The 102,917-nt window shown below is 43.3% G+C and overlaps 3 protein-coding genes, 1 long non-coding RNA gene, 1 other non-coding gene and 1 pseudogene across 10 annotated transcripts; 2 read left to right on the top strand and 4 right to left on the bottom strand.

The window, feature by feature from the left end:
• Positions 1–15,443: 15,443 nt before the first annotated feature.
• On the bottom strand, positions 15,444–16,898 carry LOC136960744 (high choriolytic enzyme 1-like). The gene is made up of 7 exons (XM_067255080.1): positions 16,862–16,898; positions 16,623–16,778; positions 16,355–16,472; positions 16,053–16,231; positions 15,763–15,844; positions 15,552–15,676; positions 15,444–15,457 (listed from the first exon to the last, which is right to left on the bottom strand). The coding sequence occupies exons 1-7, from the start codon at positions 16,896–16,898 to the stop codon at positions 15,444–15,446; spliced, it is 711 nt and encodes a 236-aa protein (XP_067111181.1).
• A 1,004-nt stretch (positions 16,899–17,902) lies between these two features.
• On the bottom strand, positions 17,903–19,625 carry LOC136960702 (hatching enzyme 1.2-like; annotated as a pseudogene).
• Positions 19,626–20,478: 853 nt separating this feature from the next.
• Positions 20,479–20,551, bottom strand: trnak-uuu (transfer RNA lysine (anticodon UUU)). The gene has a single exon. It is a non-coding gene; the product is annotated as a tRNA-Lys (tRNA).
• Positions 20,552–22,696: 2,145 nt separating this feature from the next.
• Positions 22,697–25,201, top strand: LOC136966459 (uncharacterized). The gene is made up of 2 exons (XR_010879379.1): positions 22,697–22,939; positions 23,906–25,201. It is a non-coding gene; the product is annotated as an uncharacterized lncRNA (long non-coding RNA).
• Positions 25,202–27,694: 2,493 nt separating this feature from the next.
• Positions 27,695–45,057, top strand: ankzf1 (ankyrin repeat and zinc finger peptidyl tRNA hydrolase 1). Of its 5 annotated transcripts, XM_067251299.1 has the most exons (17): positions 27,695–27,766; positions 29,568–29,789; positions 29,908–30,065; positions 30,176–30,342; positions 30,456–30,558; positions 31,212–31,414; positions 31,803–31,912; positions 32,853–33,006; positions 33,299–33,521; positions 33,651–33,755; positions 33,858–34,022; positions 35,093–35,218; positions 35,410–35,749; positions 36,839–36,950; positions 44,249–44,416; positions 44,502–44,572; positions 44,718–45,057. In XM_067251299.1, the coding sequence occupies exons 3-17, from the start codon at positions 29,927–29,929 to the stop codon at positions 44,827–44,829; spliced, it is 2,298 nt and encodes a 765-aa protein (XP_067107400.1). In that variant the 5' UTR covers positions 27,695–27,766; positions 29,568–29,789; positions 29,908–29,926; the 3' UTR covers positions 44,830–45,057. The 5 variants fall into 5 exon arrangements, with proteins under 5 accessions (XP_067107400.1, XP_067107409.1, XP_067107390.1 ...); XM_067251308.1 differs by lacking the exon at positions 29,568–29,789 and having other exon boundaries at positions 27,699–27,766; positions 30,215–30,342; XM_067251289.1 differs by lacking the exon at positions 29,568–29,789 and having other exon boundaries at positions 27,699–27,766.
• glb1l (galactosidase, beta 1-like) lies at positions 45,053–90,778 on the bottom strand. Of its 2 annotated transcripts, XM_067251338.1 has the most exons (16): positions 90,594–90,778; positions 90,091–90,260; positions 89,713–89,863; positions 89,139–89,199; positions 88,951–89,045; positions 88,515–88,695; positions 88,306–88,364; positions 66,985–67,106; positions 66,784–66,824; positions 65,345–65,463; positions 64,924–64,998; positions 64,727–64,816; positions 53,636–53,749; positions 53,150–53,281; positions 47,316–47,543; positions 45,053–46,812 (listed from the first exon to the last, which is right to left on the bottom strand). In XM_067251338.1, exons 1-16 carry the CDS (start codon positions 90,657–90,659, stop codon positions 46,585–46,587), a joined length of 1,932 nt encoding a protein of 643 aa, XP_067107439.1. In that variant the 5' UTR covers positions 90,660–90,778; the 3' UTR covers positions 45,053–46,584. The 2 variants fall into 2 exon arrangements, with proteins under 2 accessions (XP_067107439.1, XP_067107448.1); XM_067251347.1 differs by lacking the exon at positions 53,150–53,281.
• Positions 90,779–102,917: the final 12,139 nt, after the last annotated feature.

Below are 102,917 nucleotides of genomic sequence, written 5' to 3'. Positions count from 1 at the left end.
AGTCCTTAGGACCGACTTTAAAGTATAATCAAAGTTAAAACCAAGCTCCATATATTGTCTTGTGAGCCACAGACAGTCCTGTAACAACTCAGTGACAAACAGTGTGCTCTGTATTGCAAATACAAGGATATTTGATCCTTCACTTGAACTTGAGTCGTGCAAACCTTTTCAGTCCAACTAACTAGGGTGACAACTTCAGCTGATCGGTAGGCTTCTGTTCAGCAATTTTTTAATTTTTTTATACCAGAGGTAGGTTTTTCTTCACAAAAATTAGCATCTCTGCTTTTTCACCATCCATTCGATTTCTATTTTCGTCTATCACATCAGAGGCAACGCTAAACAGCCATTCACTGTCAACACTTGTGCAGGGCGCACACAGGTATTTGCGTGCAGCAGGAGCGAGGGCAGGGAAACGGGTAGTTCCAGTATTCCAATGGACTGTCGTTCCTGGGAATTGTGGGTTCGGCCAGGTATGAGATGACCTATGAAGTAACAGAATACCGAAATATCACTTACAGATTTATTAGTTGCACGTTTATTATTAATACACAGGCCGAATTATGATAAAGTTATGACATAATAATCATGGCAGAATAATCATAGAGCAAGTCGCATTATTAATTAAGATGCTTTTGGTCCTGAAGTGAAATATTCAAAAAAATAACCAAGTTGTTCGATGTTTACCTGTTACGCGGCCTCGGTCTTGTCTTGCTCCTCAAACATTACATTTTCCTCCAGAATTTCTTCATATATATCCAGCAGTGATCCTGTTCGAGTCCTCTTCTCTGGGGGATCCTCTGTGCTGTGCTAGATATGTTTCAGGGCTGTGATATCAGCACCCTGTATTTTTGTACACCCTCCGACTGGTTAACTCCTGCGATTCCCACACAGTGGTAGTCTAGTAGTTAGTCAACTGACTTACCGATCTGGGGGTCAGGTCTGAATCTAGGAGCAAAACAGAGCACATCCGGCTTCTCCAGGTGAGGAAAATTGTACATTATGCCTGCTAGAGGGTGCTCTTCTGTAGCAGATAATCCAGTTATCCAAAGCACAGCTGTGTTAACCAGCTCTATTACTAGCTACCAACCAGTTAACTAATACTTAGTCATCTTTGTTTTACCTGTATTTGCGCTGACGAGCTAGTATTGTGGTAGGACAGATTATTAAAGTAATTAACCACAAGAGGGGTATCTAATGATGATCATAAATCCTGTAGAGCAATCGAAGCCATTAAATATCTGAACGATTGGAGTGGATAAACGCAAGGTGGTTTTCCCTACTTACAGCGTGGATAGCCGGTCACATGACTTCCTTGTCTTCACACAGGGATGTTGTTCCTGACACAATGATCAATTCTAGTAAAACTTGTTTTATTAGCAAGTTTTCCAGAAGTACATTTCAAGCTGGGGGCATATTTTCAGTTTGCAAATGGTTTAAATCGCGATTCCAGCTAAGTCACTGCCAAGCTTGTTTCAAAGGGGGTTCTTTATTAATGAAATGCAATATAAGTAACAACTCTGCCCACCGCTTCAATCATATCGGGCAGCCTAACGGGGCTTTTGACGGCTGCAGCCGTTTCCTTGATTTTACGATATACAAAGCCAGCGCCTATTCCAAACAGCAGAAAGCCTGTAATCATGGTTCCGAATATGAAGATGTCTTCAACGTCCTCCACGGAAAGCGCCGCTAGACACACGACACGCCAATTCTCCCACGCGTCCCTCGTGTAGCCAGCTGCGAACGTCCCGTCCGGACATTTGGGTTCCCCCGAACCCGAGCTTCTCTTCGAGAAGATGGTGTCAATAGCATTGAGAGACCAGCTAATTAATTCCATGCTTCTAGTTTCGGAGAGTGATGATGAGAGAGTATCTTGAGACAAGACAAGACACAGACACAGCCAAGCAGGGAAGGTCAGGGAGGGGAGGAGAGAAAAATGCGACCGCCTTCGTCAAGAGCAAGAAGATCCTACCAGGTTTCCTGGGGAGGCAAACTGTCAGGCCCTCGCCAGCTCTCCACTGGTGTCCCACAGGGCTCCGTCCTTGGACCCCTCCTCTTCTCTCTGTACACCACCTCACTTGGACCAATCATCACCTCCCATGGCTTCTCCTACCACTGCTACGCTGACGACACGCAGCTGTACCTGTCGTTCCCCCCGACCGATCCGGGGATCTCAGCTAGGATTGAGGCCTGCCTCACAGACATCTCCGCCTGGATGACCGAGCACCACCTCCAGCTGAACCTCGCCAAAACAGAACTTCTCATCATCCCGGCTAAACCCTCCATCTCCCACGATCTCTCAATCACCCTGGATCTGCAACGGTGACCCCTTCATCCTCTGCCAGGAACCTTTGGGTTACCATGGACGACGAGCTCTCCCTCACGGCCCACATTGCTGCGGTCTCCCGGTCGTGTAGATTCACCCTCTACAACATCCGGAAGATCAGGAGATATCTGTCTGAGCACTCCACCCAGCTGCTAGTCCAAGCACTTGTCCTCTCCAAGTTGGACTATTGCAACTCGCTGCTCGCTGGTCTCCCAGCATGTGCAACCCGCCCTCTTCAGAGGATTCAGAACGCAGCGGCCCGCCTGGTCTACAATCTACCCAGACACTCCCATGTTACCCCGCTCCTCATCTCTCTCCACTGGCTACCTATCATGGCCCGTATCAGATTCAAGACCCTGGTATTGACCTTCCGAGCAGTGAACGGGACTGCACCCGTCTACATCAAGTCTCTCCTGCAGCCTTACACCCCCACCCGTCACCTACGGTCTTCTTCAGACAACCGCCTGGTGGTCCCACCGTTCAAGACCGCCCGGTCCCAACACAAGCTCTTCTCCTGTCTGGCCCCCCAGAGGTGGAATCAACTCCCCACCTCCATCAGAGACACTGACTGTCTCTTCACCTTCAAGAAAAGGCTCAAGACGCACTTGTTCCGGGAGTACAACGGTACTTAGGAATGGTTCGCTTGACCCGATGTTAGTTTCCTCAAGGATCACAATGACTCTTGCTCAGAGACTTGTTGCTCTTGTGGTTAGTGGTAACTGATTTAAAATTGTTTGTACTCGCTGTGATATATTGTTTTTATAATTGTTGCTTGTTTTTTGTTGTTGTTTTTTTCCACAGGTACACTTGCACTTATAGCAGTTCATGTTGTTTAATTGTAACTTGTTTAACTACATGCTCTTATGGTTCTTCCCTTTGGCACTTACTTTGGTTGTTCACAATGTGTGCTTCATGTTTTGGCTACTCGCAATGTTTTGTGGCTATCTCGTTGTTATGATCAGTGACCTATGCACTTTGTAAAGCTCTCTCTTGGAAGTCGCTTTGGATAAAAGCGTCTGCTAAATGAATAAATGTTAATGTATTTTCCAAGAAATTGTACCGTCTCTAGTTATCTATATTTTGGCATTCTTTTAGGGGGGCGGGCCACCCCGCCATAACAATGGTAGGGAAAACACTGCTGTTCATCAGTATAGTTTTCATTTGTGAGCATTTACACATTTTGCACCCAGTGGACAATTACACCTAATATTCTCGACAATTTATCATCATAATTTTCTTAATGATGCATTTATCAGTAGGGTTTGGGTATCGTTTGGATTTATACGATTCTGATGCCTAACCGGTACTTTTAAAACGATTCTGATTCCTAAACCGATTCTTGAAAAACTGAAAAATTAAAGTAATCAAAGAAAGGCTCTTTTATAGTTTTTTTTAAATGGAAATTATTTAAATGTAACAATATATTAATATTTTAAAGTAGCCTACTTAAATATATAAGTAAACCTAAGTCACCTAACACACAACTACAATAATTTAACAATAAATAAGTTACACTATTAACAAGTAACAACAAAATAAATGTTGAGTTGGTATGCTAACTAAACCAGCTTCAAACTTTAGCAGATCTTTTGCAGAAAAAGTACCATATTTGCCTTCTCTGGCAAGATACGACACCTCTCCTGACTTATGGCATGTCCTGCACAGGAGAAAACTCTCTCAGATGGTGTCGAAGAGGCCTTTACACACATGTATGAGTTTGAAAGGGCAGGCAAATTGGGGAGGCTGTCCCGGGACTGATGTCCGCAAGCTGTTGAACATTTGACGTGCTTCCCCCTTTGCACGTAATCGTTTTGAAACATTTGTTGCATTTTGCGATGTCGGAATCCTTGACTGTGAAACACAGCCACACTTTCGACCACTTTGCTTTAGGCATTTTAAATGCACTAAAAGCTAGCTAACGATAGACTAGCAGAGCAAGTGTAATATGTAGCCTACATTTACGGTAGCTAGTTAACGGTAGACTACAGAGAAAGTATGATATTTGACATCCGTTTCGGCGACAGAGGGAAAATATTTCAGACGACACATTAAGTGAAACCGAAATAAGGAACCGAAATGTGTGTTCTAATCCTGTCCGATTCCTACCGGTTGCGTAGGAACCGGTTCCATAGTGGAACCGGGTTTTAGCACCCAACCCTATTTATCAGTAGTCACAGTAATCACAGCTATTTTTGACAGTGTTTCCCATACATTGATTTATTTGTGACGGGCCGCCACAGATTCATTCACAGCGTTTTGACATGAAACACAAGGGTTACCAAGGGAAACTGCAGCAAACCCGCCTCATAAGACAAGAAAGAAGAAGGACGCTAAACAAACAAGCATGCATGGAAGGAGCAACCAACCCTGAACTGTGGGTAGGTTGTCCTTTGATGATAAATTCCAAATATGCTTTCATCAGATTTGATCCAACAAAATTACTATTTTGCCGATAATGCAGCAAAGTGCTGTCCCATTACAATTTATAGCATTTTGAGCCCTTGCAGCCTCTTGCACTCAATCACTTACTAGGTGACGTCAAGTAAGTCTGTGAGAGTTCAGGGCTTGGGAAATAGGGGGACATTGAGATTGGGCTTTAGTATCATAATTCTCTGCACAAATGTATCCAAAACTGATACATTAAAGTTAAATATAATAATATTCAGTTAAATACATTCTGCAAATATAACAATATGAGTCCAACGTAATGTTTATCTTACATTAAGCTCAAACAACTATTTTGCGCTCAAATTAAAATATACAAAAATACCCCTGCGACGCACGCATTATTTGTTGAGGTCTCCACTCAAAGCAAAACGATACTAGGACCTAGGTTTGGGCTAAGCCCCTAATGTTTACAACATCTGGGTCCACCCCTGCCTACCACCACAAATATAATCTAAATCTGTGGGAAACACTGTTTGATAATAGCAAAAAAAGATGTTGGTAATTTACATTTATGCATTTAGCAGACGCTTTTATCCAAAGCGACTTTCAAGAGAGAGCTTTACAAAAGAGCATAAGTCACTGATCATAACGACGACATAGCCCCAAACATTGCGAGCAGCCAAAACATGAAGCATACATGGTGGAAAACCAAATAAGTGCCAAAGGGAAGAACCATAAGAGCATGCAGTTAAACAAGTTACAATTGAACAACATGAAACTCCCCACAAGAGTGTACCTGTAGAAAAAACAATCAACAGTAAAAGATTTCACAGCAAGTACAAGAATTTAAAACCGTTACAACTAACCAACAAGAGCAACAAGTCTCTCAATACGAGTCATTGTGATCCTGGAGGAAACTAACATTAGGTCCAGCCAAGCATTCCTAAGTGCCGTTGTACTCCCGGAACAAGTGCGTCTTGAGCCTTTTCTTGAAGGTGGGGAGACAGTCAGTGTCCCTGATGGAGGTGGGGAGTTGATTCCACCATTGGGGTGCCAGACAGGAGAACAGCTTGTGTTGGGACCGGGCGCTCTTGAGCGGTGGGACCACCAGACGGTTGTCAGAAGAAGACCGTAGGTGGCGGAGGGGGGGTGTAAGGCTGGAGGAGAGACTTGATGTAGTCGGGTGCAGTCCCGTTCACCGCTCGGAAGGTCAGTACCAGAGTCTTGAATCTGATACGGGCCGTGATGGGAAGCCAGTGGAGGGAGATGAGGAGCGGGGTAACATGGGAGCGTCTGGGTAGATTGAAGACCAGACGGGCCACCGCGTTCTGAATCCTCTGGAGAGGGCGGGTTGCGCATGCTGGGAGACCGGCGAGCAGCGAGTTGCAGTAGTCCAAGTTTGAGAGGACAAGTGCTTGGACTAGCAGCTGGGTGGAATGCTCAGACAGGTATCTCCTGATCTTCCGGATGTTGTAGAGGGTGAATCTACAAGACCGGGAGACCGCAGCAATGTGGGCTGTGAGGGAGAGCTCGTCATCCATGGTCACCCCGAGGTTCCTGGCAGAGGATGAAGGGGTCACTGTCGCCGATCCCAGGGTGATTGAGAGATCGTGGGAGATGGAGGGTTTGGCCGGGATGATGAGGAGTTCTGTTTTGGCGAGGTTCAGCTGGTAATGGTTGCATTCCTACATGCAGCCTAAAGGCCGATATATGCTTCTGCGCATCTGACACATGGGAACGCCCTCGTCTCCGTGGAACGCCCTCTACGAGCTCTCTGTCAGCCCTCGGACAGCCCCGGAGAACTCGACGTGCACCTCCTGAATTTTCTAACTATCCGTCGTAATTTCGGAGAGCGACGGAGAGCTACGGAGACCCCCTTGGCTGTGATTGGTCAGTATTAAGAACCGCTTCTTAATACTGGATACTTAAACAGGACGAACAGAATCCTTTGACCGCCATTGCTGTAAGTTTTTACAATTCATATTTCAGCTAAACAGTACATATAAATCAGCATCTGAATTAAAATGTGACGAGAAATGGGCAGTGTAGTTGTAAAGGCTAATTTGTACATTTTCTCCGACTTCTCGATAACCTAGGTAAATAAACACTCGACGACGACTTACAAAAAACCGTTGCGCCACCTACTCTTCTGGCGGTGAATTGTTTTCAGCACCCACAGCCTACGGAGAACCATAAACAAAGTCTATCCGTCCGTATCCATGCGTATCCGTTTGCCCGCCCATCCGTAAACGGAGACGCAGAAGCATATTTCGGCCTTAATGCCTCAGTTTATCCACAGCCAGTGAGAGCCAGGAAGGAGGTACCTGTAGGATCTGTAGCAGTCTCTGGCATCATAGCGGTCATAGCCCCGGTCGTAATCCCGTGATGAGGGTCTTGACACACTGGGACCACCACCACCACCACAAGGTAATGTAATGTTGCATTTGGGATTTGTATGTTGTTGTGCTGCATTTTATCTTGTAAAACTGACTGGTCCTCGGCATTACCCACTGTAATATTGTTAGAAGTGTGTACTTTTGTGCTGCTCTACTCTACCCGATGATGTCAGTTATTACATTTACATTTAGTCATTTAGCAGACGCTCTTATCCAGAGCGACTTACAGTAAGTACAGGGACATTCCCCCCGAGGCAAGTAGGGTGTAGTGCCTTGCACACAACGTCATTTTGCACGGCCGGGAATCTAACTGGCAACCTTCAGATTACTAGCCCGACTCCCTCACCGCACAGCCATCTGACTCATTTGGCACGGCCGGGAATCGAACTGGCAACCTTCAGATTACTAGCCCGAATCCCTCACCGCACCGTTAAGAGTGTGCTAACCGAATAATCTTTAAATGTTGCATTAAAGATACATGCCCATGGATAGTTTGAACTACTTACCAAATGACTCGCCATTGAAATCATCAGCATTCTAGTTTTGTTCTTATTCGCTGACGTTCTTTGTGTGATAGACAGACGAAAATGTCCAATGATACTAGACACAGAAATGGCTATATTTGATTGGCTTAGATGGTTTTGGGAGCATTGTTCCCGCCTTCTTCTACGGAGACACAAAACTTTTATTTACAAGTACACAAATCTTTTTCTTCTACGGAGACACAAAACTTTTTTTTACAAGTACACAAATCTTTTTCTTCTACGGAGACACAAAACTTTTTTTTACAAGTACACAAATCTTTTTTGCAAGTTAAAAATCTGGTTTGCAAGTACACAAATCTTGCCTTCTTCTACTGAGACACAAAACTTTTTTTTGCAAGTAAACGAATCATTTTCTACAGAGACACAAATATTTTTTGCAAGTTACAAATCGTTTTTACAGAGCTCGCTCTCCTGGCACTAATTTCACGCCATAAGAATGTGTGCGGTAGGTATGTAGACAGACAGACAGACAGACAGACCGCCTAATCATTAGTCAGGGTATGGCTTAATGCACAGTGTGCGGGGAGATAAGGGACCACTAACAGGTAGTTGGGTTAATCCAGTTAATAATCAGGGCTGGATCAGGGTGTGCTCTTTGTCTTCTGTAAACAGGCTGCTCTGGCACTGGTGCATGAGAGTGAGTGAAAGAGAGAGAAGGAGCTAATCAAGATGTGAAATTTATGTAAGTGCTTCTCAACAACATTGCCTACCCTGCCTTTAAATTAGGGCTGGCCGATATGGGTAAAAAATGATCACGATAGATATTTATACTTCCATTCGATAACGATAATTAAGACGATAGACCACAGATCCGTAGTAGTAGAAAAATAAGTCTCTTCCTCAACTTTTTCCCTACACTCGGCATAAAGTTTAGGCAGCGCGGTGTGAGAGAAATGTCTGTGGCCAGGAAGCACGTACCTGTGGTTAAGTAACTTAAGCTTTTAAAAACCTTGCTTTTTATCAATACCTTGGCGCAAACTTACACTTTATGCAAGTTCCGAGTGATTTTGCTTCAGGTGATAAAAAAAGGTTTGTCGTATTACCAGACTTGGTAGCCACCTGTTTACGACACAATTTGCACCGAACATTGCTCTGCTCTTTGTTGGGATTTCAAAAAGCCAAACTACATCCAAATAACTGAAGAAGACTAACCCTTTTTATCAATAATTTATTCATTGGAAGTTGCTGCCTCGCCATGGCTATCGCTGCCACTGTTTTCAGCAACAAGACTCATTTTCCAAGGTTAATATTAGCTATTCCACTCAATGTGCTCAGTGTATTTTAGTGGGCGTATACCATTTATACGCAACTTCCTGCTGCATCACAGAAATTAAATGGACTGCTGTTCCTAATTATTCTCTATTGACATTATTGAAAATGAATTAATGTTATGATATCTTTATTGAGGGAAGTCATAACTTCGATAATGTTTTTGATCGATTTATCGCCCAGCCCTACTTTAAATGTAATTAGGTAATTATATATATTTTTTAAGTGTAACATGCACAATAAAATTATCCTGGCTCTGCCCTCCTACGTACTTCCGCTCAATTTTATTTTTGCTTCTGTACATAGGTCTGGCCATGAGGTACGTAAGTCAGATTTTTCAGGTTGATTTTCTACCAGCGAATCAGCGAACAGAGGGAGCGGCTGAGAACGATGACGTTGATGTCGTGTGCTAGTTTGTGTTGTAGTTCCGTAATGGCTGCGGAGAAAGATGCAAGCAAAGCCATTCGGTCCGTTGTGGCAACGCTGCCGAATATCCAACAGCTAAAGCCGGAGCAAGAACAAGTTTTGCTGAGTTTTGTTGGTGGCCATGATGTTGTGGCCCTCCTCCCCACGGGGTTCGGGAACAGTTTGATTTTCCAGCTACGGCAGCTAGCTCTGTTACAGTAGTGGTGAAGGAATTGGCTAAGGCGAACGCTAGCGATTGGTTATGGCAGATCAGAGTGGCTCTGGGTAGATCCAATAGTTTTAAACTTCAACAGAGTACCCGCCTACAAGGAAGTCAACGCTTCTCAATGGAGCGAGGCCAGACTCTCTGTACAAATGCAATGTACGAGAGTCTGGTTAGGACCAGGCTACAATAAAATATCTCGTATCCCATTGTGTCATTCCACCCGGATGAGTGGTACCTCCTTGGCGTCATCTCTGTTCTCAAAGTAGACAAAGGCAAAGCCGCGGGAGCGTCTGGACTGCTGGTCGCAATGCTGACGTCTGCCAGGAGTCTGTACTTGGAGAACACCTCCCTCAGGTCCCTCTCGGTGGTGTACAGGCTCAACCCAAACACCCCTAGACAGCAGTTTGGGTTAGGGTTCGCCTACAGCCATGAAGAAGAGGGGAAAACAAGTGGCCTTTTTTATAAATTTTTTACCTAGAAAGAGTAAACAAAAATTCCACTTTTATATTGCCGCACAAATACAGAAGACTAAAATATTAGGGCCGGGGGAATTGACGTTTATCTTTGCAATTAATTTGAACTGTTTAACACGTAAGAACAAAAAACAAATGCAACTTCCTGTTGCGGTGGTTATTGAGAGTGAGCTGAGCCAAGTCATCCTGACATGAAGGAGAAGGACAAAAGTGGAGTTTAAGGAGTAAAGTTTACATTTAAAAAGTTACCTGATGGCGCTTTTGACGACACAAAGGTGGTGTGTACGATTTGCAAAGCCGAATTTAAATACCATAGAAGCAATTTCTCTTTAGTATACCATATAAAAGCAAAACACCCAGGTACTATCAACGTAACTAGCGAGGCTACAGGGCCTTGCCAATCCACGTTACTGCAGTACAGTCATCGTGGCGGGTCATTGAACTGATCTTTAAACGGGCCCTTTAAAGATCCTGTAAAGCAAATTCCATGGTTTGCTTCTCAGTACATTATATACGTGTGAAATGAGTTCCTGAAAGCATGTGCAAAACGCAAAAACTGAAATGTGGAATTAGACCGTTGAACAGTTTCTCTTCCGTTTTCAGCTCAGGTTTTGTATAGGCGGAGCCAAAACCCGACCGATCTACGTCACAGCGACCGATCTACGTCAGATCACAGACGGTTGCATTCTGTTACTCAGCTGGTACGATGCAAAGACACAGTAATTAACACATAAAACACTGAGAGACTGCAGGTATGGCTGTTCTGATATCTGCAAATGATTTAGCTAGTTTTGCCGTTGTTGCTAAATTCAATGAATTCGAGGGGGCGGAGCTTCCCTCCTTCAGGCGACACGCCCCCCCCTGTCTCAAGCAGAGAAGACTGCTGATTTTGTCACGATTTCAAAGCCTAATTTAACATACTTGTCTGTGTTTTTTTCCATTCGAATTTGGATGGGTAGTAAACAACACATTCTTCTGTGGTGATGAACTTAAAACTCATTTTCAATTCCACTTTACAGGATCTTTAACATTTTCTTGGTTTTGATATTGTTGGTGCATATATTTACTTTGGCCTATTGGCTTAAGTTCTAAAATAATCTAGCCTTTTTGATGACCTTGATGTTTTTAAAATCCGATTTAAACTTCAACATTATTGTTTATAATGTTGCTGTATGTCATGTATTTGATGGGAATTCCGAATCTGTAGTTCTGAAGAGAGTCTGTTTACAGTTAACAAGATGTCATTTTATATATATTAGGGGTGGAACGGTACACTTAAGTCACGGTTCGGTTCATACCGCGGTTCAGACATCACGGTTCGGTACGAGTTCGGTACGAATTTGGTACAACGGAGGGAAAAGCAAAACAAACCAGGTTCCTCTACGAGTGAATACTATGGAAGCCCATTTCCGCCAGTAAAAAAAAAAAAGAGTTGACAAATTAAGTCATAATTATGAGATCCTAAATCGAAATTATGAGATACTAAGTCATAATTATGAGATACCTATGTAATAATTATGAGATACTAAATCGAAATTATGAGATACGTAAGTCATAATTATGAGATACGTAAGTCATAATTATGAGATACAAAGTCATAATTATGAGATACAGTGCGACTTAGTGATGGGAAGTTCGGATCATTTTACTGATTCGGTTCTTTGAATCTCGTTCAGTAAAATTAACAAATCTTTTTTCAAGTCATTCGTTCATTTCAACGAGGGGGGGGGGGCTATCCGTCCACTGCAAACACGTATCATATTCTCATGTAGGTTAGCGCATGACATGTGCACCAGCAGATACTATTTAAAAAGAAATTCCTGCATTAAAATAATGTATCATGACAGTTTGTATGATTTGGTCATTTATTATTATTATTATTAATTATTATTATTATTATTATTTAAACTCTTCCAGTCGTTTTTATTCTATTAACTCCAGTCAACATTTACAAAACTATCTCCCCCAATAATTTGTGTTCGATTCTCGAACCTGGCTCATACTACTAGCTTCTTCATAGAATAATTTTTCCTGATTTTTGCTAAATTTGAAACCAATCCGAAATGGGTAAACTAGCACCCCATGTATTTGCATACGTCAATAAACGTTGCCTGCAACATAGCCCTATATTTTTATAGCCCCTATTTAGCCCTATAGCCTATTTCTAAAAACCAAGTGAAAGGAATACTATACAGTGACAGCATACATTTCCGTAAAGTTTGCATCATGTCTCTGATTCTTATCGGACTTGTACCCCATTCTGCCACTGCAATGCCTTAGCTCACACGCTCGCAACCATATAAATCTATGCTCGCAACTGGTTGTCGCAAAGTATGACGTGTACAGAGAGTTTGTAACGGTTACCGCTAGCAAGCAAGGTACCGTCGCGGGGAAGCCGTTCATGCACCGCATGGCGAACGTTGTGCGGGGCTGGGCAGTGGCACGGGGATATCCTGTGTCCGGACAGAGGAAAGACCCGACGGAAAGTCGGAAGGGTCTTTTTAAGACGTGAGCGTACGGAACGTAAGACTTTGTTGGTGGAAGGACAGGGGTGTTTGTATAAGGTGAGCGCTGGGGAGCTATTTAGCGGGCTAGACATTGTGTAGCAGGATGGTATGTGTATTTACCTGTCGGTAGTATTTTAGGGAATGTATTTATTTTTAGTAAGGTGGAGTAGGTAGTATAGTAGGATTAATTGATTTAGGAGGGGGATAATGGGCAGAATGGTTGAGGCTGCGCGGATAAAAGTGCAGAGCAGGTGGAGGGAGGGGGGACTAAGGGGAACAGCCGACCACACCTCTGGCGAACAAGTAGGTAAAATGCCGAAATGACCTGAGTTAGTGGGAATGTTTTGAAAGTGTCTGGTTATTTGGGAAGTTGTGTAGGTAGGGGAAATTAGGTTTCCAGAGTTTTCATTTTTTTTTCATTTTATTAATAAAACCTGCGGGGAATGACGCTAAATCCTTGAATCACTGCCTCCAAGTTTTTGGTCACCGCTGCAACGTTGGCCATCCTACAGAGTTGCAAGCGTGCACGAGGTCTCGGAGCTAGGCCTTGCTTTATTGCCTTGAACGGAGAGCTCAGACAGTATATTTTTTCAAAAAAAAATTCTCTTAAACAAAAGGCCATTAAAACAGTAACAATCTGTAGTAATTTCAATATATTTATGTAAAGGTTTATATCCCCTAGCGTATTTTTTTTTTTGTTATTTTAATTTGTATTGATACATGTTTACTCTGAATGTAAATGATGTTTTTCTTACTTTATGTATCTTGTAAACTCAAATGAATTTGACATTGTTGAAATTGCTAATAAAAAAATAAAATAAAATAAAAAGGTCTCGGAGCTAGGGAAAGAAAGAGCCACTGTTTAAAGCTAGACCGGAAGAGTCGGAAGTGGAAAGATGGCGCGGTCCAGTTTCGTGCTCTCGCTAGCCTCACTGCGCCACTGAGCACTTTTCATAGAAATGAATGGGGACGCCATCTTGGAAGACAAAAGTTGCTTCCTCTAGTAATATTAACTCTATGGTCTGTTCTCCCCATATTAGACATTCTCTGATATCACTATTCTTGCTCTCTGTTTCCTGCTGCTGCGCAAGTCAAGATGCCGCGCGCTCTCGAGTCTCCCACTCAGGAAATTTCATTACCACCTCATAAAGTCTGCGTGATATGCGACAGTATAACCAAAGTGTTGGCAAGATATATTTTTTAATGTTCTGGAAATAGCAAACACCAGCGTCAAAATAAGGTATGTTAGTGTTACTTCAATCAATAACTTCAGTTATAGCCTACTTTGTTCTTTTTTTAAAACACTCAGGACCAATGCTCCAAATATACTGTACTTATTGTAGCCTGTTCATGGTTAAAAATAAAGGTTGTCATATAGCCTACAATTGCCTTGTTTGTGGTTGCATCAGAGACACTAATCTACTTTAAGACTATTAAAAAGGAGCAAGAGCGGGATGCAGTGCGATTGGATTATGCTAGTATGCTAGTTAGACCAGTTCAAATTCACAGGTTGCAAATAAGGAGTTTCTTTGTCAATGGAGCAGATTTTCATGCATGTATGATGATGAAAATTGTCAAGATGGATGATAATACAAACATGCCTCTCTCATGAGAAAAAGGACTGGAAATTCTTCTTTAGAATGTTTCTGAGAGAACCCATTCACCCATTTAACGGATACACTAAAGAACCCTCAAAATCTCTGTGATTTACCTTTGAAGATGCATCACCCTTTGTTTGTGGATGCCTTGTGGACATGTGCAGTGTCTGTCATGTGTGCATTGTTTGAGGATATACTACTCCAAGATTTAACCCACATCACATGGGAACACCTTATAATTGATTTTGTTTCGCCATAATGGTCATACTGTTGTCCTGCTACATTTTCCTCACCTATTTGTCCCTTTACCTGTCCTTCAACTTCCTTCGCAGCTTACTCACCTTAGACAGTGAGAAGCAAAAAGTTACAGCAAGGATCCGCAGAAAGAGGCGACGCAGAGGAAGGGCGCGGCTGTCCACTCGAATGACCTTCCAGCGCAAAAGTACACACTAACACCTGCCCATACAGGACTGGGAACGGTAAAGAGAAGGCCACAGATCAAGAGACTTGTCAGATTTGGTCAATGACCAAATGCTGCTATTTAAAGTGCTCATTCTTTCCAAGAGAATCATAATACAACTAATTATATGTTTGAAAATACATATTTGACATTAGGAAATACGAGTGTCTTGAGTATAGGTATGTTATGGACTTTAAATTAAGACAAGTGTGACAGAAATGAGAGACAAATGCGTTTTATTCTGATGTGTGCATTCCTTTTCAACAAGGCAGATAGGTGAATAGGATATGTTATCAGTGGTTAACCCTCCCAGTCTAGCACAGGGGAGCTGTCAGGGATGATTAGATTGTCCTAGATCGAGAGGATCACTGTCTGCACAGAGTAGATCCAGTGTACTGATCCTTTCAGTATAGTTCTACTGGTGTCCCTAAGTTATGGTTGAATTATCTTGTCAAGACCCACTTCTTTTGTTTGGCCTATGAATCTGAATAAGTGGTGCAGCATTAAATCAGTTGTCTCGTGTAGAGGGATTCATGTTTAAAGTATGTCTTTTTGTTGGTGCTCTAATTCCGTTCTTTGGGTACAGCATTTTGGTTAACACTGTTATTTGTAACTGTGCTTTTTTGTATAAAGGGGATTGATTTTACCAACAAAATATATTCTCCAACAGCCCAGCACCGCAAGTACAGACCTTCACACCGTCTTCTCGTCTCATCACTTTAACTGACCATGCTTCCTATCAAAACACACCTTTATTTCCATAATCACATGATCTCATCTTTAAGTGCACATTAGATAAACCTGGATCCTTCATTACTTTAAACATGGATTGTTGAGCTTGTGTTTATCTTCATCAGACTTGGCCACCTAGTGGACAACAAAAAATAATGAGTACTTTAAAAGGCTTTTGTAAATAATTACTGGAGCTGCAGACACAATGAGACCTTGAGAGTTAACCTACCGCAGTCATACAAGATGTTTATTTTGTGTATGTCCAAGGGGCTGGGTCCATCTCTCTGGCCAATAGGAGTCTGAGGGTCAGGTTTCGGTATAATTGTTGGCTCACCGTTCTCTGAGAATGCGTACCTGCCCCACAAAACACATACAGCTTGAGTACTCTACCCACGTTTACACAAGTGAAAACCAATTTTACTTGAAGGTAGATCTCTTACCTTCCATAATGCATGACGGAGCCATAGTCATATGCTGTATTGAGGTTGTTTGTGTCATACTTCTTAAAGTTGTGGGCCTGACCTGAGAAAACACCAGAGGACCAAGCTTAGCATTTCCTCCACATGTGATGTCCTTTTAGCCAAACGGGAGACATCTACATACTGTACGTGAATTTGATCCATATATTATATATTTACAAATATATACAAACATTTAACAATAATAATTAAACAATAAATACAGTAGATGGGTGTGTAGTATAATTATATCAGATGCACAGGACCCTGACCTTGCAGGATGTTTTCCCACAGGATGGTGACATGACGATCACGGTCAGAGCGGGACTGTTCGTGTACGAAGCCCAGGGCGTGCATGAGTTCGTGGGAGGCCACGCCGGACCACATGCAGAATGGAGACTGCAGGGAGAGGAGCTGGCTGCCCCCGGTCTGCCCCAAGTACGACCAGCAACTTAACAGAACATGTGGGGGAGACTCCTTGATTAGAAACACATTGGTTCTTCATCGGTCTGCCTAAACACCTGAAAATGAAGGAGGCTTCGAGTTTATGTGACACCAACACTCACTAACTCACCCAAATCTGGACTGAATATCAACATAACTCTGCTGGTGGGTACGTGGAACGAACTTCACACATGTTTTAGAGGAGATGTCCTGCATCCCTGTCTCTATGGTTATTCTATCCATATCATCTGCAACATGAAAACATGTTAGTTTGAGCAATGCCTACTGAGTTCAGTGTTATGATTGACCATCAAGGCTAGTCAGTCTTACTAAGCTTGAAGCTTCAAATAAAGATAATGTGTGTGTTCATCAAATTTTGACAAAAGTGAGATACTTGCCGTATTGGTGAGAGATGATGTAGGGAACATAGACAAATCCGTCAACTGATTTTGGCCACAAGCAGGTGTTTTCACGGCAGGATAGTGCACTGCGTAATATGAAGGTTTTCGCAATATCTCCTTCCTTGAAAAATATCCCTCTGGGGTGGCCCAGTCCTGGCCGGATGAAACATTCAGGGGTTCAAAACATGAATTCCAAACATAGAAGCTACCTCAAGCCAACACTAGAAAGTTCTTACTTCCATTGGTTGCCAAGATCTTGTCCATTGCATTCATGTCCTCTTGACCTATCTCCTCTGATCCAGACAAAAGGGAACTCCATTAGTGATCAAATCTCTGAGATGGGTAAAAAATAGAGCGTTTCTCCAAAAGAATTACCGGAATGTCTTCTCAGAAACCACATTTTCCCTCTGATAGTAGGAAAGGAATCCGCATGGCTCAGCAACCCCACAAGGATGCCCAGCAATATCACCATGGAGATCATCTTTCTGGTTCACAACAGGAATCAATCAAGGATGAGATACTGACCTGTGACCTGACACGGCACCCAAACACCCACCTCATCCTCCTCTCTGTCCTCCAGCTATATACCTCCCTCCACTAATTTGCCTTACCCGGATTGGATGCGTTTACGAAGGTGAATCACTGAACAGAACCTTGTCTCTGATAGTTCTGTAGCTGCTTTTTAAAACACCTGTAATGTTCAGCACTTTAAGGGATGACACATCCATCCTGAGGTGTTAGTCAGTCTAGGTTGCAGCCAAACTCAGCAGACTCTATTTTAAGATCTGCTGATCATCAAGCAAGACACTCTGTTTTGGATGATGACGGGTAACCAATCATTTTGTCACAAAAGTATTGTAGTCAGAATCAGCATCTTCAGCAGTCTATACCATGGATTATTACAGGATTCCAAACAAAAACAGGTTTTTATCTTTTAACATTTTTCATTGGATAGCATGATAACGTCCCATAATCATGCACTCATGATCAGTGTTGGAGATATAAGACAGGATGACAACACTTTTCCATAGTGGCCCCCTCTCTCCAACCCTCTTTCATTATTGGCAAAGCGAATACAAATATTCACCAGGAAAGTGCTGTGTTAAAATCTTTTTATTGACAGTTTTCACTGTACACAATACTAATACAGTACTCAAAGACAGCTTTTTTCATAACTTAGAATCTTTACATATAATTTACTTAATTGTGGAGTGTGTGTGGGGGGGGGGAAGAAAAGTTTGCTTGGTGGATGTTTCCTCCTTTACTTAGTAGGCCTTTTAGACATCTGAGAGAGTGGGAGAGAATGAGAGAGAGATTCAGAGAAAGAACGATGAAGACAGAGTGAATGAGAGCACACAGTAATGACACCCTGGAGATTTAATACTAGCCTTCAATACAATGTTGGGTGTATAACTGCTCAAGTAAAACTACTGATACAGCAAATAGTAGATGACAGTGTGTCCTGACAGTAATCATAAAGGACAGATATGTTTGACACCAACCACAATCGTAGAGCTTGTTAATTTTTAACAGTCTAGGTGACTGGGACTAGTTCTCTGTCCCAGCTGAACATTCCTGCTCCTCTTGGAAATTATGGTTGGATCTCCATCCTCAGAATAAGCATACCTTCATGAAAGTAAAACAGATGCCAAAGTTTGATTGGATTGGCGATGGCAACAGTGTCTCACATTGATTTTACCCATGGAAGTTCCACTCACATTCCAAAGTGCATGATAGATGTGTAGTCATAGGGAAGGTCCGAATTGTTCGTTTTACATTTCTCAAAGTTCCTCACACTATCTGTTTGAAAGCAACAGAAACGTAGACCTTAACAGAAGGGTGAGTCCCACAACAACAGCTGCACCTAACATCCCAGTATGTGCTTAGTTGACACTGTCCACAGCCTCTCAGCCCTACCCCTCAAGATGTTGGACCACATGATGGTGACATAGTAGTCTCGGTCCGCACGGGACTGCTCGTGCATGAAACCCAGAGCATGCATGAGCTCATGGGAAGCGACCCCAGAAAACATGCAATCTGGGTCCTGCAGGGATATGATTTGTCTTCCACCTCTCTGGCCCAGGTATGACCAACACCTGTATAACAACACACATACGGCACCGGTTACTTTTCTATGGAATACAATTGTGAGGTTAGCAAATGTGCAACATGATGTCGCTTTATAGACAGAGACCAGCAGGACACTGATAATAAGAACCAATGTCCTAAGTAGATCAATTTGTGGGTTTCAAACTGCACATTTACAGGCTTCTGTACAGCGAAATCCATTTGGAACCAAGATGAAGTAAATAGAGTTGTATCAGGAAGATATGTATAGATTTGTAGAGTACCTGAGCATCCTTGGCAAAAATTATTAAACTGTTTCTGAAAGTGTAAATTCTCTCACCCTGACTTGGGCTGAATGTCAAGGTAGTCCTTCTGGTGTGTCCAGGGAACAAACCGAATGCAGGTACCGTCCTCCAAGTCCTCCATCCCTCTCTTGATCACCAGTTGGTCTATTTCATCTGGGAGGAACCATGCACAAGCTTGACAGACAACAAAAGTAAACTGACAAACTGAGTTCACATTGGGAGCCCAACTGTATTTAACTCATTTTAAGGCTATTTTTTATGAAGACACAGTTTTTACAGCTTTTGCTTGAAGAGTATTGGTATTGAATGACAGGCTCTCACGGTAGTCAGAGGAGAGCCTATATGGTACTTAAACGTGTCCGTCCACTGACTTGTTCCACAAGCAGCTCCTAGCGAAGCAAGCCCTTGAACGCCTCCCAGTGGAGACGGCGATATCCCCATCCCGAAGACTGGTGCTATGACCTGAACAGCTTAGAAAAGAATAAATTAAAAGGAAAAATAGATTAAAGTCAAGATATAGTCAAGATAAGAATATAGAATTATAAGAAATTGAATAGAATTGTCTTTAAAAGAGAAGCGCAAATGCCACGTTACCTTGGTACTCGTTTGCCCAGATGATTTCATCCATTGCTGTCATCTCGCTCCACATGCGGTGATCATCTTAGGAACAGACATCATCAGTTAGAAGACTGCTAGTTCACTCAAACAGTGACTGCATGACTGATGTGTATGCAGTGTGTGCATTGCTCATACCAGAATAACTTCTGGGGAGCCTGTTTGCGTTTACTGCAGCACTCTACAAAAGCAAAGAAAGTGTTTATGATATTTAATAACATATTGTTGATGGAACAGCTAATTAACAGCGTATGGTTGCTCCAACATTTAGGAACGCCAGGTTCTTCATTGTAGTTACATTCACATTTAGCAGACGCTCTTATCCAGAGCGACTTACAGTAAGTACAGGGACATTCCCCCGCGGTAAGTAGGGTGAAGTGCCTTGCCCAAGGACACAACGTCAGTTGGCACTGCCGGGAATCGAACTGGCAACCTTCGGATTACTAGCCCAATTCCCTCACCGCTCAGCCACCTGACTCCTGTAGTTGGGAATTTCCTATTCTCTGCCATCTGACTGGCACCCAGTTTATATACTGTTCATACAGCAAGCATATCATTATTTTTGGCTAAATACAGGTTATTAACCTGTCTGTTGTTTACATCCTGTTAACAGCATAGTTAGAGTGGCAGGCCGCATAAACAAAAGCCCTGTCCAAAACAGGAGCCTGTTTCTCCTCTAGCTAACAAGTAATACTTGGGTTAGGGTTAATTATACTGTGCTTTTCATTAAAAAATTGACCCGTAAAGGGGAACACATCTACAGATATTAGTGTTTGTTGTTCTATGGTTCATTCAACACCTCAAGCTTTTACATGTTGTTTTATAATGTGGGGTTCATGAAGTTCGATTCACTTCAAAATAAATGACGCCCGAACAGGGACTTGAACCCTGGACCCTCAGATTAAAAGTCTGATGCTCTACCGACTGAGCTATCCGGGCTCTGATGAGACCATTTAACAATGTTTTTAATTTTAAAAAAACGATTTGATGACCAATTTCGTGACGACGGTTAAGTTAACATTTAAAACAACGCATTCGTTGCGATAAGCACTGGCAGTGTTAAAAGTAGGCTCTCAGCGTTAGCCCCCCTCTTAGTAGGTTAGCCTTTTTTTATATAGTAGCCTAATGGCCGACCAGACGTACGTTCTTAGAGATATCGACGATGGTCTTGAGTTGGACTATTAATTCAATTGACTTTCCATAGACAAACTTCATTCAGTTTTCTTGTGTATGTGTATCCTTTTACATTGAAATTCCTGTTTTGTATAATTTAAAAACATATTGTACACATGTGCATGAAGGAGTCAACCAAATTTCAGCACAGCATTATTCATGCCAATGATCAATTGGAGAAAGCAAAATCGGAGAGAGAACTTGCGGACAAAGACGTCAGTAAATGGTAGGCTATTTTCTCGTGCTTTCTTTTGGAGTAAGGCTACCATTCATGCATAGTTTTTCGAACGTCTATAGGCGAAATTTGTGTAGCCTACATTTGCAAAAACCAGCATACCCTTGTGTCCGGTGAATCCGTGTATCATTCGTTCTTTCATTTTTCAATTGATAAACCAAAACCCCCAAATTATTCGTTTTTCCGTTATTCAATTGAGAAACCAAAAATGAAAAACTATTGTTTTTCTTGTTCAATTGAGAAACCAAAATCGAAAAACCAAATCGAAAAACGGGGCACTGACCGAAAATGAGAGAAATTATGAGTGCCACTGAATGCATTTGATCATTTTATTAACATTGTTGGCATGAAAAACACAAGTACAATACATACAACAAAATATACATGGATGGATTCCCATCTGCTGCAGAGTTTTGGAAATCTCTTTATGCGTCTTCCCAGTTATAAATAAATCCATAATTACATCAAAGTAACGTTCCAGTGTGGCCATATGGTGTCGACACCATACCACTGTTACTCACAGTGGCTCTTAGCGCAGCGCTGGGTTTATAGGCAAATATAGATAGGCTAACCTGGAAGGTCCTGACGTTTTTTCGGTTGTCATCAAGGTTCTAAATTAACTTTTTTGGTGGTAACAATCAGAATTTCCACTAACCAAATTTTTTCGGTGAAAATAAGAGAAATTATGAATGCCACTGAATGCATTTGATCATTTTATTAACATTGTTGGCATGAAAAACATATAAGTACAATACATACAACAAAATATACACTGAAAGTGCAAACATTCCATTTCAAGTTTGGGATCTATCTATCTACATTCTTCCTTGTGTTATCTGGTGGACGATCCGTTCTAGTGATGTGTCGTTCGTGGACGATTCGTTCATTTTGAACGAATCCTTACAAGGACTCGGGAGTAACGAGTCCTCTCAAAGCGTATTCGTTCATTTTCTCGTGGCCGCGCATCGGGACTGTTGCACAGGCTCGTCCAAGTAAACAGAAATGATTCGTTCATTTCCCGACTCGGTCTTCGGGTACGAGTCTTTGGATAATTTTTCACGTGACCTGCATAGGCTCTGTACTGGTAGCGAGAGGAAACTCTAGAGGGAACGATTCGTTCATTTCCCAACTCGGTCTTTTCTACGAGTCTTTGGATAATTTTTCACGTGACCTGCATAGGCTCTGTAGTGGTAGCTAGAGGAAACGCTAGAGGGAACGATTCGTTCATTTCCCGACTCAGTCTTTCTATGAGTCTTTGTATCATTTTTCACGTGCATAGGCTCTGTACTGGTAGCTGGAGGAAACGAACGATTCGTTCATTTCCCGACTCGGTCTTTCTACGAGTCTTTGTATCATTTTTCACGTGACCTGCATAGGCTCTGTACTGGTAGCTGGAGGAAACGAACGATTCGTTCATTTCCCGACTCGGTCTTTCTACAAGTCTTTGGATCATTTTTCACGTGACCTGCATAGGCTCTGTACTGGAGGAAACAAACGATTCGTTCATTTCCCGACTCGGTCTTTCTACGAGTCTTTGGATCCTTTTTTCACGTGACCCACATTGTATTTTTTAGTAGAGGAAACAGTTATCTCATTCCCTTTCGCGTGGCCGCTGTTTTAGTAAGACGTGAATGATATTCGTGAATGATATTCGTCATCTTACTGACTGTTTTTTGTTATTTTCACTTTACATTTACACTTATAGTTTAGTGCAGTGTAATAGGGGTTATGCGCAACATTCTTCCGGGTTCTACAAAACAGATGTAACTACTTCCGGCCGTCCGCTACTGATGTAAACACAGCGTAGTAATGGCCACCTTCGGTGTTTACAGGAGCTAACGTTACCCTTAATTACAATTTCCGATGTACACCGTATTGACAAACGGACGTCCAGAGCCCCGAGTACTCTGTTAGACAAGGTATTTAAGTTTTACGCCTCCTCATTTATTCATAATTATGAAGGTATGTAATATGTGTAGCTTTTGCTAATGGCATTGGATATAGCGATAGTGTTAGCTAACTAGTTAGTTTAGACTTGTATGCTATCAGTAGTTTAGTATTCTATTTTTGCTCGCAGACGATTAAAACAGTCAAACGAAGACTGCATTTTAGCGATGGGGTTATAGTACCAACAGTATAATTACTACGATGTCCTGTGTGTTTATGCTGGTCAACCGTTATGTAATCCATCAGACTGTAGGTCTAATGTGTCGACTGTAGGTCTAATGTAGACTGCTGTTCTGGAAGGTGTTTCAGATTTCTAAAATATTGTTAGAATAATGATGAAGTACTGAATGGATGAATGCTGTATCTTCTTGTCCACCAGTTTCAAACAAAGACAGGTTGACCGGTACTATCAGTGTCAGAGCAGCTTGTCACAGGTCCATGCAGAAGAATGAAAAACCACACAGCTTGAGAGTAGGCTAATGTTTAGGGATGGGTTTGGGTATTCTGTTCAATTTTGCAGTCTGTTCCAGTTCAATGACTGCAGCATAGCATGCGTTCATCAAGCCTCTCGGAACGAAAATATTTACATTAAAACTGCTTTCATTTGACCATGAACATGTTCTCAACTATGTAAACATTCTTCTGAGACACTTGATAAATGGCTATAGTCTACCTGTTAGTGGAGAAGTAAGGTAATTGGGGCAAAGTTGATTGACAGTAAATCTTTCTATTGCAACATATTTGGTATAGTATACCTCACCTCGTATTGTAATAGACTTGTAGGAAACCCCTTGTCAACAAACTTACCCCAGCAACTTTACTAGGCCAATTCTTAATTCAGCGGTATCTGAATAGTAGCAAAATTCACTTCAAAAACAATTCAAAGGATACATCAGTATCAATGTTTGTCTAATTGTCTCTTTGTGTATTTTACACAGATAGTGCTACGTGATTCAGAACCTGTCGTCATGACCTCCAGTCAGTGTTCGTGCAAAGCTGGCACAGCAGTGTGTAATGACACTGCTGCACTGCTCTTTCAGACAGCTCATTACTCAGAGCTCAATATCCAGGTTGTCCCCCCTGTTCATGCCTGCACAGAAACTGAACAACAATAGCACAAGCCCAGAACTGCAGTAAGGGTTGAGGCAAATGTACTGTACATGTATGTAAGAGTTAGGCTATGTATGCAGAAATAAAAATTGTAAATTGCTAAAAGAAAGTATTGTGATCTAAGGTCAGAAGCATTTTGAGGTGCAGCGTAATATAGTGGAGACTCAGTTTATTTTCCGAGCGGTAAATGGGACTGCACCCGACTACATCAAGTCTCTCCTCCAGCCTTACACCCCCACCCGCCAACTACGGTCTTCTTCTGACAACCATCTGGTGGTCCCACCGCTCAAGAGCGCCCGGTCTCAACACAAGCTCTTCTCCTGTCTGGCCCCCCAATGGTGGAATCAATTCCCCACCTCCATCAGAGACACTGACTGTCTCTCCACCTTCAAGAAAAGGCTCAAGACGCACTTGTTCCGGTACTTAGGAATGATTGGCTGGACCTGATGTTAGTTTCCTCCAGGATCACAATGACTCTTATTGAGAGACTTGTTGCTCTTGTTGGTTAGTTGTAACTGACTTAAAGTTATTGTACTCGCTGTGAATTATATTATTGTTGCTTGCTTTTTCTACAGTTACACACTTGCACTTCTGAAGTTCATGTTGTTTAATTGTAACTTGTCTAAACATGCTCTTATGGTACTTCCCTTTGGGACTTATTTGTTTTTTCACAATGTATGCTTCATGTTTTGGCTACCCGCAATGTTTGGGGCTATCTCGTTGTTATGATCAGTGACCTATGCACTTTTGTAAAGCTCTCTCTTGGAAGTCGCTTTGGATAAAAGCGTCTGCTAAATGCATAAATGTAACTATCCCTCCAACGTCAACAGCTGCAAAGTTCCATAGTCTTTGGGTCTTTTGCCAAATGATGGAGTGGAAAGGGGGAAGTGAACGTATGGACCAAAAGACTGGGGGTGAAATGTTTTGGATGGGAGATTTATGCCAATAATGACCATCAGGTCAATAGCAGAAGGATGATTGGATGAAGATTGGGCCGATGTATTTGTCATATGAATGGTGTTTCTGCCTATTCAAATTAGAGCATATTCAGTAAGTGTGGAGCTAATGTGCATATTCAAATTACTTTCAAAAGAAACTTGTAATAAAAAGTTACTTTTCATTTATACTTTTAATATGTTAAGTTTTATTGTGGTAGGAGTAAAGGAAAAAATAAAGCCTATTTGGGTGTATTTTGGGCATATTCGATTAGTGTATAGCTCATTTGCATATTAACATTCATTTTTAAAGAAACTTGTAATACAAAATTGTGTACTTGTCATGGGTAGTTTCATTGTGTAAAGTTTCATTTTGATAGGAGTAAAGGAAAAAAATAGCCCCATTGGGGTGTAATGTTGCCTGGCCTTATTGGCACACATCTCGGATTGATGAGAATTTAACATATTTCCTCAACTACGATTTCTTAGGACTTTTAGTATGTTGTTCTGGACACCTCATAGAAATTATCTAAGCTGCAAAAAAAAAAGTTTTACAATTAGTCTGTTGTAAAACGCTACTTTGCCTGGACTAATAGTAACAAAGTTACATACTAGCTAGTTATAACAGTTACACAGAAAGAGACAATATGACAACTAAGTCCAAGTGGACTCAAAGAACGCAGTGTTCGGCAATCAACTGCAACAACTACCAATGTGACAGTATTTATGCCTTTCATCGCTTTCCCAAAGACCCTGACAGGTAAATTTTGTCGGTAGCGTATCTTATGCACCTGCTAACTTTAACGTTTTTTTTGTCTAGTAGTAGGCTAGTGAACTTAATTCCTTCTAGGAACTGCAGGTCCTAGCCATAGAAACCAGAATAATGATTTATATGGATATGACAGTAAATTAAAATGAGCTTCTTAAATTAATTTGCTGAATTCATATATTTCATTGATAACTTATTTGTGTATACAGTAGGCTAACGTAATGTGTACTGTAGAGCTAGCTTTAACGTTACCTCCTGGGAAACGGTCTAACGTTAGGCTATTATAACGTTATATAAACTCATCACTGTCACACTTAGCCTAATGTAGAGAGTAATATAATTTATAAAATGCTTGAACTTCTCTGTCAATATAAATTCTTTGCATCACCAAGCGCTGCAGATGTGTACGGAAGTGAGAAGCGGAAACGATTACATCTGTTTTCCGATTCGAACGCTGGGCGCTCCGCATAACCCCTATTGTTTTCCGTGATAATTAAATGCTAGTGTGATAATAAATCACCCAATCATACAAACTGTCATGATACATTATTTTAATGTAATGCAGGATTTAAAAAAAAAATAGTATCTGCTGGTGCACATGTCATGCACTAACCTACATGAGAATATGATACGTGTTTGCAGTGGACGGATAGCCCCCCCCCCCCCCCCCCCGTTGAAATGAACGAATTACTCGAAAAAAGATTCGTTCATTTTACTGAACGAGATTCAAAGAACCGAATCAGTAAAATGATCAGAACTTCCCATCACTACTCCGTTCGTTTCCATGGTTTCTCGCGCTGGTTACACTGCAAACTGCGCGCAGCCAACGGGCGTATGAGTAACAACTTCCGGGTTACCAAAAACAAAATTTCAAAATAATTTTCGGTCACTGCCCCGTTTTTCGATTTGGTTTTTCGATTTTGGTTTCTCAATGGAACAACAAGAAAAACAATAGTTTCTCGTTTTTGGTTTCTCAATTGAATAGCGGAAAAACGAATAATTTGGGGTTTTTGGTTTATCAATTGAAAAATGAAAGAACGAATGATACACGGATTCCGGTGTTATGTCCCTACATGGTTTCCAAACTAACTGGTTTCCCAGCTGTGCGTGCACCTATCACTCTGCCTCTATAACCAGATTCGTCACAAATTCATAAACATATTACTGGCGATTTTCAAGTCGGATCTCATATTTGCTGGAGCGAATATGAAAGTATAGGCTACGTGCGAACTACATTACCATTCACGACAAAATAAATGGAGACAAAATAAAACATTTGCAAGCTCTCATGAGATGAGATTCGATCCCACGAGCAAAACCACAATCATGACCGCAGTCAGTTCCATCACACCGCGAGCTACTGAAACACATGGGATTTCAGGAATTCTGTCTAGTTTGTCCTGCAACTGACTGCAGTGATGAATGTGGTTTTGCTCGTGGGATCGAATCCCACTTCATTCGAGCTTGAGACCTTTCAGTATCTGAACATGAAAAAAACATTGAAAGAGGCTCAGTCTTGTTGTGAGACAGGTAGAATGGATAGTTTAAAATTAAATAGGGATGGTTTAATTGGTAAAGAGGGACAGCTGTCAACTTTGAATAAGCCGGACTGATTTCTCCCCATTTCTCTTTACTTGACCTCTAGCTAGAAGAGAACTGCAGGCGTTGAAGCAGGCGTTGAACCATGCCAGTTTATGTAACTCAGAGAATAAATCCTCTATTTGACTTTTTTGTTTGTGAATACACATTGTCAAAATGTTTGTGTGTAGTTGCCAAAATCATAAAAAGCATTAACTATAAGCTTGAATTTTTTTGACGGAATTCTGGCCGGAGAGTTGTAAAATCTTTGAAAGAACCCCTTTTGACTTTGACACTACTCGGTGTCCGTAGAAAATGTATTATTGCCTCAGCATAGCAGTCTTTGGACTGGACTCGAGGGCGAAACGTGTTCGGTGTTTAGAAAAATAGAATATTTCAGATTACTGGTGAGTTTAATATATCAGAGATATAACATTCCTTTTGTATTTGAGTGAAATTCTATTGATTATCCGTAGGCTATAACGTAGATAAACCGTGCGACGTTAGCTTTATCTTGCTATATAGCCACCATTTTACACAACAAATTACAGCTGTTAACCAGAAATGTAAACATCTTTATTGAGACACGTAGCTTAGTAGTTCATGTCACAATCTGCTTTAGCTATGATGGTGTTGTAGTATTTAACATACTAGTATTTAACATATTACAACTACGTTACAAATAAACTGCTTGTAATAATGCGAACTCAGCACTGGTGACTACTAAAATAAAAGCAAGCTGCTTAGATAGAACTTTATAGTCTAGGTAGGAGGTATAGAATTAGAGTTAACCGCTACTTTGGCCATCTCCGTTTTCAGAATCAGAATCAGAATTCGGTTTATTCGCCATGTATATTATACAAACACGCAATTTACTGTGGCAGGGAGGTGCAAACACTAAACATATACGAATCTTAAATTAAGTAAAGGGACAGAAGTTTAACTATTCCTAAGAATAAAACAATTTAAATATAAAATAAAATATATATATAAGAATAAGAATGAGCAGCATGAGTGGTCAACATAGTGCAATCAGATACTGGGTTAAATAATGAATGAATGTCAATGGGAGTCCTTGGCCTTGTTGAAGAGGCCAGTAGCAGATGGAAAGAAACTGTTCTTATGGCGTGAGGTTTTGGTCCTGATGGACCGCAGCCTTCTGCCGGAGGGGAGTAGCTGGAACAGGGAGTGGCCAGGGTGGGAGGGGTCAAATCAAATTTTATTTGTATAGCCCTTTTTACACGCAAGCATGTCACAGAGGGCTTCACATACGCCCATAGAAATGCCCCTCAACCAACCTAAACCCTCAAGGAAGACAAGGAAAAACTCCCAAAAAACTCTCAACAGGAGAAAAAAAATGGAAGAAACCTTGGGAGGAGCAATTCAGAGAGGGATCCCCTCCTCCAGAGACGGTTGGTGAGAGAGAGGAGCAGAACACAGGCTAAACATAGTCATACAGTGTCGATGGTTCGGTCACAATCTTCCTCGCTCGCCTCAGGGTCCTCGAGGTGTGCAGGTCCTCGAGGGTAGGCAGATTGCAGCCGATCACCTTCTCAGCAGTGCGGATGATACGCTGCAGTCTGCTCTTGTCCTTGGCAGTGGCAGCAGCGTACCAGATGGTGATGGAAGAGGTGAGGATGGACTCAATGATGAGTCCACCTTCACCGTTATTGAGCAGCAGCAAATAACAGTTATTGTGTTGTCATAGCCAACATCATGTAAACTCGCACTCGGAATGTGGATGAGGGGGCACAATTTGGTTTTGATGTACGTCATACAGCCTAGATTTATCGCTAGTTGCTAAATAAGATTTTTTGGCCCTAGGGACAACGTCGCTAAACTGTAGGGATGGCCGATACCAATAATTTTATTTTAGATCCGATACCAAGTACTTTCAAGACCAGTATCGTCGATACCAATACCTATACTTCTATGAAATATTTTCTTTTAGTAATTTTATCATGCATTCTGAAAGCCATCGTTATTAATATTAAATGAACCGTAATAGACATTACGTGTCTGTGTTGCCTCCTCTGCTCGCGTCAACTGTACTTCGTCATGCTCTTTAGGGTGTAGGGTGTTTTAGATGCTTTGTCATGTTTGTGGTATTGCCACAATGGCATATTGTTTTTTGACAAATGTCACATGAAGCTTCATTGTTGTTAACTGGAGTAAAATAACTCCAGATTATGCTTCTTTTTCTTTCAGTCATGACCGCAGCAATGCACTCGAATCTGCGCTGAGAGTGCTTTCACTGAGTGAGAGTGAGATAGCGCAGCACGCTGCCGCTGATGAACTTTTGATAAGCACAGACACAGCGGAAGAAAAAATAGTTCCCATTGACTTTCTTATTTAAGTACATTTCTGTACTATACGGCCTACTACTATTATAAAAATATTCTAAAATCACTTGTTTAAAAGAAATCCCAGGTAGGATCGATATTTCAAATTGAGAATTGATCCTTTTGATACAATGCCAGTACTGAAAATATCGATACTTTAGGATCGATCCACCCATCCCTACTAAACTGGCAACACTGTATTCTAGACGCTACCACTGCCAGGTCATGATGTCGGCCGGGGTGGAGTACCGCTCTATTTTTGATTACTGCCAAGTGGACGGGGTACTAAACGGGCTCCGAGATGTGACCGACGTCAAGGAACAACCTTCCCTCTCCAACAGCGTTTTATCTTCAGTTAGTCAAGGTGGGTACTAGACTAGCTAACTAACAAGTGAACGTTGTAGGAAGCTTGATGTCTTAGCTCTAACCCCACGTTCGTTGTTTTACCAATAAACTCCTTCCGACTGATTTCAGTGACAGCCAAAGCTTCCCTCCCGTCCTTCTGCTCCCTAGGAGCAGAACTGTTCCCAAATGAGGGTAGTGTGGATAACGACCAGAGAGAGGACAGTCTCGCAAGGGAGGGAGCAGACAGGATGGCCTGCTCAGCTTGCCAGTGTCACTTTGACTGCCGCGATGAGCAGGTAAGAAGAATAAGGAACTACCAATCCAATGAACAAGAATGGCCTGCAAAACAAGATTGATCCTATCATTAGGATCAGAAAGATAGTTTAAAATGTTGTCATTCCACTTTCAGATGGAGCATTACAAACTTGACTGGCACCGATTTAACCTGAGGCAAAGGATTGTGGGGCTTCCACCTGTCACAGTGGAGGAGTTTGAGAGGAAGATGGGTACCGGTGAGTTGTAAGAATGAAAATCTAGCCTAAACTGAATCAATAAAGGGGAACAATGAGTAGGTGTCGAAGAAATTTAAGATGTAACACTTTTATTCTGTATGAAATGATCGTGTTTAGCTTTGTGTGCAAAGAGAGGCCTACCGCCAAATCTGAACTCGGGTAGGGTAAACATACAAGACCCTTATCTTGGGGCTAAGGACTAAGAAGACGGGGGGTTTGTTTGTTTATTTAAAGTAGATACTGTTTGACAGAGCTAGAAGGAAGACTGAGGTCTGGTGACCATTAGCTTGTCACCTAGTGGGGGTAGGGTTGATGTTGTAAATGTCCAAGGGACGCACACACGTAGACATGCACACACACACGCGCGCCAGGTCTATGCAAGGGAGCCAATGAAAGAAGAGCCATGGGACATTTGCGTGCCTTTGTTTTAGCCAATGTCTGGGAAGAGCGGTTTCTGTTTAAAAAGGTTGCTAGTGCAACATGCTAGTGGACAAAATTTGTGGCACAATGGCGTGTGATGTTTTGTCTCCTTATGGGCGGGCCGCAAGTAATAAAGCCTTCTTAAACTTGTTCACCGACTGACTGTGCAATGCTTGATAGATTAATATTTCTGACAGTAGGTTAATGTCTCTTCCTGGTTTTCCACCTGTCAGAGGACATGTCCAGTATCTCAGGTACAGACTCTGACTCTGAGGACTCATCCAGTGACTGGGCTGTGGATGACCCTGAGGTTATCCCAGCTGAGAGTGATGGCTATCTGGCGGCAGAGTCTTCCAGCCGGCTGTCAAAAAAGGCAGTGTTCCAGAACACCCAGGGACAGTATCTGGCCGTGTTCCGCTGCATCTTCCAGGCAAAGGTGAATGAACCTGGAACAATGTTTGAGTTTGAATAGGGGTTAGAGTTCCACTTCATTCATTTAGTCATTCATTTAGCTTGGGCAGTAGATTGCTCATACAAAGCTGTTTTCATCAAAAAGTGGTTTGGTTGTTGTTTCTTAACACAAACATGCTTCCTTCACTTCAACCAAATTGCATAAACCCTAGGATGAAGTCAGGGTTTCCCGCAGCACTTTTCAGTTAAGGCAACCGCATAAGCAACACACGCCTGCCGCCTTAACTACGTCGGCGTGGCCCCCCCCCCCCCCCCCCCCCCCCCCCCCCCCAAAAAAAAAAAAAAACCTGGGAAACCCTGAAGTATATATTTGTTAATTTCATTCTGTTGTCTCTCTCCTCTCTGTGTTCTAGTCCAATGTAGAGGTGGACTTGGTGCCTGCTCTCCAGAGTGTCAGCAGCAAGGCTGTGTGGATCATTCTCATGACAGGTGGAGGCCACTTTGCTGGGGCTGTCTTTCAAGGGTTGGTCTTTCTGTATCCTTCCACTCCAAACCATAGGCGCCGATTTATGTTTTCCTCCGTGGGTGCACATTGGTGCACGTGGCACACATTGGGTTCTCAGTATTTTCTGTGGGTGCTCAGTATTTTCCTTGGGTGCTCGAGCCCTGGAGCACCCATGGTATCGGCGCCTATGCTCCACACAGTTTTAACCCTTGTGCTGCCTTCGGGTCACATGACCCAAAGGTTCATAACGAGCCATCGTTGTGTTTACCCAATTTTACCCAATACAAAAACAAATAAAAATAAATGTATTTTAACCTTCGCAATGTGGGGGGTCTGAGACAGCCCAACGGTTAAAAGACAATGCTTCACTTTGTTTTTGTATGCGGTAAAGTTGTTGCAATACGACCGTGGGTCACAATGACTGATGGGTCAGAATGACCCGAAGATAACACAAGGGTTAAAGTAGATTTCAGTCAATTGCTGTCAACATATTCTTCTGTTTTTTGTAAAACTTTGACACTGTCAATTTGTGTCTGATTACGCCACAGCAGCATTTGACCATTAGCTTAAAGGCAGGATAGGCAAGTTTTGCAAACCTAATAATTTTAGCTTGAGTTTGAAAGGACTCAAACCAATATATCCCCCCTTCCCCTAAAAGACACTCCTCCAAAACACATGAATGCGCTTGCCTGACTACTGCCGGGAGGCATTGAGACAAGTAGCCGGTTGCAATCATTGCATTCGGCACAAATGCTATCTAATCATTAGTGCCGGTCCGACCCTCAATGATTGGTCGTGTTTATTACAGCCCTGCGACGCCAACATATATTGGACTGTCAAACCATTACATGTATTGGTTGCTATCAGGATGTGAAGTGTATTTCAGCAAATTTGACAAAAAGTGCTGGTCAACAACATTGCCTACCCTGCCTTTAACTCAACTTAATCTCTTTTAAAGGAGAGATGTTTTGCAACATAAGACGTTCCACCGCTACACGGTGCGCGCCAAGCGTGGAACCGCCCAGGGTCTCCGTGACGCCAAGGACCGTAGCCACACCCCCAAATCAGCCGGCGCTGCCTTGAGGCGCTACAACGAGGCTGCACTCATTAAGGTGAAGCGACAGACTTCCTGGAAGAGACGAACTGCCCGGGCTTGTACTCACAAATACAACACTTTTCAATACGTTTCTGCACATGCAAATATATTTGAAAAGTATAGTAACTTGGTCCAATTGGTTTGATAAAAACAGGACAACATCCCTGGCTGGAACCGACACAAGACCTCCGGTCATACACAGCGATTGATTAACAGTTTAGTTTTGTACTCATCCGTAGATATGAGTATTTGACTTGTCTTATGTCTCAGCTGATGTTCCATCTGTCCATGTTCTGTCTGGGTTGCAGGAGATCAAGGACCTGCTGGAGGGCTGGGCTGAGCACCTGACAGAAGCCAGCCTGATATTCCTCCGAGCTCCCAGTTACAACAAAAACATCTTCTTTGGTGGGCGTACAGCTCCCTTGGACAAGAAAGACATCCGGATCCGCACGCTGCCCTTCGCCACACGCAGAGCCACCTTCCGAGAGATCAAGAGAGTACACGAGATGCTGTCCACTATTCATGTTTACGGTGTGACTTACCTACTTCCTTACTAACTTACTCTGAGGCTGTTAGGGCCAAGTGTGCATGTCTGTTTGTAAAAAAGATTTAAAAAAGGGAATGACAGAGAATGTGTTTGTGTAAACATTCAAATCACAGGTAAAGAAACAGACGTCTATGACATCCTCAATCCTTCTAAGAAGGTTTGGAGGAAGAAGGTAGCCAAGCCGAGACCTCGTCCGGACCCGGATCAAGACCACACCGGTGAGTCATTAAGACCTTCATACACAGGTAATTCAACAGCCAACCATTTGAGAGTAGTCAGTGTTTGACCTGCATGTCCGCTTGTGTTGCGGTGTGTCTCAGCTCTCCCTGCAAAAATGGAGGGAAACGACAAGGAGGGAGAGGTTGTGGAGCTGGAGGTGGCGGAGGTGAAGCTGAGCATGCTGGATCTGCGGGAGCTCCAGCCCTCCAGACACAGGAAGAGGAGGAGGAAGAGGAGGATGGAGGGGTGCAGGGGAGAGGCAGAAGGTGAGTGTGGGTTACCTATAGAGATGGGACCGATCCAATATCGGATCGGATGCTCGTCAGATTGAATGACGGGGACAATTCAACATTCGATCCAACGGGTCCCTGCGAAAACGGGAACTGTTGGATCGGATGTTAGGCCTACAACTGAATGAGCTACCGTTACTAACATTAGTAGTTGGCTAACTAAACAGGGCTCTCAAGTCTTACTTATTCGCCGCATTTCAACCATTTCTCACGCTCTCATGCAACACCTTGTACTTCTCACGCTGAAAAGTAAGGGATAACTTTTCCCGCTATGTACAATTCATGGACGAGGTGCAGGATTTTTGTACCCAAACATTGACAGTATGGTAATCTCACGCCAAACATTTGATAAAACTTGAGAGCCAACATGTCCTTAGTTTTGAGATATTTTAGTCTCGAAACACAGGCAAGCAAGACGGCAACTTGCAATGTGTGTAAAGCCAGCGTTCCGATGGGTGAAATTACGTTAGCGTAGTACAATACCACCATTTAATCAAGCACCTGCAAAGGTTTCACATGAAAGAGCACCAGGACTGTGCTAGCCGATAGCCAAAAACCAAACCAAGCCAAACTCCAGGCAGCAGCAGACGCTCAATGAGGTATTGAAAAGACACAATAAACTTTCAGCAGAAAACGTGAATCTTTTAGATTCACGATTCACGTTTAGTGTAGATTTAGTGTAGATATATTTCTCTGCGGTTTTACACTTTGATTTCAATATTACATTTGAAACGTTGGAGTTGTTGCTGCTACCTGTTTGTATGTCAAGCCAAACATACAGTTCAAATAAATAGCTTTGGAATACATTTAAATGGAATGTATTTCGGTGTATTTTTTACTCTTTAATAAGTTCTGTGTGGTTGATGTAAAAAAGAGAGCTCTATCGGAATCAGAATCTAATTTGTATCGGTATCTGCAGGTGTGAATTTGATCAGAATAAGAAAAATGTGGATTGATGCATCTCTAGTTACCTATCATATTATATGTAGATATGATGTAGAACGGCAAGCTCTGACGATTGGTGGTGTGCTCCCTTGTCACCACAGGCAGCAGGGCAGAAGAGGAGGAGAAGGAAGAGGAGTCGGAGACGGTAGGGGTGGAGGAAAACCAGGACAAACCAGGGAGGAACAGAGACGGGTGGAAACCAAACGAAAAGACACAACTTGAGGAAGGTGAGATGCTAACACATAGTGGGAAAATGAGTGGAGTTGTGGGTTGGTGGGTAGGTAGTCAGGTGGGTGGATAATTAGGTGGGTAGGCAGATGGGTAGGATCACTGAGCCACCCTGTGGTCTGATATTTTCTACCAAGCGTTGACCTCCAGGGTATGAGTAGCTAAGGGCTTGTTTTGTGTCTTTTAACAGAGGAGATGAATGAGTCATGGGAGTATGGCCTCAGGGATGCCCTCTACACAGCCTGTAAGGTCGGGAATGTTGACGCCCTGCTCTGCCTTCTGCAGCTGCATCCAGAAACTGGCGACCAGGGAGAAGAGAGGAAGGAGGCCCAGGGGGGAGAGAGGACAGAGAACCAGGAGCTCCAGAAGGACGGCTCCCCCTCAGAGAGTCCTGGCGTCCGGAGTCCCCTCACCCTCCTCAACAGGCCCATCAACTCGTCGGGCTTCACCTTGCTGCACGTGGCTTCGTCTGCAGCCCAGAGAGCCGTGGTCAGGCTGCTGATGGAGGCTGGAGGAGATCCTGCCTGCAGGTAGGGGAGAAACAAGATGGCTGTCTCCAACAACGCTGTGTCATCCCAACCATCTGGTTTTGATTGTACAGTAATACCCAATCTACTGCCATACAGTTATAGACCAAAGCCGAATCCCAATTCTCTGTCCTACCCCTAAGTTTACACCTAGCCCTTGTCCCTCGAAACTGAGGGGTAAGGGCTAGGGGTGAAAACATACCCCTATGAAATGAGACACCACTTGGTTACGGTTACGTATATCGATGTCTCCAAAGCAAGTAGTGTTATGCACTGATATCAAATGAAATTTGCTGCTAATGGAGTTTAGTTAAAACTGTAGACATGCATGGAGTCCATTCAAGGCTAGTCAGAGAAATGCGGGACTGTTGTGCAAATCAGCAATGTAACGTTAGTGTAGCAAACTAGGGATTTTTTAAAACATTTCAATTAAGAACATGGTTTCAAATATCAGTGTTTCCTCTAGGATTTTTTTTTTGCAGTGGGGGCAGGTCTGTACAACCCCCACTTAATTTAACTAGCAGGGGAAGAATACAAACAACGAAAATCACTTAATTAAAAGAATTAACTTAATTAAAATTTGCAAGAACTACAGACTAATACAATATCGGGCGGGCCGCCACGGCAAAATCAACATAGAGGAAACACTATGTACAGGACTGTGTAGAGCACAAAACAAGACTGTCGTAATTTTTAAATCAATTATTTAAGCCGAAAATATGACATTTATCGGACTCTGGATGATCTGGCCGCCATTGTTGCCGGTTGGGCAGTATTCACATACCCCTTGGTTTCAAGTAACTCCCGAAAACCCTTGGTTTTAAGGGGTATGTACCCCCACCCCTAAGCCCTACCCCTAGATCAAAACGAGTATTGAGACAGCCCTTACTCTCACATGAACGCGCAAAACTAAGGGGTAGCGGTAAGGGGTAGGGGTAAGACAGAGAATTGTCATTCGGCCTAAGTCATGGTCAGTGTGTGTGGTCTAGTATACATTCTTATTTCTTTCTCTACAGACAGTTTTACACTAGTTAAAATCTAAAGGAGGATCAATTAAAGAGCTGTATTTCTTGTGCCTTTGTTTTGGTGCAGGGATAAGAAGGGCCAGACTCCCTATTTGGTAGCACCTGGGAAGGACACCAGGAATGTGTTTCGCAAATACATGGCCGAGAACCCTGACAAGTATGATTACAGCCAAGCACAGGTGAGAGGTCCCTTAGCAACACCTGGTCAGATACACACTGAACCAGTTATTCACCTGCTAAATCCCCATGAGCCTAAGTGATTCATTTTCTACACCAGTATTAGTTTAAGGGATTCAACTCCTACACAATTTGTTCAAGTTATTCATTTTGTACACCAGCTTTAGGCCGAATCCCAATACTCTCTTACCCCTACCCCTTACCCCTACCCCTTAGTTTACCCCTAAACCTTGTCCCTCAAAACTTAAGGGTAAGAGCTACATAGCCCTATGAAATGAGACACCACTTGGTTACTGTTACGTATATATCAATATCTCCAAAGCAAGTAGTGTTATGCACTGATATCAAACGAAATTCGCTGCTAATGGAGTTTAGTAAGACAAAGTATTGGGATTCGGCTTTAGTCTCAGTGATTTATTTTCAGCATCAGCAGTAGTCTTAAAGGGGTGATTGACCGTTTTTTGGGGGTATTTCACACTGTTTCTTAAGGTCTCCGAATAGGTTATGTAACATTGGTTGGGCTGACAATGTCCTGGGTGCTGTTCTATGCCCCCTGATACATCCAGTGAAATTTTCACTGGAAAATTTAGGTTTTCTCCTTTTATGGTATGCTCATGAATATATAGATGAGCTGCGCGCTGATTGGTTGGTTTACAACGAGTGAAGCTGCGGAGCAAAGACGCAACACGGCCAACAGCACTCACTGAAACAACGAAGGTGGAGACTTGAAATAAAAACGAAATAAAAACGAACAAATAAATCTATTGTGTCTACGCGACCTCTGTTTATGTTCCTGGACCAGAAAACCAGAGGGCGGGTAAATGTAAATTTTGGGCCGTGACAAAGTTGATGCTGCAAATTGTGACGTCACAAGTTGCACTGTTTCAAAAGCTAGGGTTTGCAAGTTGCAGTTTCAAAATAGTAGTGAGACGTGAAATTTTTATAGGAAAGAGGTTTCAATGGACTTTGAGGTTGTGAGGTTGTACTGTATGTCTATTGCACTGTATGTCTATTTTACATACCAAACTGTAATTTTTCAACTATGACAACGTAAAATCGGTTTTGCAATCAATCTTCCCTTTAAGGCATTCATTTTCTAGACCAGCTTTGGTATAACTAGTGCACAGTGCCTGTGATGCAGCTGATGATGACAGTTGTTCTCAGTGGCTTTGGTACCTATATTTCTCAGATCACAATTTTAATTCTCAAAACTTTGTCACTTATGCATAATAATATAAGCAATTTCTCATTTTTTTTTTACAAATTTCCACAAGTGTGTGAGTGTGTATTAGAACAGATTAGTTCCCACAATTATCTCAAGAACCGTGCACTCTGAAAAATTCATATTTTGCAGTTGTAATCCAATGGAGTGCAGTGACGTTGTAGTTCGAATTTTCCCAAAAATAATTAGCCGCCAGTTTGGCTTGGCTCTCGACTCAGCCATCTTGAGTTGACTGAGTTGCTCTAAACTAGCTCTCGTGAGCCAAAACGATACGGATATAGCGAGCCAAAAACAAGCAGCTAAATTGCACGTCTGTTGATTCGATAGCGATTGCTGCCCTTGCTCACATTTGTATTTTAGGTGCATTATTATGCTGAAGTAGTTTTAATTAATAAATAGTGGGTTTATTGTTATTATTTGCTACAGAATGCTTAGCCTATCAAGATCAAATGAAGCAGACAGTGTAGGCTACATGCTTCAGAGTGGCCTAACTTGATCGATAGGCTAGGCTACTGAACCGAGGTGAAGTTAGTTTCATATTCGACATTCGTCTCACATTTGGAAGACGCTACTTTGCAGCTTCGCGTTAGGGACCGACTTTTTCAATAAAGTGTCAAAAAAAAATGATAGAAAATCGCTAATCTTTGAAAATAGCACGAAATCCTCACTAATCTCAATAACTTTTTCAAACTTGTCAAAAAATCTCAAATATACACCAGATTATTCTAATAATGTCAGACCTACTTCCACACCCTTTACATTCTCAATAATCTTTTTCAAAGAATGATAGAAAATCGTTAATCTCTCAAAAAAGCATTAAATCTTCACTAATCTCAATAACGTTTTCAGATTTGTGTCAAAAAATCTCAAATATACACCAGATTATTCTAATAATGTCTGACCTATTTCCACACCCTTTACTTTTTCAATAAAGTAAAAAAAAAAGATAAAAAATCGCTAATCTCTGAAAATAGCATGAAATCCTCACTAATCTCAATAACGTTTTCAGATTTGTGTCTAAAAATCTCAAATATACACCAGATTATTCTAATAATGTCTGGTATACTTCCACACCCTTTACATTTTCAATAATCTTTTTAAAAGAATGATAGAAAATTGTATGGGTAGTTTTCACCGGGTCCCTTTACCGCTGCAAAGTAGCGTCTTCCGAATGCGAGACTAATGTCGAATATGAAACTAACTTCACCTCGCTGGCTACTGACCATTTATAATAAGTTGTTACGTCAATTATTAATTGGCAGCATTTATGCCATTTAGAACATACTTTATGAGTGTAAGGTGTCTTTAAGTAGCCTAACTTTATTGCTTTAGTGGAAATAGGACGAAAATATGTGCAATATTACATTAGCTATTAGACTATTACATTAACCTGCTCCAAAATATAGGGTTAGACATTTTTTCAGACAGACCTGCCCCCACTGCTAAAAAAAATCGTAGAGGAAACACTGTTACTGCAAGTCGCTCTGGATAAGAGTGTCTGCTAAATGACTAAATGTAAATACGTTTTAGGGTACCCTATAGCCTACTGTTATGAAATGGTTTCACTTTTATAACCGATATGGCCAGGTTAGCAGTGTTGACTGCTGGCATATGAATCAGCTGGTTTCAAAGGGTTTTCTTTATGGATGAAATACTGGCTAGCTAACAAGACAATATAAAGTCAGTGAATTTTGTTACATAAATTAATGTATTTCCTGATGTCTAAACTGCCTGCACATTGCAAATGTGTTAGGACATTATAATCACCAGCTGCATCATGGACACTATTCCTACCTCTTTAGCCTCCTTGAGGCATGGATAAAGCAAGTTAATTTTATTGATCCCACTAGGGGAAATTATTTTGTAGACAGGTATTAAAACACATTCAATACATCATAAAATACTACATAAACAGCATACCTGACACCACACCAGACAACACACAATACATTACAATACAGTACAAGGATCACTTAATATTGAAAACCCAGAATAAGTTCTGTCCATAAATACTTCATGCCATTCATTTATGCACATTTAGCCTCCCAATAGCAAAACAAACAAAAGAGTCCCCAAATCGTTTTGTTCTGTGGGTGGGAGCTCTATACCTTCTTCCTGAAGGCAAGAGCTCAAATTCCCCCTTCAGGGGATGGTCAGTACAAGCCAATATGGAGTGGGTCTTCCTTGCGACTTGCCGAACATAAAGCTCAGAGAGCTGGACTTGGTTTACCCCAATGACTTTACTGGCCATTCTGACAAGCCGATAAAGCCTCTTCTTATTAGCCAGATTCAGATTCCCAAACCATACCACCACACAAAATGTCAGCACTGACTCAATAAAAGTTCTATAAAACGGCGTCATCATTTTGGTGCACACCTTAAAAAAGTTCATTTTTCTCAAGAAATAGAGACGTTGCTGTACCTTTTTTGAAATGGCATCTGTGTTGTTCTGAAAGCACAGCCTGTTATCACATTTACATTTAGTCATTTAGCAGACGCTCTTATCCAGAGCGACTTACATTAAGTACAGGGACATTCCCCCGAGGCAAGTAGGGTGAAGTGTCTTGCCCAAGGACACAACGTCAGTTGGCATGACCGGGAATCGAACTGGCAACCTTCGGATTACTAGCCCGACTCCCTCACCGCTCAGCCACCTGACTCCCCAAACACAGTACCCAGATATTTATAATTCTCAACCAAATCAATCTCAATCCCCTCAATAGTTGTGAATCGGGGAATGGGCACCGACCTCCTGAAGTCGATAATCATATCCTTGGTCTTTGACAAATTCAGTTCAAGGTGAAACTCCTTACACCATGACACAAAGTCATTGACAACCAGCCTATGATCCATATCTCCTCCCTTCAGCAAGCTGACAATGACCGTGTCATCTGCAAACTTTATGATGTGTCTATTCTCAAACTTACTCTGGCAACTATTTCTGTACAGAATATAAAGAAGAGGAGAGAGTACACAACGTTTGGGTGAGCCAGAGGATGAATGGAGCTTGTCTGAAAGGACGCCATTAACTCTCACACACTGTGATCTTTCTGTCATAAAGTCTAAGATCCATCCAATAATATTCATATCAAGATTGAAGTCAGAAAGAAGTTTTGCATAGCACAAAGAAAAAAAATACAAATGTTCATGTAGACGTAGCAAACAACCCTTAGACAGAACGTTACATGCAAGCGCTGTATGGGAGTCGGGTGGCTGAGCGGTTAGGGAATCGGGCTAGTAATCTGAAGGTTGCCAGTTCGATTCCTGGCTGTGTCAAATGACGTTGTGTCTTTGGGCAAGGCACTTCACCCTACTTGCCTCGGGGGAATGTCCCTGTACTTACTGTAAGTCGCTCTGGATAAGAGCGTCTGCTAAATGACTAAATGTAAATGTAGGTGAATTAGGCCTACAAATACAGGGCTCTAGACTGCGACCAAATGGTTGCATTTGGCCTCTCCATGTGGTCATTTTATATAAACAATTTATTCATTGAATTTAAAGAAAATTTGCCATATCGTGATACATATTGTTGTTGGGATAGGAAAGGATCTATATTAGGATACAAGATTTTGGTCATGTTGCACAGCCCCACTGTGAACTCAAATAAAACGGCACATTATCAGTAAAGCATTTAAAATTGGGAAAATGTAAAAAATTGTGTTGCAGGTCGATTTAAGGTGTGCTCCCCTTACTTTTCTGCCTATGCCCCTAACATTTTCAGTTTGGGGCTACTAGTAATAAAGTTAGTCTGGAGCCCTGATTTAAGACAACTGGCTCAACCATTGTGCATGTAATGACTTCTATTTATGAACTAAATGTCTAGAGGTTTGTGGTGGTAAGACCACTGGTTCTCTGTTTAACAGAGAACCAATATTATACATTTTGATCAACATAACATAAGCAATTGATAACATAGGAAACAGCAGACAAATGAAGGCTACATAATCATTTGCATGAATGTACTAGAGCATTTGTTTAAAATTGTTAGAATTTGAAAATGATGTGCATAAGTGACTAGAATAGATGTGGAGGTTGAACAACTACTTCAGAGATGACAAAGAATGTCAATTGTGATCTGAGAAATATAGGTACCAAAACTGAGAAGAACCGTCGTCACTATCTATCTGTACGGTGGTTGAGCCAGTTGTCATAATTGTAGACCTAAGTCACCTATGTTTACATGAACATTTGTTAATGTAACAACATAAAAAAAAAAATCCTTTGTGCAGTGCAATGCTGTAAAGTAGTCTTGTATTTTCTGTATCGCGTTCGTATAAATAAGACACGATGAGTTGCTACTTTGTTGCATTTTTCATTAGGTCCGGTTAGTGTTCACACGGTCCTGTGTTAAGCGAACCAACGTTTGTAAAAAGAACAATGACACGTGGTCGTACAGGTCGTTTATCTATTGGACAGAAAATCTGTGAGGAAAAATCACTTACTGTCGATCACATTGTCAAGAACTACAATGGAGCCACAGCAGCGTATTGTGATTGCGATAGGCCCCTACTATCTATTGTTATGATTTGGTGTTGCACGACCATGTTTTGGGGGTTTCTCATTTGTCTTGTACCCAGTATTACCGTATTTTTCTTAAAAATAAAGCCGCGGCTTGTACCCCGATTTTACAGTTTTTGGTGGTTGTACGGCTTATATTTCGAAGTGGTTTATAGCCTGGTTTTAGAACAAAAAAGTGACTTTGTCCCAAGATCTCTACAGACCGTGCAGCTAATTTAATTCTGAACACTTGAACGGGGGCTTATTACTTGAAAGAGGAATTATTTACTGTGTTGTCTCAGTTACACTATCAGGGCTTGGGAATACAGTGACTTGCTAAAGTAGGCAAATAGCTAGTAGAACATAACATTTAATAATAATTTCAGTAAATAAAACAGCTGCAAGACCCAGTGAAATGTTATATACAGCTAGCAAACTAACGTTAGCTAGCATCGCTAGGGCTAACGACATTGGCTAATTAAACTAGGCTATCCTCAGGATTTGCAAGATAGCTAAACTTATACTATATCTAAAATAATTTTGTAGACATATCAATGGATTTTGCCACTAAATAAGTGACTTGGCTTTATTCCTGGACATACTATCCACAACCAAAGTTTGTTGTTACACAATGCTGTAAGATCGCTTATACTCGTGTATTGCTTGGTATCATTGTTCCCGTAACAAGTGCGGCATATATTCCAGTGCGGTTTATATTCCGATTTACAAACACAAAGTTCAAAGTGGGGTGCGGTTTATAGAAAATGCGTCTTATTTTCCGAAAAATAGGGTATATCCAGGTCATGGGAGTCAGGTGGCTGAGCGGTTAGGGAATCGGGCTAGTAATCCTAAGGTTGCCAGTTCGATTCCCGGCAGTGCAAAATGACATTGTGTCCTTGGGCAAGGCACTTCACCCTGCTTGCCTCGGGGTAATGTCCCTGTTACTGTAAGTCGCTCTGGATAAGAGCGTCTGCTTAATGACTAAATGTAAATGTCATCAAAGCATGGAATTATTTTCTTCATCCCCCGAGCAACCACTTTTCCGTAGAACATAACGCATTTTTATGTATTGCTGCCAATGTTTTTTTACTTTCAACAACATGGGTCCACTTTGCACTCAACTACCCTTTTTTCAGTTATCACTCAAGAATTTGAATACCTCGCTATTTTTATGTGTTTCCACAAGCATCTCTGCAATATAATCATTAGCCCATATATGAATAAGAGCCTTCATTCAATAATTCCCCCACGTTTTCCCTCGACTAGTTTTGCTGCTAATGAGCGGCGCGGCTGTTTGCCCAAGTGTCAACATCCTTCTTCAACCCACAATGCACTCCATTTTGGTTTGCTTCCTATAATCGGTCATATATTAAATCTGATTACGTTCACACCTAAACCGAAGCAACCATGGTTCACTTGGAACCTGACCGAGTCCCGTCTTTTTAGGAGGACCATGGTTCGTTTGTTTGGTCCGCACTAGAGTTCGAATGCGTGTTCTGCCAATTCCTTCGTTAAACAACTGTCCTGTATTATTAGCAGAGTAAGTTATCCAGCGTTGGGGGAACTTTCGTTGTGTTCTAGGTTCCAGGGCCGCTCACAGTAGAACTGGAGTCCAAACAGACAGAGAAGAAAAAGGCACAGAAAGCTGCAAAGAAACAGAGAGAGAAGGAGCAGAAGGAGGAGAGAAGGAAACAGGAGTTGGAGGTGGAGGAGAAGAGAAGGTTTGCAGCTCTCAGCGATCGAGAAAAGGTATCAAAAACATGAGATAATGTCTGAAAGTTGTCTGTTTTACGATATGTTTTTTTTCTAATGTCTCCTCTCCCTGGGTATGTAGAGAGCCTTGGCAGCGGAGAAAAGGCTGGCAGAACAGAGCGCTTCAACAGGGGCCACCCGCTCCAACACCAGGTCAGACTACCAGCTAATCCTTGAATTCACCTTACATGCGTGTTTAACTCCCGTTTTAGTCATTTGTTTGGTGATTTGTCTTGTTTATAGTTTTTGATGCAGTGTCGAAGACATCTTTCATACTGTGTGTGTCTCCGTTCTCAAGACGGTGTTGGCAGTGTGGAGAGTCTCTCCTGGACAAGGTCCCATTCCAGTACCTGGACTTCACCTTCTGCACGCCTCACTGTGTCCAGACTCACCGCAAGGCCAAGACCTGACATGTCACTCGGCCCCAGCCTCAGGCCCTAACACTGCTTAACCAGCAGTGGGTGCCAATGGCAAAGCACTGTCCACTTCAGCAGACCTGTAAACTATCATTTTCACAGTGCTTTCATGGTCTCAGAGTAGTCTAATATGCCTGAATGCATGTTGGAGCTGTAAGTTGGTAACTAAACAATATAATACTGTGTCAGGAATGAATTGACAGTAAAGACATTGTAATAAGTGCAAAAACATAATTTATTTACAGTAATAAGTCAAAAGCATCCAAGGCACAGCAACTTTAATAAAATCAAGGCAATAAAAATGAACTCAACACTATCTTGTAGTTCTTCATACCTCCTGACTTCCAACTGAAAAGTATACATGTTCATGTTTGTGTTTTAGGTTTGACTAAAAGCTACTGTGTTGCAAGAGATTCAGAAACCGATAGATTTAATTTATAGTTCTTGATAAACAGATTGATCACCTGGCTCATCTGTCTGTCATGGCAAAACTCCCTGGACTAACGCCTGGGACACACTGGCTGCGAAGCGCCTGGACGTGCCGCGCAGCGCCATGATCGGCTACGACTGAGCACCAGACGCGCATTTCTCCGTGCCGGTCACCAAGCCTTTCAGCTACTCTGAGCTTTCCTTTACGCTGACATGGTACATAAACATGGCATTGGCTATATCCCAGCATTGATCCTTATCTACGTTGTTCTTGTAAAATTGTTGCTGACATACAACAACTCCCTGTGCTTTTCAACTTCGAGAATTCATTTGATGCTGATTTTAGAAATCGACTTGGGGGTTCTTTCTCGGTAGGCTATGTCTGCGTGTGTGTTGTGTGCAACGCGTGACAACTCGTTTCTCTCAAACAAAACAACTACGGGCATGCTAGCTCAACGGATCAATCCATTTATTTTCATTCGTTTTTATCAGGGTAACCACATGTAAAGGAAGTTCGTTACCAACATTGTGTAATTATAAAGTCTACAACTTTACAAATGTTCACCGTAGTCGACAATTAATGGAGTAAAATCTTAATAACAAGTTTTTTTATTCAAATATATGAACTAATACGGTGTATTTCATCATCCTGCAGCCGATTTCGCAAGCGTCTCGCGAAAATATTCCACCAGCTGCCGAAACGATCGCTGCTAATCGCAGGCGATCGCAGGCAATCGCGGCGCTTCGCAGCCAGTGTGGTCGGTCCCATTTGATAACATGGGCGCCGAAAGAAAAAAGGAGGCGCTTCCAGGCGCGTCGCAGCAGATCGCAGCCGATCGCAGGCAGTGTGTCCCAGGCGTAAGGAGCAGGTCTCCAAGTGACAAGTAGTGTTCCAGCGGCGTCTCCAGATATTTTTGCCAGGGCTGCAGCCCCCCAACATTTTGAGTTTAGCCCCAAATATAATTCTTATACCTCAAAAAGAAAAATGTGTGATGTGAGTTTTTGTAACATGATGTAACAGTCTGTCAAAATAAATGCAGTGTCTCTGCATGTCAGTGGTCGTCTCTAGCTCCGAGTGACACTAGTGAGTGACAGTGGGAAGAGAGTCAGTGGGTAGAGGCCAGAGGAGAAATAGCAGAACGTATGCAAAAACAACTGGGTATTTTGGGATTTTTCCAAAAGAGGAGTAAAGATAAGAATCTAGCTTATAAATACATTTTTGAAATTGCCTGTTGATGTATGATATCGGATTTGGCACCTACAGTCATGATAATGAGTAACAATGTTCATATTACATTTAAAAAAAATTGTATTTTGCACTTAATGCACATCGTTTTTGCGTGCGTATTCTTTCATGACAGTGCTGTTGAGCAGAGGATGGTCCATGAAGAGAACCTGTGTGTGTGCAGGGGCCCGCTCTAGTTCCAGGACTGTGATGTTGTTGGGCTGGCTGGGGCTGAAGAGGGGCCCGGGGACGTACAGGGTCTGCTGGGGGCCTCTGGCGGGCCAGTACCGGCCCAGATTCACCCCGTTGATCCATACCTGGCCCTAGGAGGAAGCACACACACAGACGCTAGGTCATTACAGGTGACACCACCTGGATACATTTATGACTGGATAGGGGAATAGGATGAAAACTTATCTGGTCAGGTGAGCTGTACAAATGTATCTTGTCCTAGATAACATGCTCTGCAAACCTAATAAAAAAATCCCTCACCCCAGAAGAAGACCTCTGTCTCTCCTGTCATGACTGAGAAACATCCAAGTTTCCTTGTCAAGGTCCACAATCACCAGGTGGTCTATAACCGTAGATTTAGGGCTGGACGGTAAGGTCATGTCCCTACCAGTGTCAAGAGGTCATTGAAACCTTCACCAATAATTAGCGGTAGAGTTAGAATTATGGCTTAGTAGTTAGAGCATTTGAATGCAGATCAAGAGGTTGCAGGTTCAATGCTTTGGATAAAACCATGAGCTAAATTAATAAATACATTACATACAGGGAAATTAATGTTTTTTAACCTATGCCATCAGGTCTGTGAGCATGCTCTCACCTTGGTCCATTCATTCAGCTTGAGGAAGGTGTCCCAGGATAGGCCGTTGGGCTGCAGGGTGCCGGAGTAGAAGACCGGCCCCACCAAGGACTCTGTCTTGGGGCCTGTGTGGGGGCGATGCTGGCCCGCAGGAGGCCAGCCTCCAGCTATGACTTCATCGATGTTGAGAGGATAGATTTCCCAGTCCGTCAGCACATCCCTGCCTAGAATCAGGTTGTTCAACAGCCCCTATAAAAAAAGATATTCACGTTTGGCAATGTATTCATTCAACACTTATCCAAGCGATATACAAATAGAAAGTACATCAGATTGACGTGAAAATTGACACCATACTGTTGAATTGATTAAGATTGATGATTATTGATTAATCATATCAAGAATGAATCTCTTGAATCACTCCTTTTAGTATTATTCTATTTCATGGAAAACATATATTAAACTGTTGACTGATTGACTAATACCACTGAATGATGCAAGATATTGAGCCTGTGTGTGTGATCTGTGTGACAGTGGCTGAGGAGCGAGGGAGGGGGCTACCCGGACACAGGTATCGTCCTTTGTAGGCTGAGGTGTGATGGGTCTGTAAGAGCTGTAGCCACGCTCCGTCTGACAAGGTAGTTTGCCACTCAGGGGATTCGAACGCTTGGCCTCCGACTTGCCAAGCGCGACCACTACCAACTACGCCACAGAAAAGCTAGCTCTTCTTTGACGTGGGTGACCTCTTACATACCTGAGGAGTGAGTTTCACGGTTCTCACTCCGTTACACTCACCCCTCTGAAACTCACTCCGGTGGTCAGCTGACGCTACCCTCGTGAATCCAGGTCACGGCACCAATGTGACGGGTCTGTAAGAGCCGTAGCCACGCTCCTTCTGACAAGGTATTTCGCCACTCACGGGATTTGAATGCTCGGCCTCCGACTTGCCAAGCGCTACCACTACCAACTACGCCAAAGAAAATCTAGCTCTTCTTTGACGCGGGTGGCCTCTTATATACCTGAGGAGTGAGTTTCACGGTTCTCACTCTGTTACAGAGGCATTAGCTAGAAGTCAAGATTTACAGTTTTATTTGGCCCTACGCCCAGAATCTTATCTTAACCCTCGTGCTGCCTTCGGGTCACATGACCCAAAGGTTCATAACGAACCATCGTTGTGTTTACCCAATTTTACCCAATACAAAAACAAATAAAAATAATTTTCTTTTAACATTCGCAATGTGGGGGGTCTGAGACAGCCCAACGGTTAAAAGAAAATGCTTAACTTTGTTTTTGTATGCGGTAAAGTTGTCGCAATACGACGGTGGGTCACAATGACTGATGGGTCAGAATGACCCGAAGATAACACAAGGGTTAAGCCACCTGTTGGAAGGCCAGCACTAATTGGAACGATTTACAGCTGAGCACCATCTCTTTGTAGGTTGCATCAAGTGTCTTGATCAAGGAGCCGGCCACTGTCTCCCAGCATCACAACACATGAATCAAAACGTGAGCAAGGTAACAGGCATCATATCGAGATGCGAAAGAAACCTGAAACCCCCAGGAATGTGACCAATTGAGTCATACAGTTAGGTCCATAAGTATTTGGACATTGACACAATTTTCATCATTTTGGCTCTGTATACCACCACAATGTATTTGAAATGAAACAATCAAGATGTGCTTTAAGTGCAGACTTTCAGCTTTAATTTCAGGGTATTTACATCCAAATCAGGTGAACGGTGTAGGAATTACAACACATTTTATATGTTGTGCCTTTGGTTGCTTTCGCAGTATGCTTCGGGTCATTGTCCATCTGCACTGTGAAGCGCCGTCCTATGAGTTCTGAAGCATTTGGCTGAATCTGAGCAGATAATATTGCCAGAAACACTTCAAAATTCATCCTACTTCTTTTGTCAGCAGTCACATCATCGATAAATACAAGGGAACCAGTTCCATTGGCAGCCATACATGCCCACAACATAACACTACCTCCACCATGCTTCACTGATGAGGTGGTATGCTTTGGATCATGAGCAGTTCCTTCCCTTCTCCATACTCTTCTCTTCCCATCATTCTGGTACAAGTTGATCTTGGTCTCATCTGTCCATAGGATGTTGTTCCAGAACTGTACAGGCTCTTTTAGATGTTTTTTGGCAAACTGTAATCTGGTCTTCCTGTTTTTGAGACTCACCAATGGTTTACATCTTGTGGTGAACCCTCTGTATTTACTCTGGTGAAGTCTTCTCTTAATTGTTGACTTTGACACAGATACGCCTACCTCCTGGAGAGTGTTCTTGATCTAGCCAACTGTTGTGAAGGGGTTTTTCTTCACCAGGGAAAGAATTCTTCTGTCATCCACCACAGTTGTTTTCCGTGGTCTTCCGGGTCTTTTGGTGTTGCTGAGCTCACCAGTGCGTTCTTTCTTTTTAAGAATGTACCAAACAGTTGATTTGGCCACACCTAATGTTTTTGCTATCTCTCTGATAGGTTTGTTTTGATTTTTCAGCCTAACGATGGCTTGCTTCACTGATGGTGACAGCTCTTTGGACTTCATATTGAGAGTTGACAGCAACAGATTCCAAACACAAATACCATACTTGAAATGAACTCTAGACCTTTTATCTGCTCCTTGTCAATGAAATAACGAACTCCCTTTATGAGGGAATAACATACACCTGGCCATGGAACAGCTGAGCAGCCAATTGTCCAATTACTTTTGGTCCCTTAAAAAGGGGGGGGGCACATATAAAATGTATTGTAATTCCTACACCGTTCACCTGATTTGGATGTAAATACCCTGGAATTAAAGCTGAAAGTCTGCACTTAAAGCACATCTTGATTGTTTCATTTCAAATCCATTGTGGTGGTATACAGAGCCAAAATGATGAAAATTGTGTGAATGTCCAAATACTTATGGACCTAACTGTATGTAATGAACTCATGAGAATAGGGACATTAAACAGTATATAATTGGATGCCCGGGGGGTAAAGATCCGTTGGTCCCGGGACCTGCATACGTTTATTTGAATTTTTGTTTTTCTTGAAGACCAATAAACATTTTGCATTAAATTCTCCCGATTCGAGTGGCGTCTTTTGTACTTTGAAGATTGATTGAAGACTGATTACACGACAAGATCGTCAAGGAAGTGGATAGCTCGAACAGTACATTGCAGAGATCTGCTGTGTAAAACTCCATCCATCATCTTCCGCTTTTCCGGGGGTCGGGTCGCGGGGGCAGCACCTAAGCAGGGAGGCCCAGACTTCCCTCTCCCCGGCCACTTCCACCAGCTCTTCCTGGGGGACCCCGAGGCGTTCCAAGGCCAGCCGAGAGACATAGTCCCTCCAGCGTGTCCTGGGTCTTCCCCGGGGCCTCTTCCCAGTGGGACTTGCCCAGAACACCTCACCAGGGAGGCGTCCAGGAGGCATCCTTATCAGATGCCCGAGCCACCTCAACTGGCCCCTCTCGACGCGGAGGAGCAGCGGTTCTACTCTGAGCCCCTCCCGGACGACCGAGCTTCTCACCCTATCTCTAAGGGAGAGCCCGGACACCCTGCGGAGAGAACTAATTTCGGCCGCTTGTATTCGCGATCTCGTTCTTTCGGTCGCTACCCACAGTTCGTGACCATAGGTGAGGGTAGGAACGTAGATCGACTGGTAAATAGAGAGCTTCGCCTTTCGACTCAGCTCCTTCTTCACCACGACGGACTGATGCAGAGCCTGCATCACTGCGGACGCCGCACCGATCCGCCTGTCGATCTCGTGCTCCATTCTTCCCTCACTCGTGAACAAGACCCCGAGATACTTGAAGATTTGGAGGTGCTGATTCCCATCCCAGCCGCTTCGCATTCGGTTGCGAACCGCTTCAGTGAGAGCTGGAGGTCACGGCCCGATGAAGCCATCAGGACCACATCATCCGCAAAAAGCAGCGACCCGATCCTGAGGTCACCAAACTGGAACCCCTCAACGCCCTGGCTGCGTCTAGAAATCCTGTCCATATAAGTTATGAACAAAATCGGTGACAAAGGGCAGCCCTGGCGGAGTCCAACCCTCTCCGGGAACAAGTTCGACTTACTGCCGGCAATGCGGACCGAACTCTGGCACCGGTCGTACAGGGACCGGACAGCCCGATCAGGGAATCCGGTACCCCGTACTCCCGGTTGGGCGAACTCCCATTCACCCTCCAGGACCCTGCCGAGGGTGTAGAGCTGGTCCACAGTTCCACGGCCAGGACGAAAACCACATTGCTCCTCCTGAATCCGACGGACCCTCCTCTCCAGAACCCCTGAATAGACTTTCCCAGGGAGGCTGAGGAGTGTGATCCCCCTAAAGTTGGAGCACACCCTCCGGTCCCTCTTTTTAAAGAGGGGAACCACCACCCCGGTGTGCCAGTCCAAAGGAACTGTGCCCGATGTCCACGCAATGTTGCAGAGTCGTGTCAACCAAGACAGCCCTACAACATCCAGAGCCTTAAGGAACTCCGGGCGGACCTCATCCACCCCAGGGGCCCTGCCACCGTGGAGCTTTTCAACCACCTCGGCGACCTCAGCCCCAGAGATAGAAGGGCCCCCCCGATGTCCCCAGACTCTGCCTCCACGTCGGAAAGCGTGTTGGTGGAATTAAGGAGGTCTTCAAAGTATTCCTTCCACCGATCCAGGACGTCCCCCATCGAGGTCAGCAGCGCACCATCCCCACCATATACAGCGTTGACAGTGCACTGCTTCCCCCTCCTGAGTCGCCGGATGGTGGTCCAGAACCTTTTCGAAGCCTTTCAGAAGTCATTCTCCATGGCCTCACCACCAGGTGGTGATCAGTTGACAGCTCCGCCCCTCTCCTCACCCGAGTGTCCAAGACATTCGGCCTCAGATCCGACGACACAACTACAAAGTCTATCATCGAACTGAGACCTCGGGTGTCCTGGTGCCAAGTGCACATATGGACACCCTTATACTTGAACATGGTGTTCGTTATGGACAAGCCTTGTCTAGCACAGAAGTTCAACAACAAAACACCGCTTGGGTTCAGATCGGGGGGGGCGTTCCTCCCAATCACGCCCCTCCGGGTCTCACTGTCATTGCCCACATGAGCATTGAAGTCCCCCAGGAGGACGAGGGAATCTCCGGGAGGAGCGCTTTCCAGCACCCCTCCCAGAGAATCGAAAAAGGGTGGGTACTCTGCACTGCCATTTGGTGCATAAGCACAAACAACAGTGAGGACCCGTCCCCCCACCCGAAGGCGGAGGGAGGCTACCCTCTCTTCCACCGGGGTGAACCCCAACGTACAGACGCCGAACCGAGGGGAAACAAGTATTCCCACCCCAGCTCGACGCCTCTCACCGAGGGCAACTCCAGAGTGGAAGAGAGTCCAGCCCCTCTCAAGGAGACTGGTTCCGGAGCCGATGCTGTGCGTCGAGGCCGACTATATCTAGCCGGAACCTCTCTACCTCGCGCACCAGCTCCGGCTCCTTTCCCGCCAGCGAGGTGACGTTCCACGTCCATAGAGCTAGCTTCTGCAGCCGAGGATCGAACCGCCAAGGCCCCCGCCTTCGGCCACCGCCTGTCTTACACTGCACCCGACCCCCATGACCCCTCCTGCGGATGGTGAGCCCACTGGAAGGGGGTCCCACGTTGTCTCTTCGGGCTGTGCCCGGCCGGGCCCCATGGGAAAAGGCCCGGCCACCAGGCGCTCGCCATCGAGCCCCACCCCCGGGCCTGGCTCCAGGGGGAAGAGAACCATTGTTCGTTTTCTTGTAAAACTAGTTATCTAATACCTGCACACACAAAAAACCTGTATACTGTGACTAGCATTATGATTAGCTGGACTGAGCTGCTGATCCTTCTGAGCTGGACCCAGCACCTGACCTTGAAGTCATTGATCTTGCTGCCGAAGTTGACCCTGCCCATGTTCTCCACCAGGACGTCCATGGTGTCCCTCTCACGGCCCGTCACATTCATCACCAGAGTGGTGTCTCTCTCCAGCAGGCCCTGGAACACCTGCGCACACATCCAAGGACGTACAGAGATATCCCATCTTTCAAACATCTTTTATTTTATTTTTTATTTAATCTTTACCCAGGCAAGATCATTAAGAACAAATTTGTATTTACAGTGATGGCATGATGGCCCCTCTTACATAATAATGTAAATTAAATAATACTATACTGATTTAGCAGTTAAAGCCATTACGAATAGGTATACAGTAAATATATTGAAAATATTGGATAGTAAGCCACAATCAGCGACAATAAACCACTGGCTTGTTTGACCAGTGGTCAATGTTTAGCTCCTAGCCCTGTGTCAGTGTTGGGAGAGGCAACAAAGCCCTGAAGGCGACTGCTGTGCACCCACCCCAGCGACGGACACATAGGCCCGGTCATGCACTCCGTTCAGGGGAGAGATGAGAGGTGTGCTCTCTGGGAGATCCCGAGGCAGCTTGGTCCGGTACAGCATGTAGCCATAGTACTGAAACACAGTGGAGGCATGGAATGAGTTTAGAATGGAACCCTGGGCCAGGATGTCATCCCTTCCAGACTCCACCTGCAACTCTGTGGAGTCTGCAAATATATGCTTACTCATTGTTTTTGTGTGTCTCAAGTGGCCTACCATATGCAGGCATATATACACTCACCACTTTATTAGGTACGCCTGTTCAATTGCTTATTAACACAAATAGCTAATCAGCCAATCACATGGCAGCAACTCAATGCATTTAGGCATGTAGACCCGGGGCCTGTACTACGAATAAAGATCAACATGCTCTGGATTACTTTCAATTACCCGGCTACACGAAGCCTAACAATCGCAATCACGATAAGCGGTATCACAACGGCGGTTATCAACTCTCTAACTCAACCCAGATGTTTCCAATCTAGAGACGTGCGCGTTCACATAAAGGGGCGGTGTTTGCACCATATGTCCAATCGCAAACATGGACAAAACAAGAGCCGCATATTTCACGGAGGAGGAGCGGACAATATTGTTACAAACTTTGTCTACTCCTCCTGAGTGAAATATTGTAATACAAACATTTCAGGAATACAGACATATAATACAGGCAAACGTCAACAAAGTCGCTGCTGCCAAGCTGGCAGAAAATAGCAGACGCTGTAAATGCGTAAACTACATGACTTATTGATATCACTGCCCCAGGCACAAGATGTGACCATAATTACACGTGTGCATTCCATAATGTTAAACTTTTGTTTCTGTATTGTTTTAGTTGCAACCCTGGCAGTGTCAAACGATCGCAAATAAAAAATAAATATAAAAACATAATTAAAAACGGTAAGTAGAAGTAGGCAATACTTGCACATATTTTAAGGCCAACAAGTAGGCCTACAAGGCTGAATTGCCTGAGTCAGTCCCTTTTGTAGGATATTGGTATAGCTACAAAGGGCCTAGAACAATGAAATTGCTTGCAGCCAAAAGGAAGAAAAATTAGGCAAAGAAAACTGGGGGGCCCCTCCTCCACAGGACTTCACTCCTGCTCAGGGCCGGATTAACAATTTTCTGTGCCCTGGGCAACAAGGCTCAAGGCCTGTGATGCTAGTTACGGATTTCTTACATTTTAAAAGAATTTCTGGGGCCTTTATTTGAGCGCAAGATAGTTTTTTGATCTTTATGTAAAATAAACATTTTACAAGCCGTTTTTCAATTGGTAAAGTCTTGTCTAGAGAAGGTGATGTCTTTTTGTCTCTTAATTTTTCAGCCCCACGTACCTTGCGTTTCTTAGCCTGGTTTAGCCAAGGAGCTCTCCACATTTATTACTAATTTAAAAACTATTTGATAAATCGAATATAAAAGCATCATAGAATTTAAAGTAATTTCAATTTAGCTTGCACCTAAGTTAAAACATATTTGAGTGTGCTAACATTAGCAATAACGTCAGCTAGTTTGAGGTGTATGCATAGGCTAACCATTAGCAGCACATTTCCCATATTTAACAATGATTAAACATGGGATTACCTGAAAGTGATGCACGGGCACCATCTCGCAGTCTCTTTCTTTCTTTTTTTCTTCCCCTGACTCCTGTTATCTTTTTAAGCCCATTTTAGAAAAGTTGACCTAGCCTACTGTCAAACTTCGTCAGGCCACTGAGATACGGAAGGGCACCCACAGCGAGCTTGGGAAGCTGAGTGTGTATTTTTTTTTTGTGGGGGGGGGGGCACCATCGTAACTTTTTTTAGCATTTAAATAGGCTATATCTCTTGTTCTGCCTGTTTTGTAATATATGTGCCTAATATTTCTATACTAAAATAATATCGGCATTATAAGTATTATAACTATGATGATTTTTCAGTTGGCTAATTTTTGGTGCCCCCTCAGGAGTTGGTGCCATACGCACAGCGCGTAGTGCGCGTTATGGGAGCGGCGGCACTGGCTACTAGACTACACAAACATTGTTTTTGACGTGATTTAACATAATATTTTGATCGAACGAGTTGCAATAAAGTACTCACATTAAGGAAAGTTAGGACTGCGTTCATAACGTGATATAACATTTTAGTTTACATTGTCCAGGGCCCCTTAGATGTCATGTGCCCCTGGGCAAGTGCCCAGTTGCCCTAATGATTAATCCGGCCTAGCTCCTGCTGAGGAGCTGGCCCTCTCCAGCTATCAGGGTCGCCAGGGCCTCCACTCCTTCCATGATGGAAGGAGTGGAGGGGGCATTTCTTCAGACCCTGGTGGCAGCAGCTCGGAAACCCAGGCATATGTATGTTTCAAGTAATCTATGTGACCATGTTCATTCAACAATTATTTATGAATATTGTAGGAGTGAAATGTATTACTGTTCTCTGCAGTGACAGGAAATACGGTGGTGTTGCTGCCACCACCCACTGTCATCCCACTGTGTCACACAGAGGTAACAGGGAAACTAATAGTCATACGCAATATCAAAAAACTATTTTGCGCTCAAATAAAGGCCAAAAAAGTTGGCTCTCGCGCCACGCGCGCTCGCATTAAGTATCGAACTCCCGAACTAGCATCACATCAAACACAGATGCATGCATTAGCAGGCAGCTGTGGTGGCGTATACGGGGGCCGGTTCTGGTGGGCTGGTCTGGATAAAAGTCCAGGGCCTATTTTTACTCCCAGTCCGTCCCTGTCGCCCTGCAACATTAAGCCACCCCCCTGATAAAATATGTTCCCGAGGCTATGCATTTATGTTGTTAATAAATAGGCTAACAATACATTGTTGTTGTACCAGCAATATCTCCAAGTTTTGTTTTTCACTGTAGAAATCTCAAATTTCATAATGATTTGCCAATGCAAGAGAGTACCGGCACCTTTTTTTCTCCACTTCAAGCACTGGGTTTACAAAAGGAGAAGCTAAACCGATCACTGAGTTTGATTAGCCTCCTATACTTGCTCAGGTTAGGTGCGCTAGGTTTATTTGCATTTAAAATACCTTTGTTATTGTTTGCTCTGAAGGTAGCGTTTGTTTATGTATTGATTTAGTTACATCGTCATAATGTATTGATTATTTTACTATTTTGATAATAAACAATGTTTTTGCATTTAAAGTTACTTGTCCTTGTGCCTGCTTTCAATGTTTGGACAATAGTATTGGCTGGAGTCCTAAGTCACTATCAAGAGAGAGCCTTTTTATGTGTCCCTGACAAAGAAGAGGTGAATATGAGTTGTATGTGCTGGTTTTAAAATGTAAAACCATTTAATGTATTTTAAGTTGTTTTATGTGTCCACAGGAAGATTGGTTTTCACCACCACTGTTCAACCATTTAGTCTGATTGTTAGCTGAGTTCCAGTTCAAGTCTTTTATTGTCAGATGCACAGAACAACACAAGGTTAGACTGGGCCCTGAAATTCTTAGGACGAGACAACGCAAAGCAACCTGGCATAACATATAAGTACTCTGAACATAGATTACATCTATGATAAGAAAAAAAACTAACCCTAACCCTAAATATACAAAATAATATACAATACAGTATACTAAACCTGTAATACACATAATAACCTATACTAACCGTTTAAAACTATACTAACCTAAAGACAAGTGAGGTAACAATTAGTGCAATATTGCTGATAATACAACCAGTAGCTGAAAGTGACAGTGTGTAAAGTGGCTAGTGAGAAAGTGGTGAGAATGTATCAGTGTCCATTCAGAAGCCTGATGGCCCTTGGAAAGAAACTATTCTCCAGTCTACGTGTGCGAGACCGAATGCTTCAGTATTGCCAGCCAGAAGGCAATGGGGTAAAAAGACTGAAGGATGAGTGGTGGTAACAGTCTTATAGAATCCTGCAAGCTTTCCTGAGGCATCATGTGTGGTAGGTGTCCTGTAGGGCTGGGAGCTTCTTGCCGATGATTAACTCAGCAGACCTGACCACACCATGTAGGGCCTTGTGGTCCCTGTCTGTGCAGCTCTCATACCACACTGTGATGCAACCAGTCAGTATGCTCTCTATTCTGCATCTGTAAAAGTTAGTGAGGATGACTGAGTCCATGCCAAACTTCTTCAGTCTCCTCAGTAAGAACAGGTGTTTCCGGGCAGCTTTAACTACCGTGTGAGCAGACCAGGTGAGATCATTGCTGATGTTCACCCCGAGGAACCTGAAGCCGCTGACCTGCTTGCAGCTGACCTGAAGCAGCATGCTCCTCCTCCTGCCGCCTCCTATAGTCCACAATAATCTCCTTAGTCTTGCTGACATTGAGAGGTTATTGTCCTGGCACCATAATCAGAAAGGGGGGGAATCAGAAAGGGATTTATTCGCCATGAAAGTTTGCACAGACAAGGAATTTGCTTTGGCAGGAAGGTGCATACAATAAACATATACCTAAAATTTAAATATGTGGACTAACTATACTAAGGGTACATAAACTAGCAGTACTAAGTGGGATAAATATAAGTTGCCGTAAATTACAATATAAAAATACAAAAATACAAATATTACAAAAAATACAAATGTACAAGATACCATGTTGTGGTGCAGTGCAAAAGAGTGTTTTAAGCAATAAGTCATTTGAGTCAGTGTGGTCCCTTGGCCTTGTTGAAGAGGCCAACAGCGGAAGGGAAGAAACTGTTTTTGTGGCGTGAGGTATTGGTCCTGATAGACCGCAGCCTTCTGCCGGAGGGGAGTGACTGAAACAGGGAGTGTCCAGGGTGGGAGGAGTCGGCCACAATCTTCCTCGCTCGCCTCAGGGTCCTCGAGGTGTGCAGGTCCTAGAGGGTAGGCAGATTGCAGCCAATCACCTTCTCAGCAGTACGGATGATACGCTGCAGTCTGCTCTTGTCCTTGGCAGTGGCAGCAGCGTACCAGACGGTGATGGAGGAGGTGAGGATGGACTCAATGATGGCTGAGTAGAAGTGCACCATCATTGTCTTTGGCAGGTTGAACTTCTTCAGCTGCCGAAGGAAGTACATCCTCTGTTGTGCTTTCTTGATGAGGGAGCTGATGTTCAGTTCCCACTTGAGGTCCTGGGAGAGGATAGTGCCCAGGAAGCGGAAGGACTCCACAGTGTTGACTGGGGAGTCACACAGGGTGATGGGGGTGAGTGGGGCTGTGTTCCTCCTGAAGTCCACAACCATCTCCACTGTCTTAAGAGCATTGAGCTCTAAGTTGTTCTGGCTGCACCAGGTCACCAGGTTGGCCGCTTCCCACCTATAATCAGACTCGTCTCCACCAGAGATGAGCCCAATAAGGGTGGTGTCGTCCGCAAACTTCAGGAGTTTGACGGACGGATGACTGGAGGTGCAACTGTTGGTGTACAGGGAGAAGAGCAGAGGAGAAAGGACGCAGCCCTGAGGTGATCCGGTGCTGATGGACCGGGAGTCAGAGACTTGTGTTCCCAGCTTAACGCACTGCTTCCTGTCAGACAGGAAGTCTGTGATCCACCTGCAGGTGGAATCAGGCACGTTCAGCTGGGAGAGCTTGTCCTGAAGCAGGGCGGGGATGATGGTGTTGAAGGCAGAGCTGAAGTCCACAAACAGGATCCTGGCATAGGATGCTGGGGAGTCCAGGTGCTGTAGGGTGAAGTGGAGGGCCATGTTAACTGCATCGTCCACAGACCTGTTGGCTCTGTAGGCAAACTGCAGGGGGTCCAGTAGAGGGTCAGTGATGGAGTAGAGGGTCAGTGATGGGGTAGAGGGTCAGTGATGTCCCTAACCCTAACATGTCAGGGTATCAACCTCCTCTCTGTAGGCTGACTCATCACTGTCAGAGATGAGGCCCACAATGGTTGTGTCGTCAGCAAACTTAACGAGGAGGTTGGAACTGTGCGTTGCAAGGGGAGCAGGAGAGAGCTGAGCACACAGCCCTGGAGGGTGCCTGTGTTGGTGATCAGTGTGGATGAGGTGCGGTCATTGATTATCACCACCTCTGGCCTCCCCGTCAGGAAGTTGAAGATCCACTTGCAAAGGGAGGTGCTTAGTCCCAGGTCCACAAGGTTGGAGACGAGTCTGGAGGGGATGATGGTATTGAATGCTGAGCTGTAGTCAATGAACAGCATCCTCACATACGTATTCCTTTGTCCAGGTGGGAGAGAGCGGTGTGCATAGTCAGGGTGATGGCATCGTCTGTAGACCTGTTGGACCGGTATACAAACTGCATAGGGTCCAGGGTGGGAAACAGGGATGAGCAAATTAATGTTTTGACTAGCCGCTCGAAGCACTTCACGATGACAGAGGTCAGTGATATCGGGTGATAGTCGTTCATGCAGGTGACCTAGGTGTTTTTGGGCACAGGGACGACGGTGGTCCTCTTGAAGCAAGTGGGGAGTACAGACAGGCTGAGGAAGAGGTTAAAGATGTCTCAGGTAAATATAAAAAGGTTAAAATCAGACTATTATTGTTATTAACAATTGTTATTGTTGATTTATTTGTTGTTACTTTTAGAACATACAAATAGCATTTATAGGCCTACAATTACTTAAATGTGTAGGCATCATTATTTGAATACAACAAACTGAAACAAGTCAGGAGTGCTTATAGTGGTTTGATTCAATATTGAAGAATTACATGAATTATAATATTTGGGTTTGGGTATTGTGTGCCGTGTTAGATGGCTCTTGATCTGGTCTGGGTCCCCAGGAGGTATAGATGTACATTCATAAGACATAAGTCAGGGTTAGGGTTAGGGCTAACCCTAATCCTAACCTGCATGAGTCAGGTGGCTGAGCGGTGAGGGAATCGGGCTAGTAATCCGAAGGTTGCCAGTTCGATTCCCGGTCATGCCAACTGACGTTGTGTCCTTGGGCAAGGCACTTCACCCTACTTGCCTCGGGGGAATGTCCCTGTATTCACTGTAAGTCGCTCTGGATAAGAGCGTCTGCTAAATGACTAAATGTAAATGTAATACAGTGTGGTATGGGAGATGCACAGACAGGGACCGCAAGGTCCTACGTAGTGTGGTCAGGTTTACTGAGTTCATCCTCGGCAGGAAGCTCCCAGCCCTACAGAACACCTACCACACACGATGCTTCAGGAAAGCTGACTGTTACCACCCATTCTTCAGTCTTTTTTCCCTGTTGCCTTCTGGCGGGCAATACTGAAGCATTCGGCCTCGCACACGTAGACTAGAGAATAGTTTCTTTCCAAGGGCCATCAGGCTTCTGAATGGACACTGATACATTCTCACCACTTTCTCACTAACCACTTTACACACTGTCACTTTCATCTACTGGTTGTACTATCAGCAATATTGCACTAATTGTTACCCGACTTGTCTTTAGGTTAGTATAGGTTTATACGGTTAGTATAGGTTAATATGTGTATTACATGTTTAGTATACTGTATTGTATATTATGTTGTTTATTTAGGGGTTTTTATTTTATTTTATTATCATAGATGTAATCTATGTTCAGAGTACTTATATGTTATGCCAGGTTGCTTTGCGTTGTCTTGTCCTAAGAATTTCAGGGCCCAGTCTGACCTTGTGTTGTTCTGTGCATCTGACAATAAAAGACTTGAACTGGAACTCAGCTAACAATCAGACTAAATGGTAGAACAGTGGTGGTGAAAACCAATCTTCCTGTGGACACATAAAACAACTTAAAATACATTAAATGGTATTACATTTTAAAACCAGCACATACAACTCATATTCACCTCTTCTTTGTCAGGGAAACATAAAAAGGCTCTCTCTTGATAGTGACTTAGGACTCCAGCCAATACTATTGTCCAAACATTGAAAGCAGGCACAAGGACAAGTAACTTTAAATGCAAAAACATCGTTTATTATCAAAATAGTAAAATAATCAATACATTATGACGATGTAACTAAATCAATACATAAACAAACGCTACCTTCAGAGCAAACAATAACAAAGGTCTTTTAAATGTAAATAAACCTAGCGCACCTAACCTGAGCAAGTATAGGAGGCTAATCAAACTCAGTGATCGGTTTAGCTTCTCCTTTTGTAAACCCATCCTGCATACTAAAATAGCGACGCTGGCTATATGAAAGAACAATTGCCTGACACATACAAATTCAAATGGCCCATAACCGGTACTTGGCTGCAGTAAGCCAAATATGCCTTTGCAAAACAAGAGAATATGTAAACACATTTTGGGCCTCTGCACGACAAAACTCTAGACTATCAAACCAGCAAATATACATTTTACAACACTGAAAACATTACTAGAATGTGATGCATAAAATACGAAATTAATACATATCAAACATGACTAATTCAGGTCTGCCAATACAGCCCAACACTAGCTAGCTGAAACAGCCACACTGAAGATGTACTTTCATTATGCTAGAGCAATAAGCATAGCTAACTTACCACATAATGGCAGACGCTTAGCGCAGCGGCGTCCGTGATTGCAGACGCTTGGCGTAGCGGCGTCCGTGATTGCAGACGCTTGGCCTGGCGGCGTCCGTGATTGCAGACGCTTGGCGTAGCGGTGTCCGTGATTGCAGACGGGCTACACGTCACACGCTCAAATGCAATGTTTACAAAGCTAGCGTCGCCGCTACGTCGCCGCTATCAAAGTTCCCTCACGTAGTACTAAGTCGCCGCCATCACCACCATTGGGAACCAAGGATAAAAAGGCTGAGACGACACGCACATTGTGGGCAAAGCTAGTATACATTGTATGCTGTTCGGGCATGCGAGGGCACTTGTCACCCCCCATACTGGCTCTTCTGAGCGCACCTCTGATGAAGAAAGTGTTATGTCCGTCTCTTCATAAACGGAGTGACTAAGTTCAGTTAAGTTCTGGATTTTAATACGTATTTATCAATATGCAGATTGGGAGAGAAAAACAGTCTTCTGACCATAAATGACAACACAACACCAAGCTTAGGTCTCAACCAGGTCTCTCTCCGCTCCGAAAGCCGGAGGACCATCTTTTATAGGGCACAAGAATGTAAACATAGATTGTGACAGTCAGGCAGGAATGACGTTACAACAGTCTCAGAGAAAAAGATTTAACTGCTCCCAACACATGACAACTCTCACACTAGAGAGTTCATAGTTGGAGCTCTCCTTGTAGTCATGACAAGTACCGTTTAGCCAGTACTTTCTCCTGACCCCGAACATCTATTAACCTGACACATAGACACAATATACTGTTATTAATAGCAAGCTTACATGATAAACGTACTAACTAGTATCCAATGACTAGTTCTATTGATTTGTGATTAATGTAAGCACACAGGAAATCCCAATTTCTTCCACACCTCTCACTATCCGCGCACCAAGCTCCACAGGATATTCTATGAATGGTGACGCCATTATCCTCAAGAATGAGTTAGTGGGCGGGGCTTTTATACCGGTTGATCTCTGATCTCCAACTTAACCTGCTCCCGACCAGGTTAGGCGTTCAGCATGTGTTACCATGGCGATCTACCCCGGTAACAAGTGATCCACCGTCGTGATACAGAAAACTCTGGGTTGAACCTGAAGTTACCTCGCTAACGCCAAATCTTGATTCGTAGTACAGGCCCCTGGTCAAGACAACTTGCTGAAGTTCAAACTGAGCATCAGAATGGGGAAGAAAGGGTATTTAGATCCCCTATTTTAGATTTTAGATATCGAACTGGCAACCTTATGATTACTAGACCGCTTCCCTAACCACTCAGCCACCTGACTCATGCCATCTTTGCACCCATGTCATTTTTGCACTAAGTACCCTACTTGTATTTGTATCTTTGTATTTATAGTGTACATTATAACTATTTTATACTTTATATTTAGTTTATTTTACATACCTGTCCCCTTATTATTAGTTAATTAGACTCTGCACCTTGTATAGTATAGTTAGACTTGTTTATTTATTTAAGATTTACTCCTATAAGTTGAATGTATGCACCTTCCTGCAAGTAAATTCCTTGTCTGTGCAAACTTTCATGGAGATTAAAAACTCTTTCTGATTCTGATTTAAGTGACTTTGAACGTGGCGTGGTGCCAGACGGGCTGGTCTGAGTATTTCAGAAGCTGCTGATCTACTGGGATTTTCCTGCACAACCATCTCTAGGGTTTACAGAGAATGGTCCGAAAAAGAGAAAATATCCAGAGAGCGGCAGTTGTGTGGAACAAAATGCCTTGTTGATGTCAGAGGAGAATGGGCAGACGAGATGATAGAAAGGCAACAGTAACTCAAATAACCACTTGTTACAACCAAGGTATGCAGAATACCATCTCTGAACGCACAACACGTCGAACCTTGAAGCAGATGGGCTACAGCAGCAGGAAACCACACCGGGTGCCACTCCTGTCAGACAAGAACAGGAAACTGAGGCTACAATTCGCACAGGCTCACCAAAATTGGACAATAGAAGATTGGAAAAACGTTGCCTGGTCTGATGAATCTCGATTTCAGCTACGACATTCAGATGGTAGGGTCAGAATTTGGCGTAAACAACATGAAAGCATGGATCCATCCTGCCTTTGTATCAACGGTTCAGGCTGGTGGTGTAATGGTGTGGGGGATATTTTCTTGGCACACTTTGGGCCCCTTAGTACCAATTGAGCATCGTTTAAACGCAACAGCCTACCTGAGTATTGTTGCTGACCATGTCCATCCCTTTATGACCACAGTGTACCCATATTCTGATTGCTACTTCCAGCAGGATAATGCACCATGTCACAAAGCTCAATTATCTTAAACTGGTTTCTTGAAGATGACAATAAGTACACTGTACTTCAATGGCCTCCACAGTCACCAGATCTCAATCCAATAGAGCACCTTTGGGATGTGGTGGAACGGGAGATTCGCATCATGGATGTGCAGTCGACAAATCTTCAGCAACTGCGTGATGCTATCATGTCAATATGGACCAACATCTCTGAGGAATGTTTCCAACACCTTGTTGAAAGTATGGCATGAAGAATTAAGGCAGTTCTGAAGGCAAAAGGGGGTCCAACCCGGTACTAGCAAGGTGTACCTAATAAAGTGGCCAGAGAGTGTATGTTGTCTTTCTGAGGATGTTCATTTTCCTAAGGCGGAAGGTTCTGGCAGAAGCCTCTCTTACCTGTTTCGTCTCTTCAAAGGTCAAAGGGTGCTGTGATTTGATTGGTCCCTGGGGTGACAGGATGCTAAGGAGACTGCTGATGTTGCCCACCTGTGACCACGGGTTGCCACATGAATCACATCACAGTCACATTTCTACGTTGAGTTGTCTGCATTCTGTACAGTACAGTGTCTGTGGAAGTGTTTTTTTTAACCTACCTTTGTCAGAGTAACAAAGCCATAGGCAAATTTTGTAGACGCTGGGGGCATGGGGCCGACGGGGATATCTCTAAACTGTACACAGCAAAGGAGATGCAAGAATCATCAATATAAAACCCAATCTACGGTTCATACCCTGGACCCAGACTTGTGTGTTGTCTGACAGGGGAGCTACATTTAGTCATTTAGCAGACGCTCTTATCCAGAGTGACTTACAGTAAGTACAGAAACATTCCCCCGAGGCAAGTAGGGTGAAGTACCTTGCCCAAGGACACAACATTATTTGGCCCGGCCATGAATCGAACCGGCAACCTTCTGATTAATAGCCCGACTCCCTAACCGCTCAGCCATCCGACCCCCGAGCTGGGTTAATCCCATGCTAGTTTGGGACCTGTCTTTACTCTGGGTAGAGCTGTGCTACCTTCCTGATGACGTCTCTGATGGCCAGTAGCTTCTCTGTGGGGTCCCCAGCTTCGGTCAGAGGGCCGTTGTAGTCATAACTGGTCACCACTGACCGGAACCGGTTATCATGGTCAGCTCCTGCAGGAAAGACAGGATTAACAACATGTTACACCAGGTCCAGCCAAGCCACAGGACAACACACCACCAGTGTTTCCCATTCATTGATTTATTTATGGCGGCCCGCCACAATTATTATTTTATTTTTTTACTGTTAAACATGGCAAAAAAAGAAACATTGTAGAGCTGCGCGCAGCGCATTGATTCGCTCAGCCTCTTCTTGCCCCGCTTGCATTCTCTCTCTCACTACAACAGACCCGTCAGTGAATATCCCCCTCTGCGCGCACGCTCTGAATCAATGCGTGTGACAAACTGATTTTTCCCCTCAGAGAAAACGGCAAGAGCATCAATCCGGAGTTTACGAACGGTTAAGCCCGATCCCAATGTCCACCCTCACAGACGCGTTCTCGCTAAATCTGTGAGGGTTTAGGGCTGTCACACTGTCAAATTGTCAAGTGCCCGAGAGCTCTTTCGCAGACATGTTGAGCTCTTTATACATCCTTTTTTTAAAGAGAAAAGTCCCGGCACCCCCCCCCCCCACCCCCTTTATAAAAGGAAGAGGAACAAACAAGCATGGAAGGAGTAACCAACCCTGATGTAAACCTAGTTAGAAATAAAAGTTTACTTGTAAGTCTAAACACAAAATTAGATGGTTAATATAGCCAGAACTGTGTGTAGTTTATATGTTAACTTTTATGATAAATTCCAAATATGCTTTCAACAGATTTGATCCAACAACATTACTATTTTGCCGATAATGCAGCAAAGTGCAGTCCCATTCCAATGTATGGCATTTTGAGCCCATGAAGCCTCTTGCACTCATTCACTTAGTAGGCGACGTCAAGTAAGTCTTTGATGGTTCAGGGCTTAGGGTTTGGGGGGATTTGGCCTTAGTACCATAATTCACTGGACAAATGTGTCCAAAACTGATACATTCAAGTTAAATATAATAATATTCACAGTTAAATACATTTGGCAAATGTAACAATGTGAGTCCAATGTAATGTTTAGATTACATAAAGCTCAACTACTATTCAAAACTATTCTGCGCTCAAAATAATGCAAACGCTCACACAATCTGCTCACACACGTGCTTGTATTACTTGTTGAAGTCTCTATGCATACTCACATCAAACCGATTTTAGGACCTAGGTTTGGGCTAAGCCCATAATGTTTACGTCTGACTCCGCCCCTGCCTACCACCACAAATATTATCTAATTCTGTGAGAAACACTGCACCATGCAACTCAAGACAGAGCAAAACAACCCAACATGTTCTAATGAGGACTTGAATCATTCTGTGATAAATTACCCTTTGTGATGATACATATAGTTCCATACCATTCCAGTAGCCAAAGTTGGTTCCTCCTGCAAACATGTACCTGTGATATAAATGTATATAAATGTAACTGCTCTCAATACTTCACACCTCCATCAATACACCTTTGGTGTGTGTGCAGAACCATGAACAGGGTTAAGGTATGTTAGGGATAATGCATGTAGGTGTAAGGGATCATACATGTGGGGGTTAGGGGTACATACATGTTGACGCTGGCGCCCATAGACAGCATCTCCCGCAGCATTTTGCTGACCTTCTGGGTGTCTACTTGGGCGTGCTGATCGCCCCAGTGATCCAGCCAACCTGTGTAGAACTCAGAGTTCACCTGCAACAACAACCGCAGGTGATGTAACAATTGCTAACAACAAACTCCGGTGATATCACAATGGCTAACAACAACCTCGGGTGATGCAACAATAGCTAAAGACAACCTCAGTTGATGTAAGAATAGCCTGATATGAAGGCCACAACTAGAGATCCAGAAAAAAACATCAAGTTAAATGTCGGTGTGTGTAATATTTAAAGTGCCCACGATGATGTCGGTGACATAGTGCAGTGCCATGATGCAGCTGGTGATGACATTTATTGGTGGCCAAGCCGCGAAGCGGCAAAGCCACTTAAGTGTTTCTACCTTTTCTTATTATTTTTGGCCAAGCCGCGAAGCTGCGGAGCCACTTAAGTGTTTCTACCTTTTCTTATTGGTGGCCAAGCAGCGAAGCTGTGGAGCCACTTATGTGTTTCTACCTTTTCTTATTGGGTGTGCTTTGCCTTCAGCAAGGGCACAACCTTTGTTCTCTATCATATATATTTATTATTATTATTGTTTCTTTTTGCACCCCTAAGTCTTCGTCAATATTTGGACTACATAGACAACGTCGATGTCAAAAGTTTCGTGTTGGTAGCGATTGAGTTGCTTGTATTTGTATTTACGTTCCGTTGCATGGTTTAAGTAGAAACGGAAACAGAAGGCCTAGTCTACTATTTCACTGAAGTATTAGCATCATGACATTTGCCTCTGTTGCCCGGTCAACACATACTACAGTGGTCTATGATGCATCTGTTTTCAATCGTTAAAATAAACATTCCTCACAAATACATTTTCGTTGTAGGATTTATTATGACATTACATTACAAGTAAATGATTTGTGGGTGAAATTATCATTACCTGTGGTTTCAAACCAGTGTTGCTCACTGCAACGCTGTAGCCTACGCGAGACACACTACAAAAACATCTACACAGCTGTAGGAAGTCAAACGGCGACAGAACATGTTCGGCACTCCCCTTACTTAAATCAAAAGTCTATCTAACTACTTACCTTAACTTCATTGTCACTGCCTAAACAAACAATCTGTCAATCTGTTCATGAAAATAATTAATTTCAGCCTAAACCGTACAACGGAACGTTAAATCGAATTCAACCAACTCAATCGCTACCAAGACGAACACAGCAGTACTGTAGTCTAGTACTGTACTGTAGTAGTAGAATTTACCGGGGCAGCTTCTCCACACAGGGCTATATCGCATCTGACTACTAACCTGAACTTCATTGCCACAGCCTAAACTTTGTCAATCTGTTCATGAAAATAATTAATTTCAGCCTAAACCGTACAACGGAACGTTACATCGAATTCAACCAACGCAATCGCTACCAAGACGAACACAGCAGTAGTCTAGTACTGTACTGTAGTAGTAGAATTTACCGGGGCAGCTTCTCCACACAGGGCTATATCGCATTTTGCATTGTTACTGACAATGATCGCTACCAGTGAGCTTTTTATGAATGAGCGATTTTCCACTAAATAAATGTCAAGCTTATTTACGTTTTTGGGGGCACATTTTCAGTTAGCAGATGGTACTGTTTGAATCGCGATTCCATCTTCTACTGCCGGTAACGTCGTAGAATAATCTTCAAAGGGGGTTCTTTATTAATGAATGAATGCAGTAGGCTAAATGCCTGAAAATATCACGAGAAGGGAAAACTTAAAAGGATGTTTAAGTCATAGAGATTAGGTACATTTTTACACCGGTCTGCAAAATGTATTCGTTTTGATTCAACGATGAGGCTGCCTCTTGCAGGGGAAATGAGAAGACATCTATTTCATTCTACACTTCACTCGTATTTTCAGTTGTAAATGAGCAGCAAAAAAAAATGCTTTTAAATCTATGTAATCTTTATAAATAACAAGAATGCATTTTTATATAAAATATACAGAAATATCAGTTGTAAAAATGTCATTCAAAAACGGACCCCTGTGCAACCGACGCAAGCAAGCACACCCTACAATTTCCCCAGAAATTGTACCCTCTCTAGTTATACATCTTCTTCTGCCATGGGAGTCTATGGCAGCCCCTAGAACTGTATTGTCACAAGTTGTGAAATTTGGCACACTCTTTGGGGCCTGTCCCCTCATCAATTTCACCAAGTTTCATGTCTCCATTTCAAACCCTCTAGCGCCACCAATGGGTCAAAGTTGAAGGTGTGTTTACACACTTTACTTTTGAACCACGTGTCTCATTTTCGAAAATGAGGTATTGTTGTATTCCCTGGACCAAGACGAGTCCAACGCACTCTATGACATCATACCCAGTTATATAGATTCTCCGCCATTTTGAATGTTAAGGAAAAGCGTTTTTTTGTATCTCCTCCTACAATTTTTGTCGAATCTTCTTCAAAATTGCCACACATGATCTTCAGACCAAGCCTCACAAAAGTTATCATATGGATTTTTGATTTTCGAAATCGTTTGTTAGTTACAGCCAATCAAATTGATGTGGCCGAATGGATGTGGCCACCATTTTGATTGAATGACTATAACGTTTTTTCGCTAACTCTCCTATAAAGTTTGTCCAATCTTCACCAAATTTGGCACAGATCATCTTCAGACCAAGCCTCACAAAAGACATCACATGGCGTTTTGATTTTCGCAACCGTTTGTTAGTTACAGCCAATCAAATTGAGCAACTGATCCGGAAAAAGGGAAGTGAGGTTATATCTTAGCCAATCTTTGATGCAATGACTCCAAACTTGGTGTATGGACTCAGGACTCTCTTATTAAGAGGTCTGAGACAGGGAGTGTCATTTGACCACTAGGGAGCACTACAATAGGCAGGATTGTGTGTTGACCAATAACTGTTGATTTGTTTGTCTTATTTAAGTGATTCCTTTGTCTCGTGATATCTTAGTAGATCCCGTGTTTGACAGACGTTAACTTGTGATACCAGCCAAATTGATGTGGCCACCATTTTGAATGAATATAAAAAAAATTCGCTACCTCCTATAAAGTTGTCCAATCTTCACCAAATTTGGCACAGATCATCTTCAGACCAACCCTCACAAACTACATCACGTTTTTTTGATTTTGTCTTGATTTTTTTTTTGACTGGAACAGACAATCAAAGTCGTCAACCAAGCCACCATAAAAGAAGTAAAGTCATATCTCAGCACCTCTTTAATGCATTGACACCAAATTTGATATAAGGACTAGGGACCCTGTTCTAAAGAGGTCCAATAGGTCATGCCATTTCACCTCTAGGTGGCGCTGCAATAAGCAAAAAGTTTGTACCAATTATCTTCAGATCAAGCCTCACAAACGTTTTCACATGGTTTTTGATTTTCAAAATTGTTTTTCCGGTATAAAATTTGGCACAGATTATCTTCAGACCACAATCATCTTGACATGTCAAAATAGGACTGAATTACAGCTGTTTAAACTTACCAAATCTGACAACCGCTTGCCAGTTGAAAAACTGCTTATATTTTTACACAGTAACTGAACACAGTAATTTCCAGCACTGAGAATAGCTCACTAGGATAAATTGGTGTCCTCGCAAGGGCAACGTAAGAGGTTTGAATCCAGCCTACGAGCCTGCATGTCACTGGGTTTCTGTTTAGCGAGACTGTAAGCCACTGCAAAGGAAGCCAGGTACAACGCAGTCGCTAGCTACCTGTACTCTAGCTGTATATAGTCATGGTAATCCTCACACAAACTATCAAAATAATTTTTGATTTTCTAAACGGTTTGATTGGTACAGCCAATCAAAATCTGCGGCAAAGCCGGCAAACAGGAAGTTGGGTTGTATCAGCAAATCTTTGATGGATTCAAAGCTGCATTTACTCATAACCCTGTTCTGAGGATGTCTAAATGTTTTTTGTTCATTTTACCGGCTTGTATAGACTACAATAGTGGTGTCATTAAGAGGCTGTGATATTGTGGTTTTAATGTTTTATTTTGTCGTGAATGTATGTAATGTAGTGCGCACATAGCCTTTACTTTCATACTTTCATATTCGCCGCAGCAAATATGAGATCCGACTTCAAAATCGCCAGTAATATGTTTGTGAATTTGTGACGAATCTGGTGATGGAGGAAGACTGATACGTGAACGCACAGCTGGGGAACCAGTTAGTGTGTAAACCAGTTGGGCGACAACACCGGCGTGTACATGCAGTAACACGACTCAGCGGCACACACTAACAGTATATTTGACAAAACTCTTTGTCCTGTGTTTTATTATGATCATAATTATGAACAATTAATTCAAGGAAAAATCTTTCAATGATCATGAAAATTCAAATTTTCATTCAAATTTTCATATTGATGATGCATTCACTTCATAAATTATGAGGCATTGCTTTCCACGACACGAAAGTAGATAAACTGCTTTTCTAAGTAAAAAGTATCGGTATTGGCAATACTGGCCCTGTATTTACTCCTTGGTAAATACTCCTTGCTCAGCCACCTGACTCCCTCTCCCTTTATATTCATTATCAATTCTAACGGTGTTACTTTTAACACAATTAAATAGTTTACTGTAGTGCTCACACCATAGATCAGCAATCTTCTCTGGACAACTAACCCCCTCGATATCAGAAGGGAGGGGAGTTCTGTTATTATTTAGGATCTTGACCTCCTTCCAGAAGTCAGTAAGATTGTTATTCTGCATCTTTCTGGCCAGCGAGTCTGCTCTCATTGTGTTTTCCTTTTTCTTAATAAAACAAAGTGCATATTTAAATCTAGCATTTGTGAGTTTTTTGTTATCAAGCAACACTCCCTGTCTGGGTCTGCCTGCCTCTGACCAGAGTCTAAAGGCCTCTCTAGCAGCAGCATGTTACTCAGACACAAACTCATTCCAGCCAGGCCGTATGTTAGGGACCTTACTCTTGTGATTAATAAAAGGTTCACTGGAAGCATAAAGACATTTGACAATATCATAATACATGGCACAGAGCTTTTCAGCATGATGTTTATCCTTGCAGTTCATATCCGTGCACATTAGGGCATCCCTAGGCAATTCAACATCACTGAGTAAGCTGTCAGTTAATAGAGAATATCTGTGCATATCCTCTTTGGTCAATTTTGACCAGTCCAGTTTTCTTGAGGGAGCAGCATTACCATTGTTGGCCAGCAGGGGTACACTCTCAACATTTAGCAGCATAGTAACTGGTATGTGATCAGTGGTGGCCAGCCCATAACATATCTCTATACTTTCAAGTGAGTCATGAGCATCGGCTGTGGTCACAATATGGTCTAGCCAGGAAGTTGTGTGCCACGCTTCACTTACATAGGTAAAACTTGTATCAGGCAATAAAGCTTTACTTGATATAATTGGGTGTGCTTTGCCTTCGGCAAGGGCACAACCTTTGTTCTCTCACATATATATTTATTATTGTGAGAATGCTGTTAAGCATTCTCACTATTGTTTTCCTGTTTCTCTTTATTGTTGGAATGCTGCTTCAGCATTCCAAGTATTGTTCTTCGAATCTTTATTCAACTTATTGTTGGAATGCTGCTTCAGCATTCCAAGTATTGTTCTTTGAATCTTTAATCAACTTACTATTTTTCTTCTATTTCTTCCGTGGCACCTTTCAGCGCCTTCAAATCTTCAGCTATTAAAACCGTTCAGCTATCAAAAAATTCAGCAGTTTCAGGCCATGGGTGCTATGACTTTTCAGCTTTGTACCTCTTATGCTTGAATTAATATAAATCAATATTCATAATATTTTTAACATGGGTTTCCAATGGAGTTTTCTTTCAAATCCTCTCAAACTTCTTTAAACTTCTTCAACTTCCAAATCCTTCTTCTTCCTCAATCTTTCAGCTAGAGCCACCATTTAAACTTTAAAATGTTGACAAAACCCTAAACTATTTTTTAATAATTCAGCTTTTTGATATCTATTCAAATTTTTTCAATATCACTGTTTCATGACTTTTTCAAGCCGTTTCTGAGATTTACATGGGTGTATACGTGAAACCCTAGAGTGCAGACTGAAACGCTTAGAGTGGAGGCCTGAGCTTCGGATGTCGTTGAAAAAATATTTCTAGTTTGCCAGCATTGCCACAATTTTCGCTCTTCATGCTTCGTTTTTGGATCAATAGATAGCTAATTTTGTGCCTGTCGAAGACAGTTGTCTGTTGAATCCAACAGACATACACATTTGTTCAGAGCCCCACGAAAGCGAGACAAAGTCCAACTCGCGCCCCATAGAGACCAATGCAAATCTGGTGACAAAATCGTCAGAGAAAGCAAAAAGAACAAGATTTTGAAACTGCCGGTAGAGTCGTATTTCTGACCGCACAGAAATATAAAGGACATCTCTGGTTTCGGCAGAGTCTTGGGTCTCGGAAAATATCCTCATTTTATATATTGGACGTGTAGTTTTGCGTCTAGGTCAACTTGTTTGAGGTGTGGATGCTAGGTAAATGTTGGTTTTTCTCTCTGCCTAGCTCGTTAGCTATCACAGCTGCGCCATCAGAATCAGAATTCAGATTATTTACCATGTATGTTATACAAACACGGAATTTACTGTGGCAGGGAGGTGCAAAACACTAAACATATACAGATCTTAAATTAAGTAAAAGTACAAAAGTTTAACTATTTCTAAGAACTAAACAATCTAAGAATACAACAATTTAAATATAAAATAAAAGGTCCTGGGAGAGGATAGTGCCCAGGAAGCGGAAGGACTCCACAGTGTTGACTGGGGAGTCGCACAGGGTGATGGGGGTGAGTGGGGCTGTATTCTTCCTGAAGTCCACAACCATCTCCACTGTCTTAAGAGCATTGAGCTCCAAGTTGTTCTGGCTCCACCAGGTCACCAGGTTGTCAGCTTCCCACCTATAGTCAGACTCATCCCCGTCAGAGATGAGCCCAATGAGGGTGGTGTCGTCCGCAAACTTCAGAAGTTTGACAGACGGATGACTGGAGGTGCAGCTGTTGGTGTACAGGGAGAAGAGCAGAGGGGAAAGGACGCAGCCCTGAGGAGATCCAGTGCTGATGGACCGGGAGTCAGAGACTTGTGTTCCCAGCTTAACGCACTGCTTCCTGTCAGACAGGAAGTCTGTGATCCACCTGCAGGTGGAGTCGGGCACGTTCAGCTGGGAGAGCTTGTCCTGGAGCAGGGCAGGGATGATGGTGTTGAAGGCAGAGCTGAAGTCCACAAACAGGATCCTGGCATAGGATGCTGGGGAGTCCAGGTGCTGTAGGGTGAAGTGGAGGGCCATGTTAACGGCGTCATCCACAGATCTGTTGGCTCTGTAGGCAAACTGCAGTGGGTCCAGGAAAGGGTCTGTGATGGCTTTGAGGTGTGCCAGCACAAGGCGCTCAAAAGACTTCATTACCACAGAGGTCAGGGCGACGGGTCTGTAGTCATTGAGTCCTGTTGGCCTTGGCTTTTTGGGCACAGGGATGATGGAGGACTTGAGACAGGCTGGCACATGGCATGTCTCCAGGGAGGTGTTAAAGATATAGGTGAACACCGGAGACAGCTGGTCAGCGCAGTGCTTGAGGGTGGCAGGAGAGACAGAGTCCAGCCCAGCTGCTTTGCGGGGGTTCTGCCTCTTGAAAAGTCTGTTAACTTCACCCTCCTGAATGGAGAGAGTTGTCACTGTAGAGGGGGTGAGGGAGGAGGCCCCGTGGGTGGGAAGGGGTAGATCAGGACAGTCCAATTGTCTTTCAAATCTACAGTAGAACTCATTCAGGTCGTTGGCCAGGCGGGAGTCGTTAGTGGAGTGGGGGGCTCTGGGCTTGTAGTTGGTGATCTGCCTGAGCCCTCTCCAGACAGAAGCAGAGTCGTTAGCAGAGAACTGACGCTTCAGTCTCTCTGAGTACAGTCGTTTAGCCTCTCTTACCGCCTTGCTAAACCTGTTCTTCGACTCCTTGAATCTGTCTCTATCCCCACTCCGAAATGCTTCCTCCTTCTCTGAACTCAACCTTCTGAGCTCTGCTGAGAACCAGGGCTTGTCGTTGTTGAAGTTCACCCTGGTGCGTGTTGGAATACAGCAGTCCTCACAGAAGCTGATGTATGATGTCACAGCCTCTGTGAGTTCATCCAGACTATTGGTAGCAGTCGTGAACATATCCCAGTCAGTACAGTCCAAGCACGCCCGCAGATCCTCCATAGCCTCACTGGTCCACTGTTTTGATGTCCTCACAACAGGTTTACAGAGCTTTAATTTCTGCCTGTATGCAGGAATCAGATGGACCATGGTATGGTCAGAGTGACCCAGTGCTGCACGAGGGACGGCATGGTAGGCTCTACTGACTGTAGTGTAGCAGTGATCAAGAGTGTTCTCTTTCTGGTTGGGCATTTGATGAATTGTCTGTATTTAGGGAGTTTGTGGCTGAGATTACCTTTGTTAAAGTCGCCGAGTACGATAACAAGGGAATCCGGGTTTGCTCGCTCCACACTCAGAATCTGGTCGGCGAGCATGCGTTGGGCCTCTTTAACCTGTGGACCCGGTGCCATGTAAACGCCGACCAAAATGAGTGACGCAAATTCTCGTGGCGAGTAAAAAGGTTTACAGTTTATTTAAAAAAAAGTGTATCACCGTGGCAACCAAACAGACACGCACCATGAACTTTTTTGAAACTGCCAAAGGAGTTGTATTTCTGACCGCACAGACACATAAAGGATATCTAAGGTTTCGGCAGAGTCTTGGAATGAAATATACGTAATTATGTGGGCAATGTAGAACAGCGGACAGATTCGATATTTGATCTTTTGTTAGTTATGGCCATTCTAGTGACTCTACTGTCATCATGGCTGCTAATAGAATGGCGAAACCAGGTCACATACGGTCTAATAACTATCATTCAGTACCTAACTACAAACAAATGCTTCGTAACTGAAGAGTATTTACTTTTTATTGGCGATATTGACAACAGAGGTTAAGGAACTTGTCTTTAATCAAGAGATGGTCTCCATTGCATCCTCTCTCTAGCTTCACGCCTTCGGTTATTATTCAAGCCTACGGTGTTAATACAGTCTGTAAAAATACCACTTTGACACACTTGCAAGAAATGATCCGCTGATTAGATGTAGCATGATCTTATTATTTAAGTATAAAAAACTCACCAGGGACAACGACAACATTGGCAACCCTGCACTATGAATTATTATTTTGATGTCATCTTAAATTAAGTGTCTGGGTGTGCTGGCACACATGATTAGTTTCTCCTCCGTCTTGAACCTGAAACCTAGACTCTAGGTTAGAAATGTTGCCAGTCTGTTGCCAATGACCAACGGTTGCTACGTTTTTCCAGCAAGTTCAAGTCATTCCAGTGTTGTCCTTTTACCTTCAAATTCGTTCAACCCAGACTTCAGAAACTGGTTTTCTGCTAAATTTTCACATTTTCCAGCAGCTCATCTTTCTGAATTTTTGCCCTTATTGTTTTGCATTTTTCTTCTTCTTTTCTTCTCTTTTCTTCTGTTTTCTGTCTTCATCTTGCTCCAGGTCCTTTCAAAAATACCTTTCACAGCAGTACCTTCCAACTTCCAGTACTTTTGCATTTTTCTTCTCTTTTGTGTACTTTTCTGCCTTCATCTTGCTGCAGGTCCTTTCTAACATACATTTCAGGCCTTTTGAAACTCCAGCAAATAATTTTCTGCTAAATGTTTTTATTTTTCTGAATTATTTCTCTTTTTGCATTTTTCTTCTCTTTTCTGTAGTTTTATACCTTCGTCCAGCTCCAGCCCCTTTTAAAAAATACATTTCAGGCGCTTCAGCTTATAACTTTCTACTAAATTTTCACAATTTTCCGCTTTTTTAGCATGGTCAGCTATCCCCATTCAGGTTTTCAGCATTCTCGCTGCTGTTTCGCAGGAACAGCCGTTTCTAGTTAGTGTGTTTGCTGCAAGCAAAAACACTACTGTTATTCTGCATACTTATTAGTGTGTTTGCTTCAAGACTAGACTGGACTAGACTGGTTGTGCAGGCACACATGATTAGTTTCTCCTTCATCTTGATCCTAAAACCTAGATTCTAGGTTAGAAATGTTGACAATGACCAACAGTTGCTACGTTACAAGAAACAAGGAACCAATCCGATTGGCCAACGCTCTTCACTGTTCCACTGTTCAAACTTTTTTCTGTTTCTACATCTTTCAATTATAAATACTTTTCAGAATGGGTTTTATTCGCCAAGAAACATCACACAGACAAGGAATTTACTGTGGCAGGAAGGTGCACACATTAAACATATAAGAATCTTAAATAAGAAGTGTACAAGTCTAACTAATACTAAGGTTTAAAAATGTAAAAGGTTTAGAATTAAATAAAATGTCTCTAACATAACGCTTTAACATTTATGAAATTAAATAAGATACCCTTTTCATCACTCTTTTTTCTCCTTTTTCAACCGTGAGAAAATATTGCAATGCATAACAATGACAGATATACTTTTAACACTGTCTCACCATTTTGGTTTCAAAGCAACACCTTTTTTCACCTTCATACTGCTGACATACTTTTGTCTGCTATGATATTGATAACTGTTATGCAATATACTCTTCATCACTATATTTGCTCATTTTTCTAACTTCAAACTTTTTTCTGTTTCTCAATCTTTCATTCTTTAATACTTTTAACTAGTGGTGGGCCGTTATCAGCGTTAACGCGCTGCGTTACCTGAGACTCTTATCGGGCGATATAAAAAAATATCGCCGTTAATCTATTCTCAAAGTTGGGTATGGAGCTGGGTCTGTACTACGCAAGCTATAATGACTTTCACCTTGATATTTTAGCGCGGATGTATACCTTGCCAAATTGCACTGTAGAGGGCGAGAACGAGTCTTTGAACCTGTGTGTATGCCTTGTGTATGAAATTATCACATCAAACGTAACGTGCTAACATGGATGGAGCTATGAAGCCGCCTGGTTTGCGTCAGGGAAAATGTATTTTTAAGAAGCTTCCCAATGGAAACCTCGACAAGACTAAGGTTGTTTGCACCTTGTGCTATGCAGAATTAGTTTACTGTAGGAGTTCTTCCAGTCTCAAATACCACCTAAATGCAAAGCTTCCCTTAGCTAATGCGGAAGATGCCGGGCCAAGCACTGATGTAGCGCAGGGGAAGAGTCGTCGTCAAACTACTGTTTGAGTGCAACCGAGGCAAGCCCGTCAGCACAGCTCTATCAGCCAAGCTAACTAATCTAATAAACAGTTAATAAACACAAGTACATCTTATTGAACATAATTTATTTTCATCACCAATTATATAGAACAGCTTTCTCAAGCAGTTTGTGATGCATTTTGGAAACAGGAGATGAGCCCCTGGTCTAATGCGCCACCTGGCTTGAGAAACCCGTTCTCAAAGACTTACTTTTAGTCATTATTTGGGTAGCACACATATTCTGAATGCCTTCGGTGGAATTCAAATGAGCCATTTTAATATAGATTAACGCCAAGATTACAGTGAGATTAATCTAGATAAAAAAAAAAAAATCTATGCCCACCACTACTTTTAACGATTAAAAATGTATGAAAGTCAATAAGATACTCTTTTCATCACAGTTTTTTCTCCATTTTCAATAGTAAGAAAATATCGCAATGCATAACAATGACAGATATACTTTTAACACTTTTTCTCACCATTTTGTTTTTAAAGCACATACCTCTTTTAAATTTTTTGTAAAACCTTCTTCACTATTCAAGCCATCAAAACAATCGTTTCAACTGCTTTCAGCAAACACACACATTTTCTTCAGGAAATGTACCTTTCTAGTTCTTTTTGCCCCCCTAAGCATCAGTCAATATTTGGGCTACATAGACAATGTCGCTGTCAAAAGGTTTCGTCTTGGTAGCGATTGAGTTGCTTGTATTTTTATTTACGTTCTGTTGCATGGTTTAAGTAGAAATTACGTTTTTGTGTTGAAAGGTGAAGCTAACGGTGGCTAAATTGCTAGCCACAGTCACTGACGTTGCTAACGTCACTAACGTCACGAAAACACGCGTGACTACCTCTAGCAGAACATTAGTTTAGCAGCTCATTAACTTCTGGGAGATAGCTAGGCTAACTATGGCTTTACTGCAAGGGTGATATGAAACACAATTGTGAAGTGTAATGTACAATATAAGCTGAAATTATTAAGGAAGTACATGTACTTTCGGAAACAGTAGGCTACTATTTCACTGAAGCATTAGCATCATGACATTAGCCTCTGTTGCCCGGGCAACACATACTACAGCGGTCTATGATGCATCTGTTTTCAATAAACATTCCTCACTAATACATTTTCGTTGCAGGATTTATTATGACAGTAGATTACAAGTAAACTATTTGTTGGTGATATTATCATTACCTGTGGTTTCAAACCAGTGTAGCTCACTGCAACGCTGTACTGTAGCCTACGCGAGACACACTAGTAGCTAAAAAAAAGCATCTCCACACAGCTGTTTAGGAAGTCAAACGGCGACAGAACATGTTCGGCACTCCCCTTAGCTCTACTTAAATCAAAAGTCTTTCAATAGGTGAAACTATCTGACTACTAACCTGAACTCCATTGCTACAGTCTAAACTTTGTCCGTCTGTTCATGAAAATAATTTCAGCCTAAACCGTACAACGGAACGTTAAATCGAATTCAACCAAAGCAAACGCTACCAAGTACTGTAGTGATGTGTCGTTCGTGTACGATTCGTTCATTTTGAACGAATCCTTACAAGGACTCGTGAGTAACGAGTCCTCTCAAAGAGTGATTCGTTCATTTTCTCGTGGCCACGCATCGGAACTGTTGCATAGGCTCGTCCAAGTAAACAGAAATTATTCGTTCATTTCCCGACTCGGTCTTCGGGTACGAGTCTTTGGATCATTTTTCACGTGACCTGGGGGGTATTCGTCGTAGCTCGCTAAGCGGTTTAGCGAGCTAATTTTCAGGCTAAGATAAAAAACGCCCCTCTTTTTGGTTCGTGGAAGCAACTTTCGATAAATCACCATAGTAACATATCAATTAGCACTAACCTGCTCCAGAGCAGGCTAAAGTAAGTGTAGCTGGATAAGCTTGCCACACCCCCAGAAAATAACATGGCAGCTCCCTTTTTGAGAGACCCAGTTGACCAAGGAGCTATAATTTAGTTCGATTAGCTTTCCATACCAATAGAGTTCTTCGCGATTGCCAAGATCCTTTATTTCACACGGATGAGTTCTTGTTTGAGCGATATCGATTCAGCCGACATGGACTCATTTATTTGCAAGACCTTCTCGGGCCGTACATTGCAAATATCACACGCCGCAGCAAGCTTTATGCTTTATTATGAGCTTATGCTGCTGTATGTGAATATGTAACGCTATGTTTTATGAAATGTCTTGTCTTATCTGTTGTGCCTGTGCTTTTTATATGTTTCACTGTGGGAGAGTGGGAAACGTCATATCGATTCCTTTTTATGTCTTGACATGTGAAGAATTGACAATAAAGCTACTTGAAACTTTAACTGTGCTTCAGACTGCATAGCCTTGAGGTTTTTTGCGTCAGGTAGGCTATAGGCTACATTTTTATACAGTATAGGCGATGCAGAAAACATTGGCAAAGCCGCAGCATGCGTTGCTGTAAGAAAAGTGTACTTGCCGCTTAACCAGCTGATGAATCAATTCATCATATTCCTTGGCCATGTCCCAGTCAATGACATCAAAGAGGGATTTACACATATGCCTACATGCATATACACATATATAGTACATGATATAAGCGCAGTAGCTTACATATATCCTCATAATTGTCTATGAATTCGTATCAATTAGATACTCTTTGGCCTTGTTTTTATTTAGCCTACTTATTCTGAAAGAGTTGAGATCATTATTTTCGCTAGCAAGATCTCATTCGATTATTAATTTCCATTAAGCCTATACTAGCAGGCACAATTAAAGAAATGTGATCTGATTGATTGGGGTAATGAGGCACTTAAGATGAGCCTATACATTTCCCCAAAACTTTCGCATTTAGCTTATCGGCAATTGTTTCCCAAGCTGCTTGTTTTGCTCTGGCAGCGGTGGCGGTGTTTGATTTAGCCATGATTATATGCTTATTGTCTAGAGACTCATTAAAATAGTTTGCTCGGATGGCGAGAATAGCCGATCACCGCTCTCTCTTTCGTCTTTTCCGCCATCATACCGTTAGAAAATCACGGTTTTGGTGATCGACCTTTCCTGCCCTTTGAAGTAGGACGTGCACGTGCAATTTCCCTGATAAGTTTAGCCTGATTGAAATTAACCACATGATTTGGATGCGGATCAGCCGTTGACGAACCGATATTTGCTGTTCTCACTCATCTCGCTAATGTTAACGGGCTAAAGGGACAATTGATTAACTTAGCTTCAACCCTTACGACGAACGGGGCCCAGCATAGGCTCTGTACTGGTAGCTAGAGGAAACAAACGATTTGTTCATTTCCCGACTCGGTCTTCGGGTACGAGTCTTTGAATCATTTTTCACGTGACCTGAATAGGCTCTGTACTAGTGATGGGCATTCCGGCTCTTTTTCGTGAGCCGGCTCGTATGGCTCAGCTCACCAAAAAGAGCCGGCTCTTTTGGCTCCCGAACGGCTCTTTAAATACATGTTTTAACTATGAATTTGACTATGATGGGTGTGAAAACTATTTGAATTAAATTATGAAATGAAATCATACTCGATCGTAACCACATATCTTTAAAAATGCATTGATTTGTCATGGCTCTCCGAGTTTTGACTACTCTCTGACTGTGTGTGAGTTGGCTCGGCCCTCCCTCATGCAGGATTGACAGGAACAGAATGTGAGGATGATCGTGTGCGCCTTTAAGCCTACAAGTATTTTTTTGTTGTTCTTTGAATTAGTCAATTATTTGAAATACAATTAAAATTCATTATTTCATAATCATTTAGTTTTTATAGGCTGTATTAATCTATTAAAAATAGAGTCGGCTCTTCAGATATGCGAGCCAGCTCCCGACGTTCACCTTCAAGAGCCGGCTCTTAGAGCCGGATCGTTCGCGAACGACCCATCACTACTCTGTACTTGTAGCTAGAGGAAACAAACGATTCGTTCATTTCCCGACTCGGTCTTTCTACGAGTCTTTGGATCTTTTTTCACGTGACCCGCATTGTATTTTTTAGTAGAGGAAACAGTTTCCTCATTCCCTTTCGCGTGGCCGCTGGTTTAGTAAGACGTGAATGATATTCGCTCAGTCATCATACTGACTGGTTTTGTTATTTTCCCTTTACATTTACACTTACAGTTTAGTGCAGCGTAATTGTCGTGATAATTAAATGCTAGCGTGATAATAAATGACAATTTAAAACCATACAAACTGTCATGTTGTACTGCATTTAATAGAGGAGGTTTTCTTAAAAAAAATATGATCTGGCACACAAATGTGCAATTCAAGTAAAATGGTCTTGTATGGAAAATTCTGTGTAAGAAACTCTTGATTTAAATCTGTGAACTTTGAGTGACATTGTCCATAGGAGGGGGGCATGCAGCAAGTTCACAGTTCACACCAATTGAAAGAGGTCAGGTTACACATGTAGGGCCTACTGCACTTCATGTTGGTGTCAAATAGGGTGGAGCCGGTGTTGAAGTACAGCTGTCAGTCATGGCTGTCTCCAAGGGGACTGTGGCCCTTCCCCACCCTCCCCCACAGTTCTGCACTAGGTGACTTGCAAGTCATCTAGAAGTTAGTGTGTCGCTTTGAATGAAATGCCAAATTAATCAAATGTGATGTAAAATGTTTTTATTGTAACCCAAAATCCCAATATTTCACCATGTTACATTTATTAATAATTTACTCTTTGCATATAACAATAACACACTTTACATTATAGAAAACAATACAAGTATGTTTTTTTAAGTAAAAGAAGTTTGTCAAGCAGAGCTTTGTAACAAAATATATAATATATATATATATATATATATATATATATATATATATATATTATATATCTCAAAAGGATAGACATAAATAAGGTTAAATAAGAATTAAGTTAAATTGCACTATACAGCATCAGATAGATAACAATAACAGTAATTAAATCACACTAGAAACCAAAGGAACATTCTGTAACAAAACTGCAGTTTAGGGCGTACTCTAAGGCAGGTTTGCATTTAAGAAAACAAGCTCCCGGACCTTGGATGGGCTGAGCCTGTTTCTTCAATCTGAAATGATCTGCCCCGTTTTAGAGAAAACTCTCTCAGAAGGCACAGATGTGGCCACAATGCACAGTCTTGTCTTCATGACCTCACAGAGGCTTTTGTAAACGGGTGAACACTTCATCCACCATGCCAGAGGGTCTGATGTGCGGGGTAAAAGTGGCTCAGCAAGGTAAGCCCACATCTCCATCATGGCATCAGTAGAGACAGTTGGTGTGGTAGTAGAAGGCCTCAAGCTTGCAAGCCTCTCATCAAAGTCCTCCCAAAACATGGCCCCTGTACTGGCAGCTGTAGCAGAATGTGGATCTCCTCTTCCTCCCTATTGGGGGGGGGGGGTTAACATGTGCTGCAGCTAATGTTATTCTCTTCACTGCTTCGTCTGCTGCTTTGCTGTTGACAAAGGCTTGCTTTTTGAACCTCGGGTCCAAGCAGGTAGCATCAGCAAGCTTCTCAATGAACTCCACTTTACTGAACCTCTTCAACATTTCTGTCATCAGGCTGTCCACGAGATCTTTGACAGGTTTATGGATGGAGGGATTCCTTTGATTGCGGGCAACAATCTTCTGAAGGCCTCTTGTCATTAAAATGACTTTGGAGGCAGTCACAAACCTAAAGAAATGAATAATTATTTAAATATAATGAATACAATGTATTATTAAAAAGCCAATACATACTTGTTTGTGAAAAAAGGTTACAAAAACAATCCATCATTAAGGAGAAATTTAATTTGCAATCATGATTTAAAATAGGTGTTAATCACTTAATCTACATACCTCTCAGCGCTCACTTCAGTTGTGACCTCCTCAAAGGGATTGACAACATCCACTTTTTCTTTAACAATGTCCCATTCCTCCAGGGACAAGGTTGGCAGAGAAGCATTCAGAAGTGCCAGGGTGGAGATGACAGGATCTTTGACCTCTAGAATTATTTTCAAAATGTGGAATGTTGAATTCCACCTTGTGGCCACATCCTGCTTTAAGCGTAATTGCTCCTGTCCCATCTGTTGCTGTGTGGCCTTGAGCTTCTCTGAAGCCACTGTGCTCCTGTGAAAGAACTCAACAATGGCTTTGACCTTTTTCACAATGCTTTGGACCATCTTCAGGGTAGCTCTGACAATAAGGTTCAGAACATGGGCAAAACAGGGTATGTGGTCCCAGTGAAGGTCTCTCACATCTGACACAATGTTGGCAGCATTGTCTGTGACACAGGCTACAATTTTGTCCTTTACACCCCATTCTTCACTAACCCTGCTCAGCTCCCTTGCAAGATTGTCAGCAGTGTGTCTTTCTGTCATGACAAAACAGTCCAGGGGTCTCATTTATAAAGCTTGCGTACGCACAAAACGGGGCTGAAAATGTGCGTACGCCACTTTCCACGCAAAGGTTGTGATTTATAAAAAACAAACTTGACGGGAGAATGTGCGGTCCTCCACGCAAACTCTGACCCTCCCGTAGGCCTACGCACATTTTGGAAACAGTTGGAATTGGCGACGCAGATGACCGTACTGTAGTCAGACTGCAGAAAGTAAATGTGGGAAGAACGATTACTAATAATATTATATATTTTGTTTTCCTCAAACACGTTTTCTTTCACTCGATTTCATTATTATCATGAAGAATAAATCCAGCAGTGTTATTTGCGCTTGTATTGAGTGATAATTGATCCATAAACACAGTGTACAATCCAACTCAAATTTTAAATCAAAATTCAGCGCTGTATGTCTCACCATCAGATTGTTCACTACGGGAATGCAGGAGGGGCGATGCCCGAGCCCGACTGCATGGAATACAGGATAACATCACATATCCTACCTTTAGATAACTGCATAACACATTGTATAACTAAATATATTTCTTTAATACTGTGCATATATCATCATATGTCAAAAACTGGAAACTTGAACTGTTTTCAAATTGTATCTCGACTTGCGGTATCAGTTGACGCCACTCGCACTGTTTTTTTTTTATTAGTGATCCACCGGCCACCAAATAATGTGGTTTTCGGGCCTCCACCAATAGGCTAACAGTGTCTGAGAAGTTGTCATGCGCCATGATTCACAGTGAAGAACAATCACATGCCAGGGTCATTAATATACTGGATTAGCATTCATGAGGTGCTTTGCATTGACCATTTATGGTTAAAATGGGCGAGTTCAGGGCGGGGTAAAATGCAGATTCACGTACGCACACTTGTGGGTAGTCTGTGATTTATAAAGGGAAAATTGCTTACAGGTGTGCGTACGCACGGTTTTATAAATCAGATTTTTTGGGAGCGTACGCCATTTTAGGCTTTTTAGTAAGAATCCTACGCACAGTTTTATAAATGAGACCCCAGGAGATTTGAAAATCCTCCATGAAATGACAAGTCACAGACATGTAACTTGTGGTAGTTACTGAGGTCCAGCAGTCTGTTGTGAGACATACAGCTGTGGCAGACTTGATTTTGTCTATGACCTCAGTTCTTAATTTCTCACACATCATAGGTAGAACTTTTGTTTAAATTGTTTTTCTACCTGGTAGACTGTATGATGGGTCCAGAAGCTTTGAATATTCCCTGAAGCCTTTGTCCTCAACCACAGAAAAGGGCTGGAAATCAGCAAATCATCCAGTTTACTCTGTCTTAACGGATCCATTGGCCTTGTAACAAAACTGCCCATTGAGGTTTGTTGTTGTGGCCTCTGTGGCCTAACTGCTGCTTGGGTGGTGGTAAGTGCTGCTGGAATAGTAGATGCTGTGGACATGGTCAACGTAGCAGTTGCAGGCCCAGTTGAAGAGGTGCTGCTGGTGGAAACAGCTCCTGCTGTCGCAGTATCATCATCACTGCCTCCTCTAACTTGTGCTAAGAGCACAGTTGAATGTGCACATTTAAGGTGCCTTCTCAAGTTTGAGGTGCTTCCTCCTTGAATTGATAAAAGTTTTTTGCAAATTTTGCATTTTGCTTTCGTCGATGAAACATTTTCAAAATGAGACCAAACATCACTCCTTTTTCTAGTGCTTTTGCAAGTCACCTAGTGCAAAACTTTGGGGGAGGGTGGGGAAGGGCCACAGTCCCCTTGGAGACAGCCATGACTGACAGCTGTACTTCAACACCGGCTCCACCCTTATTTGGCACCAACATGAAGTGCAGTAGGCCCTACATGTGTAACCTGACCTCTTTCAATAGGTGTGAACTGTGAACTTGCTGCATGCCCCCCTCCGATGGACAATGTCACTCAAAGTTCACAGACTTAAATCAAGTGTGTCTTACACAGAACTTTCCATATAATATAAGACCATTTTACTTGAATTGCACATTTGTGTGCCAGATAATATTTTTTTTAAGAAAACCTCCTCTATTCAATACAGTACAACATGACAGTTTGTATGGTTTTAAATTGTCATTTATTATCACACTAGCATTTATTTATCACGGCAAACAATTACACTGCACTAAACTGTAAGTGTAAATGTAAAGTGAAAATAACAAAACCGGTCAGTATGATGACTTGAGCAAATATCATTCACGTCTTACTAAACCAGCGGCCACGCGAAAGGGAATGAGGAAACTGTTTCCTCTACTAAAAAATACAATGGGGGTCACGTGAAAAAAAGATCCAAAGACTCATAGAAAGACCAAGTCGGGAAATGAACGAATCGTTTGTTTCCTCTAGCTACCAGTACTGAGCCTATGCAGGTCACGTGAAAAAGGACTCGGTTGGCAGAAGAACGAAACATTGATCCGAAGACACGGTCGGGAGGTGAACGATTCGTTCATCCGCCGGGTACGAGTCTTTGGATCCTTTTTCACGTGACCTGCATAGGCTCAGTACTGGTAGCTAGCGAAAACAGAAATGATTCGTTCATTTTGACTGGGTCTTCGGATACGGATCTTTGGATCATTTTTCAAGTGACCTGCATAGGCTCAGAAGAGGAAACAGAAAGGATTTGTTTACCTCGTTCACTTTCGAGTGACTAGGTTTATTAAGACGTGAATGATAGTTGTTCACAAGTAGCCTAATAATTACAGGTTTTGTTATTTTCACTTTTTTTGTACTTTACTTATAGTTCAGTGCAGCGTAATTGTTTGGCGTGATAATTAAATGCTAGTGTGATAATAAATGACCAAATCGTACAGGAATTTCTTTTAAAATAGTATCTGCTGGTGCACATGCACTAACCTACATGAGAATATGATACGCAGTGGAGGTATACCCCCTCCCCCACCCCCACGTTGAAATGAACGAATGACTCTAAAAAAGATTAGTTCATTTTACTGAATGAGATTCAAACAACCAAATCAGTAAAATGATCCGAACCACTACTGTACTGTAGTAGTACAATTTACCGGGGAAGCTTCTCCACACAGGGCTATATCGCATTTTGTGTTGTTACTGACAATGATCGCTACCACTGAGATTTTATGAATGAGGGATTTTCCCCTAAATAAATGTCAAGCTTATTTACGTTTTTGGGGGCATATTTTCAGTTAGCAGATGGTACTATTTGAATCGCGATTCCATCTGAGATAACTACTGCCGGTAACGTCGTTGTTAGAATAAGCGTCAAAGGGGGTTCTTTATTAATGAATGAATGCAATATGAGTAGGCTAAATGCCTGAAAATATCACGAGAAGGGAAAAACTTAAAATTACGTTTAAGTCATAGAGATTAGGTCCACTTTTACACCGGTCTGCCAAATGTATTCGTTTTGATTCAACTATGAGGCTGCTGATCACCATTCCCTCTTGCAGGGGAAATGAGAAGACAACTATTTCATTCTACTCTTCACTCCGAGTATTTTGAGTTGTAAATGAGCAGAAAAAATTATGCTTTTAAATCTATTTAATCTTTATAAGTAATAAGTAGGCTATGCATTTTTGATATAAAATATACCGAAATATCAGTTGTAAAAATGTCATTAAAAAACGGACCCCTCTGCAACTGACGCAAGCAAGCACACCCTACAATTTCCCCAGAAATTGTACCCTCTAGTTAATTTAGTTTCATTACAGAACTGCTGCAGATGTTGTGCGAATAAAGACTGGTCTGACATGTCAGCATTAAAATCACCCATGACATAGACACAAGATGAACTGTTGTCCTCTATGAAGGACTGAATAAAACATAAATAACTAGTTAATAGCTAAGACTCACCAGAGGGCCCCTGGGCTCGAATCTCCTTTGTCGTTTGAAGGCAGTGAGTATGTTAGTGTCTGAGTGGAGTGGGAAAGGTAGATTTAGTTTCATACAGCACATCAACACATATATCACCAGACATGATAAGAGGTTCCTAGCATTTACATTCTTATGAATATTCGTATCACATTCATCATGGTTCCAACAGGGTTGGTTTGATATCCCACCCGTGCCGAAGTCTATGGTGGCATACAGTCCCTCCAGTGTCCCACACATCATCTCTCGGTCAGTGTTCCCGTCGGTCGTGAAGAAGATCGTGTTTTCTCCCAGGAAGAGCCGGAACAATGTTAGCAGGTGGCGCATGTAGTTGTAGTCACATGCATAGTAGCTACCGTACTCATTCTCTACCTGGGTCACCGTCAAGATCCAAATAAATGTTTGTTTAAAACAATTTTAAAATTTATTTTTGATTACATATTTAAAAAATTTGATCAAATAAATTATAAATAAAAACAAACATTAAATAAATAAAAAAGTTCCTGTATGTCCAAGAGTGTGTTGTGAATGGCTGAGAAAGGATTAAGAAGCCATGTCTTCACATTCTTATTATTATATCACTGTCTTCGCAAACCAGCGTGGCCTCCTCGGTTACCCATACAGTACCTGCACACTGATGACATTCCCTCCGTTGCTGTAGAGCCACGGCTTCATCTTGGGAAGCAGCACGGACAGCCACATGCTCACAGCCTGCAGGTAGTCTGCAACAATAAGAGGGCAGCAGGATCAGACGCTGATCTGGAACATACAGCAGCTGGTGGCCAGGTTGTCTTGTCTATAAACGGGAGTGGAACCTTTATCTGCTGAGCGAAGGATGATATTGGGCTTTCGGAGCAGCCACGCAGGTAGTCCACCCTTGAAGGTGAGGAGAACACAATTAACAGGTGCTGCTTGATGGGTTCATCAGTGGACACTTCCTGTCGAGCAGTGTTCAAACTGTGTCAAAAGGTCCCTTTTAAGTGTGTGTGTGTGTGTGGGGGGGTCCCTGAACTCTTATGGGAGGTCTGGACCCCACCCTCCACTTAACCACATCAATAGCAAAGTTTCCCATTGCCTGCCAGTGTAATTCAGGTAACACCATGTGAACTGACACCTCTGCGACAGTTAGATGCAGAGATCTTGGGCTAGTGATCTGAAGGTTGCCAGTTAGATTCCCGGCCGTGCAAATGACGTTGTGTCCTTGGGCAAGGCACTTCACCCTACTTGCCTCGGGGAGAATGTCCCTGTACTTACTGTAAGTCGCTTTGGATAAGAGCGTCTGCTAAATGACTAAATGTAAAACAGACCTTCCAGCGTTTAGGCTACACCATGTGACTGTTCTGTCATGTTACTGACCGACTGCAGAGAGGTCAGTGGAGATGTGCTCACCATCTCCCACTCTGCACAGATGTATGGCCCGGGGCGCAGAATCACCAGGAGGCCTGTCTGATTGGCTACATCCAGGAAATGCTCCAGATCTCTATCTCCTGCAAAGTTGTATACCCCCTCCACGGACTCGTGGAAATTCCACGGAACATATCTGTAAAAAACAAAACAACAAAAACAGAATGTATTCATTATTTATTTACAGATAACTCAGTTGGGTCACTGCATATGCCACTGACTTTTGAGCTGTGGGGAGGGATTGGCAAATTGCCAATGTGCCCTGTAGGCTACTTCATACTAGACTGTAATATTGCGAGATTGCGACCTTACAACACAATACAGTGTTTCTATTTGTATAATACTTTTCTGCTCTGTACACACATCTGTATTGCATTGAGTCCAGCCATGTACATCTTCAGAAGCCTGTCCTTCCAGTAGTAGCGAGGGATTCTGGAGTAGTGAATACTTCCTGACACATACTGGAACGGCCTTCCGTCTTTCAGGAAGCAGTTCCTGTTGTAGTCTATGGAGAAGCTAGGTGCTCCGGTAGCCTGTAACAAAGTTGTCTTAGTGACTCTTTATGAACGGCTCGTGGGTGAAAATACTCCGAAAAAGAGCCAAATGATAGCGTACATTTTAATGTATGTACCAGCGCTTAACTTTGCATATATATACAAGACATTTATCTCTAAATTTCATACTTTTAATTACAGTTATTTAACGATAAAAAAGTAAAGTAAAGTTCAATCATGAAACGTATCTTTTTACGCATGAATAAGATACACTACAATTAAGATACATACTATACATCCGATCAAAATAGGTGTTGGAGAGGACATACAGTCATTAAGTCACGCAATTTGGTTACAGTTTTAGCTACTTACCAAGTTTCGATTTGCTGCTAGAAAAGTAAACCCCAATATAACGGTGAGAACAATATGCGCCGTCATGTCTGCTCGCTACGTGTGTTGATTCCCAAGTGATTCAACTTGCAATTACACTGATTTACTTAAGTAAACGTTTCTATTTTTTTTATGCCTTCACGTCGATGTCTATTGACCATTGCCCATTGATTTTGTAGGCTATGTGTGTATGAAGGAAACGGCGTGACAAGGAACGTCCCACTCTGACAATAGTCATGTGAGGCCTATTCACGTTAGTCTTCTTCGGGGTCCTAAACATCAGCCTTCTCTGCTGTGTGAGTGGATTCTCATGAAATACCCAGAACTAGAAAATCATAGAACAAACAAACAAAACAAATACATATTATATACACATTAATAATATATTATCATATAATCCTTAATTACGTTGTAATTAGTTACATTACAATTATGAGGCTACAATTACAACTGTATTTTCAAACAGACCTCACACTTCCCTGCTCCTATGACGATCCTCACTGGTCTCATTGCCAACAGACGTTTGTCACAGACAATGCGTTGCAAATGAACAATCACTATTTGCGGTTGGCGTGGTCCGTAAACAAAGCAGCCAGTTCAGGAATAGTTTGCTTTATCGCTGGATGGCCCTGTGCACCAGACGGTATGTTACGTACCAGTGTTCTATGTATAGAAGTGAGAATAATGGAGGGCTTTGGAAGCTAACGAGGAGGCCCTCTACTGCTAATCAATGCTGCTATACCAATCACTACCTCAAGTATATAAAATGTGTACTAAAACATATATTCAATTGTGATCAATTGATTTATTAAAGAACAGATGGGATCAGGCAACAGGATGTTTCTGTGTAAAGTAAAGTCGTGCTGAAATGTATCTGTATAGTAAGATTGTGCTAGAATGTAACTTTGGTGTGTGGGCAAGAATGCCGATGTCAGGCAAACTGTCTTGGGAGGCAAGTTTGTGATGCTCAGAGACTGCAGTGAGCACAATAGGGCTACTCAGTTCATGGGAAGTGTCAACTTGGGAGATACGGTGATGCTGGGACTGTAACTCTTTTCTGCTTCAGGACGAGTCAGACCGGCCGGTCTGACTCGTTCTAAGGCTCTGTTCTAAGGCCCCCCCCCTTGGAGACCCTGCCCCCACCTGCCCCTATACATCACCAAACCCCTGGTCTGCCCCCCCCTTTTCCTTGGAGACCCTGTCCTCACCTGCCCCCATGCATCATCAGACCATGGACTGGTCTGCCCCCCCCCCTTCTCTTGGAGACACAGCCCCCCTTTCCCTGGAGACGCAGCTCCCACCACCCCGCACATCATCTGGACCTTGGGATGATCTACTCCCTACCCTGGAGAACCCCCCCCTTGATTGCATCAGACTTGTGGGTCTTCTCCGCCCCCCTCCTTCTCTGAACATCACCAGATCCTTGGACTGCCTACCATGTTCCACCACGAACGCCCTGGACATTTAATTGGATAACCACATTCCCACCCCATGGTCTTCTGATCAATCATCTATCAAAGTTCTCCCTCTCTGGGGGGTACAAGAACTGTCTCCCAAGGACATGGAGACAGAACTTGGACTGGGCAGAACTCTCTCTGATCTCTGTCACGACCACTTTCTCAGCGAAGGCCTTCATTTGATCTATTCTGAGACCTTGTTTCTGTGAAGCTGCATTGGCATCATTGACTCATTCACTGTATTAGATTAAGAACATCCTGGTGTGTTGTTTTCATTGTGTATTATTGTGATTGCATCATTACATTAAACTACAAATAACTTGGTCCGGTATTTAACCTTGTATCATTCTCCACTACCCAGTTTGACACGCCTTAACACCAGTCAATTATCTAGTGTCGCTCATGAACGATTCTTTCATTTGTAACAAATTTTTTGTATGACTCTGGAGTAACAAGTATTCTCAGACAGTGGTTTGTTCATTTTCTCGTGGCCCCACATCGGGACTGTCGCATCAATTAGTGCCAAGGGGTTCCATATTTTTGGCACAAATGGAACCCCATACCCCTTTCGAATTCAACATTCTAATTACTAGACAAAAAATAATAGACTTATTTTGCATGTAAATTACATGACTATCTTAAAAAATCCATATTTTAAATGAAATATTTTATTTATACCCAAATCCTACCAAACTGACTCCAAATCAGCACGTACACACATGGACATGGGACACGCCCACATACACACACGCACTGTGCGTGTGCACACGTGCCTAATGCTCTCAGTCTCCTGAGAAAACCTCCTGAAAGCTGCTTTTAATGCTGGCATACTAAACATTTGGTGTTACTTTGTAGATATTACAATACATTTGACAATGATAGCAATGCTGTTGGACTTTAAAAGCAGTGTATATGGTTTGGCAGGGGCATATTTTGAGTTCTGATATTGGGCTGGTTTTTGGGCTGGTTTTATTGGCCATTGGGCTGGTTTTGGGCTAGTTTTGATTGGCCATTGGGCTGGTTTGTCACACAGACATGGCAATCCTATCCTCCACCTGCAACTGCATCTTCCCTGGATGCAAGAACTTCAGCTGCGCTGCAACGCTATTTAATTTCCCTATCGATGAGGAAAGGAAAAATAGGTGCATTGATTTTGTGAAGAGAGTCCCCTCCTTGAGTCACCACCTTACCGCGGTGGAGGGGTTTGCGTGTCCTAATGATCCTGGAAGCTATGTTGTCGGGGGCTTTATGCCACTGGTAGGGTCACCCAAGGCAAACAGGTTCCAGGCGAAGGATCAGACTCAAAAGGATCAGTGGCTCAAAAAACTACCATGAAGAAAACGAACAATGGTTCTCAGTTGCCCCTGCCCGGAAGTGGGTCACCGGGGCCCCCCCCCTGGAGCCAGGCCCGGGGGTGGGGCTCGATGGCGAGCGCCTGGTGGCCGGGCCTTTTCCCATGGGGCCCGGTCGGGCACAGCCCGAAGAGACAACGTGGGACCCCCTTCCAGTGGGCTCACCATCCGCAGGAGGGGTGATGGGGGTCGGGTGCAGTGCGAGACGGGCGGCGGCCGAAGGCGGGGGCCTTGGCGGTCCGATCCTCGGCTGCAGAAGCTAGCTCTAGGGACGTGGAACGTCACCTCCATGGCGGGAAAGGAGCCGGAGCTGGTGCGCGAGGTAGAGAAGTTCCAGCTAGATATAGTCGGCCTCACCTCGACGCACAGCATCGGCTCCGGAACCAATCTCCTTGAGAGGGGCTGGACTCTCTTCCACTCTGGAGTTGCCCTCGGTGAGAGGCGTCGAGCTGGGGTGGGAATACTTGTTTACCCTCGGTTCGGCGCCTGTACGTTGGGGTTCACCCCGGTGGACGAGAGGGTAGCCTCCCTCCGCCTTCAGGTGGGGGGACGGGTCCTCACTGTTGTTTGTGCTTATGCACCAAATGGCAGTGCAGAGTACCCACCCTTTTTCGATTCTCTGGGAGGGGTGCTGGAAAGCGCTCCTCCCGGAGATTCCCTCGTCCTCCTGGGGGACTTCAATGCTCATGTGGGCAATGACAGTGAGACCTGGAGGGGCGTGATTGGGAGGAACGGCCCCCCCAATCCGAACCCGAGCAGTGTTTTGTTGTTGGACTTCTGTGCTAGACACGGCTTGTCCATAACGGACACCATGTTCAAGCATAAGGGTGTCCATATGTGCACTTGGCACCAGGACACCCGAGGTCTCAGTTCGATGATAGACTTTGTAGTTGTGTCGTCGGATCTGAGGCCGAATGTCTTGGACACTCGGGTGAGGAGAGGGGCGGAGCTGTCAACTGATCACCACCTGGTGGTGAGTTGGCTACGATGGTGGGGGAAGACGCCGGTCAGGCCTGGCAGGCCCAAACGTAATGTGAGGGTCTGCTGGGAACGGCTGGCAGAATCCCCTGTCAGAAGGAGCTTCAACTCCCACCTCCGGGAGAGCTTCGATCATGTCTCGGGGGAGGCCGGGGACATTGAGTCCGAATGGGCCATTTTCCGGGCCTCCATTGTTGAGGCGGCTGACCGGAGCTGCGGACGCAAGGCGGTAGGTGCATGTCGCGGCGGCAACCCTCGGACCCGGTGGTGGACGCCGGAGGTGAGGGAAGCCGTCAAGCTGAAGAAGGAGGCCTATCGGACTTTGTTGGCTGGTAGGACTCCAGAGGCAGCTGATGTGTACCGGCAGGCCAAGCGGAATGCGGCTTGGGCGTTCGCGGAGGCAAAAACCCGGGCGTGGGAGGAGTTCGGCGAGGCCATGGAGAATGACTTCCGAACGGCTTCGAAAAGGTTCTGGACCACCATCCGGCGACTCAGGAGGGGGAAGCAGTGCACTGTCAACGCTGTATATGGTGGGAATGGTGCGCTGCTGACCTCGATGGGGGACGTCCTGGATCGGTGGAAGGAATACTTTGAAGACCTCCTTAATTCCACCAACACGCTTTCCGACGTGGAGGCAGAGTCTGGGGACATTGGGGGGGGGCCCTTCTATCTCTGGGGCTGAAGTCGCCGAGGTGGTTGAAAAGCTCCACGGTGGCAAGGCCCCTGGGGTGGATGAGGTCTGCCCGGAGTTCCTTAAGGCTCTGGATGTTGTAGGGCTGTCTTGGTTGACACGACTCTGCAACATCGCGTGGACATCGGGGACAGTGCCTCTGGACTGGCAGACCAGGGTGGTGGTTCCCCTCTTTAAAAAGGGGGACCGGAGGGTGTGCTCCAACTTTAGGGGGATCACACTCCTCAGCCTCCCTGGGAAAGTCTATTCAGGGGTGCTGGAGAGGAGGGTCCGTCGGATTGTCGAACCTCGGATTCAGGAGGAGCAATGTGGTTTTCGTCCTGGCCGTGGAACTGTGGACCAGCTCTATACCCTCGGCAGGGTTCTGGAGGGTGCATGGGAGTTCGCCCAACCAGTCTACACGTTTTGTGGATTTGGAAAATGCGTTCGACCGTGTCCCTCGGGGGCTCATGTGGGGGGTGCTCCGGGAGTACGGGGTACCGGACTCCCTGATCGGGGCTGTTCGATCCCTGTACGACCGGTGCCAGAGTTTGGTCCGCATTTCCGGTAGTAAGTCGAACTTGTTCCCGGTGAGGGTTGGACTCCGCCAGGGCTGCCCTTTGTCACCGATTCTGTTCATAACTTATATGGACAGAATTTGTAGGCGCAGCCAGGGCGTTGAGGGGGTCCGGTTTGGTGACCTCAGGATCTGGTCGCTGCTTTTTGCGGATGATGTGGTCCTGTTGGCTTCATCGGGCTGTGACCTCCAGCTCTCACTGGAGCGGTTCGCAACCGTAAGCGAGGCGGCTGGGATGGGAATCAGCACCTCCAAATCTGAGGCCATGGTTATGGACCGGAAAAAGGTGGAGTGCAATCTCCGGGTCGTGGAGGAGATCTTGTCCCAAGCGGAGGAGTTCAAGTATCTCGGGGTCTTGTTCACGAGTGAGGGAAGGATGGAGCGCGAGATCGACAGGCGGATCGGTGCGGCGTCCGCAGTGATGCGGGCTCTGCATCGGTCCGTCGTGGTGAAGAAGGAGCTGAGTCGAAAGGCGAAGCTCTCTATTTACCAGTCGATCTACGTTCCTACCCTCACCCTGGGTAGTGACCGAAAGAACGAGATCGCGAATACAAGTGGCCGAAATGATTTTTCTTCGCAGGGTGTCCTGGCTCTCCCTTAGAGATAGGGTGAGAAGCTCGGTCATCCGGGAGGGGCTCAGAGTAGAACCGCTGCTCCTCCGCGTCGAGAGGGGCCAGTTGAGGTGGCTCGGGCATCTGATAAGGATGCCTCCTGGACGCCTCCCTGGTGAGGTGTTCTGGGCACGTCCCACTGCGAAGAGGCCCCGGGGAAGACCCAGGACACGCTGGAGGGACTATGTCTCTCGGCTGGCCTGGGAACGCCTCGGGGTCCCCCAGGAAGAGCTGGTGGAAGTGGCCGGGGAGAGGAAAGTCTGGGCCTCCCTGCTTAGGTTGCTGCCCCCGCGACCCGACCCCCGGACAAGGGGGTCGGGTCCCTGTACAAGCCCGGCATGAGGTGTGTAGCCACTTGTTTAAAGCTGTCATAAACATTCAATGGTGTAGCGGCAGTTATCCTGGCAAAACATGTAGCCTAATGTTCTTTATGTATTGTCAGGACATGGTCCAAGTAGGCATACACATTATAGGCTATACTTGATGTTACATGTTGATGTTCAGCCTATTCAATTTAACAACTTTCAGAAGGACAAGACATGCAGTGGATAATATCTTAACCCTCGTGCTGCCTTCGGGTCACATGACCAAAAGGTTCATAACGAACCATCGTTGTGTTTACCCAATTTTACCCAATACAAAAACAAATAAAAATAATTTTCTTTTAACATTCGCAATGTGGGGGGTCTGAGACAGCCCAACGGTTAAAAGAAAATGCTTAACTTTGTTTTTGTATGCGGTAAAGTTGTCGCAATACGACGGTGGGTCACAATGACTGATGGGTCAGAATGACCCGAAGATAACACAAGGGTTAATATCTTTTTTTTGTAGCCTATGCCACTTTCATTCTATCCTTTGTGTAGCCAAAACACTGCATTTTTAAAGACTGAAAATAGATTAATATGTAGTCTACATGTTATTAACTTTGATCTTTTTCCCATTTTTGATACAGCCTTACATTTTGTTTTGGAGGTGTAGCCTCTGACCCTACACCCCTAGGCTACTGTGTATTGAAGAGGTTTGTCCTTAACCACTGATCAGTTAACAATAATTAAATATCATTATTATTTTATTGGGTGTGCTTTGCCTTCGGCAAGGGCACAACCGTTGTTCTCTCACATATATATTAATTATTTATTGTTTATTTTCGCCCCCCTAAGGATTAGTCAATATTTGGTCTACATAGACAACCTATGTGTCAAAAGTTTCGTATTGGTAGCGATTGCGTTGGTTGTATTTTTATTTACGTTCCGTTGCATGGTTTAAGTAGAAATTGCGTTTTTGTGGTGAAAGGTGAAGCTAACGGTGGCTAATTTGTGTAATAACTTGATTCATAGGAAGATTAGATAAGAACTTCAGGAAGTGACAAGCCACGGTAATAAGGATAACAATGTATTTGTTTAATAAAAAGTGCTTACAAAGAAACGGTTGGTAAATTAGTAATGTAGGGAATGGGTGTGGGATCAGTGCAAGTGTAGAGCGAAGAGAATCATTACAAACTAAAAAGCAAACAGTGATGATGTTCCTGCTAGTAATGGAGAGACCCAGCTTGTTAGGGCACAGCTTATTAAGGACCAAGGTACAGATCACAGGTGTGCCCCTGCAGCAATCACAGCTCCTCTACCTGCCTGCCATCCTGCAACAGAACCAAAGACAAAACAGAAGACAATGGAGAGGAGACCTAAACAATGCACATAGAGCCAACAATCTAACATGGTTTATGCCATCATCAGAACAGGCATAACCTCCCGATCACTACAAGTCATTCAGGTAATGGTAATGTCCTATTGACTCATACAGCTGTGAACAGTATCCTTTCTGAAGTAGACATGGCAAGTGTTTGCTGACCATGGCAGTGTTTAACAGCGTTCAACTCAAGTTAAAAGCAGTAGGCCTACATCTTACACAGCAGAAAGACAAATATTTATTTCAGGTAATCTGCAAGTCCCAGTGTGCCATTATAATCGGCCCTTGTCCCAGCAGCAGCTTGGTAGTCCTGGTTGCACAGTGAAACCCAGCTGCAAGGTTGGAGTTGGGCCTTTGGGACATTGTATGTTTACATTTATATTTAGTCATTTAGCAGACGCTCTTATCCAGAGCGACTTACAGTTAGTACAGGGACATTCTCCCAGAGGCAAGTAGGGTGAAGTGCCTTGCCCAAGGACACAACGTCATTTTGCATGGCTGGGAATTGAACCAACAACCTGATTAATAGCCCGACTCCCTATCCGCTCAGCCATCTGACCCCCAGTCCAGTATATGATCTGTTAAGTATAAAGACAACAGTGTGTGAATGTGAAGGACAACCGATGAACCTTTATTTCTGTCACCTTGGCTGTGTATTTCACTTTTCTAGGTCTATAGAAGGAAGATGACCGCTCAACAAATTGGCATCACAATATATTGGCATGAGAACCTATCACTTCATAACTGCTACCTCCAATCACTGTACATACTGTCCTGTCACTGTACATACTGTCCTGTCACTGCAGGCTACATACGTTTGCACTGGCACCAATTACTGTTATATGTTGTTTTATATGGCATCATGGTCCTGGGGAAATAGGTTTAGTCCTGTGGTCCTATAAGTTTAGTATACTCTATTGTTTATTTTGTATTTATTTAGGAGGTTTATTACATTATATGTTTGCTTGTCATAGGTGTAAGCTTGTTCTGAGTACTTATTAGGATTCCTCTGTCAGGAGGAACCCTATTGTAATTGTTGGTATTATTATTATTATTATAATTTATCTCATGAACACATTGGTACCGCAGCTCCCGAGACAGCAACGCGCGCAGGTAGAATACTATACGTGTTGCCTTCCCGGTCTGTTAAAATTGATGCTAAATAAGTAATTTTTTCGACAAAAACAACTAGCTAGCTAGCACTAGCTATCGAAGGAGTGAAAACTTTAAATCTTAGAGTAGAATAAACTAGTTTAAATAAGCCTAAATACAAAACTTCCTACCTAGTAACCAGTATAGCAACCATGACAGTTTCCTGCTAGCATGCGTAGATATCTCAGGAATTTAAGGTCGGCATAGCGACGGACGCTTCCTTACATCGGAATGGCATTGTGACGTCAGGTAGGACACTATTTGGCCCTAGGACAATATTTGGCCTGACGGGCACATAACAGGTGTAGGAAAACCCGGGAGAGCATAAACAAAAGAGAAAAACACTTGAAACCTAAAATGAGGAGTCAAAGAAAAAGAAAAGACTTCAACGAAAAGTGGAGGTCTAGTCAAGAAAGGCTGGTTTATGATCCAGCCAAGAACATAATGTATTGCACTGATTGTAGGACGTAGCTCTACGGGAGTGAAAAGGTTAAGAGGGTCTCTTGTAGTTGGGACGGGACAAGCAATTTCAAAGTGGAAACAATAAAGCACCACGAAATTTCCGTTGGCCATGTCAAAGCATTGCGACGAAACGGACAAAGACGGCTGGTTCGCCACAGTTATCCCTTACAAAAAAGAAGTATACTTCAAGTTTAATTTGTAAGTATACTTAAGTATAAAAAGTATACTATGATCATGGTACCTAAAAGTATACTAATCATCTTTATCAGAATCAGAAATCAGAAAGGGATTTATTCCCCATGAAAGTTTGCACAGACAAGGAATTTGCTTTGGCAGGAAGGTGCATACAATAAACATATACCTAAAATTTAAATATGTGGACTAACTATACTAAGGGTACATAAACTGGCAGTACTAAGTGGGATTAGAATATAATTACATATACGATAAAATATAAATTGCCGTAAATTACAATATAAAAATACAAAAATACAAATATTACAAAAAATACAAATGTACAAGATACCATGTTGTAATGCAGTGCAAAAAGCAGAGTGTTTTAAGCAAGAAGTCATTTGAGTCAGTGTGGTCCCTTGGCCTTGTTGAAGAGGCCAACAGCGGAAGGGAAGAAACTGTTTTTGTGGCGTGAGGTATTGGTCCTGTTAGACCGCAGCCTTCTGCCGGAGGGGAGTGACTGAAACAGGGAGTGTCCAGGGTGGGAGGAGTCGGCCACAATCTTCCTCGCTTGCCTCAGGGTCCTCGAGGTGTGTAGGTCCTCAAGGGTAGGCAGATTGCAGCCAATCACCTTCTCAGCAGTACGGATGATACGCTGCAGTCTGCTCTTGTCCTTGGCAGTGGCAGCAGCGTACCAGACGGTGATGGAGGAGGTGAGGATGGACTCAATGATGGCTGAGTAGAAGTGCACCATCATTGTCTTTGGCAGGTTGAACTTCTTCAGCTGCCGAAGGAAGTACATCCTCTGTTGTGCTTTCTTAATGAGGGAGCTGATGTTCAGTTCCCACTTGAGGTCCTGGGAGAGGATAATGCCCAGGAAGCGGAAGGACTCCACAGTGTTGACTGGGGAATCACACAGGGTGATGGGGGTGAGTGGGGCTGTGTTCCTCCTGAAGTCCACAACCATCTCCACTGTCTTAAGAGCATTGAGCTCTAAGTTGTTCTGGCTGCACCAGGTCACCAGGTTTGCCGCTTCCCACCTATAATCAGACTCGTCTCCACCAGAGATTAGCCCAATAAGGGTGGTGTCGTCCGCAAACTTCAGGAGTTTGACGGACGGATGACTGGAGGTGCAACTGTTGGTGTACAGGGAGAAAAGCAGAGGAGAAAGGACGCAGCCCTGAGGTGATCCGGTGCTGATGGACCGGGAGTCAGAGACTTGCGTTCCCAGCTTAACGCACTGCTTCCTGTCAGACAGGAAGTCTGTGATCTACCTGCAGGTGGAATCAGGCACGTTCAGCTGGGAGAGCTTGTCCTGAAGCAGGGCGGGGATGATGGTATTGAAGGCAGAGCTGAAGTCCACAAACAGGATCCTGGCATAGGATGCTGGGGAGTCCAGGTGCTGTAGGGTGAAGTGGAGGGCCATGTTAACTGCATCGTCCACAGACCTGTTGGCTCTGTAGGCAAACTGCAGGGGGTCCAGTAGAGGGTCAGTGATGGATTTAAGGTGTGCCAGCACCAGGCGCTCGAAAGACTTCATTACCACAGAGTGCTTGAGGGTGGCTGGAGAGACAGAGTCCGGCCCAGCTGCTTTGCGGGGATTCTGCCTCTTGAAAAGTCTGTTAACTTCACCCTCCTGAATGGAGAGAGTCGTCACTGTAGAGGGGGGGAGGTGGGAGGCCTCCTGGGTGGGAAGGGGTAGTTCAAGACTGTCCAATTGTCTTTCAAATCTGCAGTAGAACTCATTCAGGTCGTTGGCCAGGCGGGAGTCGTTAGTGGAGTGGGGGGCTCTGGGCTTGTAGCTCAAGACGCACTTGTTCCGGGAGTACAACGGTACTTAGGAACGGTTCGCTTGACCCGATGTTAGTTTCCTCAAGGATCACAATGACTCTTGCTTAGAGACTTGTTGCTCTTGTGGTTAGTGGTAACTGATTTAAATTTTTGTTCTCGCTGTGATATATTGTTTTATTACTGTTGCTTGCTTCTTTTTTTTTTTCACAGGTACACTTGCACTTATAGCTGTTCATGTTGTTTAATTGTAACTTGTTTAACTACATGCTCTTATGGTTCTTCCCTTTGGCACTTACTTTGGTTGTTCACAATGTGTGCTTCATGTTTTGGCTACTCGCGATGTTGTTTTGGCTATCTTGTTGTTATGATCAGTGACCTATGCACTTTGTAAAGCTCTCTCTTGGAAGTCGCTTTGGATAAAAGCGTCTGCTAAATGAATAAATGTAAATGTAGTTAGTAATTTGCCTGAGCCCTCTCCAGACAGAAGCAGAGTCGTTTGCAGAGAATTGGTGTTTTAGCCTCTCTGAGTACAGTCGTTTAGCCTCCCTCACCGCCTTGCTAAACCTGTTCTTCGACTCCTTGAAACTGTCTTTGTCCCCACTCCTAAACGCGGCCTCTTTCTCTGACCTCAACCTATCAAATAAAACTTAATTTCCCAACAACAAAATTGTGGCTAATGAAATTGCTGAGTGGCTAACTTTGGAAAACCACTAGCCACAGTGGCTGGTGAGCAAAATCTTTTATGTCAAACCCTGATTATATCCTGAGAAAAGTGGAATTTGAGGGGTATAGCTCAGGGATGGAAATTAGCACCCGCCACCAGCCAAATGCGGGTGATTTTGTGTTGTGGCGGGTAAACTCGTTTCACCTACCGGCCACCGTGGCGGGTAAATACAATTATTACACGGCTGTTCTTAATGCTGTAGAATGCCCCATTCACTTGAATGGGGCTTCCCAACGTTCTGCAGTCAATTATTTTTTGATAACAGACCGTTGCTATGTATAACTGACCGCTGTCAAGAGAAGTGGCCTTTTTGCCTCGGATTCACGTCCTTCGTAGCACTCCGTAAGTAGTCCGGTAACTTTTCAACTCCAGCGTACTCCGTTGCTTAGCGACGTCAGCTGATTTGAAGTCTAAAAAATGTTCAACGTCTATGAAGTTCAACGTCTTTGGCGAACTATTTCTCTGCTGATCAACACTACGAATGGTAACATATAAATTGTAATAAGACACACTGTGTTAAGTTTTTTTGGGGGCAAGTAGCCGTGTAATAAGCGGATAATGTATAGAACGCCGTTGTCATTATCGGGAAAATAAGCCCCTTCAGAGCGAAGCTACACCCTTCCGCTTCGCGTCGGGGTGCTGTTCGCCCTGTCGTGGAAGAAGAACGCTCAG

The sequence above is a fragment of the Osmerus mordax genome, chromosome 2 (assembly GCF_038355195.1).
Source record: "Osmerus mordax isolate fOsmMor3 chromosome 2, fOsmMor3.pri, whole genome shotgun sequence".
Taxonomy (NCBI): domain Eukaryota; kingdom Metazoa; phylum Chordata; class Actinopteri; order Osmeriformes; family Osmeridae; genus Osmerus; species Osmerus mordax.
The sequence above is the reverse complement of the archived record's forward strand: the minus strand, read 5'-3'. Positions and strand labels throughout refer to the sequence as shown.

Excerpts from the sequence above, each read along its gene's own strand:
- LOC136960744 (XM_067255080.1), bottom strand. The coding sequence starts at position 16,898 with ATGAATGCAATGGACAAGATCTTGGCAACCAATGGAA. Across the intron at positions 16,473-16,622 it reads CATCATCTCTCACCAATACG|ATGATATGGATAGAATAACC; the intron begins GCAAGTATCTCA and ends TTCATGTTGCAG. Across the intron at positions 15,845-16,052 it reads GTGGGAAAACATCCTGCAAG|GTCAGGCCCACAACTTTAAG; the intron begins GTCAGGGTCCTG and ends GTGTTTTCTCAG.
- ankzf1 (XM_067251299.1), top strand. The coding sequence starts at position 29,927 with ATGATGTCGGCCGGGGTGGAGTACCGCTCTATTTTTGATTACTGCCAA. Across the intron at positions 30,066-30,175 it reads TTTATCTTCAGTTAGTCAAG|TGACAGCCAAAGCTTCCCTC; the intron begins GTGGGTACTAGA and ends GACTGATTTCAG. Across the intron at positions 33,522-33,650 it reads GTCCACTATTCATGTTTACG|GTAAAGAAACAGACGTCTAT; the intron begins GTGTGACTTACC and ends TTCAAATCACAG.
- glb1l (XM_067251338.1), bottom strand. The coding sequence starts at position 90,659 with ATGACGGCGCATATTGTTCTCACCGTTATATTGGGGTTTACTTTTCTA. Across the intron at positions 89,864-90,090 it reads GGACTCAATGCAATACAGAT|ATATGTTCCGTGGAATTTCC; the intron begins GTGTGTACAGAG and ends TGTTTTTTACAG. Across the intron at positions 66,825-66,984 it reads ATGGGCGCCAGCGTCAACAT|GTACATGTTTGCAGGAGGAA; the intron begins GTATGTACCCCT and ends TTTATATCACAG.